The sequence below is a fragment of the Pinus tabuliformis genome, chromosome X (genome assembly GCF_031772625.1).
Source record: "Pinus tabuliformis cultivar Carrire ecotype Pingquan chromosome X, CPIR1, whole genome shotgun sequence".
NCBI classification, from domain to species: domain Eukaryota; kingdom Viridiplantae; phylum Streptophyta; class Pinopsida; order Pinales; family Pinaceae; genus Pinus; species Pinus tabuliformis.
In genome coordinates this window covers 95,388,596-95,532,774 of record NC_142308.1, presented here as the reverse complement: position 1 = coordinate 95,532,774, position 144,179 = coordinate 95,388,596, and the positions used below count along the sequence as shown (strand labels likewise).

At 38.7% G+C, this 144,179-nt stretch overlaps 1 protein-coding gene and 1 pseudogene across 1 annotated transcript; both read left to right on the top strand.

The window, feature by feature from the left end:
• The first annotated feature begins 38,774 nt into the window (after positions 1-38,774).
• Positions 38,775-102,267, top strand: LOC149138572 (cold-responsive protein kinase 1-like; annotated as a pseudogene).
• A 27-nt stretch (positions 102,268-102,294) lies between these two features.
• On the top strand, positions 102,295-103,368 carry LOC149138571 (proline-rich receptor-like protein kinase PERK3). The gene is made up of 2 exons (XM_089450398.1): positions 102,295-102,373; positions 102,824-103,368. The coding sequence occupies exons 1-2, from the start codon at positions 102,295-102,297 to the stop codon at positions 103,366-103,368; spliced, it is 624 nt and encodes a 207-aa protein (XP_089306524.1).
• Positions 103,369-144,179: the final 40,811 nt, after the last annotated feature.

Genomic DNA, 144,179 nt, shown 5'->3' with positions numbered 1-144,179 from the left:
AATGCATCATGCCATCTTAAAGGAAAGAAAAACAAAAAGATCTTTTGCATCATATTAGTTAGCGTTTATTGTTATTTGTTGCTATTAAAAAGAAAAAGAAAATTTTTTCATTTCTTGTTATTAGCTGCATCAGCATCTTTGTTGTTTGCTGAGTGTTCATTTCGTTTGTGTAAAGATCTCAACCTTCCTGTAGATAGAATTCATCGAATGAAATGGTATCGTTTTGGCATGTAGTTTGCATCTAAGAAGCTTTTGAGATATCACATGCGGTAGGACCAAAAAACTGAAACATAATTGAAGATAAACTTTAAAATAAATTCAATAAACATAACAACGCATTGGAACCTAACGCAAACATTTTAGAGGTCTAGGTTAGAGACGTGTTCCGGCGTCTTTAAACCTGGTAGCTTACCGTTGAGTGGTTGGGTGATTCCTCCACGGTGAAACGATAGGTGCCAATACAGACTGTGCCCCCACGTACCGTCGCGTATATATTGGGGGACCCCTATAGGATTAAAACCTTTTATCCATAGGAAGCCGAGTCTGCCGCCTTACAAGCCGTAATGCACTGAACACAACATTCGGGAAGATTGACTGCAGTACGGGAAGTCCTTGGTCTTCATCTGATTGCCAAGGTGTATAAGCAGTTTTACGGATTGTTTGGTAAACCTCTTGCCTAGTTTTCCAGAGCAGTCACTTTTGATCCTTTTCGGACTCCCTAAAAGAAAAGGTGCCTGTGAGCGTCTTGTCACTTTGTGCTCATTAAATATTCGAAGGAGACTAGAGTCATCTTTTGTCCTTTTCTCGACTCTTAAAACATGAAAAGGTCAAGTCGTGTTTTTGCGTCTTAAAATTTATCTGGCTACGATAACATCTACCCAATTAAATTTTTGTGTGCGTTAGTTTGAGTAGGGGTTGTCTTGGTAGATTCCTTAGGTTTGCGAAGTTTCATCCTGGCGGAATTACCAATTTCGTCTTCTGCCGAGATACCGGTTGTGAGTCTACCTGTGGTTCCAAGTATACAACCACTTAGTTCTCGTGCCCCGGGCGACGAGACTTACCAGTTTCATTGGAACCCTACGTGGGAACCTTCTGAGGACAGTGTACCTTTTTGGGACTATACTTCTCCTCGTGTGTCAGTCCCACCTTTTTCCTCTGACATGGATGATTTGTCCCCTACAACGACCGATGAGTCCGTTGTGACGAGCGGTGAAATTCCCACCTCAACGGACCCTATACATGTTAGTAGTACAAATACTACTACAGATTTCCCACCAGGCTATAAAGCTTTAAGAGATACTATGCCCTTTGGAACTCCTTTTACGGGTTCCATTTGGTCACCACACACTCTTCCTACTACGGAGCCTGTTACTCCGCAAAGTCGCAGTCCAGCTGTTACCTCATTCACAACCGCTCCAACGGTCTGTGCAGCCTCTTCGACTCCTATTTTTAGTCGTCCTTCGGTTTCCTTGTTTGGAGTTTTTGATCCCATGACAAATGTCCCCATACAGGGGCCATACGATCCATATTTGTCATCCCAACCGGTTGTTGAGGTATCAGTTCCATTGTCAATTGATTGGACCTCCACCTCTTTCCATGGTGGTCAAGTTTCATCTGCGCAGTCTCCAAGACAACCCCCTCAAGACCAACAAGGGCAATCCTTTCGTGGAAACCCTTTCGCTACTGGTGCTCCCTTTTCCTCTTCTTTTGTGCAACCTTCCGGCAACTCAGGTCAGTCGTCTGTTCAACCAGCCCAACCTGGTCTCCAGCAAGGTTATCCTACTGGACAAATTGGTCAACAAACTGTTAACCTAAACCAACCCAATGTCCAGTATGCTTCAATATCTGGACCAGCTATTCAACCACATGGTCAGCCTACCGTCCAGTATAATCAACTTTCTGGGCAAGCCGGTCAGCCTCAAATCCAGTTAGGCCAACCAACTGCCCAGCCCATTCAGCCATCTGGTTCCTTAGGACAACCTTCAGCTACGCAACAACAACTCCAATCCCAGCAGTTAGGACAAGGAGGTCAACCACAATATCAACAAGGTTATCCTTCCGGCCAGATAGCCCAACCTACAGGACATCCTTCTGGTCCTGCTCAACCTGGTTTTTCGCCCCACGCTGGACCCCAATAACCGTCGAGGTTTCAACCGCAAGCCGGGTTTCAAACCCAGCCAACGTATCAACCTCCGACTACTCCTCCGCCTCCATTTGGAGTCCAGCCGCCTTATCAACATCCGCCCACTCCTCCGCCGCATGTTGGAGCCCAGCTACCCTATGGTTACCAGCAACCTCAAGGGCAACCTATGTTTGCCCCGTATCAAAATTACCAACAACCGCAGACGAATCCTTATTATTCGCAACCATATGGTGCTTCTGCGGGACCATTTGGTAATCCGTGGAGTGCTGGGGGGCAAAACTTAAATCCTTACGGACAAAACCCTATGGGGCCAAATCCGTCTGGACCAAGCCCTTGGGGGCATCCGCCAGTTGGTTGGAACCCTGGTGCTCCATCCCAACAGCAGCCTCAGATGTCCTTTAATCCTCAATTACCTTTCTTAGCGACTTTAGAATTACCGGATGTCTCTAAATTGACCAATGATCCTATCATGCATAATCCATATTGGCCTTCGGTTCCAACAAAGATTCCCGGTGACTGTCCAAAATTCGATGGTAAGCCTAATGAGGACCCACAAGCTCATGTCATGACTTATCACCTATGGTGCTCATCCAATTCATGGCTTGATGATTCCATTCGGCTGCGTCTTTTTCAAAGGACTCTCACCGGCTCTGCCGCTAAGTGGTATATCGAACTCAATCGCGGATCCTTTCAGGATTTTAACTCCTTGGCTATGGCATTTCTCACTCATTTTCAGTTGCCCGTTCGATGTGAAACGGGTACACACCTCCTCACATCCTTGAGACAAACGACGGCTACGCATATCTCTGATCATATCCATGAATGGAGACGGCGTAGATGTATGATCAAATTTTGGATTCCCGACCAGCTGCTTACTGATTGGTTTACGACTTCGTTCGTGCCTCCAATAGCTCGGGATATCGCCATGGGAGCGTGTGTCACTGAAGAGCAAGCTATCGCGCGAGCTCAGTACCTTGACTTGGTTTACTCTCAGTCAGGTACATTGTATGATTATTTACCTGATGCCCCTAGACCAGGAACGTCCAAAGCCCCGCCAACACCAACTGTTGACGGTATTATTGGTACTGTTAGTTCATCCTCAAAGAAAAATTCCGCGAAACCTGGGAAACAAAAACCATCTGTTTCAAATGAACCCACCTCCCAGGTAATACCCACTTCAAATGTTACTTCCGAGGTCAATGCCGTCCAATCCACTACGGCAGACAAAGCCTCGAAAGCAAAGAAGAAAGGGAAACCGAAGAATAAGCCAGATCAACCCAAACAGGAAGCCCCTAACCCTCCGCCCGAGGAGGGTGCCAAACGCAAACCCAAGTATCCGTGTCTTATCTGTGATGAGGATCACTATACAAAAGACTGCCCTAGGCGGTCCGAAGTTAGTCGTTTGTTGAAAGGCGCTCCCGGGACTCCTGCGGTGCTTAAAGAACCCTTTCCCTCACAGCAAACTCAAAAAACTCAAATGGTGGCTGACCCCTCTCAGCCTCCCTCTTCCTTTGGTTCTCAAGTATTTATGGCTGGAACAATACCCATCAATATCAGTACTCGAACAAAAGATTATCCACCATCTACCGGGAAGGAGCCTGAGATACCCTCTAGTGCTCCTCCGTTCAGTTCGGGTCCCCTCCATATTGAGAGACCTACAACTGAGACGCCTCTTCGACCCCCTCCAAAAGGAGTACTCCGGAAATCTTCTTACAACCCTAATGCTCGTGCTGCCCAGCACTACAATATCGTTGAGGACTTAGCGCAGACTCCGTCTGCTATGTCCGCTTTAGAAGTTCTCCAGAGCTGCCCTTCTCAGAGGAAGTCCTTGCTATCTGCTATTGGTAGCATAGACCCGGCAGATTCGGATCTAATTACTTTTGACTTGGAACGCCATACGCAGAAACTGCCTCCTCAAATCGCTTTCCTTATACAGGTTATCATTGATTCCAAAACGATTCACCGTACGGTCATCGATGAAGGTGCTTCAACTTGCATCATGTCTGTCGCCTGTTGGAAAGCTATTGGGTCTCCTACCCTGAGTCAGTCTCCCACAACCTTGGAAGCCTTTGATGGAAGAGCCTCTCGTCCTTATGGTATACTCCAACGTTTGCCCATTACTTTAGAAGGGAAGACGGTCGAGATGGAGGTTGAAGTCGTTGACGCCACTCTTACCTACAACCTCCTTCTCGGGCGTCGCTGGATCTACGCGATGAAAGCTGTTGCTTCATCGCTGTTTCGTATCATCCGTTTCCCTCATCAAGGGAAGATTGTTACCGTGGACCAGCTATCTTTTTTCGCTTCTTCTTCTGAAGGTAACATCCCTTTTGTGGAGCATACTCCGAAATTATCCGAGAGTTTGGGGGCCGGACTTTTTAAAGATCCTGCCCTTATGGGTGTTTTTCCGCTCCCACCTCCTAACGTCGCCTCTGTTAATATGATCACTACTTGTTCTGATCCATGGATCATCCCTCCCATTGACCAAGTAGATTCTTGGGGTGAAAAAATGCCGTTGAGTCCTGCCGAACTCAACTACGTTGAGATTATTGCTGCAACGACTCCCTTTTCCGATTCCTTCGATCTATCCTCAGGGTTTGTAGATGAGACTCCTTCGGATTCTTTGCAAGAAACATTCTCGTCCGATGAAGCCATCATTGAGACCATGTATCTAGAGGAACCGCCTTGGCATGATTCTCACCATCGTTCCTCATTTCTACCTGCCCCTCAGGATATTCTCACTTGCCTTGTAAGATTTGCTCCTTGTCTCCCACTGCAAACACCTATTCAGATTGATCAGGTGTCTTCTGAAGGGAATATGGAAAATATTACGCAAACCCAACCCATCGACATCTCTGTCAAACCAGGGATTGTTGAGCATATTCATATAGGAGTCACTTGTACTTCTGAGGAGATTCAACTTTACTCCAACCTCTTTCGCGAATTTCGTGATGTTTTCGCATGGTCCTACGAAGAAATGCCCGGCATTGATCCTAGCATAGTGGTGCATGAGATAATCACGTACCCAGGTGCTAAGCCTGTACGTCAACGGTTACGCCCTGTACACCCCAGAAAAGCTGCCGCGATTAAAGCCGAGGTAGAGAAGCTTCTTAAAGCCGGTTTTATCTACCCTATTCCGCTCACAGATTGGGTTTCAAATATCGTACCTGTGACTAAAAAACAGGGCACAATCCGCGTTTGTGTTGATTATCGTGATATAAATCGCGCCTGTCCTAAAGATAATTTTCCCACACCATTCATTGATCAGATTATTGATGAGTGTGCTGGAAGTGAAATGTATTCTTTTATGGACGGCTTTTCTGGCTATAATCAGATCAATATTGCTCCCGCTGATCAACACAAAACTGCCTTTATCTGTCCTTGGGGCACTTTTGCCTATAAGAAGCTCCCTTTCGGTCTTAAAAATGCCGGTGCCACTTTCCAGCGTGCAATGTCCTATGCCTTTCATGACATTCGACACATTGTGCAGCCTTACCTGGATGACCTTCCTGCTCATTCAGCTAAACGTCAGGACCACCCTACACACCTTCGCGAAATCTTTCTTCGCTGTCGATACTACCGAATCAGGCTAAATCCTCACAAATGTGTCTTCTGCGTTGAATCTGGCAGACTTCTCGGGTTTATCGTTTCCCGAGAGGGCATCCGTTTGGATCCCCTTAAAGTCGAGGCTATCGTGAATCTTCCTCCCCCCGCTTCTTTGCATCAGTTGCAGAGTTTGCAGGGAAAAGCCAATTTTTTACGTCGTTTTGTTCCCAACTATGCCGAGGTGGCCAAAGGTTTTACACGGTTATTAAAGCGTGATGTCCCTTTTCATTGGGATGCCACAGCTCAGGAATCTTTTGAGCGTCTCAAAGGTCTCCTTATCTCTGCTCCATTACTCCGTCCTCCGAATTATTATCGCGATTACACGTTGTATTTGGCTGCCGCCGATACCACTATTGGCATGGTTCTTGTTCAAGCTGACGATGATGGCACTGAGCATGTTATTTACTATCTCAGCCGCAACCTTCTAGATACGGAAACTCGATATGCTTATGTCGAGAAGTTGGCTTTAGCCGTGGTTTGTGATGTCCAACGTTTCCGTCATTATATCCTGCTGCGAACAACTACTGTGATTTCTGATTGCAACCCCATGACTTATATATTGTCACGCCAGTTGCTGGGGGGAAAATACTCAAAGTGGATTGTTATCCTCCAAGAGTTTGACTTGGAATTTACCACTGCCAAGTCTAAGAAATCCCTTGTGTTTGCTGAGTTAATTTGCTCTTTGCCATCTTCCTCCTCGACCTCGCATGTCGAGGATCAAATTCCGGATGAGACCCTTTTTCTCATTAGCACCCTCGATCCATGGTACGGAGATATAATCACATATCTGCAAACATCCTCCTTTCGCCCGGGTGTGTCTAAAGACGCTCGGCGAAGGATTCGTCATCAATCTCAACCATACCGTATCATTGGAGATACATTATATCGTCTCGGCGCAGACTCTGTTCTCCGCCGCTGTCTTACTCTCGAGGAAGCTGAGCGGGTTTTGAATGACTGCCACTCTGGTGCCTGTGGCGGACATATGTCTGGATATGCTACTGCCCAAAAAATCCTTCGTGCTGGCTACTTTTGGCCCTCTATCTTCAAGGATTGCATCCTTGCCGTCCGCTCTTGTCATGAGTGCCAGATATACCAGTGCAAGATGCGCGCGCCTCCTGCTCCATTACACCCTGTTGTCACCGTCGGCCCTTTTGCAAAATGGGGCATTGATTATATGACCTGTAACCGTCGCTCGGCTGGGGGGCATGGGTTTATCATCGTTGCCGTCGATTACTTTACTAAATGGGCCGAGGCGATGCCTACATTAACTGAAGACGGTCACACAGCGGCGCAATTTTTATTCAATCATGTCATTTCGCATTTCGGCGTCCCTCAAGCCATTGTCACCGATCACGGAAAGCATTTCCGTAATCATATGATGTCAGAATTAACAACCCAGCTAGGCTTGCAACACGATAGTTCAACTCCATACTACCCTCAGTCCAATGGTCAAGTTGAAGCTGTCAATAAGATCTTGGTTACGATGCTTCAACGTATCGTTGGCGTGCATAATTCTAACTGGCATTTGATGTTGTTCCCTACCTTGTGGGCCTACCGAACCTCCGTGAAGGATGCCACTGGTTTCACTCCATTTCAACTAGTCTATGGACTAGAGGCTACCCTTCCAATTGAATGTGAGATCCCTTCATTGAAATTAGCTGTCGAGCTACTTCCCAACACCACTCCGTTAGAAGAACGCCTTCTTTATTTAGAACGGCTAGATGAGACTCGTCGTCTGGCCTCTTTGGCCATCGAAACGCAAAAGAAGCGAGTCAAGACTCACTTCGATCATACTGTCCGTTCACGTTCCTTTGTTGAGGGAGACTTAGTCCTGCTCTATGATAAGGCAAAAGATAAGCTAGGAGCAGGAAAGCTCGAGTCTATGTGGCTAGGCCCTTACATTGTCAAGAAAGTCCTGCAGAAAGGGGCCTACGAGCTAATTGATTATGAAGGAAACCCTCTTGGGAAGCCCCGAAATGGGCTTTATTTGAAAAAATACTATGCGTGATGCTGGTACATTTTATTGTGTACATACATGTACTTTAGTGTGTTGTGTGTGTGTTTCAGTTTTCAAGACATAGCTACCACTTATTGTGTTTTTTGCTTCTTGTGCAGATGTCGGATGCACCTTATGTTGGTTTCGCTAATGGTGCCTGCCGCAGTACTCGCAATTTGTCCTCTGCGACATGGGTGATCTACGATCCTCATGGCGAGCTAATAGATTGTCAGGGTGTGTGTTTAGGTCGTACTACTAACAATATCGCCGAATATTGTGCTGTAATCGAGCTACTTGCTAAAGCAATTAATTTCGGCATTCGTGCATTGGTAGTGAACCTGGACTCTCAACTTGTTGTCCACCAGCTCAACGGGCAATATTCCGTCAGAAACCATCATATTCTAAGGTTGTATCTACGTGTAAGGTGGTTGGAAATACATTTTGATTTTATCACATATCAACATATTCCAAGACAACTAAACACATTATCTGATGCATTAGCTAATCATGTGTTAGATAGACATTTGCATAATTTGTAATCAAAACAGTACATAAGCAAGCACATGAAAACACAATAATAAACCATATGTATATATATACGTGTGTGTCATAATGTTTGCGCCACGCGCATTACATAACTCAAAAATAATACATGTCCAAGTCCCATACGGCTGCTGACAACATGTCTCTCAAAAATATGCAAAAATGAAACCTAGGCGTCTAAGCACGGTGATGCTCATGATAGCATGTCACCGCCCGCACCAAGCGTCTCAACAGACGATGGACGCGAGTAGATACTCCCACCGTGTGCCTCTGGTACACTCTGGGCACGTCAGCCAATCTGCCATAATCTGGAATTCCTCGAGTAAGTGCCTCAAGGTTCTGAACTAGATCGTCATCACCCTCTACCTGAGGGTCTGCTGCAGGTTGTGCTCTCCGTACGTTATGAGGCAAGTCAGCTGGTCGCTCTGCACCAACATCTACATACATATGTATAGAGGTTGTCAGAGACGGACATGTATTGCAAAAAACTTGAATATGTAAAAACATTAAAAAACATAAAGAGTTCTTACCTAGCTCCTCATCCCAGTCCTCTCCCTCAGGCAATGGGAGGTCTGGATCTCCATTAAAATCAGTGCCCGCATAGGGCCAGTCCTCCACGACGATCATCTGGTGTTGGAGCCAAATGAAGAACTCGGGCCTCCAGGCCATCTGCTGGCCCCCACCCCCCCTGGGCATAAGTGGTGCCCATCGAGCCAACCTCGGCTCCCGTGGCACTGGATCTGCCACAATACCTCCCGGGATCCGGAATATCGGTAGCCGCTCCAGGAAAAACGATACTATGATGGATCCATATCCAAACTGCTTATTGCCATCACGCTTACATTTGGTAAGCTGCCTCTTGATGTTTGTTGTCACTGCCGTTGCCCAATCAAACAGTGTAGGGTGCAGACACTCAGTCGCCAGCAGCAAGTGATTCTTGCTGGCCTCGTGGGGTGCCTGTACCCCAGCAGTCCGGGTGATAGTAAATAATACCACTCGTAGCACCAGATCCGGAATAGTGACAATATCCACCTTGGCACTGTTGGATCCAGTATGGGCCCCAGGACAAACCCTTTCCATTACTTCACCCATCTTTTCCCCGGAAGGCCTGCTACCGGTCAAGATGGGCCATGCACCCCGCCGAGATAGTCCAGTAATAAAATAGACATCAGAGACATCCAACTCCAATGTCTGGTCCTTCAGGCGGAATACCTGATCCTCAATATCCCAAGCATCCACAATGAACCTTAGTAACTCAGGCTGTGCACGTAAGTATGAGGTAAGGAAGAATTTTTTCAAGCCGCAATCTCGCAAAGCATCCATGCATGCGTCATCTTCCATTGCCATGGCATCTATGGCCTCATGTTCCCTTTCTCTCCATTCTATCGCCATTCTGACCAATACCTGCAACCAAAAAGTCGAAAATGTCATCATTAGATCAATGGTGGAGCCAAAAATCAACAAAAATTGCAGGTTAAACGGTCAAAATCTTGTGAAAATTTGGTTTGCGCAATTGGCGCGACTGTTTTCAAAACAGTCGCGAAAATGGCGCGACTCCTTTTAGGAAAATAGCCCATTGGCGCGAAACCGCGTGGGGAACTCGCGCCAATGGGCGCAACCCTAATTTTTACAATCCCCCTTGCAGAGGATCATTCTGTGGGTGAAAAGCTAAAGAAATGGAATAAAAATGAAGCTTAAGATGTGGCCTCTTACCTGTTTCAGACGGCGGCTCGAATGGTCTCCTGGATTGATCGCAATCAGCTACCGAACTTTGCACCCAAAACCCTCCAATGGTAAACTCACAAGGTAAAAAGTGAAAAGTAATTTTGTTTTTTTTACCATTTCACTATTTATAGCTTCTTTTGGCCTGAAAATACATTAAAATGATGTTTTCGTGGGTATTTTTATGTCAAAGTGGGTTTTACGCTGGTTTTTGAATGATGACAGGGTTTGGTGCAACTCAAGCAACGTAATGAGCTCATTTTCCCACTTTTTCAGGCTCAGTAAAACATAAGAAAAGGTTACTCTAGAGTCTCCTTTAAGCTCTTTTCAGACTCGTAAAATAGGAAAAGATTGCCGAGTTACTCCTCTTGACTCGTTAAACGTTGATAAGGGGCGGTCGTTTTAAGTTCTTTTTGTCGACCGTTAAAACATAAAAAGATTACCGGGTTTTGTCGTTTCAAACTCATTAATGGTCATGAAACGACATGATTTCAACCGCTTTTTTACTTTTTTAGGTCGGAATCACTATTTATGAAAAGTACTCCTCGATCGTAATGGTCGGGCGGTTCTTTCGGGCATTATTTTATACTTTTTCGGGCCCGAGAGACACAACTTTATGAAAAAGGACACCCCTGGAGTTTCCTTTTCTGCTGTCTTTTCAAACTCTCTAAACATGAAAAGACGCCGAGTTCTTCCTTTGTCAGACTCGTTAAAACCTGATGACATCGAATTTTGTCGAAATGACGTACCACAAGCATATGCTATCCCCATCAAGCTTGTTAAAAATAATTGGGGTACTCGCCAGAAATGGCGAGGGAAAAAAGGAACCATAGTTACCGTCGTGTCGGCAGTATGTCACTCTTGAACATGGCACTTCTCTGCTTTCGTGTCCAGGGTGGGGATATCTCATCTCATATTTTTCACTTGCTTCCATGGACTTGGGTACCCTATTTGACCTTTCATCTACTCATTGCCTCGTCATCATGACCTTTGATCCATCGATGTCAAATACTGCCAATTCCACTATCGTGCCGCCGATATGTTCAAGAGAAGTTGACCTCTGAAAAGAAACAACCTCCATCTGATAGTTCACATGATCTTGATTCACAACATTATCTCTTTGTCTCGTGTCGATGATGTGGGAAACATTATGGCCCACCTTCGATCAAGGTCACATCCTGTCGACTTCAGCTCATTATCCAGGAAGCTGATCTAGAGACTCCCTTCCGGTGCCTTGGAGCCTGCATGCCTCAATGGCAGGTTCTTCGTGTTCGACGTGAGGTTTTCATCATTGGCCTCCGATCGAATGATTCTACGGGTGTTCGACGCCAGCTCATTAATTCGCACGCCGTAGATTGTACCTATAGTACCTTGAGGGCCATTGTCATTATTGGTGGTGCCTCTCGCGTCTGTTAACAGTTTCCACTATTGACTGGTAATCAGACGATGTTCATGCATGCTTGACTTCAGCTCATATATTCGCATGCTTGAACTTGTACTCTTGTTCGGGTCGAGATGGAGTGCAAGACCCTGGATTGTGTCTGTTGTAATCCAGGCGTGATTCTTGATACATGACTCATTCACTGGATGGCTGCGACCATACCTGAGTCAATTCATTGATCCTAACCAGATGGCTGCGTCCATACTATGGATCTAGATTATTTATGTACTCTCTTATGGATGGCTGCGACCATATCACGTACATCATGTAATTGAACTATCAGTCGTGTCTCTCAATGCAGATCCTCGGCGGCAGCTATATGTGTTCTTGTGTGTTCCTATAAAGCATTTCACCTCTCTCTCTCCCTCTCGGACTTCATGCTTTAGGGGGCATCTGTTACACAGTAACTTGTCACCATTGGTCACCGTCCCTATCGCCCTGTTTCCATACATTGGAGGACGCATTCCGGGACCTGTGAGCAGTGACATAACCCAAAAACACTTGCATTATGTTCCCCTGAGTATGTACTTCATGTTCCCTGAAGACACCTTCTGCAAATTCTCCCTGAAAAGTACTCTTTTTCCATTGGCGCAGGTCCACAAGTATCTTACCCGCGCCAATCACTGAGATCCTCAAAAGAGGGCGCGACCATTGGCGCTCTGTCACAGAACAACACCCGCGCCAGCCCAGTTTGGTAATGATTTTTGCTAAACGCATGCCCATCTGTTTTTTCCCTTCAGATCACGAAGTCTTTTGAGGGAAAAATCCATCTGATAGAGGTCGAGAGTCATCATCTATCCTTGATATCTATCCACAGTGGCTTTTCAGAGATAATGCCAATCCACAATGGGTGTCCTGGTTCATCGAATCTTTCTCCCTTCTCCATCTATAAATATCTGTCCTTATGCATTAGACAGGGAGTTCTGAGTTCTTGGAGGAATGCTAGTTGTGATTATACTTGTCATGAATGATAGTGAAGCATAGAGAGGTTATGCTGCCGGAGAGGAGGTACATTGCAAGACACATATAGTTGCTCGCCCAGCCAGAGGAGAGGTTCAACGTCAGAACCTTGGTTGTAACTTTTCCTGTCTATTATTTATTAATGAACGACTGCTATTATAGTTCCAATCTCATTGTCTATTCTAGTGATGTTTGATTTATTTCCTTTCTGACTGAAATATAGTTGTGCCTTGGTGGATTTTATGCTTGTATTTGTTTCTTCCTTTGCATGTGCAGGTGTCCGTTTGCAAGGATCGCAAGGATTGTGACCTGCCGGAGCGAGGGAGCGGGAATACCAACTCTGCCTCGACTACAGCGTTGGATTTCAGGTTGGTCTTCTTAATTCACCTTTAATGTACAACTAGGAACTTGCGTGGCAGCGTGAATTTATTGTGGCTAGTTCTGTTTTAGGCTAGTGGGATCGCCTCTGTCCGCAGAGGGGATTTACCTATCCAACAATGACGGTGTCTTCCCAATATTCTCTTAGTACAATAATTCAAGATGCATGATAAAAAAGAAGATGCACTAACAAAAACTTTAGTCACTATCAAAATCGGCTTCAAAATCTGAATCAGGTGGAGTCCTTTGTCGTTCCCATGAGGATGTTAGCTTTGACAGCATTTCTTCTGGCTTTTCCCATGAAGATGTAAGCCACGATAGATATTCCTTCTCCCAAGTGGGGTCATTCTGTACTTGAGAATCTTGATACACATCAACAAATACTGTTTCTTTTGCTTTACCCTTGGAGTCGGTTATTGCTATTGAAGATTCTTCCTTTTGTGGTGCACGTGAACTTTGTCCCGTATCAAAAGTTGCTCGTGAATTTTGTCCGTAAGAAAACTTTATCGAATCCGAAGTTTTCCTTAAACTCTTTTGAGGGAAGAGATAATCATCTTTATTCCACCTGTTCACATATGCAAAGGGATCAATTTCAATGTCAAGAAACGAATCTTTTTTGCTTTTTCTAAAGTCAGGCAAGGACTAAACTGCCAACTCAATACCATCCAATAATTCCCACTTGAATATCTGAAACATGCTGACACCTTGTTCTATAGCAGCTTGTACCCATAATTTACATTGATGACTAATACCTCCTTTTTCTTGCCATCCTACTTCGAACATCATTGATGAGCATACTCTGTTAGATAACAACAAATTGATAAGACATACCACATCTTCAGTCCAACATCCTGCAGATACACTAATTGTGATTAGTGCCTTTTGATTAATTATCAATCGCATTACTCCACATCTTCCTTGCATTGGCTCTAAAGTTTTAATTAGAGAAACTTTTTCAGGTAGCTTCAAGCCATGAAATTATTGCAGCCAACGAGAGACTTTCTTTATCTCTTCTGGATTTTCTGCCAATGTAGATTCCATTATACTATCTATCCCATAGACTTGAGAAAAAGGATTAGGAATGATTGGGTTTCTAAATTCCATGCTCTGATAATCCCATGGTTCTGAGAAAGTTCTGAGATATTGAAGTGTTCTTTCAATACACTGAGAAGCTCGAATTTGGTATCAGAGCCCTGTTCTAGTCCTGAGTTTGTAATCTATAGACAGAGCCTAGAGAAAGCCAGGCAGCCTTCGAAAAGCATCTTTGTTGTACATTGTGCTGAGTAGATAAACGCTTTCTTTAGTCCATCTCTGGTTTAGATTATAAAATATGGCCAATCTCTTACGCTCATTCTCTTCTATCGATCGAAAAGTTATCACTGAAGTTTCATCAAGGTCTAATGAGTCTGAAATTGCGGAAAATGAAAATCATGAGATAGTTGAGAACCCTGCAAATTGGACTCCTCCTGCTTTGCATGCTACTGATATTTATAAACTGCCTATGACCTTTGTGTTGAAAAGAAAGAATTTCTTGAAAGAGGTAGAGATTACAATAAAGATTTCAGGTCCATCTGTTCAAATCCTTGCTTTAAATCTGTTTTCTGATGATGAGATTAAAAAGTTCCGTCAGTATGCCAAAGAAGGAAAATATTTCTATCTTCATTTTGGTGGTATAAGGATAGGTCTAGCACCATTGTTCCGTCATGGTATAAATACCCCTTGCATTGCTGAACTGTTCGACACTCGTCATCAATCCTATGATAATGCTAGGATTGGAACCATAATGGGAAATCTGTCCACAGGATGTCAATATGGGACGATATATCCTGATTACTCTATTAGTCTAAATGATGCTCATTTAAAAGATTGTTGGAAACTGTTGACTGGGGTTCAAGGTCTAACCATGGCAGAAGAAAGCGAATATCTTTCTGTAATAGGACAAGCTTCATTTCAGCTGACAAACACTGCCCATCCAAAGCTGAAACAACCTGTGTTAAAAGACTGTGTCACGGTTGGTTTATCTAATGCCCAAGTTGAAGGTGTTTTATATGACCCTGCTGAATTACCCGGCAATTGGTATTTCCAATACAAATCCATCGCTGATGAAAAGAAGCCTGAGTCAAAATTAAAAAGAGTCGCTATAGATAATGGCCAAGTAAAGTTGATTTCTCCAAGACCAAAAGCGCCTCGACCAGTAACCAGGCCAAAAAGATATGTTTTTCCTATTGCTCCAAGTGAAGTTCCATCTAGTAGTAATGACTTGTCTACAATTCAAGAAGTTAGTCAGTCTGAACCTCAGTTGTCTTCTACTGAGTTGTACATACCAGAGTCAAAACCTTTTCTTCCTATTGTAAATAAAATGCATCGTATAGGTTATTTTCCTCCTGTTGAAGAATGGCAATATGCCAATCGTCGGTTTGTCAAAGGTGGCAAGTGGCCTCCTCGTACAAAGTTCTGTACAACCTCTTCATCATCTCGACAACCAGCCACTCGTGCTGACTGTGCTCCCCTGATAGAGCATAATGCACAAAATACAAATGATTTGGATCAGACTTACCAGATCGGTAATTATCTGACCACCTGGTGTGCACATGCCGAAGAAGTACTTGATGATCTAGGGTGCCAGAGTGAATTAATTCTTGCCAATCTTAAATTATTACATGATGAACAAACAACAGATAGACAGAAAAGGGAGGACAAAGAGAGAAGAAGGAGAGAAAAGAAGAAAAGAGACTCTCAGCCTCCAAAATTTTCAAAAACCATGGAAGTTCCTCAAAATTGGGCTACTAGTGAATCTCAAGAAGAAGATGTAGCTGAATCAAGTAGTCAAGTTGGACATAAAATAGAAAGGCCAAAACCAGTTATTGTCCATAAAAATAAAAGTGAATTGGCTACTTTAGAGAATGCTGCTACTTTGTTCCCATCCTTTATAATGCCATCACTCCAAAAAGCAAATGTGTTTACCGAAGCCAAATATCCAAGAATAGAAGAAGATTTGTTTCCCACTAATTCATCTGGGTATGTTCTAGATTTGGATAAATCAAAGAATCCAGCTGAATCCATCAGAATCTGGATTGGTGCTTTATACCAGATGCAAGTTGTCTCCAAATTGGACAACTATTCAATCTTCTTGTTAGCAGAAAAACGAATGGCTGGTATTGTATATGATTGGTGGATGGGTGGAACAGCTGAAGAAAGAGTAAATGTTGCAGCCTCGGGGTTAGCTACTCTAGAAGTCCTTTTACTTACACAATTTGTCCCTGAACCTGGAGATGAGAAGAAGCAGCTCATTACAGATTTAACAAGAATGGAATTAAAAGACTTAAAGGATTTAGATAAATTTGGTTATGATTATATGTCAATAATATACAAAGCTAATCTGACCAATGATGTTACTCAGAAAATTTCCTTTTTGTCTAAGCTGCCAGGAAATCTAGGAGATATGATAATGAAAGATCTAGAAGTCCAGGGCAAAAAGATAGATCAAATATATTGGATAGATCTTTTATTCAGGTGTCAGGAAAAAGTAAAGTATTTGTGTTGGCAAAAACAGGTTCAAAATGTTTCTCCAAGTCTGAATGTATGTCGTTCTGTATTACCATGGACTCCCTTCAAGAAAAGAAGATCCAAAAGATATGGAAAATACAGACCAAAGCGAGTTGCAAATCCAAAGCGACCATTCAGAAAATTCAAATATATCAAAAAGAGGAAACAACCCAAAAGAGACAATGCTTGCTTTATTTGTAAGCAAGAAGGTCATTTTGCTCGCAAATGTCCTAAGAGTTCCTCTAACAAGTTGAAAGCATGTTTTGAGTTTGATGATTTTGTAGATAATTGGTCAGTAGTAGATTCACAAGATGAAGTGTCTGATGTATATATTTTAACGGATGCTTCTGTGTCAGATAATGAGTCAGTTGTTGAAGTCAGTCAGAAAATGAACATATGTTATGGTGAATGGCAAAGTGAACCCAGTGAATATGAAGAACTTCATTATAGTGATGAATATGAATCAGATGAATCTACAGAAGAATACTCAGATGACTCTTCAGTAGACACTGTTCTATCTAGTGACTCTAAGAATCTCACCCCCATCTTAAATTCCTTGTCTCCACAACCCATGGTGAATTCTTTTTGTCCATATCCCAAAACAGTTGCGTCATCTTCTTCATCACTACCTGTCAATAATTCTACTCTTGCTGATGAGAATGCATTTCTGAAAAAGATTGTCAAGTCCAATAATCTTCTTTATATTCCTGTCGAAGTTCAAGTGAAGGGTGAGTGGGTTTCTGTTGATGCTTTTGTTGATACGGGTGGTTCCAATAATCTTGCTCGCCCATCTCTTTTTAAAGGTTTATGGAAACCTTTACAGCATATTTTAGTATCAGAAACCATTGGTGGTTCGGTTAACCTCACTCACTATGTTGATAATATCTCTTTAAAATTTGGGGGAAGTATTGTGAAAATCTCTGCAATACAACATTATGATGCTTCTGCAAGTTTGTTCTTAGGAATGCCATTTATCAATTCAGTATTGCCTGTCACAATCAGTGCAGATAAAATTATTTGCAATATAAAAAAGAAAGCAATTGCAGTCCCAAGGCTAACTTTAGCAAATTCTGAAGCCAGAAGAGAACAGAGTCAAAAGAAAGTAGGTATAAAGAAAACAAAGAATGAGTCTCATGATTGGAAAGAGGTGTTGCAAATTTATGAGACTAAATCTCAACCTACTCAGAAGGCTAACATAAATCCTGATTGGTCTCCGGAACAAGTAAGCATATATGAAGAATTGCTAAAATGTTGTTCCAATAATCCTCAAGCTTTCTGGACAGTTGACAGTCCCAAGCAAGAAATTATCACTATGCATGATAATGGAGTAACTGGTAAGTTGATTCCCTGCACCCCAGCTGAAGAAAAAGAAATGAGAAAGCAGATTGAAGAACTGTTAGATCTTCAACTTATTGAAAGAAGTGGATCTCATTACTCCTGTTCTGCATTCCTTGTTAGAAATCATTCTGAAATAGTCCGAGGAAAGGATAGGATGGTAATTAATTATAAACCATTGAACGCTATCACTAAAAGTTTTAATTATCCTTTGCCCCGCCAAGAGATAATAATGCAGAAAATCCAGGGTAGTAAGATTTTCAGCAAGTTTGATATGAAATCGGGATATTATCAGATTCAGATTGCTGAAGAAGATCGTCATAAAACTGCTTTCACATGTCCTGTTGGTTTCTTTCAATGGAGAGTTGTTCCATTCGGTTTGAAGAACGCTCCTGCTTTCTTCCAGAGAAGAATGGATCATATTTTCAGTAAACATGATTTTATTGTTGTGTATATAGATGACATTCTTGTACATAGTCCAGATTTAGAAACACATGTGAAGCATCTACAAGTGTTTCTTGAAGAAGCAAAAACTCATGGTCTCGTGTTGTCAGAAAATAAAATGCTTCTTTTTCAAGACAACATTGATTTTCTTGGAATTCATGTTGGTCATGGTCAAATTCAGATGCAACCACATGTTTTGACAAAACTTTCTGAATTTCCTGATCAGTTGACAGATGTAAAGATGATTCAAAGATTTTTAGGAATTTTAAATTATGTACATAAATATATTCCTAATCTTTCAGAGAAAACAACTCCTATCCGTCAGCATCTACATTCCGGATGGTCACCCGAAGCAACTAAAGCAGTTCAGCTCTTAAAGGCAGAATGTCAGCATCTCCCAGCACTGAAACCGCCAGGTAATGGTTTTTTAATTTTGCAGACAGATGCTTCAGACAATTTTTGGGCAGCCGCACTGTTTGAACGAAAGGGAGAAGGAGAAAAAACAGAAGAAGTTCTTTGTGCTTATGCTTCGGGAGAATTTTTAAAACATCAAAAGAATTATTTTCCTGCTGAAAAGGAAACTCTTGCCATCTTCAATGGAATCCAGAAGTTTGAAATTTATCTTGCTCCAGCAAAGTTTTTAATTAGAACAGATTCCATGAACTTTAAATATTTTCTGAATGCAAAAATCTCAAAGCAGTTAGCTCGTGGAAGATTGTTGGCATGGAAAATGTGGTTCCAAATGTATGAGTTTGATGTTGAATGGATCCCGGGAAATTCTAACTTCTTAGCAGATGCCCTGACTCGAGAAATGAATAAGGTTCATGTCCATAAAGATGATATATTTAGCCTTTCAGGGAAATCTCCTGCTGACGACAGTTTTGAAACTTTTGTTCAACGTTTCAAAATTTTAGAATTTCTATTATCAGATGTTGTTGATGAAATTAAGAAGGTAGTTGGTTTCAGATTGAGGAGAAACCAGTGGATTCAAAGGTGCCAGGCTTGGCAACACAAAAACGTTGGTGTTTTTCTAAATCTTGATGAGGAATTGGTAAAGGTTTATCCTCTGCCAAACTTGAAAGTGAAAGTTTATTTCAAACTGCTTGATGACACATGGAATAGTCACTACACAGAAGAAATGATCAAAGTTTTAAAGACTTTGAATTATTATCAAATAATTGGTGGAATTGATTTCTCTGTTGCTGTTTATGTCTCTGCAAAAATGCTAGATCTTGAGGAAATCAATATGAATGAATTAGTTGAACGCTTTTTGAAATCACTCAGAATTCCTGATCTGTTTGAAGAATTAGATGTAGCCTTCCTGCAACAAGTTGACGAAAATTTTGTAGCTACTGACTCTTTCCCACAATATGAACTGTTCCAACCTTTTGCTGATTGGGAAATAAAAAATGGCAGGTGTCAAAAGAAAGTTCAAGTTCGAGCTTCTCAGTGTATTGAAAGAACACTTCAATATCTCAGAACTTTCTCAGAACCATGGGATTATCAGAGCATGGAATTTAGAAACCCAATCATTCCTAATCCTTTTTCTCAAGTCTATGGGACAGATAGTATAATGGAATCTACATTGGCAGAAAATCCAGAAGAGATAAAGAAAGTCTCTCGTTGGCTGCAAGAATTTCATGGCTTGAAGCTACCTGAAAAAGTTTCTCTAATTAAAACTTTAGAGCCAATGCAAGGAAGATGTGGAGTAATGCGATTGATAATTAATCAAAAGGCACTAATCACAATTAGTGTATCTGCAGGATGTTGGACTGAAGATGTGGTATGTCTTATCAATTTGCTGTTATCTAACAGAGTATGCTCATCAATGATGTTCGAAGTAGGATGGCAAGAAAAAGGAGGTATCAGTCATCAATGTAAATTATGGGTACAAGCTGCTATAGAACAAGGTGTCAGCATGTTTCAGATATTCAAGTGGGAATTATTGGATGGTGTTGAGTTGGCAGTTCAGTCCTTGCCTGACTTTAGAAAAAGCAAAAAAGATTCGTTTCTTAACATTGAAATTGATCCCTTTGCATATGTGAACAGGTGGAATAAAGATGATTATCTCTTCCCTCAAAAGAGTTTAAGGAAAACTTCGGATTCGATAAAGTTTTCTTACGGACAAAATTCACGAGCAACTTTTGATACGGGACAAAGTTCACGTGCACCACAAAAGGAAGAATCTTCAATAGCAATAACCGACTCCAAGGGTAAAGCAAAAGAAACAGTATTTGTTGATGTGTATCAAGATGCTCAAGTACAGAATGACCCCACTTGGGAGAAGGAATATCTATCGTGGCTTACATCTTCATGGGAAAAGCCAGAAGAAATGCTGTCAAAGCTAACATCCTCATGGGAACGACAAAGGACTCCACCAGATTCGGATTTTGAAGCCGATTTTGATAGTGACTAAAGTTTTTGTTAGTGCGTATTATTTTTTATCATGCATCTTGAATTATTGTACTAAGAGAATATTGGGCAGACACCGTCATGACTAAGTAATGTTAGACAAGGACCCCCAATTATTCTTATAAGTTTTATAAATAGGTGTGTTGTAGATAGTTTGGGCATCGTGTGTGTTTGAGTGTGAGTGTGTGTTTGTATTCTGAGCTCTCAAAGACCAGAGACTAGGATCGGCCACAACGATGAAAATATTGGGCACAAGACTATGGTGGCATACTCTACACACTGATGCCAAGGAGTTTTGCAGGACCAGTGATGTATGCCAACGAGTGGGAAGACCTTCTCGACAAGATGACGTTACCTTGGATCCCCAAATCACACTGTAGCCATTTGAAAAATGGGAAATTGATTTTGTGGGCCCGATCTACCCACCAGCAAGGAGGACTAATGCACGATACATAATTACCGTCACTGACTACATGACCAGATTGGAGGAAGTTGCGCCAGTCAAAGACTGCAATGCAGATACAACCACTCTCTTTTTATTTGAGAACGTAGTGAGTAGATTTGGACTTATGATAATTTTGATGAGTGATCAGGGAACTCACGTTTTGAATAAGACTATTGTATCACTGATGAAGGAATTCAAAATATATCATTAGGAAATCACCTCCACCACCCACAGAATAATGGCACAGTGGAGGCGTTAAATAAAATATTGGAGACCACACTCACTAAGGTGTGTCATGTGCAACGTGATCTAATTATGATCCAAGGATACCAACAATCTTGTCGGCCTATAGGACCACATGTAAAATGTTGATTGAACAAAGACCCTTTTGGTTAGTATATTGGAAGGAAGCTGTAGTGCCAACAAAGATTTTGGTGCCTACTTTGCGCATTGTAGTAGCTACGCAACTCACATAATTTGGCGCGGTGGAACATAGATTGCAAGGACTACTGCAGTTGGAAGAAGATTGAGTAGTAGCTAGATTTCACTAAGAAAGTAGAAAGCTCAAGACAAAGCATGGCATGATAGGAGAATTAAGCAAAAGACATATATAGTTAGATATTTAATATTGCTACATGAAAACAAGTTTTTGAAGCATCCAAGAAAATTGCAGATGCAATGGATGGGGCCATATATCATTCAACAGGTAACAAATGTGGGCATGGTACAAATGAAGAATTTGGATGATACATCACACAAAGTATTTGTCAATAGAAGCAAGTTGAAACTATAAAAGGACAACCGAGCTCCTGCACACTTAGTGTGAGGAGTCAAAAAGTAGTCTACCCATTGTACATAAATAAGGTGGATTAGTTGAAGTCTGTAGTATATTTGTGTTGTTTTTGTTTGAAGTAAGTAGTTAGGGTTTTTTGGGATTTTCAAGGGTAAAAAGTTGTAACACATTATGTATGAGTGTATAAAACTACACACCAAGAAAAGTGTTGTGCAATATCATTGTTAGACTAGACAATGTACAGTGTTGGGGACCGTCATATTTCAGAAAATACTGTGCACAAGGGTGACATGACAGTGGAATAATGGAGGTTAACCCTATTTAAGGCGCAACACTCAGTGTGCATCAGAGGCGTGGTCACATCAACAACAAGTGGCAGACAACTAAATGACCAACTAAAGTTTTATAAACCGGTAGACTGGAACGTGTGTGGTACAAAACACGAAAAACATGTGTCAACGATAATAAGAATTACGAAGCCATAGTTGCTAAGACATGTACTTATTACTAAAAAAAGCGACGTCATGGCGTGATTATGGTGGGAAACCATGCTAGTACAACCCACCTACGACGTGAGGACACCAGTGTGGGTGGAAAATTACCTCAGATTGTGGTGTTGAGGTGAGGTGATAGGTTGAGGGGGGGATAATAATATAGGTAGGAATAAGAGTAGAAGGTGCATGAATGTGGTACAGTTGAAAAGCTGGGAGAATTGAAAGAAGTAAGTCGAGAGGAGGCATGAGGTAAAGTTAACGACTGAGCAAATTCACTTAAAATAGAGCCAAGGACAAGGAATTACGACACTAGGTGAAGGAGTAGCTAGTATAGAGCAATGGGAAAGGAAAGTAGGAGTTGAGGGGAATGAAAGCCATAGACCAAGCATCCAGTGTTCCCTTAAAAGATCAAGGCTAAGGAACCATTGTAGAAATAACTCAAAATTTTTAGCTGCTAATGAATTCAAATTGAAATCACTAGAAACATATTTCTTCTACTAAATTTTGTGGAAGGGAAAACATATAATAGAAACACATGAAATTATTCAATTACAATGAACACAATTTTTTTAATGGGGAAACCAACTGGGTAAAACCCCTCCTATGTTTGTATTATATCTGATGAGAACAATGATATATTACAATTACAACTTCAATGTTTGAAGCTCAACTTGCACTACAATACTGATCTACTCCTGAGTTTGCTCTGGCCAATACTTAGCCAAAATATGTCTCCTGCTTCCTCCTATTTCCTTGTGCAGTTCCTGCTCCGAAAGAATAGGGAAGCTCCTATTCCTTGCACAATCCCACGATAAATGGCTCACCTGCTACATAAACTCTATACACTCACTAGTATACAATAATGATTACAATTATGCCTTTTTCCTCCACTTCTCTAGGAAATTCTAATTGTATGCATGACTAGGGCTATTTTTTGTAAATTGACTAGTTAATTGAGAGATCCATGAGTCAACAACAGTTACAACTACTTAGCTAAACTCATGCTGGCACTATTCTAGCTAGGGCTCAGATAACTGACTTTCTCTAAAGATAACACGTAGATAGGTAGATCTTAGCCACCAAATTGCACACAACTATAATGCTAGCCCATAAACTCGAATTAAATGACTTAACTGAGTGATTTGTCCATGTCACTCCTGCTAATTTAATGCTAAATCATCCCGTTGAAGTGGAAATTTGAATTTCCTCATTTGACTAAGGCACAAGTCAAATGAAGCATTTTCTAGCTACAATTTAGCAATCACAAATAAATATTGCATCACCAAGAATGGAAGACTCAGGAACGAGTTGGGAGAATGTTAGTGCAGAACCGATTCCGAAAATGTCAAGCTGACCGAGACAACGGGCTACAGGGCGAAGACCCAGTATGTACCACCACTCAAGGAAACACATCCCCGTATTTTGATTCCCCGTGATGAAAAATATGTTGTACAAGTGCTGCCCCTTCCACTTGGTGTGCACAACGAAGGGAGTATGCAAGGTTACTTGGAAAAACTTATGTACTTAGATCACGACATATGTGATCTATCCAGACTTCTTGAGCTACAATATTATCTGCAATGTGTGCAGATAATAGATGATTAGATTGTAGTAGAACAACAAGACTAGGCCCGTGACCAAGAGGAGATTGGAATATTGAATCTGTTTGATGTTCCATACTTTTGATGACGGAATGAGGTAAACTCTGTTGTAAAAAATTAGCCATTGACTGGATAGGATGGTAAAATTAACCACTGATTTGATTCATGAAATTACAGGCCTACCCATACAATGGGATGACTCAAAACCATTAATTACTGATAAAACTCTTAAGCTCATGCAGGTGATTGAGATGTATGAGACAACTAGGGAAACCAAGGGTATCTAATTTCATAGATAAATGAACATGCTACTAGTTTTGCTACACAAATGATATGCTGCACAGATCATAGGATGAAAACTATTGTGTAAGTGAAGAAAAAATGAAGTACCAAAAAGTGTCATTTTGGGAGCCAATCGATGCACAAAGGGAGAGACGCTGGGGTGGGCACCATTCCTGTTGAAGTAATTCCAACAAGACTGCTTGGAAACCTAGGAGTGTAATGCATAATTTCGCTAGTGGTTACTAATTTTGATCACCTTAATTGCTTGGGAGAAACAAGAGAGTTTCCAACTAGTAGATAACCCCTCATTTCCCATCCTAGCTGCCCAGTTCCATAACCTATGGGATTTTGATGGCCTAGAGTGGAATCAAACCCACATGATTATGTTTTATCTAAATGGTGATATGCTACGCAGTGCCATTCGAAAGATTCCATGGTTGCATGAAGAGAGTGTGGAGGAGTTCAATTTTTATTTATTTATTTATTTATTGATTTATTATTATTATTTTATTTATTATTATTTTTTTTATTTTTATTTATTTATTTATTTTTTTTTTATTTTTTTTTCCTGTATTCAAGGTGAACCCACATTACATTTGGGTCCTTCCACGCATGGATCCGAATCGTTCATGGATGCATACACACTATAGGTTGACAACCCAAGAGGCCTGAGACATGGTAATATCTTGGGATGCTACGTAGAGAGTTCCAATGAACAATTCATTAGAGATTGAACAAATATCAAGTAGTGAAAAAACTGAAGGGTCCCACCGAGAACAAGAACAACAAGAGATACACTCTCCTAAGCAAGAACCATAGGTGGTAGGTGGAGAAACTAGCATATGGAGGGAAGATGACCTTAGGAAAGAGGAGAGTGTTGAAGAGTAGTGTAGGGAGTGCTTCTAGAACTTATGAGAGGAAGAAACAGAAAGCTACTTGTGTTTCTCTTGCTCAAACAATACTGATAGATGATGACTTTGAAAGGATTGGTGAATAGGAGGCCTTGATGCTACATAGACAAAGTTGGATAGGCTATCGCAGTCAAGCAGCGAGGTTTGTGGCAAGTTGTCCATGCAAGATATTTTGTCAAATCTTGGAGGACAACCAATTGCAAGAGTTCAACCACAGTTCTATCAGTTTGTGTCAAAATCATCTCTCTCAGAGCAACGCAAACATATATTTTGTTTTCCCAATAGAGTAGTGGAGGTGTAGGATGGTGCCCCTCCACAAGACATTACATACACTACCCAAATCAACTTGGTAATGTCACAACTAAATTTGGAGGAGTTAAGCCAATATATCACAACACAGTACGAGATTTGAATGATCGATTGGAAGCAACCCGAGAAGAGATAGATTAAACAAAGGGCGCCCAAGAACAATTACGACAAGAGAATGAAAAAGTAGCTAAAGGTGAGACATAATGGCACACAACCTTAGGGAAAGTTTATGGAGAACTTATAAAAGGTTTTTTCGATGACATTTCCCTTGAAAAATAGATGGCAGGAAAGATCAATGAGGTGATTTAGGGCCTCAAGGCAAAGGTGGCAGAGCTAGGGGCGCAATAGAAACCACCAACTCCACCAGACAAATTTGAGTACAGGACATTGGTTCAACGTGTTAGAGAGCAGTACGAACAACTGACCGAATTTGAAAAACACTGTCAGAATATGGTTGAGTAGGGGAATAGATTGTGGAGTAATTTACTGGAAGCCCCAACTACCATAAAAATGGATGATCAGATCTTAAAGGCTAATAAGTGAATACTTGAGATCAAACAAAGCTTGGGGACTATGAGCTTCGTCGAAAAATGGAACATTACACAGGAGAAGCTACAGATTGGTGAGAAGAATGAGCATCTCTGTGAAAATAAGAAATAATGGACCAACCTTCAAAATTGGGTGTTTACAGTGATCGATAGGTGTAATGAGTTGTAGATAACAGTTCAACGAGAACGTTGCGAAGACGCCGATGTTGTCACCTAGTGTTGACCACTGAAATTGCGCAAGGGGTTATAGACAAAGGAAGAGCTCAAAACTGGGATTGAAGCACAAGGGAATGCCTTATAGGAATTTCAGAAGGACGTGGATGGAAATTTATCTTTGTAGAAGAAAGGCTGAGTGGCTTGGGACGAGCCACAATTTTATGTTAGGAGCCTGTTGGAGGCCAATTTTTTTTTTTGGTTAAGTGTTATGTAGGTGACCGTGTAGAGGATAGAGTGTTGTGAGAGAGAAGAAGTTGGTGCAAAACAATAAAATGTAGAACATAAGGGAGAGATGTGGTGTAGGGAGGCATCACACATGAAGGAGACGACAACGTTCAATGAACATGGACACATGCGAATGAATTTGGTATTTAGTATTTTGAGGATGATGTCGAAGAGAAAGAGGGATGACGTGGAAAGATAAATTTAAGATATTTGTAGAAGGGAGGAAGTCGGCGGAGTGGTGACGAGTAGGTAGGAGATATTTCCATTATACAATTAGATGGTGTGGGACAACTAGAGAATGGATGTCAAAAAATATCCCATACAGTTAAACAACAGGGAGGACAACTAGAAGAGTGGAGAAGCAGGCTGAGGGAGATTGGGAAACTTCGAGGAATCAATATAAGGAATCGTTCGAGACAGATCGAGGGTTGGACGATTGGTCGGAGGGCTATAGAAGAAGAAAGGATAACTACAATTGTATCTTTTGTTACAATAGTCCTAGATGCTAAGTGTCACTGTCTGTAGCTGTTATGCAACATAAGTGTAAAGGAAATATCCTATAATGGCGTTTGTATGGTTTTGCACTGTATTGGTTGTCCCATTGTACTTTGAGCAAGTAATGAAGGTTGGTGAGCCGAGTTATGCACGATATATGTTGTAGTGTCTTGCGCCTCTTTTTATTATATGATGAAGTAATAGAAAGAACGATGGATCACCTCTTTTATATTTGTGTATGAATGTGTATGTTTATGTTAATATGGTTTGTTCACTTATCATTTTCTTAATAATCTCATACCAAGCTGAATGTCTTGAATGAATGAGCGAATTGATAGTCTGGTGATAGTTTAATATGTTAAAGAATTCTTGTGGTGAATAATATTTCGCTCTGCTGATGTCAAAAAGAGTGACGAGAGGAATAATATGCATCTTCCATAGTCCTATTATATACAATGACCTCCACACAAACTAGTGAGCGCAAGAGCAGGTGAAGTCCTGCACAGTGTGTAGTCCCATAATGACTACTAGGTCTTTGAGTCTTGTGTTGTAAGTTGAAGGTCTAGTGTCTTAGGGTTCTGACAATCCATTTGACTTCGAAAACCTAGTTCCAACAATCCCCCATTAGCATCTTGGGTAAGACTTCACCACTTTGTGGGTGATGCCGAAAGGGCCGATGCCAAGTGGGTTTGTTGGTTAACTGCGTAGAAAATCCTAGGTTTGATAGAATCCTGCGTGCCAATAGTTCCCATCCAATTTTAATCAACTAGGCCGACAACAAAAAACTAAATTTATTGTGCTTAACTAAGGTTGTCTTCATGGCCTATTGGGAATGTCAACCCATATTTTCGAGCCCCTCATCTAGTATATGTTAGGAGGACTCAGTTTCATCACAACATACAACTTCAATGATTATCTTTCAAGAAATTTCGGTTAGGTTGCAGAGGCTAGGGAAAAACAAAATTGGGTTTATTATTTGATATTTCGCTAAAGCAAGGGTTTCTGTGTCAAAATGTCTTAGGTATTTTCAGCCTTCCAAAGCAAAGTTTCTATGGAAAATTTTGGGCCTCTTTGAGGCACTTTTTCGGCCCGTTTAGAGGCGATAGAGAAATTTGAGGTCTAAAATGGGCCTCCTAAGGATTATTATAAAACACTAGTGGAAATAATAAAATAAGATTATATTACCTCATCAAGTTTTGGAGGAAGAAAGAAAGAAAAATTATTTTTTCAACTCGTATTTTCAACTTATCTCCCTACGATTTTACTCAAATTTCGAGTGGGAGCACTCGTTGGATGCATAATTTAATTTTGAATCCAAGGAGTGACCATGTTGCATACTCTTGATGAAACCTACTACACAGAAAATGTAAAATACATGAAATGTGAAATGTAAACTATGAAATACTACTATTTTAATACAATCACATTTTTCCATGTATTTCAGATTTTTCGTTACTAGTTTCCATGCAATCACGTTTTTCCATGTATTTCACATTTTTAGTGTAGTAGGGACCATCAAAATTATGCAACATGGGTACTCTTTCGATAAAAAATTAAATTCCACATCCAATGAGTGCTCACGCTCAAAAGTTGAGTAAAATCATATGGAGATAAGTTGAAAATACGAGTTGAAAAAGTAGTTTTTTTGTTTTTATTTATTTATTTTTACTTTTTTACTCCAAAAATGGTGAATCATCCCCCATGGTTGACATCATCATATTAAATCTTATTAGTTCTTATAAAGTTCATTTTTGTTGTACATTTCAGTTTTAAGACCCATTTTTGACCTCAAAATTTCTCTAATGCCAGTATGAGGCAGGTTCAGACCCTCTTCTGAGGTAGTTTTAGATCCATTTTTGTCGGCGTAATTTCGGCCTATCTTTAAGGCATGTCTATGGAAGTTTGTAGGGTTTTTGTGGAAGCGTTCTAAGTCATTTCGAGCCTCCTTTTTTGTGGCTGCTGAAGCTACTTAGACCTTTCTTATAGTTTGTTCGAAGGCATCCTAGTGGGTCTATTTCAAGGTACCTGTGACACATTAATGAGGCCTGAACCAAATTTTTTAAAGTTTGTTTTGTGGATCTTGTTACAATATACTGCAGGTATGTTTTTGCATTAATTTGAGGTTAGTTTAAGGGTTGTTATGAGTTCAAGTTTTTGCACCTGTTTTAGGGCTTGCCTTAACTCCCTCTTGTAACAATTATTTTGGCCCTCACTATGAAAAGTTTAAATCATTTTTTTGTGAAGTCTAATCTTGGTTTAATATCGCTTGAAGGCCAAGTCATTAAAGGAGGTTTTTCATTTGAAGTTTTGAAGGTGGATTTCTTGACATACCTATGAGAATTTGATGTAAATCAATTTTTAGAGATTTGAAGTTAACTGAAAACATCATTGTAGTTCTGAGGGTATGTTTAGATTGTCCTTCTTAAAGCATAAATTTATATACAATAGTCATTGAGCAGAGGATACCAATGACATCGATATATCCCTAAGGTAAATTTTTGTCTCTTGTTTGAAGTGATTTGAAAGGTTGCACTTCATAAATTCATGTTCAAAAATTATCAAAGAGGAAATTCTGAAGTTAAAGGTTGGCTCAGATTATCCGAAGTGTTCATTAACAGAAAAAGCATAAAGGAAGAATCTCTAGTGACATAGATAACTTATTCAATGGTAAGGCACTCAACAGATCAATAATACACTTCAAACCAAAGGTATGAAGTATGATTTGATTGAAAGACACTACCAGGTGAAACTTGTTCAATTTGTATTTGGTTGGTGTATTAAAAGTTGCACACACCAAATGGGTCTCCTGTAGCCTTGACAAAGGATCACAAATTTAGTGATTTGTTATATAAAGCTAACATTGAGGCCTGCTAATTTGTGCTTTGAAGAGAAAAATCTAGTTGTACTTGTGACCAATACATTAACTATGGTGTTTTAGAATGAGTGCATTGGACTAAAGCAAAGGTGTGTGCATTACTAAGTTTGCAAGAAATTTGTGTATTCCCGATGCTGCTATGAATTATGTTGTCTCAGGCTATGTAGCTTATCTGGCTGAAGCTTTCAAGTATGGGCGGAACCTTGCAGAGAGCCATTGATGTTCTGATCTTATATGACTTTGTATACTGATGTGTGTGACAAGTATTGAGTCAGAGCTGCTAGTGTTTGTGCAAAGAAAGATATTTTTTTTGTTGATAAGTTGAGACAAAGCTTATCCCTCGGACCCATGATAAAAAAATGTATTACTGCTACTATTGTGTTCATGATATATATTTTACAAGTATTGCATATGCAGAGGACTGTGAGACTATTTCTATACAAGTGATAGTGTTGAGGACAATAGTAGCAACTATATGCAGTATGATTGACAAAGTATAGAGGATAGAGTTTGCTGATGGTCAACATATTATTTCCATTGTAGATATGTTTATCATTGACTTGCATACACTGCTTCATCTCCTATTTGAAATTGTATCGACCATTTGTATGTGTTACTTTGGTTGAGTGTACATGATGATATTGATGAACTAGGGTTTATGCCTGAGTCTACTCCCATTAGCAGTTAATATATTGTTGAGAAGTGTTGGTTGCAAAGCCTATTTGACATTTTTTGTGGCTTGGATTTGGGATTGTTGATCAATGTTCAGGTTTCAGAGGTTGATGTAACTTGAGTAGAAATTAATTGAGTTTGTGAAGCAAGGGTTTGATATTTGAGTAGGGTAAGTTGTTATTACTATTGATCACTGTGTACTAGTATTGCAGATCAAAAAAGTAAATAAGTTGTTCTTATTTTTTATTATGATTTTGAGCATAGGTGGATCCAGTTTAAAAATGAGATGAAATCATGGTCCCTTGGGGAAATTGAAGGTTGGAGCCTTAAATGCAAGTGGTGGCTTGCTAGTTAGGGTGGCAGGGTGGTGCAAGCTAGGAGGGTGAAGTCTCCTTGGGGATGGAGCCTGAAAATACTTTAGGGTGGCAGGGTGGTGCTAGGGCATGTTGGAACCTATTAAGGGTGTTGGAGCATCCTTTCAGTCATACATGATAAAATAAGGGCATTGGAGTATCCTTATAGTCATAGCTAGTAAATCAGGTAGTTGGAGCTTCCTTCAGGTGTGAGCCTATAAATAAGGGCATTGGAGCATCCTTCCAGTTGGAGCCTGTAATCCAAGGCGTTGGAGTGTCCTTTCAGTTGGAGTTGATAAACCAAGAGGTTAGAACCTCTTTCAATTGTTGCTGAGAATCTTGGAAGTTGGAGCTTCCTATTGATGTAAACTTTAAAGACCTATTTTAAGAATCATTTGGTGGGTTTACTCCAAGAATGGTTTCCACCTAAAGAAATCTCATGTACTATCTTAATTGTTATGCAATTTTGAATGGTGTGGTTAATTTATGTTTTGATTTAATTCTAATGATAATTAATGCTATGTGAAGTTAAAATTAACTAATTGAAGAGAAATACTGGTTGACGCCCCTCACAGTATTTCCAACAACTGATTCACCTCCCCTCTCAGTGTTTCCAACTGAATATTGCCTCTCTAGATGATAAACTTTGTAAAGAGATTTTATAAAGTACCTTTTGTATTTAATGTTTAAAAGTGACTTTATTATAAATCCGAGTCCCTTAAGTGATTTAAGTGATCTCAATGAGAGATTAAGTCACAACAGTTGATGTTGAGATGAAAATATTTAATCTTGACCATTGATATCTAGGGTTATGGTTTTTAGTCATTAATGAGTTATAAAGGGATATTTGAGGGAGAGGTGAAGGCACCTTGTACATATTTTGAGTGGAGGGATTTCAATGAAGTTTGTAGGTTGGACAAGGGCTTGAGGAAAGGGAGAGAGGGGCAGTTAGGGAGTAGCAACAAGGCTACTCAAATTGTTTGTATATTTCCTTTGATGGGCCATTATCCTTGGTATAGGATCCAAAGTTCTTAACATAACATGTTTGCTGATTTTTCCCTAGAGTTGGTGTTTTCCAGGGTATATCATGTGTCCAATGTGTGATGATGATTTCTATGTGTTTCCGTTGTGAACCTAGTTGTGCACAAATTAATAAATTGTGTAAGTGTTCATTTGGAATTTACTGCTGGGTGTTAGGTTCAAGGAAACTTAACACTTGGCTGCTTTTCTATGATTTTTGGGTTCCAAACATTTGAGATTTTTTTGAGGCCCTAAACAATGTTTTTTGGAAATTTAGGGGGCCAACAATTGCCATGACATGTTGTGGACCCAATCAAAACTTTTATTCCTCAGATTGTTCTTTCCAATGAGCTATCATGCACCTCAAATGGATATTGCATACAAAAGTTGTTCCCCCGGGAAGTTGGTGTACCAACTAATCACATCGGGGCCTACAAATATTTTGGTATTTCATCTTCTAGGGTTAGGTTTTTAGGCCTCTAGTGTTCGTTCTTTATGTTAAAATTCCATTCTTTCGACCTCTTGAAATATCTTTTGTGAATGCGCATGGTCACCATCTCTCTTTGTTTAGAGATAGCTACTACCGTTCTACCATGTTTGTGTTCTACAATATTGTAATATTTCATTTATTAATTGAAGTTGGGCTAACACCATATTATTATAATCTCTGCTAGAATTATCTATATGTATTCCATTTAATTTATTTCATTTCATCTCATTCTTTGTACAACCCATGTCAGTGGTATCAAAGCAATCTGCTCCTTGTTGTTTCTTAATGCACGTCCCTGACAAGGTTAGGGTATAGAGTTGGGTCTTGAGCTAGTTTCACATGGTAATCATCGCTCTTGCAAACCTAAGAAGCCTCAAATGATGGAATAAAAGAGATATGACAGAGCAGGAGATCCTATCAAGTTGTTTCTCGATGAAGCAGTCACACGATAAAGGATAAAGGAATGAGATGATGGATAGTTTCACCCAGATCCTTTGATAAATGCCAATAGTGGCCGATGCACCTTCAACAAGTGGAAATTTTGGAGTTGTGACACCCTTCAAGGTACAAGTTAAATTTTATATTCCCTATTCAAATGAAAAATAGATGTAGATGTCTTGGAGAAATGGTTAAATCAATAGATGGATATTACTTTGTCCAACATTTTTTCGACAATGAGAAGATCACCTTTGGGCAATTGAAAGCCATTCCCCATTTCAAATATTGGTGGGAGGGTGAATGGGAGAGACATAACAAAGATAAGTCTACGATGTTCAATGTAGGACCAAATTGGGGTGATTTTGTTGATTCCCTTAAGGAGGAATTCTACCTTGTAGGAAACTATGATGATCAATACATGAGATGGAAAACTCTATGAAAGGAGAGAGATTGGACGATGCCAAAGTACACCAATAATTTCCATACTTTGTGCTCAAATTTTGGTATTAGAGACTTCAAGTGACACCTCATCTTGAAGTACCATTGTGGCATACACAAGCACATCCAAACTGAGACGAATTTCCTGGACATCTCCTCACTAGGAGATTCTTATCAATATGCTATCAAAATTGAGCAAAATTTGAAGCAGCAGAATAGGTAGTTCAAGTATGCAGATTTGTTGCAAGAGAAGCATACAAGAGGAATCCATAACTCACAGAAAAAGGGAAAAATCAAGGAGATCCAACCTCTATACAACCAACCTAAGTCGCACGCAAAGAAGGGTAATGAGAAGTAAAAAAACAATACAAAGTGGTGTGAGTCTCACAATATCCCCTAGCCCAACACTAATGAATGTGCTCAAAACAATCATTGTTGGCAGAGTTTAAAGAAAAGGAAATAAACTTTGTCTTTGATTTGATTTATAATAGGATAAAGGAAAGAAAATCATTGATGCAAAACCTAGTGGTACCATAGCAACCACAAAGATCCAACCAAAAGAGCCAGAGGAACTTGAAGAGTGGGATCCTATCTTCCATTCATAGATGTGGGTGAAGGGGACCCCACTCCATTTCATCATTGATAGAGGAAGCCAAAATAACCTGATATCAACTAAGGTTATCAAGAGATTGGAGCCGCTGATAGTGCCACACACCCAACCATACACCATTGGTTGGTTGAGCCATTGACGAGACATCCATGTAAGCTAGTAGTGTCGCTTGTCTTATGACATAAAAACCTTAAAAGATGAGGTACCGTGTGATGTTGCCCCACTTGAAGTTTCTGATGTTGTTTTAAGACAACCTTATGTATGGAAGCATCATCTTGTTCATAACTCTCATCTTTGTAGTGTTACCACATGTCATCAAGAGATTGAAGCTATCGAAAATGCCGTACCCCCAACCATAAACAATTAGTTAGTGGAGCCACGGACGAGACATCCATGTCAGCCGATAGTGCTTCTTGTCTTACGACATCAATCCCTTCAAATATGAGGTATTATGTGATGTTTCCCCACTTGAAGTTTATGATGTTCTATTAGGACAACCTTACATGTGGAAACATCATGCTCTTTATGAGTCTCGTCCCCATAATTCCATTGTTACTATCACAGGTCATATATAGAGGATACCAAAGGTAGTCCTGACTACTGTGATTTCATTGATCTCAACAAAATAGTGCCAAAAAAAAATCTCTCAGATTGTAAAGCTTGTTCTCTTCATGGTTTGGTCAAAAGGTGAAAGGAAGGCCACTGTAACCACCACAACCCCCACATGAGGCCTCTCTACACAACAATAACAAGCATATAAGATTGTAGAGACATATGGAGATATCTATGCTCCACCTATGGGGGTGCCTCTGCACTTCCTGGTCAAAGACTCAATTGACTTCATATCTAGCGCTCCTTTACCTAATGGCCTAATAATATAGATGCTCTCCCTTGATGAATGGGGAAATCAAATGTTATATTCATGGACTCATCCAAAAGGGTCAGATTCGACTGAGCTCATCACCTTGCGAGACTCAATTTATATTGGTGCAGAGGAAGGATGGGACATGGAGTCTCTATATTGATTATATAGCCCTGAAAAAAATCATTGTCTAGAACAGAAAAGTGATCCCCAGGCTTGAAAATCTTCTTGACTAGTGTAAATGTGTTGATTTTTTTATTAAGATTGATTTGAAGTTAGACTACCACCAGGTCCCAATTTGACAAATTGATGTATGGATGACAAGACTAATGTTAATCAAAGTTAGAGAGAAGAGGGTTTTGCTAAATTTAGAAGTGCACTAAATTTGGTAGAGGAACCCACGTGTGAAGCTATGGAACTATTTAGTTTCTTTTAGTTTTGACTTAGGAAAATTCTCTAATTTTCCTATAGTGAAAAATAGTACATCAAAGTCAGCCGTGCATGGATATTTATTCTCAGTTCAACTTGAGTTTAGTAAGAAAAATCGACTTGAGTTCAAGGAGATAGTTTGAATTTATATCAAGGAGCTAATTCAACTTGAGTTCAATTAGCCAGTTCAACTTGAGTTAAAGGAGCCAATTTCATTTAGTTAAGGTGCTAGTTCGATTCTACAAAGAATAAGGGATCAAACTTGGGAAATCACATGATTATGCACTAGAGATATTTGCGTGTGTGAGTTGAGCAAGGGGTTTTTAGATCAACATGTGATTGCACAGAGAGAGGCTGAATACCCTTAAGATATTTCTAGAGCTAGAGCATATCACTTCAGGTTTGAGTTGGCTTGTGCATGAGGAAATCTTAGCCTCTACGGCTCGTACAACTGTGCATGAGAGAGGTCGAGTAGATCAAGGGTGCACAGATTGGTGTGTTGAGGACAAATAATTGGAAGGGAATTTCTCCCGATATTTTGTAATCAATTCCTGCTATTTTTCGGAGAAGATTAATAACACACACAAGTTGGAAGTTTTTACCCAAGTTGGGGTTTCTTGGTACTTCAAGTGTATTTTTTATTGAGTGCTTGGGTATTTGTAATTTTATTTTTTTGGTGCCATTATTTGTTAGAATACTCAACATATTAAGAAAATTTTGCAGTTCAGTTTTCTGTTCTTGCATCTTAGAATAATTGTTAAATCAGTAGCTGTGTATTATAAAACTAGCATGGTATCAGAGATACATTCTGGTTGAAGACTAGAAAGCAATAATCTTGATCTTGTGACAAACACAGTAAAAAGATTGCAGTGTTTCCTGACATATCAGTGTGCTAGATTTTTCTCCTAGTAGGGTTTGCATAAGGGTTTTATGAGAAGTTCGAATTAGAAAAATGGCCTATTTGGGGCTGATATTTGAGGACCGCCTTGATGGGGCCTCAAATTTCTGTTCTTGGAAGGTGATGATTGGCATAGTATTGGGGGAGCAGGGTGTTTGGGAATTTGTGGGGATTCCACCAACTTCTCCAGTAGATCCTCAACATCTTGCCTAACATAATAAGAAGGATGAAAAGGTAAAAATAATAGTCCTTGAAGGAGTCAAGGATCACATCATACCTCGCATTTTTGGAAAGAAGACAACTCAAGCTATGTGGGCAGTGTTGTACCAAGGTACGAGTGAGGCCAAGAAGCTGGTACTCAAAGATAAACTCAGAAATATCAAGATGGCCAAGTTTGAGTCTGTGATCCCTTCCCTGAACAGATTCACCTAACTGAAGGACAAGTTAGCCAGGGCTAGGGATATAGTTTCAGATGGGGAACTAGTTAGTTTCACACTGTTGGGTTTTCCCAAGTCATGGAAAAACTTCATTGATGAAATGAGTGGTAGAGAGAAGCTTCCAGATTGGGAGCATATATGGAGTGATTACATACAAGAGGAGATCCAGAATTAAGCTAAATCTTGGTCTCATGTGATTACTGAGGAAGTGGAAATTTTTTCCCTAGCTAACAAAGGGGTCAAGGCCAAGGGAAAGAAAAATCCAGGAGGGGCCCAATCTAGTTTAGGAGGCAAGAAGAAGAAATATCTTAGCAAAGTGAAGTGCTTCTCTTGTCATCAGTTTGGGCACTATTACACCAAGTGTCCTAACATGAAGATGGAGTCCAAGAAGGATCACGTGGAAACATCAGCAGAGGTGGAAGAGTTCAATTCTCAGTTTGAGGAGTTTTTTTATCATAGCCTACATGGAAAGCTCAGTTGCCAGTAGAATGTGGTATATTGATAGTGTAACATCCTTTCATATGACTGGGAATAATGGTTATTTAAAATAGTTAATAGAGAAGGATATGCAATTTCATATAGATATGGGAGATGAAGGCAGGTACCTATCTTAGGGTGTGGGTACAATAAAGTTTGAGAGGGAGTCTAAAAAACCTATCTACCTTAGGGATGTCATATATCTCAAGGGTTGAAGAAAGACTTGGTTTCTATCTCAACCTTGGAGAGAAAATGGTACAAGGTTATCTTCAGCAGAGGGAAGGCCTTCATCAAGCCTCTCAACTCTAGAGAAGTTAAGAATATTGGAGTTAGGGTGAGGAACCTCTATGGGCTACAATTTGATACATAAGCGGCCTTGAGTAGAAGAGAGATCATTGCGCAGAGATGTGACCTTGGGGATATTTGGCACAAGTGTATAGGTCAATTACACCATGGCGCACTGAAGATTTTGAGGCAAATTGCTACAGGGTTACCACAATACAATGTAGATCAACATGATGTCTGCAAGGGATGCACACTTGGAAAGTATGCCAAAACATCAGTTTCTAGTGGAGACAACAGGGCCAAGAGCATCTTGGAGCTGGTAGACTCAGATGGATGGAGAACATTTTCCTCTCCATCCCTAATGGGATATAGATATTATGTCACCTTTATTGATGACCACTCGGGAAAGACATGCATCTTATTCATGAAGAAGAAAGATTAGGTCTTCTCAAAGTTTGTAGAGTTCAAGGCCTTGGTGGAGAATCACATTGGTAGGAGGATCAATGTGTTCAGGTTAGAAAATTGTGGGGAGTACATCTGAAATGCTTTCAGATACTTGTATGCCAAGGAAAGATTTAGGGGAGAGCTCAACGCACCTCATAACCCTCAGCAAAATTGGGTGGATAAGCGCAAGAACCAGAGAATTGTTGGAGTGACCAGGGCTATATTGCATGACTAGGAGTTGCCTATGTTTCTTTGGGTAGAGGCATGCAACACTATATTTTTTTTTCAAAACAAGAGTTCACACAAGGTGCTACGCAGAGTAACACTAAAGGAGGCTTTCACAAGAAAGAAGCCTGACGTGTCTCACTTCCAGATTTTTGGAAGTCTTGTTCATTTCCATGTGTCTTTAGATAGCCAGAAGAAGTTGGAGCCCATAACAAAGAAGGGAATTTTTGTGGGTTAAAACGAGACATCTAAGGCATATAGGGTGTATATTCCATTACTCAGGAAGATAGTGATTAGACGTGATGTGAAGTTCGAGGAAGGAAGGGCTGTCAAGAAGTCCTTGGAGCATGATTAGGGTGCAACATTGGAGGAGGAGAAACAAACTCCCAAGTAGGAGGCTTATCCAATTCCTTAAACTTCATCACAACCAATTGTTGGGAAAGTTGACTAACATACTGTTGAGGAGAAAACACATGTATAGGAGGAGAGAGAAGAGTGAGTGGACTCCACTCAACCAGTGAATTCTAGTGCATGGACAGGATGAGCTAGGTGGGGAGATCAGTTGATTAGGGGGGATCAGGAGAGAGTTGGAGCCCCTAGTACCACATTCAGATAGAGTAAACAACCACAAATATACATGAGGTACATGGAACTTATGGTTGAGGTGATAGAATCAGAACCTTCTTGTTACAAGGGGGAAGCTTCTTAATAGGTTTGACATGATGCTATGGTGGAAGAGTACTCTTCCATCATGCAAAATGATGTCTGGGAGATAGTACCAAGACTAGATCGAAAATCAATTGTTGGATCACATTGGGTGTACAAGATCAAGTATGCAGATGATGGGAGTGTGGAGAAGTGTAAGGATAGATTCATAGCCAAAGGGTTATCTCAGGATGAAGGAATAGAATACGATGAGATGTTCACACCAGTGGCTCGATATTCATCCATTAGGACTATTCTTGCGATTGCAGCATAAATGGGGTGGAGAATCCACCAAATGGATGTGAAGACTTACATCCTTAATGGAGTTTTTGAGGAAGAGATTTATGTTGAGCATCCTGAGGGATTTGAGACTTTCAATAGAGACACATATGTTTGTAGGGTGAGAAGAGATCTTTATGGGATCATCCAGGAACCTAGGGCATGGTATGCCCTGATAGACAACTACATTCTTGGATTGAGCTTCACCAAGAGTGAAGATGACCCGAACTTGTATTACATTGTGGTTGAGGCGAAACCTATTGTTCTTGTTTTCTACGTTTATGATTTGATATTGACATGGGATGATGAGCTCATCTATGACTGCAAGAGATTTATTGTAGAGGATTTTGAGATGAAGGATATAGGGTCGATGCACTATTTCCTTGGGTTGGAGGTATGCCATGGTGTTGGACATATATCCTTGGGACATGGAAGATACACGTAGGATATTCTCAAGAGGTTCCACATGCAGGATCATAGGGCTATGACCATGCCTTTACTCACAAATTGGAGGAAGTTAGATGCTACCAGAGGTGAGCTAGTGGATTCCACTCTATGTTGACAATTATTTTTGAAACCTATGGTTTTGTAATAAGCTACAAAATACCTCACCTCTATCATGCCTAGCCATGCCCCAATTGGATGTCAGTAACTTGTTTCATCTGCCCTATGATCTTGTTTTTACTGCTATGGCCGAGAGGGGAGGACCACTAAGAATTTTTGATTTATGCATATTGCACTACATCCATGATCTGAAGGAAAAAAATGCACATTCTTATGATTGTGTATGTTTTTCATAGGACATTAGTTCGATGGTTCAATGATGTTTGCATTGGCCACACCTTTGTCATATTTATTTCGCCACCTTTACAATTACAACACACATGTTAGTCAACATAATTATATGATGCACATGATTAATGAGAAATCATATTAAGAATTATGAATATTATGTTTTCCAAGATATCACTTTTTGAAAAATGATCGTGTTGCAAGTTGATAATACACATGCTACAAAATATTTTATTGCAAATAATTAAATTGTCAAGGGTTGTGTAAATTTTTTTTGTCATATCACTAGGTCTGTGGAATCAAAAAATTATGGATTAATATTTTAGTGCAATTCTATGGTTGTAAGCGCTCCATGTCTTAACTATTGCATTGTATGAAAGTTATATGCACTGAAGGTTAACCACCAAATATCATGATACATTATAACACTTGTTATGGAAACTCATATGTATTTATGTGATGTGAACTCTGGTTAATTTTTTTGGTTTTTATGAAATCTACATCAATGTGGGAGCTCTGCTGAGTTGGATGGAAAGAGGTTTACATTCCACACGGTATTGATATGACTCATTGGGTGACAATTTTTAGTGTATAATATTTGATATCATGGAAAACAATTGTGTTTACATTCAGAATCAACCCTTCAGCTTTAAATTAATTGGCTGTATGATATGGTTCTTGCATGTGGTATGAATAAAGTTCTTAGTTTTATTGTTTGATAGGTCTGCATTTACTTATTTAATTTGCATGGCCTTGAAGCCTGTGAGCTTGTACTATGAATTTAATGAAAATATTAATGGAAAATATGGGGACTAATTTCTATCCAAGGCTCATATTTGTAAAGGGGTTTGAGTTATCATCTGCATATTTGGTATTTGTAACAACCTTGGTAAAAAATCCATGTAATATAAGACCATGGTCTTGGGACACTTATTCCAAACTAATTGTTGGTAAAAATATCCTAATGGGTGTTATTGTGGCTAAAGGAAATTGGCAAAGGCAATGGCAAAGGCTTTGGAAAGAAAAAATGACAATTTTGGCACATTTATTTATGAAAATAAAGGAAATTAGGAGAAAATGAAGGTGAAAGGTGTTAGGTTGCATGTGAGGAGGGATTTGAAGGAAAATAGTGGAAAATGAAGAAAATAGAGGCCTCATTGATAAAAAGGCTTCTAAGGATCAATTGACAAGCTGTTGCTCAGGTTTTGCATTGGATCAAGAAAGGAAAAGAAGGCAAGAGGAAGGAAAGAGAAACCAAGGAACAACAGGATCAAGCAACTAAGATATGATTCTTTGCAAGTATCAATTTGCATGTGTGTTTTCCTTGTTAGATTCGGCATGCATGTATTTCATGTGGTTCTTTCATGTCATGGCATGGGTTTTTCCAGGTGTGACAGTGTTTTCAGCTTAGTCTTGCCATTTCTGGATAGCCATGGTGTGATGGGGTTCTCATGTTTTGGTTGAACTGGATTTCCGGATGGATTCGAAGTGAGTGAGGTGGATCTCCAAATGGTAGAACACATGGCCTAGTAACCCCTAAACCAGACTGTGGGTTGCGGTAAAGCCAAATTTTGTGTTGCCTCAGTGAACCTAGAAATCCTTGCTGATGAAAGACAATATATATGGTAAAGCCAAGAGGTGTTTGCCCTTGATTCGGCCTAGGAATCTTTGCTAGTGAATGATAAGATATACAGTAAAGCCTAGAGGGTGGTGTCTTGTTTTAGGGCCTAGTGATCCCTGGATCAAACTGTGGATTGTGGTAAAGCTTGAGAGACTAGGAGACAAGAAAATTCCCCACGGTGTAGGTGGAGAAATCTGGTGGCATCCATGATTAATTTGCCCTAGTGATCTAGTGGAGATCATGGTAAAGCCTATTATCACATGTTTATTATGTTGGCCTAATAATCCTGGATGGATTACGATAAAGCCTAGTTTCTGTTGATGAGGGTGAGGTGGTTTAGCCTCGGGATGCCCTAGTTGGTCCTTTTGGTTTGGGTCCCACATTCATGCTTGGAATATGGAACAGGGGTGAAGGGCTGAAGAGAGAATTGGATCAACCATTCTATGGTTGGGTGGAACGTGGTAGTCCCATATCAGGTTGGCTTTTGCATTCATTAATAAGAGGTTATTTCCTTATTATTTTATGTGTAAATGTACTGGTTTATATGTAGATTCTATGGTTGATGTATCCTTGATATTTCTGTTGTTATTATGCTGGTTATAAGTATGTATTGTGGAAATGATGATGTATGGATCTCCTCATGTTTTGTTTTGTAAATGAATGAACAATGTATCTATGACCTAATATATGATAATCCAGCTAAGGATATAAGAGAACAATGCTTCTTAGCGATTCTCAGATAAGTATGATACCCCGTATTCTTAAATTTGTTGTTTACACATGTAGATTACATATTTGTGATATGTTTGACGGAATGCATGTTATGGATAGTAGGGGTCCAGTGAAGGGCTTATTCAAGTAATTGCATTTGTATCATCATTCTATTGTTATCTTTCTATTCTAAAGATGTCATTTAGTTCTGGGCAGTGACCTCGAATCTGGGCCTGAAAAAGTGGCTCAAATCCTGGGGACGCTGGTACAACAATGACAAAAAGTGTCCCTGTACGTTGGCATTGTTAATCTAGGTTGTCATTGATGTCAATATGGCAGTGTTTGTGATGGAAAATTCTTTGATACATGATTGCTCATTGATGCCCATTGATCATAATGCTCATAGTGATGAAAGTTTGATATATGATGATATGATGAGATGAAGGAGCTAAGTGGATTGAATATATATATATATATATATAGAAGCAGTAGACCCAAGAAGGAAAGCCATTGAAATTCAAGAATAGGAGCAGTCAAAGAAGAGCTATCGAAAGAGTTATTCAAAAGATTTATCAGAGGTCACAGGAAGATAAGCCACAGGAGAAACATCTATCAGAAGATCGGAAGAGTGAAGAGAAGTCATAGGAGTAAGAACCCAAGAAGAAAACCATGTAATAACACTACATTGGAGAATTTATATCGGAGGAACTGTATCAACGGTTCCATTATATTAAGTTATGTAACACCGCCCAAAACCTCCGATGTGCGGTATAAGGTGTAGACTTGATGTGATTATATAACACCGCATCCGCCACATCGCAAGTCCTTTTAAAATATGTTGTCATGTTGGAGTTCCGATTGCAATATAATATATGGACCCGATAGGACTATCGAAACAGGTTTATTGTATTATCGCGTCTGCAACGTCAGAAGTTATGTACCGCAAGTCTTAAAGGATGTCATGTTAAAACAATGATTGTGATATTACTGCGGTCTCGATTGCACCACTATAATATGACTCAATGTAATATCGCATCCGCGTATCAGAACTTTCATATCACAAGTATTAACGGGATGTCACGGTAAAACGCCGATTGCGATAGTATTACGGGCCGCCGATTGCGATAGAGTGGTGGACCCCGAACCACCGATTGCGATAGAAGCTGTGGACCTGACAGATTTATTAATAAATGCTTGATACTATATCACATCCGCTCCATCGGCAATAGGGGTATCAGGATGTTATATCGTGAAGCCATAAGGTTGCGATTGTGGGATTTTCACGAGTTGTGATTGCAGGAGTTCGGAAAAATTGCGATTGCGATTAAAGCTATGACGTGGCGTGTGGGGACCTCTATTGATGCGATTTCCGTAAATAACAAGGCTATGTTATAATTTGTTGAATATTAACAAAAGACTCTCCGATATATATTTTTAATATACAAGTCAACCTCCCTCCAATAGACGTGACCTTTGGTCATTGGTGAAACTCGTATAAAAACGAGTTAAAACACTTCACTTCAAGGCGTGGATCTCGGGCATCGATAACAGAGAAGAAAAACAATTCACAACTCGTGAACTCGAAGGAAGCTGAAGGATGAGCGAAAATAAAAACAATGAATGTAAGCCGAAGGTTGAGCGAGACAGAGAAAAGAATGAAGCCAAAGGCCGAGCGAGTGAAGAAAGAAACCAGAGGTCCAACAGAGGAAGAAGAAAGCCGAAGGTCGAGCTTTTGTTGACTGGGTTATTCATTAAAATATCATACCTATGATGAATCTGTCAAATCACAACCCACGATCTGTTACAAGGACTGCATAGATATGATTGTTTCTAATTGAACTCATAACGTGAAGTCGTGACGCTCACACCTCTGAAGTACTCCTAAACCGTACTCCTGAAGCAATTACCGCGATCGTTAGAATAGAGGGTTGAAACAGAGAATTGTTTGTGTACATAACTTAGTACAATTCATTGTAGACACATTGAAGTTGTGTGAAGACTATTGTACATCATGATGGCTATTTGAAATCATCATGAGGTAACTCTGCAGACTCTGTTTGGGCAAAATGAATAATTGTGAAGACTCCTTCATATGAAGATAGGTTATCATTGGTGTAGCAGTGAAGCTGTAGATTGACAGAACACAGTGAAGAAGATTTTGAGAGCAGTGTAATACAATCAAAACATTTCTTGACAAATCAAAACTATAGGGTCAGATCCCTTAGGGTTGGTGCCTCAGAAATTGAAGGATTGGTGTCCTTAGAGTTGGTGCTCCTAACTCTAAGGTTGGAGTCTTGACGAGATAGGGTCAGAACCCTTGGGGTTGGTGCCTCATAATTGGAAGGATTGGTGTCCTTGGAGTTGGAGCTCCTAAATCCAAGGTTGGTGCCTTGAAAAAGATGGGGTTAGAGCCCTAGAGGTTGGAGCCTCACAAAAGACCAAGTTGGTGCTTGGCAACAGGTTGGAGCCTGGGAATTGAAGATCGATTTCTTCATCAAGGGTTGGAGCCTGGGAATTGAAAGTCAATGTCTTCATCAAGGGTTGGAGCCTGGGAATTGAAGGTCAATGTCTTCATCAAGGGTTGGAGCCTGGGAATTGAAGATCAATGTCTTCATCAAGGGTTGGAGCCCTATATATATTGTACCTGATTTATTTTAAAGACTATATTAATAAAAGCATTTAATCCTATTGTTCATTTTGTGTTCTAAATATAACTGATTTAACTGGTAAATGTTACAATTGAGAAGGAATACTGATTCACCCTCTCAGTATTTCCAACAGGAATTCCATGCTGTGGGAGTGTCCAGAGCCCTTTGAATGTAGGCATGCCCATATCATGGGAGAGTCTGGGGGTTAATTGGTCTAAAAACTCAGTAGGACCCATGGGCTGGTTGCCGGAAACGTTGGGATGGTTCATGGGAGTCCTTATGCTGGTGTGGAAGGTTTGTCTGTTGTGTTTCCGTCGATTCCACTTCCTTAAGGTCACATAGGAGGTTGAATCCCATCATCGTAGCTTCTCGTCACATGTTTACCCCAGTTGGCCGGTTACTTGGGTAGATGTGGGAGGAGGGTGTTACAGAGCGGTATCAAAGCATGGCTCACCCCTCAAACTGGATGGGCGGTGTGTTGGTCATGCATTCATGTCGGTTGCATGTGTTCCTTATGCCTATAGTCCATGTTCTTGTTGGATTTGCATGGTGTTGATCATGGTTGTAGTGATGTCGCCATGTGAAGGTTGATGTTTTTGTTGTGGGATATGTCGTCATGAGTGTTGTATATGCATTTGTTATGCATGTCGGTGTCTATATGTTAATACGCATGCATTTTCATGGTGAAGATTGTTGTGCATAAGGTCATTGTATGCAATTAGGTCATCATGATGTTATTTGTATGTTATGAGGCTAATGTGTTGGCTGAGATAGAGCAGGAGATGCAGACCTTTAAAGTGAAGTTGCAACAATGGACTTCAGGGTAAGAGCAAATCATATACATGGATTGTATGTTTGGCATGCATGTATGTTGGTTAATGGATTGTTATATGCATTAGGGTTATATACATTAGGTTTATGTACATGTCTATTGATGTTATGGTTACATATATGATAGATGCTAGTTGATTAGTGTAGTCATATGCACGTGTGAGATAGTCATGAGTGATAGTAACTTGTGGTTGTATGCATTTTTGTTGTTGTTTTATGTTAGATAACATGATGATTATGTTATATGTTGTTGATGAGTACGTTATAGGTTAACTTGTTGTTGTTATATGATAGTTTGCTTGAGGATTAGGTTATATGTTGTTGATGAGCATGTTATATGATAACTTATTGTTGTTATATGCTAGCTAACTTGATGATTAGGGTTATAGAATTAATATTTTGATGTTATATGTATCATGCTAAATTGGATTGGCCTATACAGATGGTTAGGGTTATGACATTCAGGTATGAGTCAACTTATTTGTGACATCGTGTTGTACTAATCTAGAATAAACGCACATGTGATTGTTATGCATGAACGACAAATGTTTATGAGCTTATGATGTAAACATGTTAGTTATTTACTGTTATGGATATCATGATCTTATTTGTGTTTGAGCTCATGTGTTGCAAAGTTATATCGTGCTAACTAGATTGATTGTGTATACAAGATAGCCTCCCCTGAGATACATTAAGGTATGAGCTTACTTATGTCGTCTACTTTGTGCCTGAATGTTTGATTATTCCGTCTATTTGGTGTTTGAGTGTTTGGTGTATATTATTTCGTTTAGCTGGCTTATCTAACATGGTACATTTATAGTTGTTTGAATGTTTGATTAACTGAATGATATGAGCATGTGTCTATAAGATTTCTTGCCGAAATGATCTTGTTTTAAGATGATTTTACTAACACATGTGTTGAGACAATTGATATGTACTTGAGTGTAAGTAGGTGATAGTTGTAGCATTATGTATTATGACTGATGAATGTGAGTTGATTGTGTGGTATGATATGGTTGATAGACTTGGTAAATGTTGATTTGAAATTAATATACATGATGCCTTGATCTTTGGAACGTGAGATTGACATGTGTGAGAAGTTGCAGTGCAACATGCTTGGTATTAGCTTGACAAGATAATAGTTGATGTGTTTATATACTAACAGTTGGGTGATGTGAAAGTGTATAGTAAGACTTGATTGCAACAAGGTAAAAGGGTAAAGAAGAGAATTGGGTGAGGATTCATTTGGCTATGTTTTGGAAACCGCAAATCCAAACAAATGAGTGATTTGCATACATGAAGTCTTATTAACCCTAATTTGTTTGAAATTATGTGGGTACGTGCTATATTCATGGATATGTATTTGACAGGTATAACAGATAGTGTCCAGTTATAGCTAGATCTGTCAAGGGGATTAGAGTCCTTTAAGACATGAAACATATGTTTTCAGCTACAAGGAAACGTGCTTGGCATAACAATATAAGGTAACTGGTGTATTGTTATGTTTATTTATGCATTGATAGTTATGTGTTTGTGGCAATATGATGCAGGGGATTACATGGCAAGAGATTGCTATGAAATATTAAAGAAGGCTCGGGTTGAGCTTTCCTTGGGAACCATGGGGATTGAGTCATGGTGTCTATTGTTAGTCTTGTGCTTTTGGTATTTTGTTATTTGTAGAGCTTGATTTGTGGGTTTTTTTTTTTTAATCTTATTTTAATGTCTGGTGCAAAAACTTGCCACTTTGTTTGTGGCATCGTATTGCTATTAGTTTTCATGATTTTATTCTTGGTTGTTTTTTATTCTTGCCTTTTGTGTTTGAGTCTTGGGAATTGGTTGGGAAAGAAGAAATTTTGTGGGACTCTAGGAGGGCTGTGTGGACCCAACAAGAAATGTAAGACCTGAATGAAGCTCAATGCATGAGTGAGGGAAGTTGAAGGTAAAAATATGACAATCGGTTGGTTTGGTTCGGTCCATTGGTGTAAATGGATAGTGGCAGTACAATCATGAGAAAGGTAACATGAAAGGTGAAGTAAATGGATCTAAGACGTCAGATGCCTTGGCTATGTTGGGAACGATTTTTCTCAATCTTGTGCATGATGTGCACAGATAAAGGGAGTTCTCTTAACCTTGACCTTATGCTATCTGGTAATTATGTTATGATCATGATTATGCCAATGTTTATATGTATATATGTGTGTATGCATGTCATTGTATGACAAGATCATGATTGTTTTATGCTAATGTTTATGTATATGTATCTATGTATCTACGTATCTATGTCACTGTACGGCAAGGTTGTCAGGGATCATTCTTGTGGAGGAATGATTGCTTATGTAGGTGAATGACATGATGAGGTTCCTGGTTTTACAAAGAATCAAGTGGGAAGAGTATTCACAACAATCAATTGATATTGTATGCTTGTATTATGACTATGTTTATGTTATGACATGTAACGCTAAAGGATACATCAGTGGAATGAAAACAATGTGCCTTGTGGCATGCTAGGATAAGCATGGTGGCAGAGACAGTGTGGCATGCTAGGATAAGCAAGGTTGTTTAGTAGAGACAGTCTGGTTTTGGATGTGTGGTACTACTGTTGTGCATATGTTGTATATGTTGTATGTGTTGCATCTGTGATGTTGTGCGCATGCGGTGTTGTGTACATATTGCACTGTGCACATGATGGATATGCGGTGTGGTGTGCATATGGTGTTATGCACATGTTGGATATGTTGTGCTGTGTACAAATGATTCTATGTGCATGTTGCATATGCAGTGCTATGTACATGTGGTGTTGCATTCATGTTGTACATATGGTGTTGTGTGCATGATTTTACAAGTGGTGTTGCGTGCATGTGGTGTTGTGTACATGATGTACAAGTGACACTGTGTGCAGGTGGTGGTGTGTACATGTAGTGTCGTGTACATGTCGTGCATGTGGTACTGTGTGTATGTGGTATTGTGTACATGTTGTACAGGTGGTGCAGTGCATATGTGGCGTTGTGTACACATTGTGTAGGTGGTGCTGTGTACATGTGATGTTCTTCACACGTCGTGCAGATGGTGCTGTGTACAAGTGGTACTGTGTACATGTTGTACCTATGGTACTGGTGTACATGTAGTATTGTGTTCATGCCGTACATGTTGTGTTGTGGGCATGCGGTACTATGTATGTGCATTGTGTAGTCATGGCATAATGACATGTGTATCATTGTGTACGTATATGTATTGTGTTGTGGTGTACACCAGATGTAGGAGTATGTATTGTGGTGTGTTGTACACTGGGGGTAGACGTATGTGTGGTATGTCAGGTGTAAGTGCATGTATTGCATGGTGTTGTATGGCATGTGTGGTTGTATGTGTGTGGTGCACATGGTTGAGGAGAAGACACTAGGTGTTTGTCTGGTGTGGTAACCAATCTAGTGTGCGTACGAAATAAGAACAAGGGTAGAAGCTGAAAGCTGACTAAATGATATGTATCAATATTTTATTTCAGTTTTTTTTATGCATGTGATTTATGTTTCTAGTTTATGATGATTACATGTGATCTATGATTATGGTTTATGATGGTTACATGTGATTTATGATTTTTATATATGATGGTTTTATTTTGAGCTAACTTAATGTGATATGTTTATACATGATGATTTGGTCAAAGATGTTAGTTTGACTTGTTGTGAAAGGAAGTGAACAAAATTACAAGTGTACCTTGTTGACGAGCCACCAATGTGGTAAGAATTGAAGTTATTTCCATTTATTTCGAATCTAATGAAAATTATGTGATTGGTACAAGAAGCATGAAAATACCTGTTTGAGATGATTGAAACTTGCTACAAGAATTAGCAACAAAAAAAGGAATTGGAACAGACATCAGTTTTTTGGTAAAGCTTTCAGGAGTAAGGCCATTGTGGGACACTTGTACCCAATAGTGTCCATTGATTTCCATGAGCATGCTATGACTGGTACGATGGTTTTGAGGTAGGTATATGCCTTGGTTATTTGAACTTCTAATGTGAGGAATCCTTTCCTATGGATGGGTCACTTGGGATAGGGGATGCCGAGGAACTTGGAAGGTGAGTGACTGAACAAAAGGGGTGACCAAATTTCTCGAGGGACTGTGTAGAAGAGAAGGGAAGGTTGGGGACGAATTTGTTTTGGTCATTAGCATTGCCAGATGTAATCAGATGCTCATGAAGAGTGTACCCTAGAAAAATGAGTTGGTAACTGTTCACTAAGAGGAAAAGTGGCACAAGATTATAACACTGGACATTGGATGCATATTTGACCTTGTAGTGGATTCTGAACTTCCTGGGAAAGAGGTGAATCCTCATATTACTTTGAGGGTGGAGGTGCGAGCCTATGGATTCCCTTGTTGCAGATGTAGACATCGTATCCTTTATTTGCCGGTTGAGCAATTGTGTATCTATGTATATGTGGTTATTATTGTAAATATCATTATGAGTTGTGTTATAAAGCTCCAGTAAATGGTATGTTTGACATGTTTTACTAGATCGTCATTGTAAATGCTGCAACGAGTTATGTTATAAAGCTCCACGGGAAATATGTTTTGTTTTCAACGGTCTTGCTACTTACAAGTCTCATTGAACACCGAGGATAGTGTTCCCCCAAGGGGGGGGTTTGTAACAATGTTAGTTAAAAATCCATGTAAATGTAAAAAATACAAGACCACGATCATGTGACACTTATTCCAAAATGAATATTTGGAAAAACATCCTAGTGGGTGTTCATTTCATTTATTATGGCTAAAGGAAATTGACAAAGGATTTGGAAAGGAAAAAAGACATTTTTGACACATTTATTTATGAAAATAAAGGAAATTAGGAGAAAAAAATGTGAAAGGTCACAGGTTGCATGTCAGGAGGAAATTGAAGGAAAATAAAGAAAATAAAGGTCTCATTGATGAAAAGGCTTATGAGGATCAGTTAGCAAGATTTTTCTCAGGTTTTGCATTGGATCAAGAAAGACAAAGAAGATAAGAGGAAGGAAGGAGAAAGTAAGGAAGAGCAGGATCAAGTAGCTACAATGTGATTCTTTGCAGGTATCGATTTGCATGCGTGTTTTCCTTTCTAGATTTGGAATGCATGGTATTGCATGTGGTTCTTTCCTATCATGGAACAAGTTTTGCTAAGTGTGACAGTGTTTCCAGCCTAGCCTTTCCATTTTTATATAGCTGGTGTGACGGGGTTCTCATGTTTTGGTTGAGCTGGATTTCCGGATGGATTCAAAGCTCAGTGAGGTGGATCTTCGAATGATAGAACACATGGAATAGTAACCCCTAAACCATACTATGGGTTGTAGTAACGCTAGATTTTGTGTTGCCTCGGTGGGCCTAGGAATCCTTGCTGGTGAAAGGCGAGATATATGATAAAGCCAAGAGGTGTTTTCCCTTGATTAGGCCTAGGAATCCTTGTTGGTGAATGGTGGGATATACAGTAAAGCCTAGAGGCTGGTGTCTTGGTTTAGTGCCTAGTGATCCCTGGATCATATTGTGGATTGTGGTAAATCTTGAGAGACTATGAGACATGAAAATTCCTCACGGTGTAGGTTGATAAATCGAGTGGCATCCATGCTTGTTTTGGCCTAGTGATCTGGTGGAGATCATGTTAAAGCTTGTTATCACATTTTTAGTGTTGGAATAGATAAATCATGTTATCACATGTTTATCTTGGATGGATTACGGTAAAGCCTAGTTTCTATTGATGAGGGTGAAGTGGTTTAGCCTCGGTATGCCCTGGTTGGTCCTTTTGGTTTAAGTCCCACATTCATGCTTGGAATATGGCACGAGGGTGAATGGATAAAGATAGAATTTGCTCAGCCATTCTATGGTCAGATGGCACGTGGTAGTCCCATACTGGGTTAGCTTTTGCATTAATTAATAAGAGGTTCTTTCCTTGGTATCTTATGTGTAAATATACTAGTTTATATGTGGATTCTATGGATGATGTTCCTTGATATTTATATTGTTATTATGCTGGTTATAAGCATGTATTATGACAGTGATGATGTATGGCTCTCCTAATGTTTTGATTTGTAAATGAATGAATAATGTATCTATGACGTAATATATGATAATGCAACTAATTATATAAAGGAACAATGTTTCTTAGCGATTCTCAGATAAGTATGAGACCCCTATGCTTAAATATGTTGTTTACACCTGTAGATTACATATTTGTGATATGTTTGATGAAATTCCTATTATAGCTAGTAGGGGTCCAGTCAAGGGATTGTTCAGGTAATTGTATTTTTATTATCATTCCGTTGTTATCCTTCTGTTATGAAGGTGTCATTTAGTTCTGGGTAGTGACCTGGGCTTTGGGCATGAAAAAGTGGCTCATATCTAAGGGACACTAGCACAACACTGAGCAAGATAGTCCCCAGATGCTGGCATTCCATGACATGGGAGCGTCTAGAGCCCTCTAGACGTAGGCATGCTCATATCATGGAGATTCCGGGGGTTCATTGGTTTAAAAACTCAATAGGACCCAGGGGCTGGTTGCTAGGAAGGTTGGGGGGGTTCTTGGGAGTCCTCATGCTGGTGTGGAAGGTATGTAGTGTTTTCATCGATTCCACTTCCTTAAGGTCACACAGGAGGTTGAATCCCATCATATTAGCCTCTTGTCACATGTTTACCCCGTTTGGCCAGTTACTTGGGTAGAAGTGGGAGGAGGGTGCTATAGTATTAAGGTTCATTTTGAGTTTTTTCCAGTTGTGAAACCTCCATAGATACTAAAGGCAGAAAACTCAACTGGAAATTTTGATTCTACATCGATAAGGGTTGTTGTTTCATAGGTCTTAAGTGCATTATAGGTAAGAATTTTGATTAGTTACACATTTCACTGTGTCTTTTTCACTGGTTGGTTGTATTCTCTGTGTATTTATTTCCCTTCTCCTCTTGTCATACCTCCTTTCATTTGCTAGTAACTCCCTCCTAGTTGTCTGCTGCCCTAGCTTTTAAATGCTTGGGCATTTAGCCTTTGGTTTTCTCGAAAATTAAAAGAGATAAAGGGATCTTCTCGCCCTTTCTATTATGACTATCCCTCACAGGTCATTAAAGTCAAAATTTCATACAAACCACTCAGGGTTTTTGATAAGGAAAAAAGGGGAAAACCCCATGTATTCATAGTCAAGATAAATTCTCCTTACTGTGTCAGACCTGCTCACTACTTGAGTTCAAATTCTTGTGAAATATATATACAAATAAAAGAATACTCCCATGCCAATTGTATGCTACTTCAAAATCATTCTCTATTGAGAATTTTTTAGTACTCCTATTTATCTAGTTGCATGCATATTTTCAGTTTCGTGTTACAAATTTCACTACATTTATCTTATAAAATTCCATTCTGAACAAAAAAAAATATATGTTTCATAGGTCCACTTCTAAAAGTCCCAAATATATTTGTGTGCTATTTTGAGATTTTTACTCTTTTATACCCTATGGTAAATATCATTATAGTTACCCTTTTTCCATTATACTTTGAGTAAAAATTACATATATCGGGGCCAATCATGGAAAACCCCTACTCTCTATTGCACATTATCTCTGAACTGTTCCTTATGCCCTATTCACAATTTTATATTGTCTTTCCCTAATTTCTCCCTTTCTGCAAAACAAAATTACAGCTACCTGTCCAAACCCTTGCATGCAAATCATCTTATTTTGCTATATATTTATAGAATTCTTGCAGGCAATTTCCCTTATTGACAATTATGTTGTTACTTCTCTATGAATTAAATGGACTCTATGCAGTAAAAAAACCATTGTTCAAACCCTAATTTGGTTTAATCGCTTTTCAAAAAAAAAATGGAAAAGGAAGGGCACCCTCTTTGAATGAATTTTCCACTGCAGTTATGAAAGTTGATATAAATGAAAACAAAAATGAATATGTTATAACCCACTGTTAAGACAATTTTTTGTGTAGTGGCATGGCCCTTATCTAGTAAAGGAAAAAAGTAATTGTTATAAAAGGGTATGTTACCCTATGGTGAAAACAATATGATTTAGGTTTGAATCTCCCTCTTGCATTTTACTCCATCTCCTTATAAGCTTATTTCTGATTCTTTTTCCTCAAAACATATGAGAAGTGTCTGCCATTTGATTAGGTATAATTGATTTGTAGTAATTATATAGTGAAATGAGTTATTGATGGCTTTACCTGTATTGAAATTATGAATAATGATTTTGATTATTTACAAATATGAGCTTAGTTTCTCGAGGATAGGGCAAAGGCTAAGGAAGAAGGAATAGACCCCCATGATGGTGGTATTTTTGCAGAAACAAAAGGATTCAATTTTATATCCATTTTAACACTGATTCCGATGATTTCCATCAGTTGGCCACCACAATTAATCTTAACTTATGGTCTCCAAATATTTCTTGTATCCCTCCTGTCTAGCAAAAGAGTCTAGCTCCACCTCTCAGGCCTCATCATAACATACATAAAATACCATAGCCCTAGCCTACCAATGAACCAGTAAGTGTTCATGATGGCTGGAACCCCATTCAAAATTTTCTTGAATTCGAAAATATTGTTTAGGGTATTGCTCTCAAAGTTCCATATCTTGTTTCCAGTTCTCACTCAGCTACACATGCCTCCTCTTCACCTTCTAGAGGACCCAATCTTAATTTTCGTTCAAAAGGCATCCTCTCTTCTACCACTACCAGTCATGTTCATGATAAGTCTATTACTCCATCAACTGTTGTATTTGTTGGATCTCATCCCCTGTCCACTTCTTCTGCCAAGAATTGCTTTGCAAAGAATCTTAATCATAATGCTACCCCTGAATTAGTGCTAGATCCCACAAACTTTGCTCCGAAGGCATTAGAGATCAATAACAGTTGGGTGCAAAATAACCTTACTTCTTAATGGAAGGATTCCTAGTAGTGTCCAAGAAGAATTCATCTCCTTTTGCATACAATTTTTGACACAAATGGTGGATGTTTGATAGGGATCTTGATACTACATATTTTGATGGTTCATATTTTGATGGTAAACATTGAGATGGTGGATGTTTTGACTGGAATATTTTGGTGATGTTTTATTTAGACATGTTAGCTTCATGGTTCCACAATTTTGACTTTATGATTGGATGTATGGATATAATTTAGGACAAGGTTACACATGCAAACCTCATTATATATCTTAATATTATGTTTATTTCTTTATGGGAACGTTTATGTGATGCATGCATATTTTTATATGGTGGCTATCATGCATTTAATATATTATGCTGATTTTGAGGTCGAAAAATTCATGGAATCCTTAAAAATGCATTAGGTTGCTTCCAAACACGTGTTAAGGTATATTAGGAGTAGAACATATTATGGGTTGTTATTTAGGGAGATTGATGGAGTGAGTCTTCAGGGACTCAAAGATGCAGATTGGTCAGGGGGTTCAATAGATAAGAAGAGCACTTGAGGTTATGCTTTTAGTGTTGGGTTAATAGTTGTTTCTTGGTTTAGTAGGAAGCAGAGATCAATGACACTGAGCTTAGCTGAGGCTGAGTACATGAATTCCAGCTTGGCAACTTACGAGGCTATTTGGTTGAGGAAGCTACTTGTTGGGTTGTTTAGTAAGGGGTTGGAGCCAACAATCATAAACTGTGATAATCAGAGTTGCATCAAGCACTCCGAAAATTTAGTGTTTCATGACTACCCCAAGCACATCAAGATCATGTACCACCATATTAGATATTGTGTTCAGAGGGGTAAAGTCATATTTCTATACATACCTATAGAGGAGTAGACAATAGATAACTTGACCAAGGCATTGGAAAGAGGCACTTTTTCTACTTCAGAGACAAACTGGGTGTAGTACATAACACCTTCCTCCTCTACTAGGGAATGTTAATTGAAAGAGATTGAAGGGTTATAATAAATTTAGAAGTGCAATAAATTTGGAAGAAGGAACCCACAAGTGAAGCTAAGGTGCAATTTACTCTCTTTGTTTTGGATTAGGAAAATTCTCTAATTTTCTTATGAGTCAAAAATAGTAAATCAAACTCAAATGTGCATAGAGATTTATTTCCAGTTTGAATTGAGTTCAATAAGGAAGTTTGAATTGAGTTCAAGGAGCTAGTTTTTACTTGAGATCAATGAGCCAGTTCAACTTGAGTTGAGGCAGCCAGTTCGACTTGAGTTCAAGCGACCATTTCACTTGAGTTAGTTTGATTATATAAATAAGAAGGGAACAAACTTGGTAAATCATGTGACGATGCACTAGAACGATTTGTGTGTGCGAGTTCAACAAGGAGTTTCTAGATTAGCACGTAAAGGCAGAGAGAGATCAAGTAGCCTCAAGAAATTTCTAGAGCCAGAGCATATCACTTCATTCATGAGTTGGATTGTGTAGGAGGCAATCTTAGCTTGTACATTCCATACAAATGTGCATGAGAGAGGCTGAGTAGATCAAGGATGCATAGATTGGTGTGTTGAGGAACAAATAATTGGAAGAGAATTTCTCCCAATATTTTGTAATCAGTTCCTGAATTTTTTTTGAGGATATTGGTAACACACGCAAATTGGAATGTTTTCCCCAGTTGGGGCTTCCTGGGTATTTCTAGCGCATTGTTTACGGAGTATTCATGTCTTCATAATTTTATTTTTATGTTGCTATTATTTGTTAGAATACTCAACATATTTAGTAAGTGAATTTTGTTTCAGTGCTTGCATCTCAGAATACTTTTTAAATTAATAGTTGTGTATTAGAAAACTAACAATTCAAATTTAAATAAGGCCTTTTCAAGTGGTTGGTCATGATATTTGACTTGACTGATGTTCCAATAATGTTCATGAGGTTGACAGATGATATCCTGTGGCTGTTCACCAACTCTTTTGTGGTTGTATATTTGGATGATATTTTCATATTTAGTAGAACCTGGTAGAAAAATTTGCAGCACATTCAATAGGTCTTGAGCATCCTACAAAAAAACAAGTTATACACAAATATGGAGAAATGCTCAATTGGAATGCAAATAATTCAATACTTTGGATACATGTGGACGAACATGGGGTGCACGTGGACCCAACCAAGATCCAAGTCATTTGGGATTAGCCAGCCCTGACAACTCTAATAGAGCTCTATAGCTTCTTAGGCCTTGCTAACTTCTACCAAAGGGTCATGATGGGGTTGTTTTATATCACTTGGCCCTTAAGTCAAGTGACCAAGGGATGTATTTTTTTTTTCTTGATCTATGTCACAATATAAAACATTCGAGGAACTAAAATACTGCCTTTTTTCAGCACCGTTTCTCACATTTCCATACCTAAACAACCATTTGAGATTGAGATAGATGCCTCTAACTAGGATATTGGTTCAATCCTCACTTACCAAGGACATTCATTGGCCTATCATAGAGAAACACTATTTGATATTGTTTAGAGATACCCCACCTATGACAAGAAGATTTACTCCATCATATAGGTCTTTCAACAATGGAAGAATTATATTTTTGGGAAGGAGATAACCGTCTAAACTGATCATACGTATTTGTAATTTATTTATACATAAGGTAATTTACAGAATGAATTCCATAAAAAATAGTCCACATACCTTCAACAATTCCATTTGAACATCAAATACAAGAAGGGTAGCACAAATTATGTTGTAGACTACCTCAGTCGCCCTCGAGTTGTGGCACTAACCATAATCCTTAACTATTGTGGGCAAGAGACCTCTAGGTGGCCACAACTATACAATAGCGACTCTAAATTCTCTGAAACATACTAGATATTGATTACAAGAAACAAAGTTACAGACTTCCATCTCTAGGATGTGCTCTTGTGCTACTTGGGCCACCTTTGTGTTCCTTCAAGCAAGCATGCAAAGCTCATATGGGAGGAACATTATAGTTGGGTGGTTGGGCACTTTGGTGTGGAGAATACGATAGTAGTAATTCAAAAATATTTGTATTGTTCAAAGCTATTAAATCTCCTAATATCAACCCATATTTATTTTCTCATGAAAATGATTTATTCCCAACAATTTATTTAATTAGGCAAATAAATTCTGAATTACTGGAAAATAAAATCACTGGTATTTTGACCCCTAGACATTTATGTAGTGGAAATAAAAATTTAGAGAGATGATTCACACATTGCAATAGATAAATATTTCACCCACAACAATTATCTGTCATTTATTTATTTGGAAAATCAGGGTTTTTGACCCACATAGAATTACAAGGAAAAATAGAATTGTTGGAACAAGTATATCGACCCCCACTGGATGAGTTCGACCCAGGGAATTCGACCATCTAAAAATCGACCTCTAAGTAATTTGGCCTGGAGAAATTTGGCCAAATCAATATGCTGGAAAATAAACCTTGCACCTTCCTTACAATATTCCATTGCGCCTCAAGAAATTTGGCCTCCAACAAATCAACTTCTTGTTGTGTGTGGAGCCTGATTATCTTCTTTATTTAGAGGTATCGTCACATTGGACCCTAGTTCGTAATGTGGCGTCAATGCGGCCCGTAAAATGTACGCCGCCAGGGGGGTCCAAGGGGGGCGACGATGATTATTTGGAGCCCCCCCGGCGGGGGATTAGGGGCAGCGCCCTCGAAGCTAAAAATAGATGTAAAATTGCCTTGTAAAATGTTGTAATTTCATAGTCAATATGGGCCATTCATTAGGAGGAGATATGACGGTAGAAGTTATGTTTAATTTAGGGTTTTTTTCCCTAGAAGGCAACCCCTCGCTATATATGAGGGAATTGTATTGCGTCTATGTAGATCTGTATTCTAAGTGAGGAAAGAGAGAGGAGATTGAGAGCGAAGAGGGAATTACATCGGATCTGCTGTAGGTTGTATCTCTCCATTTTGCTGGATAATATAAAAAGAAGGACTGATTATTTCTCCGTGGACATAGCCCAAATTGGGTGAACCATATATATCTGTGTCTCTCTTGTTTTATGCGTTTTCTGTGTATATATTTCTACAATATATTTTATGTGTTCCATTTCTATGTAACATATAATTTTATAACAACTAATATCAGAGCCGAAGGTCTTTGGCTGATAAACTCGCATGAGAGAAGGGTTCCTAGTTCGAGTGGGAGCAATGGCAGAAGATGGTAGGTTTAGGGTCAAAAAATTTAACGACCAAAACTACCAGCTACGGAAGATGCACATGGAAGATTATCTATATTAGAAAGATTTGTACCTACCATTGAGCAAAAAGACAAAGAAGCCAATGAGTATGACGGACACAGAATGGGATATTCTCTACAGAAAGGCACTTGGAACAATACGGTTGTGCCTAGCGGTGTCGGTAGCCTTTAATATTTCAAAGGAAACGAAAACAGAGGGTTTAATGTCGGCATTGGAAAAATTATATGAAAAACCCTCGGCCTCAAATAAGGTATTTCTTATGAAGCATTTATTTAATATGAAGATGTCAGAAGGTGGATTTGTTGCTAATCATTTAAATGAATTTAATATAGTTACCAGTCAATTAAATTTTGTATGGGTAACTTTTGATGATGAAGTTAGGGCTCTGTTATTTCTGTGCTCATTGCCAGAAAGTTGGAATGGTTTGGTTATGGCCATTAGTAACTCTGTCTCTGGATCTAGTACTTTAAATTTTGATGATGTTGTCGATGCAATCCTTAGTGAGGAAATACAACGGAAAAGCTCCGGTGAGACATCAGGTAATGCTTTGACTGCAGAGACTAGGGGAAGAAAAATGGAAAGAGGAAAGAGCCCAGGATATCATAGTAAGTCAAGGAAAGGCAGATCCAAGTCCAGATCGGGGATAGTGTGCTGGAAATGCGGGAAGAAAGGACACCTGAAGAAAGACTGCAAGTCTTAGAAGGGAAAAGAAGGAGACGCGCAACAAGAAAACAATCATGAAGTGAATGTGACAGGTGATATGTTGCAATATGCTTTGATTCTTTTATTAGAAAATATTATTGATGCCTGGGTGGTAGATTTAGGGGCCTCATTCCATGCCACACCTGATAGGAAACATTTTCATGATTATTTTCAAGGAGATTTTGGACAGGTTCAATTGGGTGATGATAAACCCTGTAAAATCATTGGAATGGGTACAGTTTTCGTAAAACAGCAGAATGAAAATCAATGGCTATTGAAGGAGGTAAGGCATGTTCCAGATCTGAAGAAAAATCTAATTTCAACAGGGCAGTTGGGAGGTGAAGGCCGTGTGACTATTTTTACAGATAAAACCTGGAAGGTCACTAAAGGAGCCCTGGTAATAGAAAAAGGAGAAAAGGTTGGTACATTGTATTTATGCAATTGTATTTCTAATTATGTTAATGCTTTAACCTTTACAGGAGAAGATACAACATTGTGGCATCATAGGCTTGGGAACATGAGTGAGAAGGGGATGCAGATTCTTCACTCAAGAAATTTGTTGCCAGGTTTGAAGCATGTTGATCTAAATTTATGTGAGTATTGTGTTTATGGAAAACATAAGAGATTCAGATTCCTCAGAGTTGGGAAAGAAAAGAAGAGTGAAAAATTAGAGCTTGTGCATACATATGTATGGGGACCTTCTTAGGTATCATCTCTCGGTGGCTCTCGTTATTATGTTACTTTTATTGATGATGTAACCAGAAAAACCTGGATTTATTGTATTCGAAATAAATCTGATGTATTTGATACTTTCAAGAAATGGAAAGCTTTGGTTGAAAATAAGACAAGAAAAAGGTTGAAGTGTCTCAGATCAGAAAATGGAGGTGAATATTGCAGCAAAGAGTTTGATAGGTACTGTTCAGAGAATGGAATTTGCAGAGAGAATACAGTTCCAGGAACACCACAAGAAAATGGTGTGTCAGAAAGGATGAACAGGACAATCATGGAGTGTGCAAGGTGCATGAGTTTGCATGAAGGATTGCCTTTAAAATTTTGGGCCTAAACAGAGGGCCTTCAAGTTCCTTGGATGGTGGTATTCCAGAGGAGGAATGGACAGGTAAAAAGGTAAACTACTCATTTTTAAAGACTTTTGGTTGTGAAGTATTTGTCCACATTAATAAAGAAAATAGAACAAATCTTGAGGCAAAATCAAAGAAATGTACCTTTGTTGGATATGGTGTTAATTATTTTGGTTATCGCCTTTATGATTATGAAAAACACAAAATCATTAGGAGTAGAGATGTCATATTCAATGAAAAGGTTTTGTATAAGGATCAGATGCAGGAAAAGAAACAAGAAAAAGGAAACAGAGAATATAGAGTGCTTGATGAGATCATAGAAAAAGTGAAGGTGCCTGAAAATCATAATGAACAACAGCCAGAACAACAACAACAACCACAACAACAACAAGCACCTCAAATGCCTAAAAGTGGTGTTATAATATCTACTAGGATAAGTAGACCCCCTAAATGATTCTCTCCTTCATTATATTATGTATTGTTGACTGATTCTGGTGAACCAGAATGCTATGAAGAAGCAGTGTAGGTAGAAACTAGGAAGAAGTGGGAGCAAGCCATGAAAGAAGAGATGGACTCCTTATCACATAACTAGAATTGGGACTTAGTTAGGTTACCTGCAGGTAAAACAACATTGCAGAATAAATGGGTTTATAGGTTGAAGGAAGAAGATGGAGGTAGAAAAAGGTATAAAGATAAACTTGTGGTGAAGGGGTTTGCACATAAAAAGGGTATAGTTTTTGATGAAATATTTTCTCTTGTTGTTAAAATGACTTCAATCAGAATTATTTTAAGTCTAGTAGCAGTTGAGGATTTGTAACTTGAGCAGTTAGATGTAAAGACAAACTTTCTCCATGGGGATTTGGAGGAAGAGATATATATGCAACAACCACAAGCGAATGAGGTAAAAGGGAAGGAGAAACTAGTGTGCAGGTTGAAGAAGAGCTTGTATGGCTTAAAACAGGCTCCAAGGCAGTGGTATCTAAAATTTGACAGGTTTATGTCTGAACAAGGTTATACTAGATGCCACTTCGATCATTGTGTTTATCTCAAAAGGAAAAATGATGACAACTATATTATATTGTTATTGTATGTAGATGACATGCTTGTTACAGGTTCTAACATGCAGGAAATAAATGTGCTCAAAAGAAAATTGGCAAACTCATTTGCAATGAAGAATTTGGGTGCTGCAAAACAAATCCTTGGTATGAGAATAACTAGAGACAGGAAGAATAGAAAATTAACATTATCTCAGAGTGAGTAAATAGAAAAGGTGTTGAAAATATTTAATATGTAGAATGCAAAACTAGTTAGTATACCTTTGGCTAGCCATTTCAAACTAAGTAAGGAGGTGTGTCCCAAGACTTAGGAAGAAATGGCTTATATGTCTAGAGTTCATATGCATTAGCAGTTGGAAGCTTAGTGTATGCAATGGTCTGCACAAGGCCTGATATTGCACCTCCGGTGGGAGTTGTAAGCAGGTACATGAACAATCCAAGAAAAGAACACTGGATGGCAGTGAAGTGGATTCTTAGGTATTTGAGAGGTACCACAAATAAAGTATTATGCTTTGGTGGTTCAAACATTGCTCTACAGGGATATGTTGATGTAGATATGGCAGGTGATAGAGATAATAGGAGGAGCACAACAGGGTATGTGTTTACTGTAGGTGGAACAACTGTCAGTTGGGTTTCAAAACTGAAAAGTGTTGTTGCACTCTCAACAACGGAAGCAGAGTATGTTGCTGCTACAGAGGCTAGTAAAGAAATGATTTGGTTACAAAGGTTTCTAGATGAATTAGGTAAGAAGCAGGAGTTGGGCAGGTTATACAGTGACAACCAGAGTGCCATTCAACTTGCAAAGAACTCTACATTTCATTCCAATACTAAACATATACAACTTAAGTACCATTTTATATGATCAGTGTTGGAAGATGGACAATTGAAGATGGAAAAGATACACACTAGCCAAAATCCTGCAGATATGTTAACAAAAGTTGTAATCAGGGAGAAACTGAGATTCTGCTCAGTTTCAATTGGTCTTCAAGTATGATGAAGAAGATGAGAAACAAACAGGTCCAAAGTGGAGTCATTTTCCAGCAAATGAAGCAGCGGTGGAGTTGCTATAATTAGTCTCCAAGTGGGAGATTGTTGGATGTGGAGCTTGATTATCTTATTTATTTAGAGGTATCATCACATTGGACCCCAGTTTGTAATGTGGCGGCAACGCCGCCAGGGGGTCCAGGGGGGTGACGACAATTATTTGGAGCCCCCCTCGGTGGGGGATCAGGGGCAGCACCCTCGAAGCTAAAAATAGATGTAAAATTGCCTTGTAAAATGTTGTAATTTCGTAGTCAATATGGGCCGTTCATTAGGCGAAGATCTGTAGGTAGAAGTTATGTTTAATTTAGGGTTTTTTTCCCTAGAAGGAAACCCCTTGCTATATATGAGGGAATTGTATTACGTCTATGTAGATCTATATTCTAAGTGAGGAAAGAGAGAGGAGATTGAGAGTGAAGAGGGAATTACAACGGATCTGCTGTAGGTTGTATCTCTTCATTTTGATGGATAATATAAAAGGAAGGACTGGTTGTTTCTCTGTGGACGTAGCCCAAATTGGGTGAACCACATTGTTGTGGCCACAACCACCACCCCATCAAAACTTGCCTTGACAACAATTTTGAATGGGTCCCCTTTAGTCCCATAGACTTTAAGTCATTGCTGAGCCAAATTTTTAGTTCTTAATGGTCAAGACCCCCCTTTTACCTAACCCTTGTTGCATGGTCCTCTCATCACCCTTCTTAACCCTCCATTCATTTCCTTTATTGGGACCTTTCCAACCCAAATAAAAACATCCTATCACACCTTACTCCTTATAACCATTTACATAGGAAATCCTCATAAATATGCATGAATCACCCCTTTTCGCTTACTACAATAAAAAAAAGCATCAAATACATGGCTTCCAGACATGACAGTTTTATTAACCGAAATGCACATATTTCGGGTCTGGAGCCCCATCGCTTATCGCTATCGGGAGGCCCAGGGCTTATGTGTATATAACGCGCTACCATCTTCCAGATCCAATGGCTCTATTAACCACGATATATATATATATATATATATATATATATATATATATATATATATATATATATATATATATATATATATATATATATATATATATATATATATAGATATATATATATATATATCAGGTTTGGAGTCGTATCGCAATATCGCAATCGGCCCGGTCCAAAGCTTTTGTATAAGGCGCACCACTGTTTACCGGACCCGCCGATTATTATGAACTGGAGCGTATAGCATTTCAAGTCCGGCCTTATGGCTAGACATGGTTTTCCCATACATTCTTTTGTTTTTCGAAAAAACATTGAAGTCCCGATTTTCAAAGGCAAGCCTATTATTACGGACCCGCTGGCGGTATTAAAAATATATACATATATATATATATATATATATATATATATATATATATATATATATATATATATATATATATATATATATATATACACGTCAGGTCCGGGACCATATCGCATATCACAATCGGTGGGGTCTCGGGGCTCATATATATATGGCGCTCCCCTATACTCCGGACCCGATGGTTTATTAACCATGATATATATATGTTTCGGGTCCGGGACCCATCGCTTATCACTATCAACGGGGTTCAGGATCTATATATATGGTGCACCATAACCACCTAGACCTGCTGATAATTATAAAGCCGAGCATATAAATTTTCAAGTTCGCCCCAACGGCCAGACTCGGGGTTTCCCCGTATATTCTTATGTTTTCGAAAAACATTGAAATTGGGGCTTTTCAAAGGGAATCATATATTGCAGACCCACTAGGGCTATTAAGTGCCATTTACATATATTTCGGGTCTGCCTACTCCGATCCTCCACCATTGATCTACCCCTCGTGGATCCAACAGTCCATGCAGATTTCGGGTGAACTAGTTGCTCGAGGAATACCCGCCCGAAAAGCGGTATCCTCTTTCCTCCTAGCTGCCATGTGTCGTTTGAAGAATGGAATCGGGGCCATCCTCGCAATACCAGTTACCACTTATGACCCCTTTCGAAATACCATCTGGTTCTGTGTTTTACGGTGATTTTCAATATAAACCGAGTTTTGCTTGCGGGACTTAATCTATGCATAAATTTAAAAATCAGGGGCCGATTCTTTCACGTGATGTAATAAACGTTCAATAGAGGCAAGACTTATGTTTTAAAGCATTTCTGTTGTATTTTTTATAAGCATGACTGGTGTCTATTATTTCTGCAGGCAAGGAGTAACAGATGCATAAGCGGATTCGGAACCCTTATATGCGGATGTGTTCTATTGAAAGAGCCGACCTTTGGCATTCTCAGTCAGTTTCCAGGTGTTGCTTGTGTATTTCGAAAACGAAACTGCCCCAGATCTCATCATGAAGAGATGACACACAGTCATCCTCTTCTAATCAACACCTACTCATTTCCCCAGGAAATGAAGCGTTCCAGTGACCAAAGACTCCTTCTATGTGTCAGCAGTGACATTGATGGCTCTACCTCTGTGTACTCTGATCGGTATATTGAAAAGAACAGGGGAAGACGAAAGGTCAGGGGGCTTGAGGCATAAATACTACCTCTAGATAGGAGAGAAGGGATTTTTGTTTGGAGAAAACAATTTTGATTTATTGTGAATAAAGAGCGGCTGTTTGGTTCGAGAAGGAGCCTGTTGTTTCCAATTTGTTTCCCCTTTATCTGATATGTTTAGAATCAATGTGTTGTTGCTAGTATGAAGACAAATGTGATTTGCTTTGTGCACATTGATAACTAACTGCTCATGGTTATTCCTGGTTATTTGAATGTGATTCAATAGCATTAATAATTCATGGAAGGTTGTTGATTCCAGACTTGTTAAACATCAGTTGCAAGTGTTATTTGTATGGAAAGGAATGTATATTCCTGTATAAGTAATGGCATTGTGATTAGGATTTAATACAACCTTGTTCTTAAGTGGACCAGTAATTGATTCATTTGGACTTGGGATTTATGTATGGTGTTTAAAATCCTTTGGTTTTGCTCCAGCAGGATAGATTAGGATAATTAGGACTAGATTAGAGTAGTTAGAAGTAGTGTAGATAGGATTTAATACATAGTGGTTAGCTGTTTTATTTTGTTGATTTAATTGAAGTCTTCTTCCTAGAAGCAATCTCTCAACACCTATTACAGTTCACGGGGTCCCTTAAAACTCGTTGGAACTAGCCATCCCAAACGAAAGCAGGCCTAATTGGGGTCTGTGATCGGGTTAGTTCCCCATTGTTGGTATAGTGAAAATTTGCCATGTCAACACACGTATATCTATGTCTCTCTTGTTTTATGCGTTTTCTATGTTTATATTTCTACAATATATTTTATGTGTTCCATTTCTCTGTAATATATAATTTTCTAACACTTCTCCAATTAAATCAAACTCTCTTTCTCTTCAATAACTCGACCCTGCAATCTCCACAACTTGGCCTCTTGGATACACCCTGGAATCCTCCTCTACTTCTGCTCCTCAATGCTTCAGTCTGTTGAGCCACTGAAACTAGAGAAATTCACTTTCTCTTGTTGTGTCTCCTCTCTTTTGTCTTCAACTCTTCCTTAGGATTCTTTTTATAATCATCATTAAGCCCATATCCTAACCCTAATATCCATTCTATAAGATCTTGGAGATCAATGGTTGAAACCATTTATAATTCACTTAAATAATTAAATTATTTATCCTTATAAAATGAACTAATTGTCCACAATAATTATTTGAATTTTATTATTATACTTTTCCTAAGTTAGACTTATTAAAGAAGACATAAATCATTTACACCACCAAGAAAGCACCTAAAGAGGAAATAAATCATATTCTACATGCTAAGACACCAATCCTATGTAGAATACCTTCCAAAGCTACCACAAGCTTCAACACTTTTTCCTATCAAGGAAGAGATTCTCCACCTCCCCTAGCTTATCTCAGTACTTTACAAACTTCGCTTTCACTAGAGGCTTAGTGAGAATATATGCCCCCTGATCCTCTATGGAAATGTTCTAAAATATCACACCTTTTTAGACCCTATCTCTAATGAAGTGATATCTGATCCTGATGTGCATGGAATGATTGTGAAACATAGGATTCTCAGAGAGTTTAATGCAATTATGATTATCACAGTGAATCATTGTTGGCCTCATCTCAAGATCAAATAGTCTTGCAAGCATCTTGCAAAGACATAGTACCTCACAACTTTACATACTCGCTACCATGTACTCTTCCTATACTGAACTAAGTTCCATTGATTGCTGGTTTCCTGTTGTACCATGATATCATGGCTGATCCCAAACTGGAAAACATCAATACGTGGATTTTTTTTTCCAAAACACACCCTTCCCAATCAGAATCTGTGTACCCTTGCAGCTCCACTCCACCAACTCTAACATATTTCAATCCAAAGTCCACCATACCTCACAGGTAACTCCACACATGCTTCACTAGCACCCAATGAGCATGTCTTAGCTCCACAATGAATTGGCCAAGTGTATTCACAAAAAAAAAAATCTTTCCTAGTGTGGATCAGATACATTAAGAAACCTATTAGCTTCCTATAGAGTGTGGGATCCATCAAATCGCCCTAATAAGCATTGAACCTCTTTAGGTTAGTGATCATTGGTGTAGACATGGACCTACATTATTCCAACTTGAATCTCCTCAAGTTCTCTACTGCATACTTCCCCACCCAAGGAAAATATCTCTTGGTTGCTGGAACACCTCCAATCCCAAATAGTAGTGCATCAAGCTGATGTCCTTCATCTCGAACTCCAAATTAGTTTCCTCCTTGAAACTCCCTATGAGATTCTTTGATCCTATTAAGAAGAGATCATCCACATAAATTACTAAGATGAGCGTCTCACCGCCAACAAATACATAGTACGAGTTAGAGTCTTCCTAACTCTTGGTGAATCCCATACCAAGAAGATATTCATTGATCCTGACATACCATGCATGTGGAGCATGCTTCAGCCCATAAAGGGCCTTCTTCAACCTACATACACGAGACTCTCTTCCATGCAATTCAAATCCCTGAGGTATTTCAATAACACCTCCTCCTTAATCACCTCATTGAGGAATGCAATATTCACATTCGTCTGATGTATACTCCACCCCGTCTCTGAAGTAATTGACATAACTAATCTAATGGATGCATATTTGGTGATATGTGTGAATTATTACTCGTATTCCAATCCATCCTACTGGGAGAAACCTTTCACCATGAACCTCACTTTTTACTTCTTGACACTGCCATCAATTGCATGTTTGACTTTATAGATCCACTAAGAAGTGATCACATATTTTCCCTCCGGTCTCGACACTATGTCCCATACATCATTCCTCATGATGGAGCTATACTTCACCATGAACAAAGTTACCAATTTAATGAGAACTGTAACCTTAAAATGAGAACTTTAGCCAAAAAGCATGAAAAAACACCCCAAAAATGAAAAGTGTTAATGTTGCAACAACGTTTTTTTAGTTTTTTTTAGTGTATTATATTATATATATATATATATATATATATATATATATGGATAAGAAAGGTTTGATGCGGTTTGCAATACTTTTTGAGATTATTTTGTATATACACTTACAAAGAGAGATGGGCCGGTAGTTATGAAGGGATAGAGGGTTATCGGCCTTGGGGATGACGGCAAGAAATGTCGAGTTGAAATCTTCATACATCCAGCCGGAAAGTATGCATTCCTCAATAGCCAATAGAAGGTCTAGCCCAATATGATCAAGAAAAGTGAGGTAGAATTCCATAGGCCACCCATCACATCCTAAACTCTTATCTCTTTTGAACCATTTCAGGACAACTTCTATTTCCTAGTGTCACTGGTTCATTTACAGTCTCTGCACCTTCATCCTCCATAATTCTAGGAACAACTTCAGCAGTGCAAAATATCTCAGCTATGGAAGCTTCCCTATGCACTTTGTGAGAAATGTTTGATGCCCATATCAGCAAGCTGGTTGAAAGTGCTGGCCTCCCTACCAGTCTGATCCCTCAGTGACCAGATAGTGTTAATAATTTTTCTCCCCCTGGCATATTGTTGAAACACTTCAAGTTTTCATCCCTAGCCTTTAACCATATCGCTCTGCTCTTTAATCTCCAAGTCTCCTCTTTCTATCTCAGGAGGAAAATATTTTCAGTTTCCAATCTGATCAGATGATCCTTTGATTTAGTGTTTATGTAACTTGTAATCCTTGAATTTTCCAGTTACTTAATGTCAAATTTATTCCTCTGCAAAGTGGCCTCATCCTTATGCTTCTTTTCTTTGGCCCAAAAAATGGCTTTGAATTTGATGCAATTCAAGTTGCAAGAAATCACTTCTGTCGGTGAATTGTTGTTGTCTAAGAATTAAATTTGAAAGGGGAGTTTGGTTTATGGTTGGAGTCCATAATATCCATAAAAATCGAGGGGTGGTCAGATATATCCCCCAACCCCACCCATTGACGAATTCGGTCCAAACTAGACAACATAGGAGTTTTAATCAAGAAATGGTCTAGTCTTCTGGCCAGAGCATCCTTGCCTATTCTTTTATTCCTCCAAGTCGGCAGAATCTTGGCCAAGTCTATGTTTATGAGATTATAGGAGTCCATCATATATTCAAAATAATCTGTCAGGGGTTAGTCTGTGCCCTATTGCCCCATGATTCTTCATGCCCCAAAGAGAAGTTTAGGTCACCCCCAATGATCAAAGTGTCCACCTGCATGAAATATGTACTCAACAGCCTATCCCAGTAAGCCTCCCTATTGTGGAATGGTCCAAATATATTAATAAATCTTAAGGGTAAATCGATATCATTGGCTTTGAGATCAACCTCGAGAAATCCTTCGCCCCCCTAAATATTGTCTACCTTAATAGTATTGTTATTGAAACCTAAAGCATAGCCCCAAATCTCCCTCTTACATCCAGTGAGTGAAAATCCCAATCCGGGAGCATCTTCAGAAAGACATTGTTAATGGAGATCCCTTCTCCCAAAATCTCCTGCAATAATATAACATCTATCTTATCTGTTCCAATCAGCCTCCTGAGAGCCAGTTTCTTATCCGGGTTAGCTAAACTCCTACAATTGAAGGAGAGGCATTTCATGGAGTAAGCTTGTCCAGGTTTCCCTTTTCTCTAAGAACCTGGTCAATAGGAGTTTGTATGCCCATCGCCACCTCAATACCCGCCCTCCAGATGGCTTTGGATAAATGAGATTGTCTTCCCTTAGGCAGTTTGAGAGTTTTGCAGGTATAGGGTCCTCGCTAAAACTGAAAGAGAGGGTTTGGCGATGGGGTATCGATCTCAGGTTATATCTATGAGAGCCACTAGAGCTCGAGCCTTCCCTAGAGGCATTTGGGAGAGGGTTTAGATGAATGGTCGGAGAAGTGATTAGAGGAGAGGGGGGACTAGACAGCACAAAAAAATTTATACAGCTCAAATTTCTTGCCCTAATACTCCAACATGAAATAACAAAAGATGATAATGCATTTTCAGATATCATAAAATTTTGAGTAGAGCGGGGAGAGGATGGAAGATTAACCAGAACTAAATCAGGGCCCCTTGATCGAGATCAGGTGAATGGAGCATCAGGAGTCCAGGAGTCTATCTAGTGTTCCACCTCCACTTCCCCTCTCTGATTCAGCTGTGGTTCCTCTATGTGCGCAATCGGAGTTGTATCTGACTCCGCATTTGTCTGCATACTCACTGATACAAAGCTTCGCAGGGGTTCCAACTATTTTCCATTTATAAGTGGGAAACCTATGTAAAGGTGACTGACCTCATGGGACCTCCTACAGTGAAAGGGTATCTCCTCATAGTCCAGTATCTTCCACCGCACAATTTCCCCCATTTGAAGCCAATAGCTCTCCACCAAATCCTCACAGGTGTCCAATTGCACCAGTATTCTAGCTATGGGCACGCACCCTGTTTCATTATAAGATCTGTCGTGATCTAGATAAATGCCCTGATCATCCCCAATGCACTTAAAGATCTTCTCTGACCAGAATTGTAGTGGCAGCCCTGGGAGCTGCACACAAATCAGCCCTGCGCCCATTTTTTCCTTCTCCGGGTTGAAGAGAGGCAACCATTTCTTAAGGAGCACTAGCGTCATCTCGATGATCCAATATCTTGTTAAACCCTAGTTAACAGGTTCTGCTTTTGGGAAAATAAGAGCGAACCATCCCCTGGACATGGCGATTACTGCAGGAAATTGTTCCATTAGATGTCCCTATATCTTCGCTGTCCACCACTTTATACATGTCAGTGTATAGTTCCAGCCCTAAACCCTTCCCGCTAAAGCAGTGCTCTCAGTGAGCATCACTTGAGCCATACTGATACCCTCACCAAATACTAGTAGATGCCCCCTTTCATGCACCTTTAAGCACTTGGTTTTTTTATGCCCTCCCGGCCTATGTTCCTGTGTTATTGGTTGCTTCTCATCTCCTGCTTGATGATTGTCATTCAAGTCTGAGGCCTTGTTTTCCTCTTGACCCAAGTCTTATCAGGTAATACCATCGAAGCACCCAAATGTTTAGGCCACTGGAGCAAGACCCGGAGATGGAAGATCAGCAACAACAGCCTGAGGAGCCCAGTAATATTTATTAAAACCCCCATTCTTGTCCACAACCATCTCGATCTAGCATCCTACATCCACACATGAGATCTCCTATACATTCTGCGGAATACCTTGATGTTCGTGTGCCCAGTACAACAGCTCTAAAGGTTAAGGAATATTCATAAAGGGTTGTTCATGTTCCAATCCCTTAATTGAGTAATCCTCGGTCACCGCTGAGAGCGGTTGTGAAAACCCTAACCCTTGTAGGGTTACTTCCATGTCCTCCATTACTGAGGAGTAAATAGCAACTTGGGCATCCGGTGGTAGGTTCGGTTCTGGTGAAATCCCTCCCCTCAATGGATGTTTATCTTCGACCCATATTTGGGATGAGTCCATGTTATTAGATTAATAATATATTAACTTTTCATCCATGCATAAACGTCATTTTTATCCACCGGTTGTTGTTCCGAGCAAAGGTTCACGAGCCCCCCGACAAGCTTTGACTTTGGCTCAGTATCTGCCAAGAGACTTGATGCAGGAGCATTCAACCCAAGAGAAAATCATTGTATTTTAGTAGACATAGGGGGGTCATGTGTTTTGAGGAAGTTGGATTCCTAAGTATTGAATTAATGTAATATTTAGGCTTTTGAGTGAGTAGGATAGGAATTAATTAGATAATGTGAGATATTTTGTAAATGGTCTTGGATGAAGGATAACATGAGTGGTTTAGAATGACGAGAGAGTTAGAAGTCAATTATAACTCTTAAGGTAGTTTCATGATTTGAGGAACTAGAGAGGATTCTTAGGGATAAACTGGAGTTAGAAGTGGACTTAGAGAACATTTAGGAGTCAGTTCAGTAGATTAAAGATTTGAACCAGAATTAGTTCAACAGAACCTTTTCGGTATAAATGTAAGCCTACGGGCAACGTGTAAAGGGGAAGGAGGCCACTAATATTGAAGATCAGGCCTGAGAGACAGAGAGTCTCATTTTGTAATCGTTGTTATATTTATAAATACAAAGGTTAATTTCAAACCTGTATAAGTGTGTTTCGAGTGTTGAATTATAGTGAATCGGAATTTTGTAATAGTTGTGTGCAGGAAGAATTCAGCTAAACACAGAGAGGAGAATAATTCAGAGGAATCAAAGTGGGTCTTTGAATCCAGTTGAATGATCAGAGTGAAGCTCTGGAGAGACTGCGATGTGAGAATTCACAAAGGTCAAGCTTAGGAGTGAGTTGAGCAGCAGAAGCGGAAGAATAAAACCTTGAAGAAACCCAAAACCATAGAGTAAACACTGAAGAAACGAAGTAAAGTCAAAGTAAAGGGATGAACGAAGAAGCAAGTCGTCGATGCACAAGAACTGTTGGATCTTGGAGATCAACGGACAAGGTCGAAGGAAATGAGCGACCAAGATTAAATCGAATAGGATTGATTTAAGGAATGAATGGTGGAGATTAACTAGAAGCGCTGGTGGAAGAGTAATCTGGAGGAGCCGTTGCAACTGTCGATGGTTGAAGATCTACGGTCATCGGGCACGAACAAGTCCGACGTTAACCAAGAAGAAAGGCGAGTTTATAAGCGGAAGTGGTATTTTGGGTGAGGTAGAAACCATAAGTGGTATTGAAGGGTGAGCACCCAATTCCACTAACCGAGTGACACGTAGAAGTGAGGTGGAGAGAGGAAACGCTTTATCGGGCAGTTAATCCCCGTGCTTGTTGTCTACCTGAAATCGTTGTGAACTGTCAGATCCATTGAGTGCGGATCGACGGTGGAGGATTGTCGCGCAAGTTCGATTGATCAAGCTAAGCGACAACCGTCAGATCGAGCGCCAGATCAAAGGTCCTGATTGAATCATAGATCAAAGAAAGGAAGGATCCGCGCTGTGGAGGTGTCTTTAATGTGCGGACCCGACGATTTATGAACACGGTACATTATTATTATTGAAGTCCAGCTTATATGTTCGGAGCGGGGTTTTCCCATCAACTGTCAGATATGATGGAGGGAAATCTACGGTGGAGAATGATCCTTATAAAGGTAAGCATCGATAAACGTGCCAAGGCTATGGAAAAGCGGAAAATGTAAGTTTCCATGTGTTTTTGTATATTCCCATTATACGAGGGTTATAATAGAATTAAAGGGGATAAAGATTTATGGGTTAAGTTTACACATAGACAAAGTTAAGAGAGGGTTTTGTGGTTAAGTCCGATATAACAAAGCAAAGTGTGGAGTTTGATTATATGCGGCTTAAGTTTTAAACTAAGGTTTTTGAGGGTGAATGAGTCCCGATATAAAATAAAGGATGGATTAAGGGTTAGATTTGGTTAGTCTCTAAATTATTCCACAGAGATTAAGAAAGGGGCCTTAACCATATTTTAAATGAAGATTTGACTCGTTTGTGAGTTAAACTATTGGGACAAATGTGCTTATGCATTTGACATGCATACTTTGGGTGTAAGCGGGGGTAACCCTGCGTCATTTGGTATCAGAGCAGAATTGTAATTGGAACAATTGGTGTTAAAACATAACAAAGAAATTCTATGTGAAAGAATTGAGAAGAAAGTTATGTTTTAAGATGTTTATGCAGGCAAGGAAGGATCAGATTCTAATCTGATAGAAAGTAGGCACACAGAGCTGATGTGTAACAGAACTTGCAGATGCAAGAAACAGAGGATAATCCATTCAAAGTACTAGTGGAATGGTGGAACAAGATCATGCAGAGATCTTGAAGGTGAGGTGATATGTTCTGTTTTAATTTGATTGGAGAATGTGTGTTTGTACATTGATGTACAGATAAAAACAAAGGAAGGTGAGAAGGTTGCAACATCTCGAGCAAGGAGTGCTTGAATTGGTTCCAGAGGAAAGAACCAGAGAAATGCTAAGAGACTGGGCTCAGAAAAGGAGAGAAGCTTAGTAAAGCATATGTAGCAAGAAGGAGACTTGTTACTGCAGAGGTAGTGTTGCAACTCACAAAGGCAGTTCCACAAAGGATGTGGGTAGAATTGCTAAGTAATGAAGGAAGCTGGTAAGACTTTCTAAGTGAAAGAAGAGGTGGTCAGAACCAAGTATTTAATTGTGATTGAAATACAAGAGGGCAGTTATGTTCTTGAGAAGTGTAGATGATTTGAAGCCTAGAGGGAGCAGAGAGAAGTGCTCAAAGGAGGTTCCAGAGATAGAGAACCAAGTTCTTGCCAAAATACCAAGTACAGAGGAAAGCTTGGTGAGGTAAGTTGCAACAAGGAGGACTTGTTGTTGCAGAGGCTTTAATGCAACTCATAGTGAGTGAGTGAGGAGCTCATGAAGAGAGAGGAGAAGAAGATGGCTATTGATAGTCATAGTAGAGGTTCTGAGGAAGACCACAGTAGAAGAAAGATGAAGAAAGAGGATGCCAAGGAAAATGGCAAGAGAATGAGTCAAGAGGAGCTCGACAAAGAGATTGCAGAGTTAAAAGAACAACTCGATGCATTAAGGAGAATACTTGAGGAAATCCAGAGACTAGGTTGGATATTGAGGAAGAAGCCAGTGAAGTGGCATAAGTTGCAAAGAAGGCTACAACAAAGGCAAGTAAGGTGGCTGATGGAAAAACTTAGAGAAGCTAAGTTGGAAATGAAAATGGAAGTGTCCATTTGTGAAGCAGAATAGGGTGAAGTTCTGAGTGAAGATGAAAACTTGAAGACTGAAAATTCAAGTGAGGCTAAAGGGTCACATGGTTTTAAATCTGATAATTTGTGTATATTTGCAGGTGAAACATGTAAAGAAGGACAATTTGTTGATATTGCCATAAAGGAGGAAGAATACAAGCAGAATCTAAATTCTGTTATGGAAGAAGATGAGATAGATATGTCTCATATACAGTTGGGGAAAGATATCAGGCAACCAAGTGAAGGGCTTGAGGAGATTGAAGAGGAGACTGTCGAAGAATTTCTGAGTCATAAAGAAAACTTGGAACAGCAAGGAGATATGATGGTTGAGACATCAAGTGGGACCACAGGGTCTTATGTTTTTAAGACTGATAGTTTGTTTGTGGACGTAGAACAAATGCAGGAGAATATTAATGTAGATGGTGAGACAAGGATAGCTCTTGAGGAAGGTAAATAGCAAGAGATTAAAGGCAAACTTGAAGAAGTGACTATGTTAGCTGAAAACATAGTAAAGGATCATCAGTTCACCATGATGATAGGAACAGTGGAAATAACCATGGAAGTTATTGAAACAGTCAGTAAAAAAGAAGGACATCTACTAAAAGATGTTAAGAAGGAAGAAACCTATGCAAAGGATTTAACCTTGGGAGAAAGGACATCTGATGATTGGTCACTAACAAAGGAGGGTTTTGCAGAGGATGAGCAATCTTTTGAAGTTGTCAAAAGTATGGAAAAGTATCTTTCAAAAGATGAATACTCTAGAGTAAAGGATAAGGGAGAATATATCTTGAATGAGGAAGGCAATGACTTATTGCAGCAGAAAGAACTTAGTAATGAAACTGTTACAACACAGGGACAATTTCTTGTGGGAAAAAGAGATGAAGTTCAATTTGAAGAACTGATATGTGAAACAACAGTTGAAACTATTGAGCCTTGTAATTTTCAAATTGACAATTTGTTTATAAATGCAAGGATTATAAGTGATGATGAAGTACTTGCGAAGTGTCACAGAGAAATTGCATTGTTGGATTATTTGCTAGGAAATTCAGAGTATGACAGTGTGATTGCAGAGGAAGAAGTTCACTACATTGAACAAGTACAGAAAGACATCATTAGAGTAGATGGTGTGGAGGAGAGACTAGTTGACAGTCTCACGAATTCTTTTAAAAATTCAAAACAGCATACTGATGTGCTGACAGAGGAGAAAGAAACAGAGCAGCAAATTGAATTGTTGCCAAAGGAAGATAAGGCACAAAAGCCTTATGTTTTTTATTTTAACAAGTGTTTTGTGAGTGCAGGTTTAGTTACAAATGCCGGAGGAAATTTGGCACATATGCACAACCAAATAAAGATGAAAGAAGAAGATTCTATGGAAGAATTTAATCCATGGAACATAGATGTTCAATTGTTGGAGAGAATGCTGGAAATTCATGATTCAGTGCTGACAAAAATAATCATGAAAGAGGGTAAGGATGAAAGGGAGGCAGTAAGTGTAGGAGTCGGAGAAAAAGTTGGATCAAGAGCAAGAGAAAGAGTAGAAGAAAAAGTAAACCAGCAACTACAAAGTGAAAGTAACCAATAGCAGTTTGAAGAGTTAGTGGACAACAACAACAACCTGAAGCAAAGAGAAAGAGGAAGAAGTAAGAGGCAGAATATGGACCAGTCCAAGGATGAACTGGAGACAAAGATTGAAGAATTATGGCAGTTGATGATGAAACAGTCCATGTGGAGGAAATTTATAGAAACAGGAAGGATGATCAATCATAACTTGAACCTAATTGACAAGGAGAGGAAGATGAAACAGAATAAAGCAGACATACAGTAGCAACAAAGGTGCAAGGAATTTGGGCAGCGACAAACTAAAGTTTGGGACCTTGGAGGTTTTCTATCGACTTATGAAGACACATGATCAGGGGATCATGAATATTTTCTACTTTGGGAGTCTGACGCAGGAGCATTCAACCCAAGAGAAAATCATCGTATTTTAGTAGACATAGGGGGGGTCATGTGTTTTAGGGAAGTTGGATTCCTAAGTGTTGAATTAATGTAATATTTAGGCTTTTGAGTGAGTAGGATAGGAATTAATTAGATAATGTGAGATATTTTGTAAATGCTCTCGAATGAAGGAGAACATGAGTGGTTAATAATGACAAGAGAGTTAGAAGTCAATTATAACTCTTAAGGTAGTTTCATGATTCGAGGAACTAGAGAGGATTCTTAGGGATTAACTGGAGTTAGAAGTGGACTTAGAGGACATTTAGGAGTCAGTTCAGTAGATTAAGGATTTGAACCAGAATTAGTTCAATATAACCTTTCTGGTATAAATGTAAGCCTATGGGCAGAGTGTAAAGGGGAAGGATGCCATTGATATTGAAGATCAGGCTTGAGAGACAAAGAGTCTCACTCTTTAATCGTTGTTATATTTATAGATACAGAGGTTGATTTCAAACTTGTATAAGTGTGTTTCGAGTGTTGAATTACAGTGAATCGGAATTTTGTAATAGTTGTGTGCAGGTAGAATTCGGCGAAACACAGAGAGGAGAATGATTCAAAGGAATCATAGTGGGTCTTTGAATCCAGTTGAAGGATAAGAGTGAAGCTCTGGAGGGACCGCGATGTGAGAATTCACAGAGGTCAAGCTCAGGAGTGAGTTGAGCAGCGGAAGTAGAAAAATTAAAAACTGAAGAAACCCAAAACCACAGAGTAAACACTGAAGAAACGAAGTAAAGTCAAAGTAAAGGGACAAATGAAGAAGCAAGTCATCAATGCACAGGAACCATTGGATCTTGGAGATCAACGGAGGAGGTCGAAGGAAATGAGAGGCCAAGATTAAATCGAATAGGATTGAGTTAAGGAATGAACGGTGGAGATTAACCAGAAGCGTTAGTGGAAGAGTAATCTGGAGGAGCCATCACAGCCATCAATGATTGAAGATCTATGGTCATCGGGCGTGAACAAGTCTGGCGGTTAACCAAGAAGAAAGGTGGGTTTATAAGTGGAAGTGGTATTTCGAGCGAGGTAGAAACCATAAGTGCTATTGAAGGGTGAGCACCCAATTCCAATAATTGAGTGACACGTAGCAGTGAGGAGGAGAGAGGAAACCACTTTATCGGGCGGTTAATCCCCGTGCTTGTTGTCTACTCGAAATCGTTGTGAACCGTCAGATCCATTGAGTGCAAATCAACAGTGGAGGATTGTCACGCAAGTTTGATTTATCAGGCTAAGCAACAACCGTTGGATCGAGCGCCAGATCAACAGTCCTGATTTAATCGAAGATCGGAGAAAGGAATGAGTCGTGTTGTAGAGGTGTCTTTGATGTGCGGACCCAACGATTTATGAACGCGGTTCATTATTATTTGAAGTCCGGCTTATGTGTTCGGAGCGGGGTTTTCCCATCAACTGTCAGATTTGATGGAGGGAAATCTACGGTGGAGAATGAGATTGATAAAGCTAAGCATCGATAAACGCACCAAGGCTATGGAAAAGTGGAAAATGCAAGTTTCCATGTGTTTGTGTATATTCCCATTATATGAGGGTTATAATAGAATTAAAGGGGATAAATATTTATGGGTTAAGTTTACGCATAAACAACGTTAAGAGAGGGTTTTGTGGTTAAGTCCGATATAACAAATTAAAGTGTGGAGTTTGATTATATGTGGCCTAAGCTTTAAAGTAAGGTTTTTGAGGGTGAATGAGTCCCGATAGAAAGGAAAGGATGGATTAAGGGTTAGACTCAGTTAGTCTATAAATTATTCTGCAAAGATTAAGAAAGGGGCCTTAACCATATTCTAAATGAAGATTTGACTCGTTTGTAAGTTAAATTCCTGGGACAAATGTGCTTATGCATTTGACATGCATACTGTGGGTGTAAGTGGGGGTAACCCTGCGTCAAGGCCACCGATATTTCTTGTTGTTGACCTTAACCCCCTCAGGTATAAACAACACTGACAAACCTCCACGATAGGGAATCCTGAAGGGTCTGACCCTCCAACTGTTGCCTACCAAAACACTACACGTTAATAGTTATCACATTATATGATAAAGGTGTATACCCTCTGTAGTGTCCTATCTAGGGTGCTAGACTAGGCTATATTTATTATCGACCAGGATGCGTAGACTTAGAGGCATGCGTCTAAAGTATATAGACATAAAGGATTATTAGCTAAGTGGTTATGATGGTAGGTCACAGGACTTCTTTATGGAAGATTGAGATATGTTACATATCACCCAAACACTTAGGTCACTCAGTTAATCTACCTAATTACCACACTGTCACTCAATTCATTTATCAAATTAAAACACTGTGTATCACTTCAAACCAAGATTTCAATCTCCTTACAGAGACACCATGCATAAAACCCCTGTTCAGCAAATACTCAGCATTCACTAATATTCATGCAAGATAAAGACATATGGAAATCATAAACATACTTTGAAATGAAAGCAGAGTTCATGACATTGCTTTAAAAGACAACAAAGGATCGAATCCCTTACAGGATACGATTCACGATCCCAGTGATGAACTGTTCAAGCGCTATCATAAACATAAACCATACGCATTCTATTGAAATCAACAACCAATTCTAATTACTGTGCATGTCATGTAATACCCTAAGTCGTGAATGGAAAGGAAATAACAGTATACCAGTTTAACGCAGGGCCCGTCCGCGTTCCAGAGGTATACTGGACTGTGATCAACCGATTATAAAATCAACGCAACAAGACAAAGATCGTGATTGCAACTGTGTTCTTGATATTAAGTTCAAACTCTGTTTTCAACGATACAATGATAAAAACCAAACATTGACTACACAGAACTGTATTTACATATGTTTTTACAACCCTTACATTTCGAAAACGAATGTACATTCATGATATGGCTGTTGTCGCTTTTATCATGTCGAGATTTTTAAAATGTTTCTATCCTAAACTGATTTCAAAAAGGAACAAAACTAAATCAATTTAGAATGCTTTGCTGTTGCTGCCTTTGTCGCCAACATGCTATACTTTGACCATTGTTGACCGCGCATGTAGGAGGGTCAATTCTGCTGTAGGATAGGTATTCGTCCATGCTTGGACATTCTACTTTTCATCCCTACCCTTCGCTCTAGCCTAGCTGTCATGCCACATGTCAAACAATGAACCAATTACAGGATGTTGGAACTTCCTGTAGCCATTTTACCAAAAATTCCTAATTCTTTAACATAAAACTCCTAAATCAATTTTAATGCATTTTAATAACTATAGGACTATTAACTAATCAATTTTCAAGGGATCTAAGAGATATATGATGGAAAGAAGTAGGCAAATGATATGTTTTAGGAGGAAAAAGGAGGTTATAGGATGGTACCAACATCTCTCCCCGACTTAATGAATTAGCATGTCCTCATGCTAACCCCGAAGTGCTTCCCTTGAACTCTGTCCCTGCCTGTATCTCTGCTGCCTTTAGTAATGTATCCACATTCTTTTTCACCTGGGCATCTTTCTGACCATGGAGCTCCTGCTTTAATCTTTTGTATTTTTCTTTGAGGGTCTTCTTCTGGTTGTACCACTTAGTGGCCCATTTACAAATATCTGTTTGCTCAGCCTCAAGTTCACTGATTCGCTCCCTTAACTTTTCATTCTTCTGTTGAGTCTCTTTACTCTGCGCTCGGAGCATCTCATTTTCTTTCTTGATAACCTTTTCTAACATATTAGCCTCCATGAGTTCTTCCTTTAATTTCTCAATTTTTTTCTCCAGTTTTTTCTGTTTCTTAATGGGAGGTGGTGAACCTTTTTCCTGCCTGTTATGGCTTTCAACCTCTATATCAGCCCCTGGTCCTGGTGGTGAGTGGTCACTACTCTCAATATCCATCGGTATGGGTGCATTGGATTCAAGCTGGTCTTCTTGTAACTGGGCTTTTGGTGCTCTCCTTGTTCTTCTTGAATAAGTGGTGAAAATTTTATCTTGCTCTGCCTTCTGAGCATCTTCTTTTCTCATTTTCCTAGTCCTTATGCTGCTCATAGGTGGAGGTACCTTGCTTGCTTTGGATACTGGGATCTCTTCATCGATATCCTTCATGAAACCTGAGTTCTCCTACAGTTCTTCTTTGTCTTCCTCATCTTTAATTTGATTAGCAGTTAAGAACTCCTTCCACGGTTTCCCTCTTCTCTGCAATTCATGCTCAATAAGAATTTTAATTAAGCCAAAGTGATATAGGCTCTTGTCTTCATTTCCCTTCTGCTTTTGGATGGTCTTCGACATCTTGGTTAGGCTTTGTAATAGAAAATATGGTAGACTGATAACACACTGCCTTTTCAAGTGTAGCAGTAATTTAATATGGTATAGATAGACAATACTATAACGGCCTTCGCAGGTTACGAATTTTTGGAGAATATAGACCATCTCATCCCAGGGATGCATCAACCAACTCCTTGGGACACCTTTCTTCCAGTTAACTGATGAGACTCTGGATCTAGACATAAATTGAGTCCACGACTTCTCTTTAAATTGCTTTTGTTGGACACCTAATCCTAAATGGTTAGTGTGGAAGTTGAATGGACAAAAGCAGTCCAAGAGACCTTGGGATCTGAAACCCAAGAGTCACATAATGTACTATAAATGTATATCTTCTGTTAATAAAGAAAGGATTGCATGATTTATCTTTCACATTGTCTTTGCTGTCCATGTGTGTTTAACATGGTATCAGAGCAGGCGTATTTCTGCCCTGCATAATTAATGTGAGCCATTTGTCTTATGGCCTTTCTGTGCAGTCATTTCTGCCATAAATTCTGCATCTCAGGAATATTTTCTCACGAATATTTCTTCAACTAAATGTTAGCTGCTCCTGACGCTATCCAGCGATGTCCAAGTGGTTCTGAGATGTTTGTCTGTCATTTTTATTGACTGCGCCCTTTGTCATATGCGTTTTTAAGTAAACGCTAAACGCTGTGGTTTTTCAGTTTGTCATATGTCAGTTTGTCATGGATTTTCAGTTTGTCATATGTCAGTTTGTCATGGATTTTCTGGCAATTTTATAACCGCCCTCACTCCTCTGACATAGTCCTCCATACGCTGCTCGAATTGTGCTGAGACTCTGAATTTGGACTGTTGGGCTTCCATATACAGCGCTGGCCTCCATACGCTGCCCTCTCCACGCTGTTGGCCTCATAAACGCTGTACGTTAAATTTCTTCATGAATAGCGCTGGTTCATGACTGACAATGCTGAATGGTGTATGATGAATCTGCGTTGCACTGGCCTGACATGCTGATGAGGGTTGTTTGAACGCTGCTGTATATTAAATCATAGCAGTGTCGTTTCCAGTTTTAGCGCTGAGGCTGACATGCCACCATCGATGAAGGTCCAGCTCCTGTGGAATCATCGTTTGGTTCATTGAATGGTTTATTGAATGTTGAATGGGCTCAGCGGTTTTTTGGTATACACCGGTTTTGTATATGTTTCTCAATCGATAGGAGAGCCTTCAGTGAAATATCCTGACATGAAAAACCATATTATCATTCAATTCATCTGGCATGACCAATGACCAAAAAAAATGAGTTAGAATTGTCCTTCGCAGTAGTGTCTCTCCTGAAATAGTTAGCAAATTTTTTCATGTCTGACTGCCACAGATGCTAATGCTTTTTCTCTACAGAAGCTTTCCGTGAGAGACACCTCGCCGTATAAAAGCCTGCTGAAAACCAAGCATGGAGCATTTCTGTGACATCTGTATCTGAACTTCCTTCCCCAGATTTATCAATTTCCATTTCACCGTATCGCTTTGTCATGCCCATTGAGCTTTCTGTGGGGGGAGCGTAACGAACGCACATCGCACCAAAGCTTGCTTGCAGAAAGGGCCACCCATTGTCCGAGCATCCCACAGTTTAGATAAACCCATTCTCTCGACCGAAAATCAATGTAATCTACAATCCATCGATACCAATCTACTGGTTTTCTCTCGAGCTTCGAACAGGTGTCAAGATCGAGTCCTGTGGCGCCTCCTGCATATAGATGCCTTTTGCAAAAGATTGAAGGATACTGTAACTATTCACAAACTATTTATTGCCTCCAAATCCGAATATTCAGCCATTTTCTGGCGGAAATTTCATGGCTAATTTAGTTTATCGTATCATGCCTGTTCAAATGCTGCTTGTAATTTTGTTGTACGTTTAAGCAACAATTACTCATTTGTTATTGATTTCCTTAGAAAGAATGAAGAAGTTCCTCATTGCACCTATCGCTACAAATTGTATCCCAAAGAACGCTAGATTCTTGAACGCTGGTCAAAACTCTAGTGACTCTGCGATTGAATGAAATTGTGTGTTGGCTCCTTTCAATGTTGTGCTAATTCTGCTTGAGCGTGAGTCTGCATCATGTGCGTTGTCTTAGCCTCCTGCGTTGAGGTTTAAAGCAGCGTGAATATATTATTGATGGAACTAGTGACCTGTGAAGGCTGTATGATATGCATTGAGCTGGTTTCCGTGAAAATTTCCATGTAATTGAGCGTTGAAGGTTGTGCGTGTTTAACAGATTTTGGTAATTGTTGTTTTTCCAAGAGAAGGTTCAATTCTCCGAGATTGGAAGCCCATTAGTATTTAATTCGGAAAAGGGCTAAAAAGTGGCATCCGCATGTTGAGGAGGAGGAGCGAGAAGGGGAGTTTGAAGTTTCGAGTTGCGTGCACTTTAATTCAATAACTCCAGTCAGTCGGTCAATTTGTTTATTGTTTTGTGATCGAAGGCGGCGGTCTATACATGTCTTCATAATATAGGACTATGCGATTTGTGTTCTTAAAAAGACTCTACAACATCATGAGTCACCTCTTCTATTCGATTCAAATTGGCTATCAAATATGTTGCATTGTTTACTGGCTTATATGCTGCTAGAAACTCTGCCTCTTGCTTTGAGTGTACATGTGACTTATGTGTGCCATGTGTGACTTGAATTCCAGTCGGATCTCCAGATTGTGAGCTTCAAAACCGATAGTCTATAGTCCTACTCTGACCATGGCTATTTGAGGACATAAAATGCTTGTGAAGAAGAGAACCCACAAGTATAATGTGCCTTGAAAGGTGGTCTTAGTTGTCCAGAAAATCGTTGAACTGCGAGTTACACTGAGTATTGGTTGAATCTGATCTATTAGTTCTTGGTGCTAGTGGTAGAGACCTGGCAGCTCTGATATTGACAGCTGATGGCAAAGATCTTGAAAATTCGTCTTGTTCCCTTATTAGAAAACTAACTAATCTGGGTGGCACTATTTCTTCAACTTTGTGAATTAGTGATTGTGCAACTGTTGCAGATATTGATCCCAACAATGGGACTCTTTCAGCTTGAATATTTTGATGAAGAGAAGTAGGATGTTCTGACATTTTAGTGTGTTCCCTGGCTGTAGCGGCAGAAGATTCCAATCCTTCAACATCAAGCATTAATGGTGAAGTTGTCCACCTCCATCTACGTCCGGCGATGAAATTATAAACATTCTTGCTACTGGAAGCATTGAAACAATAGCCTACAACGTACCCTCTCTGTGTTTAGCGTTGACTATGTATGAAACATTGAATTGAAGACCTATGTATACAACAATGGATCCTGAAGTTCTTGATCTCACAGAGGATGATCTAATAGAGAAATTTACTGCTGGTATTCCTACTGTGACAGCTCTTTCTAGTATTTGAAGGATCCAAGCAAGTTTGCAATTGCTGCTGCCCCAATTGTGGCATTGTATTTAAAACTCATTATAGTGCATTGATTCCTTGATTCCACTGCTGCATAAAGATTTTGGTGATTTGATTGTAATCTTTTATATTGCACACTGATCATTTGCTGCAAACTTATAAGGATACTGCTGTGTACTGTGGGTGGGTATTACTTTTCTGCATTAAGTAGTAGTTTTGATCAGTTTTTAACGCATAAATGGCCAGAATCAGTGAAGTATTAGAGTTCATGAAAACTCTTATACAATCTACTGTTGATGACACATTACAAATCAGCAAAGGATCTCTCTCAAAAATTCAGACATGTCTACAAAATGCACAGGAAAAGATCGATTTTTTGCAACTTGAATCACAGCTACAGCAAGAAGAGCTACATCAAAATAGACACCATTCTGAACCTGTTTTTGTTCAGAACATTGAGAAAACCACCCATCAGCAGCATGTTAATAATGTTACAGTTCATTCAAATAAAGCAGCAGTTGTATATGCAGATGCAGAAACTCAGTCTGCACTTCCCAAGCCCATCATCAGACCTTGGGAACAACTTGTCCACAACAAACACAGAACAGGTCTTGGATATGACAAGGACTTGTCCTTTCATATTCCAGACTATGCCAAGCCCATTCAATTTCAGAGTGCTGGATTCATTCATGACAGTTCACCTGCTCCTCATGACAGTTCTCCTTCAGCTGTTCCAGATTCTGCCCCTCTTCCACAGCAACAAAAACAACAACAAAAACAACAGATCGTGAAATGCCAACGCTGTGATCGAGTTGGCCATTTGAAAGATCACTGTTTTGATCTTCATCCATGTAAGCATTGTCATAAAACCAATCATTCTTCACACAGATGCTTCAGAAATAAACGTCCTGCAAGAACAAAGATTCATCTTGGATGGATCGCTTCTTGGCAATGGGCATCAACAGCCAAGAAGATATTCAAAACACATGTCAGAACTTGTTCCAGAGTATTGAACAGTCTTGTAGTTGAGTTTTCTCCATATTCTCACCTTGTATCTGACAGGGGGGAAAATGATGGTCATCTACAAGCTTCAAAGTCACATCAAGCGAGCCTGAGCCACAACCTGCCACACCAGTTTCAGAGTTGTAGCCAGAGACAAAGATGCCCCTGAACATGCCTTCAGTTGGCAATCTGGGACACTTTCTCTAGCAGAAGACTTCAGCGTCTTGCCAGTTTTGAAAGAGTTCCGGGAACAAAATTGAGAACACTTCCTCTAGCAGAAGACACCAGCTTCTTGCCAGCTTTGGAAGAGTTCCAGGAATTTCATTAAGCATTCCAGAGTTGTTGGTTATCCTTAAACCATCACAGGTTGAGACTTCCCTTTTCAGGTTGAAGTTTTACCTTTTATGTGGGGTGAGACCTCCCTTTTATGGTTGAAGGTTTCCCTCTTTAAAACAATAGGATCACTTCCTCTAGCAGAAAACTTCAGTTTCTTGCCAGTTTTGGAAGAGTTCCGGGAACTGCACTAAGCGTTCCAGTGTTGGTGGTCATCCTTAAACCACCGCCCTTTTTACCAACATTTCATAGAGCACATTCAGCCTAGTGCTGCCATGCATTTTTTGCACATTTTGTATTACAGCTCTCTTCTTGGACTCATACATAACCCTTCGGATTAAGGGGGGGAATGTTGGACACCTAATCCTAAATGGTTAGTGTGGAAGTTGAATGGACAAAAGCAGTCCAAGAGACCTTGGGATCTGAAACCCAAGAGTCACATAATGTACTATAAATGTATATCTTCTGTTAATAAAGAAAGGATTGCATGATTTATCTTTCACATTGTCTTTGCTGTCCATGCGTGTTTAACAGCTTTGTCTTAAAGTACTTCTCCCCTTCTGGGCTAATCCCTATTGACTGGGCTATGGTGTCCTCCGAAACCTTGAATGAGAAGTTACCTATCAGGGCTTTCTCTCCATTGAATGTGAAAGCGAATTGTTTGGTAAGCTCTTCATTACTTCCATGAAATTTCTCTAAAAAGGGCAACCACTGTATCTCTTTGAGAATTGAAATGCAATCTTCATGATATTGAGAACTGTCGAACATGCTCGGCTCGACCCTATTGGTCATTTTGGCAGAGGGTCGTGCTCTATTAATTTCAACAAAGAAATTTCAATTTATTACCTGGTGGTGTCGCTCCCTTAATATCCAGTATGATGCTCGGTCGACTGTCTTGTGACTTTGGTGGGAGTCGAACCCGAATGGTTATATTTCCCTCTTGTGGCGCTCACTGCTTTCAATCCTTACTGTGGAAGTCACGGGAGTCAAATGCCAGCGTAAAATAACTGAGAATGATGGTGAAATAACCACTACACTTACTTCATAGCGTATTCATCTTTTGGAACAGAGGAATGGCTGTACTGCTTGTATAGATGTCATCATAGGAGTGCTGGAAGCGTATATGCAATACTGGGGTATGATTTCAGGGAGTCCTCTGAATCATTTGGCTACGTCGGGTGGTGGAATCATAATTCGGCCGTGTGGAATACAATGAATAGGCCCGCTTTAACATTTGTTTCTTTCCTTTTTTTTTAAAAACACAATCCACCACGTGTCCTGTTTCTATTGGTACTCGGCCAAATGGAAGATGTTGGTATGACTGTAGGGTGCGATTGGCATAACAAGGTTGATATGAAAAGGGTTAATGGATTTAGAAGTATGAAATAGGTTGGGGTATGAAAAATGATAAGAATTAACAGTGAGATAAGGGATGACGGAAAATGTAGTGCCCTTGCAATCGATCATAATAGTCACAGTCATTAAATTTAACATTAAAAATTAATCTAAGAAATTAAATGCTAAGAATAAGGAACATATTACACTTTTGTTGGTTGTTGTTGCATTGGCATGCTGAGTAGGACTAGTCTCTTTTGACTATTCTTTGCTGTTCATCACAGGTCCCCTGAGATAGATTCGAATGCAACAGGTCCCTCTGAAATCTTGAAGATGTTCATGCATCTCCTTATATGTATACAGGTTCCTTGAGCTTGGGTATTTGATGGAGTCTTGGTGCCCAGCAACCTGTGAATCCTTGTAGAAACTTGATGAAACTTTGTTGAAGTAGCCCTGAAGTAAGTCTCTTAACAGGTCCCTTTTATGTGTCTTAAACAGGTCCCATTACTGCTGGTGTTGGTAGCATGGTCTTCTGGACAGAACAGGTCCCCCTGCATAATGTTTATAACCAGGTCCCTCTGAGATAAAACAATGACAAAACAACTTCTTTATTGAAATCTGGAATGCTGGAACAAACTGCTTTGGAAATTTACAGTGAGGATATGAGATAAGAAATCTTTAAGAATTTACAATGGAGAGATAAGAGAACAAAATGCTGATGCTTCTCTCCCCGACTAAAGTTTTGACTTGTCCTCAAGTCATTACTCAGTTGATAAATCAAACAGTGAACATAAGAAAGAGAATTCTTACCTGCCAACAAATTGGTTTTCAAGTAAGAATTCGGGGTTAGAGTGTGCCAGAGACTGGTTTTCACATCTAACCCATTGTTATTATATATATATATTTTTTATTATTTTTATATATATTTTTTTATTTTTTGTTTTGTTTAGTTTTTTTTTTTTTATTTTCTTTTTTGAATTTCTAAATTGAAAGGAAATGAACTAAGGCAGGGATACTGCAGCTGAGGGCTGCAGTATCTCAACCTCTCTTTGTTGAGATACTGTTTGGAGAAAATCTTGCTCGCTGATGGGCTTGGTGTATAGTTTCAGGCGATGACCATTGACAGTAAAGGAATGACCTTCTCCATCAATAGTTTTGAGCTTGACTGAACCATTGTCATAAGCCTGAATAATTTGGTATGGGCCCATCGAATGGGTGATAAACTTGGCTTTATGATCTCTGAATTTAGAGTCAAAAAGTAAAGCCCAGTCACCTTCCTTGAACTGCTTCTTCTTGATATGTGCATCATGCCACTGCTTCCTTTGTTTTTGCATGATGATTGTGGTTTCCTCTGCTTGCTGCCTCATTTCATCCAGTTGGTTCAACTGCTGAATTCTTTCTTGTTGTGCTTGGTCCAAGTCAATTTGCAAGTCTGCAGCCAGTTTAAAAGTATGTATTTGAAACTCAATAGGAAGCATTACCTCTTTGCCGTACATCAACTGATATGGTGTAAGTCCTGTAGTATCTTTCCACGTAATTCTGTAAGCCCAAAGTGCATCTTTGAGCTTCTCTTCCCAATTCTTCCTGTTCATTACCACAGTTTTAGTAATGATCCCTTCCAAAGTTTTGTTTGTGGATTCCACCTGCCCATTGGCCTGTGGATGGTAAGGGGTACTTTTCCTATGCTTGATTTGGTATTTGTCTGTGATGTCCTTCACTAGCTGTGATGTGAATTGAGTACCTTGATCAGTCACTATTTCCCTTGGTACTCCATACCTTACAAAAATCTCTTCAAAAAGGAAATTTACCACTGTGTGTTCGGTGGCTCTAACCAGTGCTTTTGCTTCAACCCACTTTGTGACGTAATCAGTACATACTAAGATGTACTTCTTACCATTGGAGGTTGGGTTAATGGGTCATATAAAGGCTAGAGCCCATTTGTCAAATGGCTCTAGGTGAACTTGGGGCTGAAGGGGCATCTCGTCTGTAGCTGTTGGCCTGCCCATTCTTTGGCAGCTGTCACAACTCTTCACATACTTTTTGGCATCCTTGAAAATGGATGGCCAATAGTATCCAAGAGTAAGAACTTTGAATGATGTCCGCTTAGCTGCAAAATGCCCACCACACGGTTCATCATGGCAAGATTTTAAAATATCAATTATCTCATCATTTCTTACACATCTTCTAATGATCATATCGTAACCAGTGTAAAATAAATCGCCATTGAGCCATGAATATCTAGCACTTTGTTTGACTAGTCTCTTCTTTTCCTTTGCAGTAAAGTGTGGAGGTGTCCTTCCTGTAGACAAGTAATTGGCCAAATCAGCATACCAAGGATTTACTATGGAAATTGCAAATAAATTTTCATCTGGAAAAGAATCTTCAACCGGAACAACCTCACCTAGATTTTGCAGTCTAGAAAGAAAATCTGCCACCTGATTCTCTTTACCTGGTCTATCTAACACTGTGATGTTAAATTCCTGTAACAATAATAACCATCTGGTAACTCTGGCACTAGTTATTGGTTTATTCATTAAATGTCTAATGGCAGAATGATCAGTATGTACAAAGACCTCATAACCAGTTATATAATGTCGGAATTTATTCATAGCATATATGATGGCAAGTGTTTCCTTTTCTGTGACAGTGTAGTTTAACTCTGCAGGTGTTAGATTTTTGCTAATGAAATAAATGGCATAATTACAAGATTCCTCTTTTTGGCCTAATGAGGCACCCACTGCAGTGTCAGATGCATCTGTAAAGATATGAAATGGTAGGCTCCAATTAGGCCCTCTCAAGACTGGTGCGGTTGATAACTTCTTTTTGAGTAGTTCGAATGCTTGTTGGCAGTTCTCATTCCAGTTGAAAAGTACATCTTTTGTTAGAAGTTTAAACAAATGTAAAGCTATTTTACTAAAATGTTCAATAAACCTTCTGTAATATCTTGCGTACCCAAGGAAACTTCTTACCTCTCTTTGATTATGTGGAATTGGCAAATCAACAATGGTCTGGATCTTTGCTGGGTCAACTTTGATGCCTTGAAAAGAAATATAGTGGCCTAATACTATCCCTTCGTTTAACATCATAAAGCACTTTTCATTGCTGAGGGACAGATTAGCTTCAATACATATTTTTAAAACTCTCTCAAGGTTCTCTAATGCATGTTCAAATGAATTGCCGTACATTGAAAAATCATCCATGTAAACTTCAACACAATCATGAATTAAATCAGCGAAAATAGCTAACACAGCTCTCTGAAATGTAGCTGGAGCGTTGCAAAGTCCAAATGGAAAAACATTGTAAGCATAAGTGCCCCAAGGACAGGTGAATGTGGTTTTGTCCTGGTCTTCTGAGGCTATCCTGATCTAGTTGTAGCCACTGAAACCATCAAGAAAAGAAAATGATGATTTCCCAGCTAGGGTGTCTAACACTTGGTCAATAAATGGTAGTGGGAAATAATCTTTGAGCGTTGCTTTGTTCAGTTGTCTATAATCAACACAAATGCGCCACTTACCATTTTTCTTGGGCACTATAACCAATGGGGATACCCACTGACTGTCAGAAATAGGATATATAAAACTAACTCTCAACAGTTTTTGCAATTCTTCTCTGACAATATCTTGGAGCATGGGGTTCATTCTTCTCTGTGGTTGCCTCACTGGTTTGATGGTGCTATCTGTATAAATATGGTGAGTGCATGTGTCGGGGTGAATCCCATGCATATCGGTGTAGTCCCAAGCAAAGGCTTTCTGGTATTTTCTCAATAGTCGAATCAATTTCTCTTGCTGAGATGAGTCTAGGTGATTGCCTATTTTCAGAGTTTTCCCTGGACTAATCTCTATGATCTGACTTTGTGTGTTGGTGATGGATTGAACTGGAAAAATGTCGTGAAATGTGGTTTGCAAAGATTGAATGGTGCATGTTTCCTGAAAGCTTTGGGCTAAAAGTACATCTGCAGCATGATATTGGTCATTTCTCAAATTTTCGGAAATATCAGGTTGAGAAAGGAATAATTCTACCAAATCATTATTGTCTTGTTCTTGGAAATCATAGATTTGGTCAATGCTAAAAACAGATTGTACTTCTTCTTTATCATTGAATTTATCATCAAGCCACAAATTGTGTGTTACTGCTGGTGATTGTGCCGATGGATAAAGAGTGAGCTGTTTTCTTTCGGTCCCTCTTGAAATGATCATGTTGCCCGATCGACATCCTATGAATGCATCAGCAGTCGCTAACCATGGTCTACCAAGGATGATAGGGTGCCCTCCTAAATTGGATTTGGGTTGAAGAACTAAGAAATCCACTGGATACTCCCAAGAGTCCAGTGAGACAATTATGTCCTCCAAAATCCCTTCAGGAATCACTTTAGACCTATCAGCTAGTTCTAGAACAATCGTTGTATGTTGCAAATTTATGAGCTGGAGTGTTCTCATGGTTTCAAGAGTCATGACATTGATTGCGGCCCCAAGATCTATCAAAGTGTTTGGAATTTGTATGTTGTTAATGATGGTGGTCACTTTGGGAATGCCAGGATCAACATACTTTTCCATGGAGATGGTATTGGTCATAAGGCCTGCTAAATGTCCTATAACATGAATGGTTTGAGGATCAATCCTTTTTCTAGCAGGCTTCTTGAGGCATATATCTTTGATGGCTTTAGTATATATGGGAATGTCTTTTATAGCTTGCAGCAGTGGAATTTTTATGTAGACATTCTTGAGTTCATCTAAGACATCAAACTGTGGTATAGACAGTGGAGGTTTTATTTGGACCAATCGGTCTAGAAAAGGTGGATGTAGTGGTTGCATCTGCTTATCTTTGGTATCATCGTTTGGTTTTCTTTGATTTGTTATTTCATTTTCATTTTCTATGTTTTCTTCTTGCTTATCTGTTATGGGAGAATCTTTGTGGAGTACCCTACCAGACCTCAAGTTGATATTTTGCAAGGGTAGTGTGGAATATGAGGTTCCCTCTTCTACATTGTAGGCTGGCCTCTCTGCTCTATTATTTGGATTTGGGACAGTTTGAGCAGGAATTTGAGTGGGTCTGGGAGGTTGTGAGTTAGCTGGAAATTGCAGTTGTGGTGGATTTATTGGTGGAGGAGCAGGCAGTGCTTGTTGAGTAGCTTGAGGCTAATAAACAACTTGCTGAGGATACTGCTGATATGGTTGAGGATGTGATGAATACAGCTGATGGTATTGTTGATATGGTTGTGAATATGGTGGGTATGATTGAGGATATGTATGATAGGATTGAGAGTACTGTTGAGATGGTCTCCATTGTTGCTATGGGTGGTTTTGGTGCTGCCATGGCATGGGTACATTCCATGAATTCTGTGCATACATTTGATCATTTACAGGAAATTGCAAATTTTGATTTGGAAACATACCTTGAGGTGCTGGCCTTGGCTGCCATGGTCTCTTTGTGCCCATGTAATACACGTTTTCCATCTCTGCATTGGCTTCCATATTACAGTTCTGCAAAACCTTAACTTTAGGACAATTAAACATATCATGATGTTCAGTACAGAAAGCACAAACTTGGATGTTTTCTAGTGGGCAGTCTTTTAATGCATGTTTCTTCCGGCATTTTGGGCAGAAGATAGCCATTATCTGACCTTCATCTTCTTGTTTCTTCTTAGCTTTTAAAGTGTCAATTTGGTTCCCTAGGGTGCTTAACAGATCTGTTTTAAACTCTTCTAATAGATTCCCTATTTCAGCCCTTGTGACACTTGCGGAGGCAGATTTTGTGACTTTGGATGACAGGGTTCTTTTTCCCATTTTAGCTTTGCTCCTTGAATACTTTTCGCACAACTCAACGATTTCTTCAAAGGGTAAGGCAAAAATGTCACCTTTGCCCATCAAGTTAAGATCATCCATGTATTCTTCTCGGATACCTTTCAAGAATATTGTGCGGATCAGATCAAGAGGCATAGTTTGGATTTTTGTAAGTTGTAGACAAACCGTTCTAAGTATTCCTCTAAGGTTTCATCCTCTTGCTGGCTCATTCTAAAGATATCATCTTTAGAATCTTTGGATCTACAATAAGGTTGATATTTCCTTAGAAATATTCTTCTCATGCCATCCCAATCAACTATAGCATGCTCACCAAGCCTCATGAACCATCTTAAGGCTGATGCCTTTAATGTCGCTGGGAAGAGTCTAAGCCTATGGGCATCATCTGTATAGCCATATGTTCGACATACAATGTCAAACTCAAACAAGAATGAGTCTGGATCTTCCGAAGCCATACCATAAAACTTTGGTAGCACGGATGGGGGTATGTTTTTCATTTTGATCTCATCATCTTCTTGTGGTTCATGTATAGGAAACTTAAAAGTTGACTCCTCTTCATCTCTCTGTCCTTGATGTGGTACTGATCCAGCTCCTTCCTCAGCCATTCTAATAGGTCTCTCTGTGTCAGTGTCACTTTTTTGAAAGAGGAGATTAAAGAAAGATTGTTCGGTCACTGTGCTACTTTCTCCTTGTGTGGAAGATCTAGGAAAGTGCTTCTTCTGCGATTTATGTGTGAATAAAGTTTGCCTTTCGATGAGAGTAAGTCTTTGTCCTGACTTTTGTTTTTCTTCTAATGCTTGGATGAATTCCTCAGCTGGTGTTGTATTCCCTAAAGAGTCTGCTCCTGATGATGATGGGTTAGTTTTTAGATGGTGGGGGGTTTTTACGAATCTACCCTGACTGTCTCTAAATCTAGGCATAAATGAACATGATTTCTAACTGTGTTTTTGCTTGTTTTTGTTTATTGAATTTTTTTTCTTTTAAATCCTTTAAGTACGCGTCCCCGGCAATGGCGCCAAAATGTAGTGTCCTATCTAGGGTGCTAGACTAGGCTATATTTATTATCGACCAGGATGCGTAGACTTAGAGGCATGCATCTAAAGTATATAGACATAAAGGATTATTAGCTAAGTGGTTATGATGGTAGGTCACAGGACTTCTTTACGGAAGATTGAGATATGTTACCTATCACCCAAACACTTAGGTCACTCAGTTAATCTACCTAATTACCACACTGTGACTCAATTCATTTATCAAATTAAAACACTGTGTATCACTTCAAACCAAGATTTCAATCTCCTTACAGAGACACCATGCATAAAACCCCTGTTCAGCAAATACTCAGCATTCACTAATATTCATGCAAGATAAAGACATATGGAAATCATAAACATACTTTGAAATGAAAGCAGAGTTCATGACATTGCTTTAAAAGACAACAAAGGATCGAATCCCTTACAGGATACGATTCACGATCCCAGTGATGAACTGTTCAAGCGCTATCATAAACATAAACCATACGCATTCTATTGAAATCAACAACCAATTCTAATTACTGTGCATGTCATGTAATACCCTAAGTTGCGAATGGAAAGGAAATAACAGTATACCAGTTTAATGCAGGGCCCGTCCACGTTCCAGAGGTATACTGGACTGTGATCAACCGATTATAAAATCAACGCAACAAGACAAAGATCGTGACTGCAACTGTGTTCTTGATATTAAGTTCAAACTCTGTTTTCAACGATACAATGATAACCAAACATTGACTACACAGAACTGTATTTACATATGTTTTTACAACCCTTACATTTCGAAAACGAATGTACATTCATGATATGGCTGTTGCCGCTTTTATCATGTCGAGATTTTTAAAATGTTTCTATCCTAAACTGATTTCAAAAAGGAACAAAACTAAATCAATTTAGAATGCTTTGCTGTTGCTGCCTTTGTCGCCAACATGCTATACTTTGACCATTGTTGACCGTGCATGTAGGAGGGTCGATTCTGCTGTAGGATAGGTATTCGTCCATGCTTGGACATTCTACTTTTCATCCCTACCCTTCGCTCTAGCCTAACTGTCATGCCACATGTCAAACAATGAACCAATTACAGGATGTTGGAACTTCCTGTAGCCATTTTACCAAAAATTCCTAATTCTTTAACATAAAACTCCTAAATCAATTTTAATGCATTTTAATAACTATAGGACTATTAACTAATCAATTTTCAAGGGATCTAAGAGATATATGATGGAAAGAAGTAGGCAAATGATATGTTTTAGGAGGAAAAAGGAGGTCATAGGATGGTACCAACACCCTCCCCATAGTGCCCAGGTATAAACTGGTCACGGCTAAAATGCACTGCCATAACTGCCGATGATGATTTCCTCCCTGAGCTAAACCCTTATTTCACCATTTTTGCCGCAGATCCCTCGTCTTCCAACCAAATTAATTTTATTATATTCTATTGTTTATATTAGTTTATAAGTAGAATTGAATTACTTACTAATATTATTAAATAATTGGAATCTAAAAACTAATAAATTGTCTACACCTTTTCTATTCTAATATTAATTTTCAACCACAACCAAATCTTAAATATATCAATCTAACTCTAATTTATTATAATTTAAACATAATATAATCTTAATATATTTATATTTTTCTTCCCCTAAATAATATTAATCTATTTATAATTATTTATAATTTCTGAATTCATCCTTAATATTTTATATATTTTCTCCCCCATTCTAGACCCAAACCATAATTTACTCTAAAATAATATTAGTGTAAATATATTATTTAATACTAAATTATAAATCTTATTCCTAATTATGAAGAAATTATACTTTTTATAATAATGATGATAATTAACGTCCACTAAGACCAATGTGGTCTATCAGACCTTAAGAAGAATAATAATCTAATTGTAATTCTTTAGAATCTTATTTCTATGCTCAAAAAGAAGGGAAAGAAAGATGCCAAGGTGACTATAGTTGGTGTGACTTAATAAGTCAAGGAAGTGTGATAGATGTTAAGGAAATGAGAGCGGATGCGAGTAAGGGTCAGGCAATCTAAAAGAAAGTTCTTTTCATCCTCCATGCTCTTAGTGTTGCAAAGATGGCAAATTCTATCATTCGAGGTAGTCTTAGGACTAGACCACTGCTCAGTTTCATTTCAAAGCTCATAAGAATTAGTTCTAATCTTAGTGATGTTCATCTTTATCTTCGAGATGGTCAAAACAGAAAGATAATTCTGGTTCTCAAGGGTGGGGTTGATCACCTCTTTATAATATCTTAGCTTCCTTTTACGCTCTAGCTCCTTATCATCCCAGAGCTTATCTTTAAATTTGGAGGTGACAATATCTTTGACACTATCATTGCTTCCTAGGATGATCTCCTAATTTATCCCCCAATTGTTGAGCCAAGAATGGACATACTTATGTCACCCAAGCTGGAGGTAGAGGTGGGGGTTTTGACTAATGCTAGAAGCAATTTTAGGAAACCTCTTGGATTCCATGTTGTAAAGATTCTTCTTAGACATGAGATACTTAAATATAGTCCTTCTTTCAATAGGGGAGAGGCCAACTTAAATCAAGAGGATATGGTAGGGAGTAGTTTCCTTAATCTTGATATTGTAGGTTATGAATTTATTTTGAATCATCTCAATGTTTCTACACTTCTCTTTTGATACACTGCAACCCGAAACTTCGCAACTGTATAGGACAGGGGTGACAAGGGTCTCAAAGAGGAACCATTTTTTACTCCAAATACAGAGATCGACAACCTTACAATTGTTTTCAAGCTCATATTAAGATTTCAAACCTTCAATAATCATTTTCTCAATGTTGTAATTCCAGTTGAGCTAATAAGAAATATCAATACCCATTTTTTTATAAGAACAGACCTCTTCCAAGAAATTTTTATCATAGACAAAATTTCCATGGGTGATCTTTTTGGATTTAATTAACATGATTTCAATCTTGTTGGTATTAACTGTCATACCCATCTTGGATCAATAGTCATGAAGAGTCTTAATTAGCTTGCCCAAGTCCTCATGGTTTTTAGAAAGAAGAATGATAACATCAGCATAGAGGAGAAGAGTAATGATAATACCAGTAAGCTTGGTCCTCTTACACCCTGTGATTTCCAAACACTCCTCTAGCTTGTCGATGTAAATACAAAAAAGGGAAGGGGAAATGGGACACCCTTGCTTAATGTTGATATTGAATTTAATATCTTTAGACCACCCTTCGTTGGTCTTAATCTTAGCAAAAACCCTCTCGTAGAGGTGAATCACAACAAGCTTCAACTCAGGAGGAATCATTATCTCATCAAGCCTTTTCCAAAGATTATCCTGAGGAACAATGTCAAAGGTTTTTCTAAAGTCCATAAAGAAACAAAAGAGATTAGCTTTACTATTGAGACATTCCTCGACAATGATCCTCAGAGTGACAAGATGGTCAATAGCCGAGTGATATCTCCTAAAACCAATGTTCCATTTAGCTCTTTTACCATGGCTTTCAAACCAATGACTAATCTTCTTTTACAAAATGAGCCATAAATATTGGCTAAGATGTGACTAATCATAATGGTCTTGTAGTTAGAGGGAACAATTTAGTCCCCATTTTTAAAGATAGACACAATAAAACTTTGCGTCGAAAGCTTATAAAAATAAATACATTATTTATTATTAATTTAATTATCTTGTACTTCTTCTATTCCTAGAATCTTTAATAATTTATAACAAAATAAAATAAATTAATTATTATAATAACTTTCAAATCCATTCCACTATCTCTAATTGTTATATTCTATTTCTAACGATCATTTTCTATTATCTCATTATTATCTCATATCTTGTTCTAGTCTTATTTATTTATATTTATATTTATATTTATATTCTACATGTCTTATTAGTCCCTGCCGTCCAGGCATGGACTATAGTAATCGGAAGCGAAGAATATAACATTATTTGAGCTGTTTTTATTCCCCGCTCATTAGCTATAAACAAAGTTTTGAGAGAGATGTTGATTTTTCATGTTATTTGGCCTCTTCCCAAAAAACCGAAGCTAGAGGCCAAAAACTGAAGCTAATCCGAAGCGAAAACAATAGGTTATATTTTTGTTTGTTTGATATTTTCAAATTGTTATTCCCTGCAACCTAAACTAATGTTAGCATTATTGGAGGGAATTAAATGTTATCTCAGCATTCAGGAACACCCTGGTATATACCAACATATAAGCACAGTAGGTCCCTAACCTACTGCAACACATGAAGATTGCACCCCACATCTATATTGCATGTGAGTGCATGTTTGCTTGATGGCAAAGGCAGGTTTCGGTGTGACGGTGAATCACAGGAAGGGCACCCAGCCTGCAACAACCCTGAGGCACATTAAGGTCAGTTCACCAAATTGACATGGCGAATCGACACAGTCACGGCATTGTTGTTAGCGAGCTGTGAGTTTCCCTGCGAGTTTCCCTATTTGTAGCCTCCGTCGTAACTTCCGTCTGTCCAGGCAGAAGCATAACTTCAATCTGTCTAGGTAGAAGAGGCAGAAGCATAACTTCCATCTGTCCAGGCAGAAGAGGAGGTTTCTATCACCTTTCGTACTGAAGATGTGTCTGGGAGCATGCTGAATTACATTTCAGAACGCCACGGCTCTCCTTCCATCCATATAGGCCTGGGTTTATTCAGTTAAGGATCGCTTGATTTATGGAGCTACTTGATTTATGGAGCTGCCAGCCTTGCCATGCCCGCAACAATATTTCATAGGCGAATAAAGGAAGGAAATACTTACTAGCGCAGATGGCCAGGAGGTTGAACCACCAAGAAAATCTTTAAGGTTGCTCAATCCTTCTGACTCAATCAATACTTCTGGGCTAGACGTCAAGGCGCAACTTCTTCCTCATTCATTGGGACTAGGCAGTATGCTCCTTTCGCTTCCTTGCTCTACTTATCCTCACTTTGCCTTTGTTCATGTGAGTAGAGCATGTATAGAGATCTTCTTTGTAGAGAGCATAATGGATTCAGGGTGGTATTTGTTGCTGTCTCCGATCCCTTCTGTGCTTTTTTCACTTCTGTTTCCCTATCCCTCTAGCTTCGAACCTTAATGCACGTCTCTCTCTTTTCCCAAGAGCAACATTTTTCATTGAGGATCGATCCAAGCGGAAGCCCACCTCCGTCGCCTGGCTAGCGTTCATAAGAGAACCTGGTGCATATATAATATGGTGTCTTCGTTCCACATCTTTCTATATTAGGAAAATTACATAAGCAAGGTTTGGTAGCATTCAGTAGCAAGGTCTGGTTCTCTCTATCATGTCTACTAGAGACGAGACGAATGACTAGTTCCTGGGATTCTAAAAACGAGACAAATGAATAGTTCTGGTCCCTAGGATTCTTAACCTTGCCCTCCACCCTCTGCACAATCTAGTTCGTTCGGCTCAGCCCATCTTGCCTGTATCTATCTACTCATCTGGGAGTGTTGGTAGTTGGATGAGACAAAGCGCAGAAGACCATGATACAATGTTAAGTGGCATGGTTTAGGCCCTGCATGCTATGCCATGGAGAAGGAGGTGAGGCATGCGGTGCTCATGGGAGGGCCCACATGGAGGTGTTCTTATTTTTAGTTTTTTAAGAGCTTTGTTTCCTTTTAATGCTAAATTACATCACTAATATACCCTCTTTGGTCATTGCAGGTTATACTTCTCTTACTGGTGTACAACGACCTGGTCAAGGTTAGTTATCACTGCTTTTTGGTGCAACTGAATATATCTATGTCATGTTTTGGTCTCTGTCTCATTTGTTTATGTCCGTGTATGGAAGCGCTTCCCTTGTGATCTGGGTGAATTATTTGTGGTTGCTTTCTTGTTTGTGCCTGTTTCATGTCATACGTCTTGTGTGTTGTATATGTGAAATTGTAAAGTTCTAAAGGTTGGAGGCTGAATTGAATTTGAATCTCCAGGAGCTTGAATTATAATTGTAAATTAAATTCTCTTTGTGCAGTAAAGAGTAAAATATCCATTCCAGAATTCAAGAGTCAGCTGAGCTCGTCAGCTCTTGTGTGCCAAGGATGAGCTGAGAGCACAATGGCTAACTGTAAGATTTTTTTTTTCCTTTGCTTTTTAATTTGCATGCCATCTCTTTGACTTTGAAATTTTCTCTATAACATGTAGGACCAAAACTTTCCCTAGTTTGTGATGGTATCGCCTGTCCGATACAATGTTTTGGAGGAAACAGTCTTTATTACGAGTTGTAAAATTATACATATTATAATTCATTCCTATGTTTGGTCTTTCTTTTTTGCTTCCTGCAGTGAAGTTTTTATATTGCATAGGGGTAGATTCCTACACAGTGGCAATGGTGATATTAGGTAGAGTGGTGAGGTTAAGAGGCTTTTGTTGTTCTAGAGGTAGAGGCGAGTGCTTTCTTGTGTATGATTTTGCATCCAATGGCAATCTATTGCAGTTTCTGGATGCAAAAGATGGGAGGGTACTCGATTGGCCTGCCAGGGTAAGGATTGCACATGGTGTTGCGAAAGGTAAGTCTCAAACCGTTCTTTGCAGGGGATTTCCTTGTTGGTTAGCTTTTGGTTTGTTTTCAAATGTCAGTGCACTTATGAATCATACGTATTTTGTCTTAACTAACACATCCAAAAATATCTTCAAGAAACTTTACTAGGGAAGACCTGTATTAAGTTATTAACCTAGATCTGATATGCATCTTCAGATATCCAAGCCCAACGTCGTGTATGTCCATTCCAATATTTCATATATATAGGCCATTTTGCACAAACACAATGCACCCATGCACCATCTAGAATTTATAGATTTAATGCATCTATCTTCTACACACATGTACACACACAAAAAGGAATGGCACAGGTCTTTTCTCTTTTAGAGGTTAGGTAGGGAAGGCAGACTCGCTCACAAAATTGATGGATCACTCTCACTCTCATTAGAACTGAACTTTCCTTGCTACTTTTCCATCTAGATTTAAAGCAATGACACTAAACGCAATCACACAAATATATAAAGAATTGATGGATCACCGAATTGATGGATCACCCCACCCTCATTTCGTTTGAGATCACTTCTTGAATCTCTAGCCATGACTAGAAACTAGTATAGATCCATCTGGTTCAATTCTAACATTTTGTCCCAAGTTGTGAAGTCAGGAGATGCATCCTCAATCTTCACAACCTTGAGTTTCACATCCGACCTAGGTTTATATGGGTCTACGTTATTGTCCACATCCAATGCACCCAATATGTTGTCTAAATTCAATACTCTGCTGCACAGAGGTACAAAAAAAAAAGAGTTAATGAATTATCTCACCCTCCCCTGAGCTGTAGAATGCACTGCATTTCTTTGGGTGCACCAACTAATGAAAATAAGCTTTGGGCATATGCATAAGCCGCAACCAACTTTATTTGATCATAAGAATACTAACTAGTGGAATGTTATACAAAATTCCCCTCGCAAAGAGAAGTTGCCACATATGCAGTGCAGGCAAGCAGATGATGGTGCATCATCATATAAAGATGTTCAACCAATGTTCCACATTTTCAAACACACTTCTGAGCCCTTTGGGACTTCTAGAAATCATTGAACTGGTGGTATTTAAGGTTATGTAAACTGGTAGAGATTTGTCCGATCTGTTACATGCTCGGAGATATCAAATTTCTCGAGGTGCTAATCTACAACTGCTTAAAGTGTATCCTATGGAGGAAAAAAAATTGAGATTGACATTACCTCCTTGTATATAATAACTGGACAGAGAACATATTTATAATACCACATTCACACCAGGGCTACATACAAAAAACAAGAAGTGTTGATAGATGTCTAGGGCACAAAAATATTGAGCAGCAACCAACTCCATAGGTTCATGGAAAACATACCCACATTTAAGTATTTGGAGTATTGCCTGCATTTCTAATCAAAATTCTCCACGAAACGAACATGTTTTGATAAAATAACTTGTAAATGAGATAGATAGATCATTGGTATGGTATATTTTAAGCCTATCGTTTATTTATGTTGATAGTCACTCGTTGTTTGGTTTTGTTATCTGGTATCAATCTGCGTAGGCATTGAGTATCTACATGAAGGCATAAGCAAAGCTGTTTTGCATCAAAACATCTCAGCTGAGAAGATTCTTCTTGATCAACACTTAAATCCTCTTCTTTTAGATTGCGGTCTGCATAAACTTTTAGCGGATGACATAGTGTATTCAATCCTAAAATCTTCTACAGGCATGGGATATTTGGCCCTAGAATACACCACAGTTGGTCGTCTTACAGAGGAAAGTGATGTGTATGATTTTGGAATCATACTGCTATAGCTTCTCATTGGAGAAACAAGGATAAACTCTTCTTCAATAAGGCCTCTTGTACAATCTGGGAGGCCGGGTGAATTCAATGATATAACTCTTGGAAAGGAGTACTCAAAAGAAGAGGCTTCTAATTTAGCACGCATTGCATTGGATTGCACCAGTGAGGTTGCTGCTCAAAGGCCTCCTATCAGTGTTGTACTGCAGAAGCTCGCTTGGATTGATGACAAGGAGCAATGATGACTACTTCAATTCACTTGATCAGGCATGGCAATTTTAGAATGCGGATTCATCCAAACATCTCTGCTTGGTCTTTTGGTTAAAGATCCATATCCATGTGTAAAAGGTTTTGCATTACTTGAAACATTCATTAACACTTAGGGATCCTTCAAATCCTTTGATCTAAAATTCAAATACAACGTATCCTATGGAGGCAAAAAAATTGAGATTGACATTACCTCCCTGTATATAATAACTGGACAGACAACAAATTTATAATACCACATTCACACCAGGGCTACATACAAAAAATAAGAAGTTTTGATAGATATCTAGGGCACAAAAATATTGAGCAGTAACCAACTCCATAGGTTCATGGAAAACATACCCACATTTAAGTATTTGGAGTGTTGCCTGCATTTCTAATTAAAATTCTCCACGAAACGAACATGTTTTGATAAAATAACTTGTGAATGAGATAGATAGATCATTGGTATGGTATATTTTAAGCCTGTCATTTATTTATGTTGATAGTCACTCGCTGTTTGGTTTTGTTATCTGGTATCAATCTGCGCAGGCATTGAGTATCTGCATGAAGGCATAAGAAAAGCTGTTGTGCATCAAAACATCTCAGCTGAGAAGATTCTTCTTGATCAACACTTAAATCCTCTTCTTTCAGATTGTGGTCTGCATAAACTTTTAGCAGATGACATAGTGTATTCAATCCTAAAATCTTCTGCAGGCATGGGATATTTGGCCCTAGAATACACCACAGTTGGTCGTCTTACAGAGGAAAGTGATGTGTATGCTTTTGGAATCATACTGCTACAGCTTCTCACTGGAGAAACAAGGATAAACTCTTCTTCAATAAGGCCTCTTGTACAATCTGGGAGGCTGGATGAATTCATTGATATAACTCTCGGAAAGGAGTACTCAAAAGAAGAGGCTTCTAATTTAGCACGCATTGCATTGGATTGCACCAATGAGGTTGCTGCTCAAAGGTCATGCATTGAAAATGTTTTGTATGTTATGCATGGTCATGCCAGCTTGCCACTTTATTTGGTTGTATTTTTCTTATATTCAGGCAATTCATGCCCTGCATATTGTCAAGATATATGGTAATTAAGCCATACTTCTTGGCTCACAGTTTTTCAGGAAGTCAGAATGGTATTTTTTTTGCTTGCATAATTTAGTTACTCTGTCTAAATGTATACACTTGGCATCACTGTTCTTTTGTTTTACTTTTCAATAGAGTTACCCCTTCTGAGGGTTTGTATTCATCTGTTACTGCTATATATTTTAGCTTAAATGATATAAGTGAGTGGTTTCTCTCAGTTATATTATAGTTCTCTGTTTGTGTACTATACCATATAAGATTAGAAATTTATAATATATTAATCTCTTATTTTCCTTTAATTAGTTCACTCTTGTATCGTGATTTGATTACCAAGAATTACCTGTTTCATAACTATTAGCAGAGTTTTATGATTTTGGGGCCTAAATGTTCTTTAAATCTAGGAACCGTTTTGTATATGGGATTGATGTTGTTCCTTTTTGGCTATAGGGTCGAACATTGAGCCATGTATCTCTCGTCTAGGTAAAAGACCCCTTCCCTTCTTTTTTCTTACAAGTCCTTAAAGTTTGATCCTGGATTTGTAATGACTTCAGAACTCGATCAATTATAGTTTCAACAATATTATTTAAGGCCCTTGAATCTACAAGTAGCATTAATACAGTCCAAGCTGATGGGGAAGATGACTAGGGAGCAAAAGAATAAGTCTAAATAAAAGCTTGCTATAACCAATCTCCTTAGTATAAAGACATAGCCCATTTGCTCATCATAGGCCTTTGCCCACAAGTGCTTTACAAATCCCAGAGAATCTCTTTGAAGCTCCAGGCTGCTAGGTATTGCGCTGTACGGACTGAGCTTCACTGGTATTGCCATGATGACTTTCCCTACTTGGAGTCCATAGTGAATTTATAAACTCAGTTACTGTTTTCTTATCGTACTTCAAATAAATCTAAGCTTAGAACCATTTCTCCATGCTGTATGCCATTAGACATCCAATTTTCCAGGCACCATATATTCTTGGAGTGTATCCCATTAGACATCCAATTTTCCAGGCACCATATATTCCTAGAGAGCATCCGCAGGTGTGCAAGCTATTATAATTTCATCCAGTACAAGTGCGATCTAGTGTCATGGGCTCTACCCAATACATTGAAGGTTTTATTTATGCATGTTTTTCTTTGAGTCGCATTTAACTCCTTTGCATATATTTTGATTTGTTTTTACATAACTCCGGGTGAAAAGAAAGCTCTCTGTGCACTCCTCCCACTGGCTCTGTAACGCCCTGCGGTTGCGTGCACGGGCGCTTGCCCCTCCCACCGCGAAAAATGACTAAGTCATGGAGTGCGAGCGCTCAAACAGCAAAGGCACAGTCATAACGTGCGCGCGGATATGGGAAATCGTTCAAACGTTTATAGGGCGAGTTGGCAGCTCGCCCCACACATGAAGCCGACTAAAGGATGGATTAAGCATTGGGCGAGCTGACGGTTGAAGACATGATGGTTGGGCGGTGGTGTTGGAGATTGGAGGGTCGGCTGTGGAGATGGTCGCCACACAAACGAGCGTATAAACACATGGATGGAGTGTTCATTTGGAGGACACTTCGCATAGCTCTTCGCACAAGAAATAAGTGTACACAAGAGGTGCGAGGATTACACTTAGCCGCAGTTTGGAGTGTGTTGGGGATGCGCCCGCCGAGTCAGGCAAGGCGACACGAACTTGTGCTGCGCGGGTCGTAGTGTGGGTGGAGGGTGCATTAGGGCGCCCGCCCGCCGGTTGTTGGCATGAAACTTGATTGTAACGAGCGCGGGTGTGCACGGGTGCGCCCACCCGTCGGCAAAGAGTTGTGTGTGTAGGGTGGGTCGTGCACGGGCGCGCCCACCCTGTTATAACTTGTATTGTGTATTCGGTTAAGGTTGAGGCAAGACCGCCGTGCACTCTTGCACGGGCGGGTGCCCGCCTTGTTTATAAAAGCCGGTGGAGCGTTCGCTCCCGGTCATTGTAATCTTCTGCATATATAATAAAAAATATTACTTCTCTTATATTATTGGGTTATTATTATTGTTCTTGTATTATTGATGGATTCCGCACATTAATAATGTTAATTCATGATTATTATGAATTGTTGAAGGCGTAGTTCGTAAAGTTAATTAACGATGGACAAAGTTATTAACTTAGGCAGTGCTGCACCCGGCCAATTTAAGGAAAAAAGAATTGGGGGCGTGGCAGGTGGTATCAAAGCAGGTTCACGACAAGTGAAGCCGGTGTATGATGAAGATGATACACAACTGCACTTCGTGACAGTTGGTATCAGAGCAGGGTCATGACAAGTGAATCCGGTGTATGATGAAGATGATACACAATTGCACTTTGTGACAGTTGGTATCAGAGCAGGTTCATAGGTGGTGAAGCCATTGCTCATGATAGGTGAAGCTGATTTAGGGTTGAAGAAGCTTGATGAACAGGGAAAAGTTATGGCGAAATCGTGGATGAACAGTCTGGGTTTCGTGGACTTGATGGTTCATGGCAAGACCATTCAAGCTCTGGTGGACACAGGGGCCACTCATAACTTCATGACGACACGGCTGGCAAAAGAGGTTGGACTGATGATCTTCCCATCGAATGTGGAAGTCAAGGCAGTGAACTCTAGAGCTAAAGTGGCGGGGTTGGTACATGAAGTACCTGTGCAGATAAAAGACTGGAAAGGTCAGTTGGACTTCACAGTGATGGAGATGAACGACTTTGATATGATACTCGGACAGGATTTCTTGAAGGGCAACAAGGCTATTGTTGTCCCCTTCTGTGATGAGGTGGTGCTGGTTGGACAGTCACAAACTTGGACTTTGCCCACTCATAGGTAAAGGAGGGAAGTCAAGGTGCAGCATGTTTCAGCACTGAGTTTGGAGAAGGCTATGAAGGAGTCAGATATGGAGACATATGCGGTGATGTTCAAGGATGTCGAAGGTGGAGTGGGGACACCTGTTCCAGCTGAGATTTCCGAAGTGCTGACCAAATATGCGGATTTGATGCCTGATGAGCTATCAAAGAAACTTCCACCAAGGCGTGCAGTGGACCATAGCATTGAGCTTGAGCCAGGAAAGCAACCCCCGGCTAAAGCACTTTATCGATTGTCAGGACCTGAGTTGGAGGGGTTGAAACGACAGTTAAAGGAGTTAGCTGATGCAGGTTTCATTAGACCTTCAAGGTCGCCTTATGGAGCTCCGATATTGTTCCAGCGGAAGAAGGATTCGAATGAGCTACAGATGTGCTGTGATTACCGTGCATTGAACAAGCAGACGGTAAGGAACAGGTATCCTTTGCCATTGGCTGCTGATTGCTTTGATAAGCTTGCGAAAGCCCGAGTGTTTTCCAAGCTGGATTTGAGGCATGGGTATTATCAGGTGCGGATAGCTGAAGGAGACGAGAAGAAGACCGCGATAGTAACAAGGTATGGTAGCTTTGAGTTCCTTGTTATGCCGTTCGGGTTGTGTAACGCTCCTGCTACGTTTTGCACTTTGATGAATGATGTCCTACGACCATACTTGGATTCGTTCGTAGTAGTGTACTTGGACGATATAGTGGTGTTCAGTGACAACATGGAGGATCATAAGAAGCACTTGGAGATGGTGTTTGAGGCACTGAGGGCAAATCAGTTGTTCTTGAAGAAGTCTAAGTGTGTTTGCTTAGACTGAGATTTCATTCCTTGGGCATATTGTTGGTCAAGGATACATACAGATGGAGCCAAGCAAAGTGAAGGCGATTGAGGACTAGGTTGAACCGAAGAATGTCCATGAGATGAGGGTGTTCTTGGGCATGACCAACTACCAACGGAAGTTTGTAGAGGGGTACTCCAAGGTGACGTCGGCACTGACGGACCTATTGAAGAAAGACAAGAGATGGAGTTGGACGAGCAAATGTCAAGAGGCATTTGATGACTTGAAGAAGAGGATGGTTACAACACCGATACTGAGGTTGCCTGACTTCGAGAGACCGTTTGAGGTGCACACTGATGCTTCAGATTTCGCCATAGGAGGGGTTCTTATGCAGGATGGGCATCCGGTGGCGTATGAGAGTTGGACGTTGCAGGATAGAGAACGGAGGTATCCGGTCCATGAGAAAGAGATGACTGTGATCATCCACTGTCTTCATGTGTGGAGGCACTACCTGATTGGGAAGCCGTTTTTTGTCAAGACTGACAACGTTGCAGCAAGTTATTTTGCATCACAACCGAAGCTTTCTGCGAAGCAAGCTCGTTGGCAGGAATTCTTGGCAGAATTCGACATGACTATCGAGTATAGACCGGGAAGGCACAATGCGGTAGTAGATGCCCTTAGCAGGAAGGGACAACTTGCGGAATTGGAAGGAGAAGACCGGGTAGCTAGGAGTAGGAGTCGAGTTCAGATGTCAGAAGAGATGCAGAATAACATCAAGGAAGTGTTGAAATCGATACTGTGGCGCAGAATATAGTGAAGTAGATAAAGGAGGGGAGGACATGAAAGTTCTTTCTACGAGACGGGTTCTTGTTCTTTGGAAACTGACTCTATGTTCCAAAGTCATCTGGACTCAGGAGGCACCTTTTGAAGGAGTGCCACGACTTGCCATGGGCTGACCACCCAGGGATGCGTCGTTCTTTGGCACTGTTGGAGAGAGGATTCTTTTGGGAGAAGATGCGAGAGGATGTAGAGGAGTATGTACATACGTGCATCATTTGTCAGCAGGACAAATCAGATACTTAGAGAAAAGGAGGACTGTTGCAGCCTTTACGGATTCCTGAGAGGCCATGGATGAGTGTCTCGATGGACTTCATCACTCAGTTACCACAGGTTCAGGGGTATAATGGGATTATGGTCGTGGTTGATCGTTTTTCCAAGTATGCTGTCTTTGTTCCTACAAAGATACCTTGTGGAGCCGAGTGGACTGCGGAGTTGTTCTTTAAGAACATAGTGAAGTATTGGGGGATGCCATTGAGCATTGTGTTGGATAGAGATCCGCGTTTTACAGGCAGATTTTGGACCACATTGTTCAAGCTAGTTGGGACAGAGTTGTTGATGAGTTCGAGTGACCATCCGCAGACAGATGGGCAGACCGAGAGGATCAACGCACTGCTGGAGGACTACTTGAGACATTATGTGACAGCTGATTAGAAGAATTGGCCTGAACTCTTGGATATTGCTCAGTTTAGCTACAATATTCAAAAGAGTTTTGCGACGGGGTATAGTCCATTTGAGTTGGTGAATGGGCAAATGTCGGTTGCACCGCATACCGTAGTGACGGGAGGCTTCTTGAGGAGTCCTCATGTGAAGAAGTTCATGAAGGCTTGGGAGGAGACCTTGGAATTAGCACAGTTACGCTTGCACGATGCAGCAAGGAGGATGAAAAAGTATGCTGATCATGGAAGACGGGAGGCACACTTCAGTATGGGAGATATGGTGTTTCTCAGGATTACCGGGGAGCAGTTTCAGCCAGCCAAGGGGACTGCGAGCAAACTGACACGGAAGTATGAGGGACCATTCCGAGTGAAGAAGAGAGTGGGGGAAGTTGCTTACGAGTTGGAGCTTTTGCACCATATGCACATGAAGCATCTAATTTTTCATGTGAGTCAGTTGAAGAGATGTAGACTTGATTCAGACCATCCAGAGAGAGCTGAACCGTCGAGAGGACTAGCCGGGATTGTGGACAAGCCAGGACTGGAGTTGGAAAAGATTTTGAGACTCAGAACTACAGGGGTTGGTTGCCACATGAGAAGGGAATTTCTTGTCAGATGGAAGAATGCACCGGAGGAAGAAAATTGGGAATCGGAGGACTCACTTTGGAGATGGAAGGACAAGATCGAGAAGTACAACAAGAATTTGATGAGACGAGTAGGATTGTCGAGGGCAACAATGATTTCCAGTGGGGGAGGATGTAACGCCCGACGGTTGCGTGCACGGGCGCACGCCCCTCCCATCGCGAAAAATGACTAAGTCATGGAGTGCGAGCGCTCAAACAGCGAAGGCGCAGTCATAACGTGCGCGCGGATATGGGAGAGTGTTCACACGTTTATAGGGCGAGTTGGCAGCTCGCCCCACACATGAAGCCGACCAAAGGATGGATTAAGCGTTGGGCGAGCCGACGGTTGAAGACATGATGGTTGGGTGGTGGTGTTGGAGATTGGAGGGTCGGCCGTGGAGATGGTCGCCACACAAACGAGCGTATAAACACATGGATGGAGCGTTCATTTGGAGGACACTTCGCATAGCTCTTCGCACAAGAAATAAGTGCGCACAAGAGGTGCGAGGATTAAACTTAGCCGCAGTTTGGAGTGTGTTGGGGATGCGCTCACTGAGTCGGGCAAGGTGACACGAACTTGTGCTGCGCGGGTCATAGTGCGGGTGGAGGGTGCGTTAGGGCACCCGCCCGCCAGTTGTTGGGACGAAACTTGATTGTAACGGGCGCGAGTGTGCACGGGTGCGCCCGCCCGTCGGCAAAGAGTTGTGTGTGTAGTGTGGGTCATGCACAGGCGTGCCCACCCGGTTATAACTTGTATTGTGTTTTCGGTTAAGGTTGAGGCAAGACCGCCGTGCGCTCTTGCACGGGCGGGCGCCCGCCTTGTTTATAAACGCTGGTGGAGCGTTCGCTCCCGGTCATTGTAATCTTCCGCATATAAAATAAAAAGATTACTTCTCTTATATTATTGGGTTATTATTATTGTTCTTGTATTATTGATGGATTCCGCACATTAATAATGTTAATTCATGATTATTATGAATTGTTGAAGGCGTAATTCGTAAAGTTAATTAACGATGGACAAAGTTATTAACTTAGGTGGTGCCGCACCCTGCCAATTTAAGGAAAAAGAATTGGGGGCGTGACAGGGTCTGTCGCGCCAGGGCAGAAAAGAATCCTACCCCACTCAATGCAGGGATTTGCTGCCTCCAGCTTCCCTTGTTTATTTATAGTGCGCCACTCTTTGTATCATAAGCTTTTTGTCCCCAAAAATGTGTCCACCCAAAAGTCATTTCTCTTACTTTGCTTTTCAATTTGGTGCAGTAAGTTCTTCCTGGTTTCTACTTGAATGATTTGCTGTATGGCAGGTGTACAAAAATCACAGATGCTTCCTCCTGCCTGCAATTTTCAAACTTCAAGGCCTGTGCCGACATTGCGAAATAAAGGTGTGACGAGGAATGGGTCGTCTTACTTATCTTCACCCACACCAACTTCTCCGAACTTTCCACGAGCATTCCTTGTTAGACGAAAGGCAAAGTTAGGAATCAGGAGATTCATTGCATTAAGACATACAACCTGTTCACATAGTATTGCTGCTTTTTAGAATGTTTTGAACTTTGTAGATTTGGAGAATATTTTTTAATCTTACCTATAGCAATTAGGGAAGTCAATCATTTTTTTTTTTTTTCCCTTCTCTTTAGGATTTCAAGGTATTTTTAAAATCTAAATCTAAATCATAAATTTTTAAAATCTACGATTTAAATAAAAATATTTTTTAAATATAATTTTTTATTTTATTTTTAAAGTGATAAAACAAAATTGTTTTGGTGGGAGCATGTTTTAAAATTGTTTATGTTTAGTCAAGAGCTAGCTTTTTTAGACTTAAGGAATCAAGTTAACTGTCTAGATCTTAAAATTGTTTATGCTTAGTTAAGAGCTCGTTTTCTTTAGATTTAATGAAACAAGTTAACAGTCGAGAGGCATCTAGAATGAGTGAAAGTCTACATCCTTACGGACCCCAGTGGGTTATTATTCCAGGTGACCTGGTTTTCCTTGAATAAGAGTGATGAGTCAGCCTATTCACGGATAACAACTAGAGATACCTATCATTGCTAGTTTGCCAACTAAATTATGATAGATATTCCCACCTGTAAAAAAAAACTTAACTTCTAACCCAGATATAATATTATCTTATAAGTTGAAATCCAAATGCTCTGTGCCCAAGGATTCGTTATCGTTAATTTTGTCAATCATTCTCATCTCTGCTTTAGGCAAGTTGATAGGTGAAAATTCTCTATAATCTTCTCATGCCCAAGCATTCGTTATCGTTAATTTTGCCAGTCATTTTCATTTCTGATTTAGTCAGGTCTATAGGTGAACAATCTTCTATAATGTTATCTGTCAAAATCTAAATGTTGGTGTGCTTAACGATTCGTTTTGTTTATCATTTTCACCTGTGATTTCGTTGGGTTTATAGGTGAAAATTTACGTTAAATGCGCAGCGAATGACCGCAGATTAAACATAAATTGTTGACCGCTAACCACGGCTGCATGGATGCGTACATAGGGCATTTATCTCCGGAATTTTTGCTTAATTTTTACTTTCTGATTTGCGTTATCGGTGTCATTTTCAACTATTTCCCTTTATTCCATCTTCTACCTTAGTTGTTTTCGTTTATTCCATCTTCCACTGAGTTGATATCCAAGATTAACAAATTTGGGGCTTAAGTTTTTTCATTTAATAACCATTTAGTATTAAATTGGATAGAATAACAATTTATTTAATTAAAAAATATTATTATTAAAATTAAATTAAATATAATATTGTTTAAGTTTATATAATTGTTTTAATAAAGTTTATTATGTTTATAGGTATGTTTATTTTGAAAGAGGTTTTTAGAATTTTAATTTAATAATTAATTATTATGTTAAAATATCTATTTTGGAATAGGGTTTTCAGAATTTTAATTTAATTTTCAATAATTATTAAGTGTGTTGTAGGGATTTAATCTCTTTTGAATATTTTAGGATATTCTTAACATAACCCCAAACCAAAAGTTAAGATTTATCTAAAAAATGATTATGCCATTTATGTTTTTTTACTTAAATTGATTAATTAAAAAGAAAAAGTCATATCGACATGTGGCATATGAAGATGAATATGGGTTTTCATACATGTAGTATCATTAAGTCATTGTATTGGCCCATGGTATTGTAACAAAGCCTATTTATAGATTAAAAAAATTCATGGTAAAGTGGGGATGAATATCATAATTAAAAAACTTATTATCCGTTTTTTTTTAATATATTTCAGTTTAGCTCATATATTAATTCTCTTTATAAACAAGTGTTGCATGATAGGGTAGTCCCCATTGATTGAAATTGAGGATTATGTTGTTACAAATTTTGTATATAAAAAATGTTAGCATGAAAATTATATATATATATATATATATATATATATATATATATATATATATATATATATATCTATGAAAACATATTTGCAAGCTAATAGAAAACAATTATTTTATGAAAATGTTTTAGAAAGCAGTTTTTTATTCATATTTATATGACAATGTTTGACAAAATCTTGTAATTCAATTACAGATGTACATTGATATATATTTTAGTTACAAATGGTATAATACAATGTGCAATTAGATAGTTTTGTCCAATTTATCATGTAGCTTGACATGTAAAAATACAAAATGAAAAGAGGGAAACATCACCAATACCTATGATTAGTTAACTACCATCCCAATCAATTTCTATTTATGTGCATATAAAACTAAATCTTTGTCACATTGAGGTAGATTTGAATTACAAATTATTTATTACAATGCATATATACATAGTGTAAAAACTGAAGAATTAAACTTTATTAATCAAGCTGCTTGGCAGCGCTCAGGTGAGAAAGTGCACCTAGAGACTGCCACTGGTAGAACACTCTACGTCATTTCATTACACACATGAATATATATAACTTACACTCAAATAGGGAAGTTAGAACAACCTCCAAATGAATAGGAACTAAATCCTAATCAAAGGCATACGCTCAACTAATGAACTAACTCCCTCCTAAAATATATTTCTCCATTAATTCTAACACTCCCCCTTAATGGAGAAAGGGTGCTTGAAAAATAGCATACGCCTGCTGGTCTAGTCTCAACTTAAAAGCTAAAGAATTAAACTTTATTAATCAAGCTGGGCAGCTCTCAAGTGAGAAACTGCACCTAGAGACTGCCACTGGCAGAACACTCTACATCATTTCATTACACACATGAATATATATAACTTACACTCAAATAGGGAAGTTAGAACAACTTCCAAATGAATAGGAACTAAATCCTAATCAAAGGAATACACTCAACTAATGAACTAACTCCCTTTTAAAATATATTTCTCCATTAATTCTAACACTCCCCCTTAATGGAGGAAGGGTGCTTGAAAAATAGCATATGATTGTTGGTCTAGTCTCAGCTAGGCTTACAAGAGTACATAGAAAAACTTGGTAACTGAGCTTGAGAGTCCGTGCTTGTTCATTCGTCGGTGAAGTTTCGTCTTCACTTTTCTTGCAATAAGGTAGTGATGGAGCTTCTCCTCCTTTTTACGTTTTCTTCCCCAAAGGCAGAACACTTGAACTCTTATCCTCCTCTTTCTTGATCTCGATTGTAGGCTAAGATTCAATGTTGCAGGTTCTTGGGACTTTCAGTTGTTTGTTCTTGAATTCCAATATCTACACACTTAAAAACAATGTTAGATTCATAAATAGGACCATATTGGCTCTCGTCTTCCTGCTCCTTCAAGAGAGCTTTCATTTCTCCATCTCTCTTTGCCAACATAGCTTGTTGATTCATGCCTTCAACCTCTTTACTCATTTTGTTGCTGCAAACATGTTGTCTTGCATTTGATTTGTATATGGAGATAGAATTTTCTTCTCACTGAGCAACAACTCATCAATAAGATGCTTTTCATGCATCAGATTGATCCACTTGTCATGAGATACACAGATCTCATCAAATTTGACTCCATAGGTCTCTGCATCAGGGAAGCTTTCTTCATAAAAAATTCTAGATTCTACAATAATGGTTGTATCTTCATCATCACATGTTTTGAGGTCAATTACACGCACACATTCATCACTCATAATTACATCTTCAATGTTGACATGTTTAGCTTCACAATCAGTTATGTGATTGAAAACACAATCATCATTTTCAATAGAAAAACCTTCATCATCTTTGCCCTCACTATAATTCATTTCTAAAATATCCCACAAAACTTTTTCATTTTGAATCTTACCATATTCGTGTAGTATGCCGAACACGATATTTTCATCTAATGCAGATGTTATAAGACATAATGTTGATGCATCTCCACTATCATAGTTTAAATTGATAACATCTTCAACATAATTCAATAAATTTACCTTGCATAATATTGTTTTCATTTCAGTTGCCCAACATTCATAATTCATACCTGAAAAAGATGGTAGATCAGGCATTAACCTCTTAACAATTTCAACAAATTATAGATCTACATTAGTTATAAGTCCATCAGCATCAAATGGAAACTCTTCACTAAATTCAACAAAACAATATATTGCATCTGTCCCTTGATGCTTTCTCCTATGTTTCCTTCGACAACAGGTGGCTCGATGACCCTTCGTTAAAATTGTGGAAACACTTGTCCACACTTCACCAAATAAAGATAGATCACACCACCACATTAAACGCCAATTGCCACGATCTGGTCCACACATCCACCGCTTCTGATATGATTTTACCTCCTTCACGGCTAGGTTGATGAAAACTCCAAGCTGCCGATGCAGAAGATGCCAAACAAATTATTTAAATCTTCCATGTTGAACCAGTCTCGACTGTTTACCTCCAGTGCGTCGAGGTCTCACTTCAAAAGAAAATGCCGATCTACAAAGGAACTGTTGTTGCTCTCCTTGAAGGACTGCCACAATCTCTTCACATCAGAAGCAGCCACACAACACACAAGCCTCTGACCTAAAGCTCTGATACCATGATAAAAACTGAAGAATTAAACTTTATTAATCAAGTTGGGCAGCTCTGAGGTGAGAAACTGCACCTGGAGACTGCCACTGGCAAAACACTCTACATCATTTCATTACACACATGAATATATATATAACTTACACTCAAATAAGGAAGTTAGAATGACTTCCAAATGAATAGGAACTAAATCCTAATCAAAGGCATACACTCAACTAATGAACTAACTCCCTCCTAAAATATATTTCTCCATTAATTCTAACATTTTCTATTATGTATGACCAACCATAGTCATTTATGGTCACAATCAATTAAGATCGGGTATAGTTAACCATGGCTATGTTTTGTGAGAGTCAAATCTAGTTTTAATTATGTTCTTGGTAGTTCCCAATCATTGTGAATAATTTTAGGAAGTTATGAAAGACAGGAAAAAAATTTGACAATTTACATTTTCAAAAGGAACAAAAACCTGTAATTCATTGTCGTATTATGTTCAATATACAAATTGTTTAAGCCTTATGTGAACATTTGTTCTATTTTTTCAGAGGAAAAAAACACAAACTTTATATTATAAAATATAAGTGAGTTACATCATTCTATTTTACCAAACTATTAGGTTCTAAACATAGAAATTACTATCTCGTTTTTTATCCCTGTGAGTTTCTCCTTTTTACATAAGTATGTATGTCTAACAAAATACCTCTTAGTATAGTGACTTACATTTCTAAATGTAACAAAAAAAACAATACAATTTTTATCATTTTGAATAACATGTTTTGTCTTCTAGTAATAATCTATGCTGCGAGCATTGGTGAGGATGTCCTGCTCATAAAAAGGGAAGAAAATCTTACCTAGAACCTTAGTGATGCACCTTTTTGATAGGTTGTGTGCGATTGTATTTTGTTCTCTATAAATGTGCTGGAAAGAGATGTATTGGAAGGTTCTTACTAGTGTCTTGATGCGTAACATCCAGTTTGACAAAATTGGAGGGTTAAAATCTGTATAATTATTTACCCATTCTATAATGGCCTTTGTGTCACCATAAATTTGTAGATGATCCAAATCCAACCATTTTTCCATTAAAAGGATGCCCCATAGTGCAATGATTTCTTCCCTACTATTTGTTCTTCTACCCCCCTCCCACCAGTAGTGGTAGAAATGGCCAGTTTCAATTATGATGTATGCACCACAGCCACATTTCTTTTGCTGGCAGGCCCCATCAAAAAAACACATGGGGAATTTTTGGTTAATATTTGTGTTTTTGGGCATTCTTTCTGGGTTTTTTTGTCCTGGATCCACATCCTTCTTAGTAAGCCACTAATTGAAGAGTGGCTTCAGTGACCACTAACTCTTTTGAATAAAATTTTTTAGTGTTTCTGAAACTCCAGATAGTCCATATAATGAAGAATGGAAGGTAGCGATGTGTTGATTGTTTTTTAATCCAATGTCTCATACATTTTTCCAGTGTAATGTGTACCTTCAGTGTGCCAATGTTTAGTGTGTCCAACACTCCATCCCATATTGCCCTTGCAAAATGACATCTAATTAGTAGATGATTTGCGTCCTCCGCTTCCATTCTGCACATGTGACAAATATTGGGCCTGTTGAATCCCCTATGTTGTAGTTGATCCCATGTGAGGATACGGCCATGGATGGCCAACCACCCGAAACATATGATTTTCAGAGGTATTCCTGCTTCCAAGCAATATTGAGCCATTTATAACTTGTGTGAATTTCGTTTGATTTTATAATATTCTGATATATCTCTTTTACCATTGGTTGTTTTTTCTTATACCTGCCATCCCATATCATCCTATCCTCCCTTTCTGTAATGCATATTCCTGCTGCTTGTAATTTGTTGGTATATGTTTCCCATTCGATTGCTTGATTGCCCATGAAGCCCAAATATGTCGCCCTGTACTAGTTTTCTATGTAAGATAATTGATTTTGGTCCTTCTTGATATGAGATATGTATTTGATATCCCTATTATGGAGAGAAAGTATAATGTATGTCGATAAAGTGTGGTTCCTCGTGATGCCCTTGATGGCATCCAAGTCAATCTCAATCATCTGATCGTTTCCTACTTTCCACTTCAAAAAACTCACCATCCAATTACAGTTCTTTAACATGTTGTTCCAGATATATGAAGTTCCCTTCTGTCCTTTGGCTCCTTCCCTGATCCATATGGTAAAATCTTGTCCATTCATATATTTGTCATTTATAATCTTGGACCATATGTTATCTTTTGTTATTGCCCTCCACACATTTTTGATGATCAGGGCCCTATTAAAATGCTGAGCGTCCAGAATGTCCTATCTGCGCTGATCCATAGGCCTAGAAATCTTTTCCTATATTACTAAATGAAACTTTTTCTCTTGATAGAGGCCCGACCATAGAAATCTAGCCATGATAGAATCCACCTTCTGCACAATGGTTTTAGGTAACATGAACATGTGCATCCAATAAATGGATATGCTTTATAGAACCGACTGGATGAGATTCAGACACCCTCCCATAGATAGCCATTTTAGAGTCCATCCCGAAAATTTATGTTCAAATCTTTATATAAGCTAGTCCCATTCCTTTATTCCATATTTATTTGGTTTAAGTCTAAAGGCCATGTAAGTGAGGCCTTCATCAAGATGTGTGGCAATGAACAATTTTTTTATTTACAAAGTAAAGTTACATGGTACTAGACAATTTTTTCAAGCCTTTCGAGAAAGAGAAATTGAAACTATTTTGTTGATAATTTGTAAGAATGAGTAAGCACAACACAATTAAAAGACATGTATAGGTACGTTCATTCTTCAAAAGTCCAACATAATCTGATGCAATCAAGGCCTTTTTGTTCATATCCAATGCATAGTGGAAGGACTTGTAAAACAAAAAGCAATTTAAAAGCATTGGAAAAGAGAGACTATGTTAAAATCATTGTAAAAGTAATAGCAATTTGGAGGTATCTTATGATATTATTTAGTGGACATATTTGAAATTGTTTATTGTAACTTTTTATTCTAGTCAACATGTAGTATTACGTTGTCTTCATTTAGAGTAAACCTATTGTGCATGTGAAGGCCACGAAGCATATATTCTTTTCTAGATATGTTTCATATGGCATATCTTTTATGTTAGGAAGTATATCATGGAGTACAGGCTCTCTAACAGTGTAGTACATAGTTTTGATAGAGGTCATTTGAATGACAACGTTTAGAAAATTTTGATATACAAACGGACATAGACAGTTAATTGTTCCATTTTCTATAAATGTAGATGCACTAGTAGGAGATTTGCAAAAAACACAAGCAGGCTCAAATGGGGTTGAACAAACATTTGTTGTTATCATGGCTTCAACCTATTCATATGGCACAAAAAAATAATATTGGGTAGTACCGTATAAAATATTTTTGAATAATTATTTATATAAGATTTATGTATTGATTTATATGTTTATGCTTACCACTTTTGTTGAGCTAGTGATTCTTTTCGGATATTCTACTATATACTATATATGTTATGAATGTAGTTTGTGTTGTGTTATATATATTTTCCTTCACGGCCCTTCCTTTTGTTACATTTTTTAATAATATCAAAAGGAATTTCCTTTCCGCAATTCTTGTTTCATCGAAGTGAAGAAATGTTCATATGTTTCATATAGTTGAAGTAGTTGGATAAGAAATTATAATAATTATGTAATGTAATTGATTAGATAACACGATTTAAAAATTTGCGCAATTGAGTATGTAAATACGCACCGTTACTTTGTCTTTTTTGGAATCATCATCGTTTATACGTAAAGTATATTGCAATCCTATTTTTCTAGCAAGTGTAACCGCAGCACCAATCATTCTGACTGGATACATATCCTTATTCTCCATGAATTGTTTAATTGTAGTGTCTGGTATAAAATTGTATTCATTGCAGATTGATGGCATTATTTCAACAATGCTTGATTCATCAAGTTCTATGATTCGATCAAAATCACCACGGTCGTAACTTGTCTTTGTTACTACTTTGAAGTTTCTAAAACATATATCCCACGGTGAGTTAAAATCTTTTGCTCATGCTTTTGAATGAGATCTGCAGGAACAACCAAAGTAACTGTCATCATTCCTTTTTCATTTGTCATGTCAGCACCCAAGATTTGACGTGTTATATTTGATTTGTCTAAATAGGTCCTATATATGACCATCACATCTTCGATAAGGACTTTTCCAGTCCCAAGTCTATTCAATGTTTCTATTGTTTTTTTCCAAGGAAAAAAACGGTAACTTTTTATTAAAGAATTAATGAAAAGTTACACTAGCAGATGCAATGAAGCATTCAGAAAATTGCCACTTGGGCACGAGTGCTGACGCACCCCACGCAACATTAGAAGACTAATGTGCACAAAGAATAAGTGAAGAGAAGGGAAGAAAGAAAAGAGGGAAAAATGTCTCCAGCAATGAGCAAAAACTCATGCTTCATGTTTTTCGCCCCTTTTTCTTTTCGACCTTGCGCCACTCACCCAGAGTGGGCTCGATCGAAGCAATGACTAACTGAGTTGTTTCGTTCGGCTGCCCTGATTCTTTATCTGAGTCTGAAGTATCTGAGTGGTGATGTCGTTTGTTGCCTCCAGTGCTTTGATCCACGCTTGTCATCTCTGCATTGTTTTGCTGGATCTCTGCCTGATTTGTATGTGGCTGTGGATCCTTGTTGACTGCTATATTTTCCTTCTGATTCTCTTTTTCAACTTCCTCTATGGTGGTATCATCCTCTTCTGCTTCTGTTTCTTCCTCTTCTGTTATTTCTTTCGTGCGGTTCTCCTCTTTAAGACTTCATCTAAGTTCTGCCATCCTTTGTGCTTCCTTTGTTGTGGCTTGCTCTTGCTGGGACATGCATTGAGCAAATGACCTGTTTGTTGACATCCCCTGCACCTGAATGCTGTGTTCTCATAGTCCAAAGGTTGTTTCCACTGAATATTGTTAAAATTCAGGATGATGCTTTCAGGTAGTCCTTGGCTGAGATCTACCTCGACACATATCCTAGCAAAAGTAAAAATTCCTTTTAAGTGTCTATCTGTATCAATCTTTAACATTCTTCCAAGGGTATTTCCTATAGCTGATAAGGTCTTGAAATGCCAAAAGTGTATTGGGAGATTATGCAATCTTACCCATACTGGCATCCTTGATACCACCATAGTATTGGCATCAAACTCTGGAAACCATGGAGTGACAAATAATCCCGCACTGCCCCAGAACCATGGTCCTTCATTGAGAATTTTTTCCTTTTCTTCGTCTACGAGGAATATTACTATGAAGAAACCCTTCGAGCATAGGTGGATCTGGCAGTTTTTTGTCCAGACCGTGTGAATCCATTGATACAAAGCCTCAGTTCTAGGCCAGAAACCGTTAAATCTACAAATAACAGTTTTTTTTTTCAGATCTGAAAAAATGCACTTTACCTCTGGAATATCCAGCGAGATGGAGGGGCTCTCTGGCATTTGATCCACGATATACTGCCCCGGCGATATATTGACTGCTGCCGGTTCTTTCCCCTTTTGAGGTTCTTTCCCTTTGGCTGCATCACGATAGGTGCCTGTAGGTTTTGATGTAGATCCCTTTGACCCACCTCGCAAACGGTGATTGAGGATAATTGTTGAGTCCTTTGCTACCCTATAGTGCTGGAGTGTGTGATGTTCCTGCATGCATATCCCAGAAAATATTAAGATTTGAAATGCAACTGGGATTCCCAGTTTGTCCTGGATTTTTTTTTTAAGCTCCAGAACCCTCATGCTTCCCCAGATCTGCAGACAAAAATGTCTGCCTTCTGTTGATCTGATGAAAATTTGTTGCGCTGCAGAGAGGTAGTCTGCAAACCCTCTGTCAAAACAAAGCGCGTGACCTCTGTTCCTGTCATACGGATCCCGGCTGGATCTGCGAAGGTAGGGCCTTACCAGCGATTGTAGGCTCGGATCTGCCTTAGGCCATCCCCTGAGTATGCTTGCATGTGGCTTTTGCCTGTCGCTCAAAAGGTTGACCAATCTCTTGCCATATTCGCAGGCAGATCTGCCAGGTCTGTGCTCAATATTCACGGTGACGGGTGTTACAAAGTGAGCCGGGGTAAGAACCGACCGATTTAGAGTAATAACCTCCAGGCGAAGAGAAAGGGTTTCTATTGCCGCCCTGTGGTTATTGATCTGCGCCCAAAAGAAAGATATCCGCACCAGTCTCTGTTTGAGGATCGAAAAATCCTTCCCATCATAAGTTCCGGCCCAGAACCAGAAAGAAGCCTCGATCTCTGAGCATCCCGCGTCCAGGCCTCTAATCGTTCCATAGCAGAGCAGAGATTTTTGGATCGCGACGGCGCAGATGTCTTCTGAAACCCTAGACCCATAGACGGCCTCCATCGCTCCTCCCCAAGCCTTAGGATGCTACTTTCACTAGATCAATGTTTCTATTGTTATTATGTCTGAAGTTGTTCAACCTATATATTTTTTCTTATGCAAGAAAAGTGAATACAAAAGAAACTTTTTTTTTTTTTTTTTTTTTTCCCTTAAGGAAAAAGTCGTAATTTCTATTAATATTAGGAAATTACATTTTGTAGATGCTGTCGCATATTCATATGAGGCCAATGACCTGTCTGTATAAACAAAATAAACTGAAAGAGCTGGATCTCCACGCAGGGAGTCATATAGTTAGCTGTCTATGATATCCACAGTTTTTTACAAAAATACTGCTCTGCTCTAAGAGCACTGATATAGGCCGTTACAGAAACTAGAAATGTACATATAAGTCCATGTATCAAAATTTGTCAAAAATAGCTGTGATTGTTTTTGGCGGGTCAATGACCCGTTCTATTGAGGTCCACAAAAGGCCTGTGATAGTATTGATGGAAGGTTCCATCAATCTTCTCCTGGATCAGCCATTGATCTAATTGACTGTGCGCCGCTTCTTTGGAAAGTTGGTCCGCTTCTGTGTTCTGTTCCCTGTATATATGACGACAGACAAAGGATTCAAAAGATGTTGTCAGTCTTTTGGCTTCATCCAGTATGTGTCTCAAAGAATATGCATGACAATGAGATGCAGAATTTAGCCAATTGCAAACAATCTGTGAGTCTCCAAACAATTGCAGGTGTCTGCAGTGTTTTTGGTGAGCAAAATGTATGATGTGTTTTGCTGTGCATAATTCGGCGAAATTGTTTGTGCCATTTTCAAGTTTGATCTGGATCTTGTAGCAGTGTGATTCATTGATGTGTAAAACAGCTCCTCCACCACAGCCCGCATCCTGTGCGGATCCATCGAAGAAGGCCCAGGGCTTTGACTTATCTATAGCAATGGGATTAATGGAGCGGGGAGGGGGGTTGGAGACTGTTTCAGGTATAAGATTATAGTCTGCTATAGTATGATTCAGGATGGTAGGCCAGTGGGGATCTTTATTTTTGAAGATGATATGATTTCGAGCTATCCAAATAGCTCTGCAAACCAAGAGCGGCATGTTAATGGTCTTCCCTGTGTGTTCACGATTCCAATGGTCCCAAGCCTCCTGTATGTTCTCACCATGCCACTCAGTAAGGGAGGAAAAATGTGATGTTATCCTGTGCCAGAAATCTCTTGTGACTGAACAGTGTAAGAAGAGGTGATCCGTGCTCTCCTCGTCGTTGCAGCACAGGTGACATCTGTATGGCCCGTGGAAGGATCTTTTTAAGAGATTTTTCCCGGTGGGAACCTTATCAAATATGATGTTCCACATTAATAATCGGCAGCGGGGAGCAGCTTTAAGCTTCCAAAGATTTTTCCAGAGAGGGAGGATATTCGGGGGCATATGTGGCTCCATTAATTTCAGGTACCCCATTTTGGGAGAGTATAATCCATGTTTTGCCATGGCCCAAATGAGCTCATCCGGTCCATCTGTCAATCTGATGTGAGCCTGGGTGAGAGCGTCGGTGAAGTTACCCCATTCGTCCTGCCATTGTTCAGGTATACCCAGAGTCTCAGATGTAAGCCAAGCCTGTTGTAGGAAGTTTGAGTTTTCACCGTCACCAATATGATTGATGTGTGTGATGCCTCTGCTGTGTAAATGATTGATGAGGCCCTCCGAAAGTCTGTGTAAGTTGCCACACCCGACCCATGGGTCCTTCCCAATTCTAACGCTATGCCCACTCTTGATGCGCCAGGTTATACCCTCCCTCAGAAGTGGAAGGGAGCGCAGCACTGCCTTCCAAATGTTGGATATGTTATGCCCAGGCTCTTGTGGCTGTCGGAACCAATCCATAATATGTGCAGGTCTGATGTATTTTGCTTGGGCGACCCGGGACCATAAGCTGTCGGAGGTCAGTAGCTGCCAACCGAGTTTTGCTGCTAGAGCATTTGCAAAGAGATCAAGCCTTTTGATGCCCCAGCCTCCCCAACGTTTTGGCCTGGCAATGGTGTCCCATTTCACCCATGCGAAAATTTTCCCAGAGTGCTGTCCTTTCCATAGGAATCTAGAGCATATACTCTGAATTCTGTTGAGTACTCCACGCGGTATCCAAGCGAGGGTCATCCAGTAGACTGGCGTAGCTTCAATGACTGCTTTAATGAGAATAAGCCGACCCGCTCGAGAGAGGAATTTGTGATACCATATCTGTAGTCGTTTTTCCACCTTGGCTATCAGCCAAGTCCAGTCAGCAATCTTGTAGCCAAGAGGTTTTAGTCTGTACCCCAAATATTTGATACCGTCAGCAAGGGTAGATGAGGAAAAGGGGAAGCGATGTGTGGAAATACAAAAGAAAACTTTATATGCTCTTTATATTTATTTATAAAGTAAATGAATTATATTATTTAAATTTTTAAATGCATACTTTACAGATTGTTCATGATATGTTGTGGTGGGTCTTTGATTAGTTTGGCAGCATGGGCGGAGAAAATTTACGCTTTATTTTGGCAGCATGCGCGGCGAATGACCAAAGACTAAACATAAATAGTTGACCGTTAATCACGAATGCATGAATGTATATCTCCTGAGTTTCTTCTTTCTTGTTTGGTTTTTATCAGTGTCATAATTTTCAACTATTTTCCCTTATTCCATCATCCACCTGAGTCGTTTTCTTTTATTCCATCTTACACTCAGTTGATATCGAAGATCAACAAATTTGCGGTTTATTTTTTTTCATTTAATCAAGATATGTTATCTCCCATTTTCGTTTGTAACAGTGGGCTTTATTTTCCTTTATTCCATCTTCCACTGAGTTGATATCGAATATGAGCAAAATTGGGGTTTATTTGTTTTCATTTAATCAAGGTATGATATCCAGCGGGTTACCATTAAATTGGATGGAATAACAATGTATTTAAGAGTAGGGTTAGTATTAAATTGAATGGAATACCGATTTATTTAATTAAGAGATATTATTATGAAATATTATTACGAAGATTATGTAAAGCTAAATCTAATTTAATATGATTTAATTTTATGTAATTATTTTTATAAAAAAATTAAATTCTAAGTTTATATAATTATTTCTATAAATTTTCTATGATTTGAAGTTATCAGGTTTATAGGTATATTTATTTTGAAAAGAGGTTTTTAGAATTTAGATTTAATTATTAATAATTATGTTAAAATATTTATTTTGAAATAGGGTTTTTATACTTTTAATTTAATTTTTAATAATTATTAAAAGTGGAGTAGGGATTTAATCTCCATTTATAAATTGAAATAGAGATGAACATTATAATTAAGAACTTTTTTACTATATATATTTAATTTATATATTAATTATTTTAATATTTAGATTTAATTATTAATAATTATGTTAAAATATTTATTTTGAAATAGGGTTTTTATACTTTTAATTTAATTTTTAATAATTATTAAAGGTGGAGTAGGGATTTAATCTCCATTTATAAATTGAAATAGAGATGAACATTATAATTAAGAACTTTCTTACTATATATATTTAATTTATATATTAATTATTTTAATAATAGTAATAATAAAGTTATAGTTTAATTAATTTTTATGATTTTATCATAAAAGTTAACTAAATTATAATTTTATTTTAAATTATTATTAGCATTAATCATTAAAATAATTGACAGTAACTCGTAACGAATGTACTCGTTTAAGGGGGCGTACATACCGGGAGGGAGCGAAAGGTGAAAAGATAAAAAACTAGTGTTACTGAGCTGTTGCAGGGGCAGCTATTCATGGAGGGGCGCATAGGAGGGAGCTCCACTCCCTCCTTCAAACATGCCGTGACCAGCAGGGGAAAAAAACCTATGGAATATGATAGAGGACCTTCAAAGGGAAGGAATAGGAACAGTGAAGAGGAACAAGATGGACAGAAGTCCAAGGAGAATATTATTACTAAAGAAAATGAGGAAGAAGACAAGGAACAGGGAACAAAAAACAAAGCACACATGGGCCCATGTAAGCCCAAAGCTGCTGTAACTCCCAGAGTTACTTTAAATGAGCCTGCTCTGTAGGCGCACAGGGACCATATGCAAACCTATGCAATCATTTGCAAATTCATGGGTTTATGGCCCACTGAAAAAGCCTTACAAATGTGGATAAGATACCACTGGAAACCAAAAGGAAGCATTGACCTACACCTAGGATCAAAGGGTTTCTTTACTGTGGTTTTTGCGAACATCGAAGATAAGGATAGAGTTTTTGAAGGCGGGCCTTACTTCTTTGCTGCTGCAGGTCTCTATATGAGACCTTGGATCATGAATTTTGTCCCAGAACGTGAGACCTTTACTTCAGTCCCAGTTTGGGTAAGGCTCTATTCTCTTCCGCTTGATTATTGGCAAACAGAGTCCTTAACAGCCATAGGAAATAAGTTAGGACGATTTGTTAAAGCTTCTAAAGCCACTAGGAGGGGAAAGTATACTTCCTTTGCTAGAATATGTGTGGAGATGGATCTCTCTGGAGCTCTTCCAGATGAGGTAATCTTGGAAGTTTATGATGAAGAATGGGTTCAAACTGTAGATTACGAACATATTCCATTCAGATGTCGCAAATGTCATGAACATGGGCACCTATTCAGGGATTGCCCTCTCACTAAAATAGAGAATAAGAGTAAAGCTAACACAATGAAAGACTCTGAAAGCTTTCACAAAGTGGCAAACAAAGGAAAAGGAAGCAAGAAGGGGTCAAAGACACAGAAATCTGAAGGACAACAAACCAGCCAAAACAGGTTCCAAGTCCTGGAAGAGGAAGAAGAAGTTATTACAGCAGACCAGACGAAGGGAGAAGAGTTAATGGAAGAAGGGAAAGAAGAGGACAAGGAACAAACACCAGATAAGAATATGCAAACAGAAACGATGGTGAGTGATGCAGAAACAGAAATGGATCATGAGATGACCCAAAGTGAGATGGAAACAGAGGACCAAGAACTTCAGGTGATTCTTGAGAAAGAGAATCTTGATCTGGAGGATTTCTTGATTCAAGGAACTAAAGAAGGGATAGACTCTTTACCTCCAGAGGAGTTCAATAGAGTCCAACAACTATATATATGGAAAACCCAAAACAAAGGACCGGAGAGGCAAAGAAGCAAGGAAAAGTAGAGTAGTGAAGGGGTAAAAACGACAAAACCTATACCTGGATTAGCACCTAGAAACCCAGGAAAAAGCAGAATGAGCTATTGATGGACTCTGGAAAGCTAATGATAGACTCAGGTAAGATGAAAGACCTAACTAGCTACTCCTTTACCAATCTTTAATAATGAAGTTCACTTCTTGGAATATTAGAGGTCTGGGTAGTAAAAGAAAACAAAGACTGATTAGTAACAAAATGAAACAAATAGCTCCGGATGTGATCTTCATCCAGGAAACCAAATGTTCCATTCAAAAATTAAAAGAGATTCATAGCAAGTGGCTCAATTGTTATGAGTTTCTAGAAGTCAAAGCAGAGAATACAGCAGGTGGTATACTCACCCTTTGGAATCCAAAGAAAATAGATATTTTAGATGCTGAGGCATCTCGAGAATATCTTTCTGTGGTCATCCAGCCTGTCGGAGATAAGGAAACCTACCTGATCACAAATGTGTATGGACCCCAAAGACTGGAAGGAAAACTAAAATTTCTTGATTCTCTGGAGGAACTCAGAGACAGACATTCAGGCATGCCATGGATACTGGGAGGGGATTTCAACATGATTAAATCGCTTTCAAAGAAAAAAGGTGGAACCAGAGTTCAAAGTAAAGACTCTCTGAAGTTTCAGTCTTTTACAGATATTATGAAGTTAGTGGACATTGTAACTAGTAATGGCATATTTACTTGGAACAACAAAAGAGGAGGAGAATCTCAGGTGGCTTCAAAATTAGACAGATTCATGATATCTGAAGACCTTATGCTCAATGATAAGGAAATATCAGCAAGAATTCTACCCTTTGGAGGATCTGACCACTGGCCGATTCATCTGGAGGTGCAGAGTATTGGTACTCCAAGGAATAGACCTTTTCACTTTGAAAACATATGGCTTTCCCATCCAGATTTCACCAGTAACATTGCCAAATGGTGGTCAGAATATTTGAACATTCAGGGCACCAGAATGTTCCTTCTTCAAAAAAGACTAAAACACATCAAGCTTAGGCTCAAGGAATGGAACAAGAATGAACATGGCAATATTTTTGTAGCTAAAAAAGCAGTAGAGGGTAAAATGCAGGAACTCAACCAAGCCCTTATCACAGACAGCTTTGATGAAACCAGGAATGATCAGGTAACCAAATGCAATCAAGAATGGGAGGATTTATGTAAACAAGAGGAAATATTTTGGAGGCAAAAATCGAGGGTTCAATGGCTCAAAGAGGGAGAAAGAAATACTAGATTCTTCCATAGATCCACTATGGCGAACAGAGTTCACAACAGAATTTCAGTGATCAAGGATGAGAGAGGCATTCTTCACAACTCTCATGCAGAGATAGAAAAAGCTCTTGTCAAGCACTTTCAAGGCATTGCCAAAGAAACTTGTTATGACAGAGAGAATTCCATCAGAAACTTCACAAGACACATTCCTAGGCTGGTGTCCAGTGAGGACAATTTCAACCTCAACAAGCCAGTAACCGAAGATGAGGTCAGCGAAGTGCTCAAAGAAATGCAAAATGGTAAAGCACCTGGCCCAGATGGTTTCAACGTTGATTTCTTCAAGGCCTGCTGGAGTATTGTTAAACAGGATATTCTGAATGTGGTAGAAGATTCCAGGAGGAATAAAACTATTCTGAAAGCTCTGAACACTTCCTTCATTGCCCTAATCCCCAAGCAAGAGGCCGCTCAGACTCCTACAAGTTTAGACCAATAGATTTATGTAATGTGGTCTACAAGATAATTTCAAAAGTGGTGACCAATAGACTCAAACCTCTCCTTCCTTCCCTGGTTTCTGTGGAACAATATGGATATGTTGAAGGAAGGAAAATTCTTAACAATATCATTCAAGCACATGAGGTGCTTCATTCTCTAACTATCAACCGAAAGGCTAGTATGATCATGCAATTGGACATTGCTAAGGCCTATGATAAACTGAACTGGAACTATATCAGGAAAATACTCATAGCTTTTGGGTTTGATCACAATTGGGTGAGATGGGTCTTGGCCCTGGTCACCTCCTCCAGCTTCTCTATTCTGGTCAATGGCTCTCCTTCTGAAACTTTTCTTCCCTCTAGAGGCCTCAGACAGGGGGACCCACTCTCTCCCTTTCTCTTCATCCTCATGATGGAAGGACTGGGTCGGTCTATCAAACATGCTAAAGAAGTCGGTAAGATCAAAGGTCTCCAACTTTCTGATAGGGGACAGGCTTGGACGCATCAACAGTTTGTGGATGACACCATGCTGCAAGGAATCCCCACAGTCAAAGAAGCTCATGCATTCAAACAGATCCTAAATGAATTTGCCAAGGCTTCAGGTATGGAAGTTAATCTCTCCAAATCTAAGATTTTTTTCTTCAATACTAATATTGCCATTCAAAGGAACATTGCTAAAATTCTAGGCTTTCAAAGTGATTCTCTCCCCTCAAAATATTTGTGGATTCCGTACGGAAGTTAATCTCTCCAAATCTAAGATTTTTTTCTTCAACACTAATATTGCCATTCAAAGGAACATTGCTAAAATTCTAGGTTTTCAAAGTGATTCTCTCCCCTCAAAATATTTGTGGATTCCACTAACTGCTAAGCCTTTACACAAAATCATCTGGGAGCCGATGATTAATAAACTGCAAGACAAAATAAGAAAATGGACGATGAGGTCCTTAAACCTGGTTGGCAAATTAGTGCTCACAAAGGTTGTTCTACAATCAATCCCAGTTTTTATGCTTTTTGCTCTCCCAGCTCCTAAAGGAGTCTTGCAGCTTTTCAAAAACATACAAAGAAACTTTCTTTGGGGAAAGGGGGAAGAAAAGAAAAAATGGGCCTTGGTAGCCTGGGAAAAAATCTGCAAACCCAGAAATCATGGAGGCCTAGGATTGGATGATCCTGAAATTTTAAGCAAAGCTCTAGGGGCTAAATTATGGTGGCGATGGCTAAAAGAACCAAAGGCTCAGTGGGCTACAATTTGGAAAGAAAAATATGCCAGTTCATGGCCAAGTGAGGATCATATAAGAATGGATGGTAATATCAAGGGATCACACATATGGAACAAGGCCTGGGACAATAGAGGTCTAGTCCAAGATAATGGTTTCTGGGAAATTAGAGAGGGAAACTTAGCTCTGTTTTGGGAGGAAAGATGGCAATAGGAACCCATTCTTTTGAAAGAGGAATTGAAGGAACTTAAGGCAGAGGTAGATGCTAAAGGATTAACCAAAGTTAAGGATTTCTAGGATCAAACCAATAGTGTAGGAAAGTGGAGAAAATGGAGGAAATTTGATCTCAAGGATGACAACCCTTTAAAAGACAAAGCTGAAATGCTAATGCAAGAGTTAGATCGAAGGAAAATTCTAGTTTCAGAAGGGAATGACCAGCTAAGATGGGGCAATAACAATGAGGGCACCTTTAATCTTAAGGATGCTAAAATCATTCTCCTTGGTTTGGCTTCCCAGGCTCCGGACAAAGCATGGCAAAGACTTTGGAGGCAACAAGGTTGGATGAAAATTAAACTCTTCATGTGGCTAGTGCAACACAGGAAGATTTTGACTTGGGACAATATTAGGAAAAGAGGTGTTTTGGGGCCTTCTAGGTGCCAGCTATGTGAAGTGCAAGAGGAAACAATGGAGCATCTTCTCAACAACTGCTCCTTTTCCTCCAAGTTGTGGGATTCTTTCACCTCCATCTTCCAGCAGTCGGATAGGGACCAAGGAAGCATCATCAACACCCTAAGCAAGTGGAGAAGCAATTTTACGAATAATGAAGTTCTTAGCATTGCTTGGGCTCTAACACCGGGCTTCATCATCTGGAACACTTGGAAAGAAAGGAATAACAGGATTTTCAAGGAGGAAAAAAACAGCCCCTTTACCTTTTTTATCAGATCCTAAAACAACTTCAAGAGACTGTGGGTTCTATTGTCCGAAATCTCCCTGAGAATCCTCCCTCGGCTCCTGAGTGGAGGATTCTCTGCTAGCTAGGATTATAGGGTTTTATTCCTCAGAGCCTGGGTGGGAAGAATCTCTTTAGAGACTCTGAGCTCGATTTTTGGCAACCTCCCCCAAGGGTTTTTTGAAGTTCAATATTGACGGAGCCTCAAAGGGCAACCTCAACATAGCGGGTCATGGCAGAGTTTTAAGGGATGAAAAAGGGAACATCCTGTTTATTTTCCATGGTCACCTTGGAAAAGCCACCAACAATTTGGCAGAAATTCTGGCTATGGAACATTGTTTAGAATTCCTGCTTCAAGATAATTGACACAATGTGATTGTTGAAGCTGATTCTGAGTTAATCATTAACTCAGCCAAGAAAATTAGCTAGGGTACGGTGGCCGAAAAGGTCTCAAAGAATTGGAGGCTCATCCAGATCTTTCAACGGATCCACAACCACCTTCTAGGCCTCCACACAATAACTTTTAAACATGTTCAAAGATCGACCAATAAGCTGGCAGATCTCCTGGCTAATCAAGGAGTGAATTGCACAGAGGAAAAGTTTGCAACAAAATGGCAAGAGCTACCTCAACTCAGTCTCAAGGCGAAATGCCATGATCAGGCCGAGGAAGATTGGTTGATGTTTAGAAGCAGGACCATGGAGGGTAGCACAGATAACTCAGAAGCGATATGAGCAGAGGAGTGTACATTTTTGGTTTTACAGCGAATAGTGAGCTTTGGCGGTTTAATGTTTGGAGAAGTGAGCTCAATCAGGGCTTTAGTGGTGGCAAAGCGGGTGGTTTTTCTCTGAGGGTTTCAGACAGGCTGGCAGAGGCCTCTTCTCACAATGTCACTGACAACGCTAGTTTGATGTGCGGTCGGGAGTGGGGAGCCCTTAGCGCCCCTGTCAACCTTAACCTTTCACCTCCGAGTGGATTTCCTTTTCCAAATCAATTTTGGGGTGATCGCAAGCCCCGTGAGCAGGAAGCAGTTTCACCTTTTTTGCAGCGATCCCATTCAGTGAATAACACGTGGCAGTGGGACCGTTTGGAAAACCGCCGTGATCGCATGTTAAAAAGTAGCATGTGGGGTTCTGCGATTTTCATTTCCATCGTTGGATTTGTTGATTGAGATCAACGATCAGGTTTTTTTGGGCATTTTTGTGGGGCCGGGGTGTCAAGTTCGGTTAGCCGTTCCTAGTTAGATGTGTTAGAAATAATACTAAGAGGGGGGGTGAATCAGTATTATCAAATTCTTTTCAATATACCTTCCAGATTTATACTTTAATTTATTCTTCAGATATTGATCATTAACTTGTATGTCAGTACCATATAATAATGAACAAGAACAAGGAAAAACAGATAGTCACACCAAAGAACACCAGATATAAGGTGGAAACCCAATGTGGGTGAAAACCACCTGCTGCAATATGTCTCTATCTTCTTTCAATTAGAAACTTCTTTTACAATGATTTTGTACTGGTGCAGTCCTTTACCAGTACGCAGGCTGCAACCTGCAGAGAGCTACAACTCTCTCTCGTTTTCCAGTCTCTCCTGGAAGGGAGCTACAACCCCCTTTGCTCTTCTACTTCTTTAAGGACCACGTTTCATTAATTTTCAGACTGGATCCAAGAACATCAAATAATCATCAAGTACATGTGAATCAACCAATCTCCTTATACAATCAAACCAGTGAACCACCCAACTTTTCAGAATGCTGTAAACAGAAAACCAATACCAGTAATCTAAACCCAGAACTCTGCAACAATAGATAAAAGGCAGCCAACAAATATTTCAAGAAAAGTCTGCAACTTCACCAATATAAACCTGCGGATGTCTGCAGCTCTTTTGTGCCTAAACTGCGCAGATCCGCACCTGATCCTTCTTCTGCTCTGCGTACCTCCACACCTACTCCTTCCGCTGCACTGCGTACCTCAGCTCAGATCCGCACTTGTACTGTCTGTCTGACAGCGTACCCCCACACTGGTCCTTCTATTTCTCTGTGTACCTTCGCACTGTGCTTTCTGCTGCTCTGCGTACCTCGCACTAGATCCTTCTACTTCCCTGCGTACCCCCGCAAGTACACCTTCTGTTGCGTTGCGTACCTCCGCACCTTTGCCGTGTATCGCTTGCAGACTTCTGAATAGAGCCAAATTAACAGTACTCCAATGTACGACCGACTGTCAGATCCACAGATCTGATCACACACCCAAGAGATCACGACCTATCAACAGATCCACCTTACACTCAACAGATTTCACCTTGATTTAGATCTAGCTTTTTAAAATGATTACCCAAAATTTCAGATCTTAAGATATTCAAATTTCACAAGTGTCTAGCCAAGTGATCTCATTTCCTTTTTATAGGCAAGCCCTTATTCAAACCATGGGACAAAACCATCGAAAACCAATACAAGGGATCCAAACCGGGGTTCAATAATTTAGATCCTATACCACGGGCCAAAACCATAGGATCATGAACGACGGGCTCAATACCAAGGGCCAAACATAAGAAACCCCACGTGAGCGTGCTTCTCTGCATTGGAGTGAGTGAACTGGGGTTCGTAGCTTCTGAACGGAGAACCTGCAGGTATGTCCGCACCTCTTGGTCGGCGAACCTGCGGGTCCACACCTTTTGAACGGTGCACTTGCGAACCTCTTATTTTCCATCATTTTGAGAGCCTGAACAGAGTTTTGCCACTTGAGTGAGTTGCCATCAAGTACAACACCTGTACCATAGCGCCAAACCTGAATCATAATGCCAACAATCTCCCCCTTTGGACTTGATGGCAACCTCAAGATCCTCAACGTCATTCTCCCCCTTTGACATCAAGGGAAAAGGGTTATGCTCCCCCTGAGAACATGCTTTTGCTCTGCTGATGATGCTCCCCCTGACTATAAACCAGATCTGCAAAAGGAAAAATTTCTTCAAGAAGAACCATAATCCACCATACACCATAAATGACCGTGAAAGAGATAGAGACATATTGCAGCAATATTCAGATCAGCATCCATGTTCTCCTTTTGTGGTACCATAATGCCAACAATGCATTATATATGCTCCCCCTGAACCTGTGCCATTCGATCTTCGATCAATCCATAAATCAGAAAATGTACGCATATACCCCATATGAACCTTGCGTACAACCAACAATCTCTGAAACAGATGAGATTCAACAACAAGATGATGCATCAACTACCCCCAGCTTTTGCCTGAGGTATTCAAAGGTCTCCCTGGGCAATGGTTTGGTGAGTATATCAACAACTTGTTCCTTAGAAGGAACATACTCCAACTTGACCTTTTGTTCAAGCACTTGTTCCCTGAGAAAGTGATACTTGATCGGTATGTGCTTGGTCTTTGAATGCATGACACTTGTTTACCTCAAATGAATTTTTCGATTTATGTGAAGAACATGGAATAAGAAGGGAATTCTCTACAGCTAGGACTCCTCAGCAAAATGGAGTGGTGGAAAGGATGAACAGAATGGTCCAACAAATGGCTCGTGCTATGCTTGATGAGTCTGGAACTCCCGCAACCATCTGGGGTGAAGCTGCATTTGCTGTTGTTGTTATTCTCAACAAAATAAATGTCCGAGTGAACAACACTCAAACTCCTCATGAGATCTGGTATGGTGAGACTCCTTCGGTAAAGCATTTCAAAATTTTTGGAAGCAAATGCTATATTAAGAATAATGATGAACAACTTGGCAAAATTGAACCTAGAGCAAATGAAGGCATTCTCCTTGGTTATTCTCCCCACAACAAAGCATATAAGTGTTACAATAAAAGACTTGGAAGAATTGTTGACAGCATTGATGTAGTGGTTGATGAAAAAGGATACATTCCTAGGCAAGTAAATCATGAAAATATCGAAGAAGATGAAGACTACTCTCCAAATCCGACTGATGATGAAGAAGAACCTCAAGAGGCACCAGAGGAACAGATAAGGATATAAGAGAAGACTCCATCCAGGTACGTTTAGAAGAATCATCAAGAATCTCAGATTTTGGGGCAGAAAGAGACAGGTGTACAAACAAGAAGAACAATTGCAGAAGCCTCAAGCTATTTGGCATTTCTCTCCTCCACTGAACGAAAAAATGTAAGAGATGCATGTAAAGATGAATGTTGGGTCAAGGCAATGGATGAAGAACTTGAGCAGATCGAAAATAACAACACTTGGGAGTTGGTTCCTAGACCAAAAGATAAGAATGTCATAGGGACAAAATGGATCTTCAAAAATAAGTTGAATGAAAATGGGGAAGTAATTAGAAAGAAGGCCATACTTGTTTGTAAAATGTATGCCCAACAAGAAGGAATAGATTTTGAAGAAACTTTTGCTCCTGTTGCAAGACTTGAGGCCATCTGAATGTTCCTTGCTCTCTCAAGCTTTCAGAAGTTCAAATTATTTCAAATGGACGTGAAATTAGCCTTTCTGAATGGAGACTTAGAAGAAGAAGTGTACATTGAGCAACCAGATGGTTTCATCCTTGGGAATTTATTTATATTTATTCATATTAATTATTATAAATAATTAATATTTATAATAAATTAATTATTATAAATAATTAATAATAGTATTTTATTGTTATACATATTAATTATTATAAATAACTAATATTTATAATAAATTAATTATTATAAATAATTAATAATAATAACATTTTATTGTTATTCATATTAATTATTATACATAATAAATATTTATTTATAATAAATTAATATAATAATTAATATATTAATTAATAAAATTAATATAATACTAATACAATAATAATCAATTATTATATAATATAGCAAAGATTAGAACGAATTCTCATGAGCTCCATAGTGAAACTGGCCGCTGGGTAGTTCCTAAAACGCCATGGATGGAAAGGATCTACCATATTTGTGAGAATAGGAGCATTGAGGATGAAAACCACTTCCTCTTAGAGTGCCCTGCATACAACCACATTAGATCTCAATTTCACAACCTTTGTTACAATACTGACCTTCCTAGCCTTTTACAATGCCAAAATTAGTGAGCTCGGGAGGCTTCTCTCCAAGCTTTTTGAGCATAGGAATAAAATCTTAAATCAAAATAAATAATTTGTCTTTTTAGGTCCGATAGATCATTATTTGGTCTCAGCGGACGTTAACGATCATCATCATCATCATCAATAAATAATTAATTATTATTGTATAATAATTAATTAATTATTATTGTATAATAAATAATTAATTATTATTGTATATTAATAATTAAATATTATAATAATAATTAATTAATTAATATAATAATTAATATAATTATTATATAAAGTAAATTAATATATTTAAATCATATTAGTAATTATAAATGATTAGAATTTATAGTTGATTAATAAAATGATTAATTAAATAATATGTTTAAATCATATTAACTAATTAATATATTAAATCATATTAATAATTAATATTTATAACTAACTAATATAATAATTCAAATATTAATTAATATAATGGCTAATAAATAAATTAATATAATATTAATATAATAATGATCCATTATTTAATAATTATAATATTAATTAATATATTAATTATTATATTGATCAATTATTTAATAATTATAATATTAATTAATATATTAATTATTATATTAATTAATTAATTATTATAATATTTATTTTATTATCATTATATAATAATAATTAATTAATTATTATATAATAATGGATCATTATTATATTAATTTATTTATTAGCCATTATATTAATTAATATTTGAATTATTATAATAGTTAGTTATAAATATTAATTATTAATATGATTTAATATATTAATTAGTTAATATGATTTAAACATATTATTTAGTTAATCATTTTATTAATCAACTATAAATTCTAATCATTTATAATTACTAATATGATTTAAATATATTAATTTACTTTATATAATAATTATATTAATTAATATATTAATTATTATATTAATTAATTAATTATTATTATAATATTTAATTATTAATATACAATAATAATTAATTATTTATTATACAATAATAATTAATTATTTATTATATAATAATTGATTATTATGGTATTAGTATTATATTAATTTTATTAATTAATATATTAATTATTATATTAATTTATTATAAATAAATATTAATTATGTATAATAATTAATATGAATAACAATAAAATATTATTATTATTAATTATTTATAATAATTAATTTATTATAAATATTAGTTATTTATAATAATTAATATGTATAACAATAAAATACTATTATTAATTATTTATAATAATTAATTTATTATAAATATTAATTATTTATAATAATTAATATGAATAAATATATATAAAATAAAATTATATAAAATAAATTAAAAATTCTAGCCGACTCTGTGTTCTTCCTTAAACTTCTTCCTCATTAATATTTATTCTGCCTTATTGCTCTTCTTTTATCATCATTCTTCAACCCTGATGATGGATCCCACTTGGGATTTGAAACGTTGGTATAAAGATGTTCAAACTGTGGATTCTCCGATCACTAATTCAAAAGATCCAAATCTTGTAAGCAGACTAAAAAAGGCTCTCTATGGTCTTAAACAGGCTCCAAGGGCTTGGTACTACCGTTTGGACAAATATCTTCATCAACAAGGTTTTTCAAAGGGATCAGCAGATAGCAATCTTTATATAGAAATTGAAAATTTGCTAATACTTGTTGTGTATGTAGATGATATTGTCTTTGGCAGCAATGAAGAAGCTATGAGTCAAAGCTTTGCCTTGGTGATGCAGAAAGAATTCGAAATGTCTTTACTTGGAGAACTGACATATTTTCTTGGATTGCAAATCCAACAAAATGAAGGCGGGATCTTATTGTCTCAAACCAAGTACCTCAAGCAGATTTTGAAGAAATATGGCATGGAAGATGCAAAACCAGTATGTACCCCCATGGTCACAGGATGCAGCCTCAGTGCAAATGATGAATCAGCAACAGTGCATCAACCAACCTACAAATCTATGATTGGAAGTCTACTTTATTTGACAGGTACCCAACCAGACATCATGCATGCAGTGGGAATAGTTGGAAGATTTCAGGAAAATCCAAAGGAAACTCATCTTCAGGCAGTGAAGAGAATCTTCAAGTATCTTCAAGGAACTCAAAACAATGGCTTATGGTATTCTAGAGATACAGATCTCACACTTCATGCTTATATAGATGCAGATTGGGCCGGAAGCATGGATGACAGGAAGAGCACAAGTGGTGGTGCATTCTTTATGGGTTCCAAATTAGTATCTTGGTTCAGCAAGAAACAGAGTTCGATTGCTTTATCTACAGCTGAAGCGGAATATATGGCTACTGCATCTTGCTGCACTCAACTCCTTTGGATGATGCAGACCTTGCGGGATTTTCAAATCACTTGTACACCACCTATCTCTATCTTATGTGATAATACAAGTGCAATCAGCATTTCAAAGAACCCAGTCATGCATTCAGACTCTTCATGACCAAAATTATTACAAATAGAACATTCAATTTCACTTTCAAGGGTGGAAAAGTTGTTATAGGTCCTCTTCATGATTCTAGACATACTTCTTTGTTTTTGAGTTTCTCTAGTCATGATTGTCTTATAGGCAACACATTGAACTGCTTTGTGACCAAAGTTATGGCAAGAGAAACATTGGCCATTGAAGAAACTCCTGCGATTATCAAATCTATCATCCAACCAATTGTAGTTTCTACTGACATCCATTCTTGAGGCAAATTGAGAAGGTTTTACCTGTGGCTAGTTGTAGCTTCTGTTTGTCCTTAAAGTAGAGTGTCCCCGATTTTCTTGATAGTCTTTGTTCATTCTTGAGGAAAAATGTCTCTGATTTACCTGATGATATCTATTAGGCCTTTTCTCGCTCCTCCTTGCTGCATGAAGATAACTTTTGGAAGTGGATGCTTGTGATGCTTCTCCATTATATCCCAGACCTGTCTTGATTAGTGGAGAACGCTGCACATTGATAATCTCATCCAGAGTTTCAGATCCTTTAACAAATTTAAGATTAAGAGCTTTTGTTTTCTCAATCTATTTTTTAAGACCAACAATTTCACATTCCAATTTTTCATGATGTTTTTCCCTTTCGGCCAGTTGACATTGCAGAGAGTCAATAATCATATTTTTCTCTTCTAAACAGACTTTGAGTTTACAAATTTCTTCATAAAAACCTTCTTCATCTATAACATCCATGTAATCATCATCTTCAAAAGCCATTAAAAGTTCATAATTATTACCTCGTTCATCTTCATCACTATTTGAAAGTCCATCACTATCTTCATGAGTGCAATAGCTTTTCTTATTTGCATTCTGTTTCTTGTTCCATCTAACAGGTTCTTCCCCTTGTCAATCTTATCCTTATGAGGACATTTGGCAGCATAGTGACCGACTCTTCCACAAGCAAAGCATTTGAAATGTAACTTACCTTGGAATCGTCTAGCACCCCGTTGAATATTTCTGACAAAATTTGATTCTTCTTCTTCTTCTGACACGTGTCCTCACTCATAGTACTCTCCTTTGCCTGAAGCCTTGAAGGCAGCTTCTCTCCTGTCTGATGGACCTCCTTTCCTCATTTCATAAGCAGTTAGAATTCCATGCAGCTGTGACATTTTAAGATTTTGTAGATTCTCCTTTTCTTCTATAGCAGAAACCTTAGATTCAAACCTAGGGGACAGAGATCTTAGAACTTTTTCAACCACAACAGCCTCTTTTACTTCTTCAACCAAGTTTTTCATACAATTAACAATCTCATCTACTCGAAGAAAATAGTTAGCCACACTTTCATCATTGTACATTCTGAGATTTTCATACTGAATTCTGAGGGTTTGAAGTTTTTCTTGTTTTACCTGATCATCTCCTTCATAGCTCAGAACAATCTTGTCCCATATTTCTTTTGCGAATTTATACTGCATAACCTTGACAAATTCTGATTGAGATAGACATCCTAATAGAGTATTGACCGCCTTTGCATTTGTTTCATATTTCTTCTTCTTAGCCAGATCTGTAGGAGTTGCTAATGGAAAAGTATACCATGTATCTATGATATCCCAGACTTTTGTACCAAGAGATTGAAGATAGGCAGTAACTCTTACCTTCCAATATACGAAGTTTGTCCCATCAAAAACCGATGGCCTGATTGATGCTTCCCTCTCGTAGTTGCTCATGATGAAAGATCTTCCTTCAAGCGATCAATCTTCTTCTGAAGGACCTGCTCTGATACCAATTGTTGGAAATAATACTGAGAGGGGGGTGAATCAGTATTATCAAATTCTTTTCAATATACCTTCCATATTTATACTTTAATTTATTCTTCAGATATTGATCATTAACTTGGATGTCAGTACCATATAATAATGAACAAGAACAAGGAAAAACAGATAGTCACACCAAAGAACACCAGATATATGGTGGAAACCCAATGTGGATGAAAACCACCTGCTGCAATATGTCTCTATCTTCTTTCAATTAGAAACTTCTTTTACAATGATTTTGTACTGGTGGAGTCCTTTACCAGTACGCAGGCTGCAACCTGCAGAGAGCTACAACTCTCTCTTGTTTTCCAGTCTCTCCTGGAAGGGAGCTACAACCCCCTTTGCTCTTCTACTTCTTTAAGGACCACGTTCATTAATTTTCAGACTGGATCCAAGAACATCAAATAATCATCAAGTACATGTGAATCAACCAATCTCCTTATATAATCAAACCAATGAACCACCCAACTTTTCAGAATGCTGTAAATAGAAAACCAATACCAGTAATCTAAACCCAGAACTCTGCAGCAATAGATAAAATGCAGCCAACAAATATTTCAAGAAAAGTCCGCAACTTCACCAATATAAACCTATGGATGTCCGCAGCTCTTCTGTGCCTGAACTGCGCAGATCCGCACCTAATCCTTCTTCTGCTCTGCATACCTCCGCACCTACTCCTTCCGCTGCACTGCGTACCTCAGCTCAGATCTGCACCTGCACTGTCTGTCTGACAGCGTACCCCTGCACTGGTCCTTCTATTTCTATTTGTACCTCTGCACTGTGCTTTCTGCTGCTCTTTGTACCTCGCACTAGATCCTTCTGCTTCCCTGCGTACCCCGCAACTGCACCTTCTGCTGCGCTGCGTAACTCCGCACCTTCGCCATGGATCGCCTGCGGACTTCTGAATAGAGCCAAATTAACAGTGCTCCAATGTACCATTGACTGTCAGATCCACAGATCTGATCACGCACCCAAGAGATCATGGCAAATAAAAAAATCCACCTTACACTTTACAGATTTCACCTTGATTTAGATCTAGCTTTTAAAACTGATTACCCAAAATTTCAGATCTTAAGATATTCAAATTTCAAAAGTGTCTAGCCATGTGATCTCCTTTCCTTTTTATAGGCAAGCCCTTATTCAAACCATGGGACAAAACCATCGAAAACCAATACAAGGGATCCAAACCGGGGTTCAATAATTTAGATCCTATACCACGGGCCAAAACCATAGGATCATGAACGACGGGCTCAATACCAAGGGCCAAACATAAGAAACCCCACGTGAGTGCGCTTCTCTGCATTGGAGTGAGTGAACTGGGGTCCGCACCTTCTGAATGAAGAACCTGCGGGTATGTCTGCACCTCTTGGTCGGCGAACCTGCGGGTCCGCACCTTTTGAATGGTGCACCTGCGAACCTCTTATTTTCCATCATTTTGAGAGCTTGAACAGAGTTTTGCCACTTGAGTGAGTTGCCATCAAGTACAACACCTGTACCATAGCGCCAAACCTGAATCATAATGCCAACAAGATGTTCGTCTCCGTCGTTGGTTTAAGGTGTGGATTAGACCACGTCTTTTTTGGCATATTTAGAGAGTGTTGTTGTAGACAACTGTTCGTTAAGCTTTTGTCTGCACAATTTGGGTTGGTTTCCTTTCAGGTCTATCATTCATTTGTTTTGGGATATAAGTTCGTACCATTGGTAGATAGCACCTTGGTTTTGTGTCCACTCTGTGCGTGAGTGGTTGTAAATTATGTAAGCTATTTTTTGAATTAATGCTATAGAAGGTTCGTCTCTTGCACCAGCAATTTTTTTTTATTAAAATAATTAATATGAGTTAAATATATATAAGAAAATGTGTTTGTATAATAAGAAAAAAAGACATAACCTTTTTTGAGATAAATCTTAATCCTCTATTTTGACTATTCTAAAAATAATACATAATGACTACCATCCTTTTGATAATTATTGATAATTAAATTAGGATTCTAAACCTTATTCCAAAATAGGCATTCCTACCAATAATTGTATATTTAAATTTACATAATTATGTTAACAAGTTTACCATAAATTAACGTTATAATTATTGGAATATGATTGTAATAAATATGTATTAATACTAAATGTGAAAAGGTAAAAAGATGTTAAAAAATGAAAAAAAATTACAATAAGAGATAGAAAATATTTTGTTGATGCTGCTTAAGATTTATGGATAATTGTGTTATCATTGAGATGTCTCACATTTAGGTACTTGGAAATAATGGAGAAAGTAACCTGACTTTTAGATATTTGGAAATAATAGACAAATAATTTTAATTTGATTCTCATTAATTATTAAATGTGTGGTAGGGATTTAATCTTCAACGAATATTCTAGGATATTCTTAATAGTAGAAAAAAATTAAAGATTGAGATTTATCTCAAAAATATATTTGCCATTTTTGTTTTTCTAAATCATTAATTAATTTAAAGAAAAAAAATAATCATATGAACATGTGCCATATGAAAATGAATTATGGTTTTTCATATATGTGGTATCAATGAGCCATAGAATTGACTCATGCTATTGCAACAAAGTCTATTTATAGATTAAAAATATCTATGGTAAAGTAAGAATGAGTATTATAATTAAAAATTTTATTATATATGTATATGAGTTTAACTCATATATTAATTCTTTTAATAAAAATTATAATAAAATTTATAATTTAATTACTTTTTATAATAAGATTATACGAATTAAGTAAACTATGTGTATGTAAAGATTCTTATGAAATTAATCAAAGTTTACCAAAATCAGAAGTACTTGGATATTTCAAATCATAGATTCTTGTTATTTTCCAGTGTATCTCTCAAATGATATGTCTCTTACTCTCAATATTTGAATAGATTGACATGAAATATAAAACATTTATTGATGTTTTAATTCATTAAATTCAAATATGCCTTTTTTTTCTTCTTCTCAATAATTATTACATAAATCACTTGTAATATTAATGCTATATTGTAATTGAGTTGTTATGCTTGTTTCCGACCATACTACAACATTTTATGTCTAAGGAAATACTGCTTATCATGCCCATGTAGTATTATTTGGTGACAAACGAGCATCTTGGAAATGCCTTATTAATACTCAGTTATGATTCCATGTCCAATGGTTTTATTTCCCTGAGTTATCACAATTTTAAACCTTTACCCTATCGACCACTAATCTAATCAAGCAACTAGTTGTTAAAGGGACATTGGACAACTCATTTGAAGAGAGCCCTCTCTGGGTTGGAAGGGAAGGGAGACTTCCGATATTCAACACTATATATATGAATAAGTTAAACTCATATATTAATTTTAACAATAATAAAAATAATAATAATAAGAATAACTAAATTATAATTTTATTATAAATTATTACTGGTATTAATTATTAAAATGATTAAGGTATGAGTTATATATATGTGAAAAAAAAAATCAATGTAATAAGGAAAAAAAAGCAACTATTTTGAGACAAATCACAATTTTAAACCTTCACCCTACCAACGATTTGGTCACTGATCTAACCAAGCAACTAGTTGTTAAATGGACATTGGACAACTCATTTGAGGAGATCCCTCTCGGTTGTAAAGAATGACTTCGGATCTTCATGTGTGTATGTGTATATATATATATATATAAGTTAAACTCATATATTAATTTTTTTAATAATAATAATAATAATAATAACAATAATAATTAAATTATAATTTTATTATAAATTATTACTCATATTAATTATTAAAATGATAAGTATAAGTTATATATATGTGAAAGAAAAAAAATCATGTAATAAGAAAAAAAAGGCATAATTATTTTGAGACAAATCTTTTATCTTGAATAATTCTAAAAGTAATATAGGCAAGTTAAATGGCTACTATGCTCCTAATAATTATTGATAATTAAATTAAAATTTTAAACCTTATTCTAAAATAAACATTCCTACCAACCTATATATATATTTCTATAATTATATTAATAAATTTATTATAACTTAGGGTTATAATTATTATATAAATATTTATATGATTATAAGAAATATGTATTAATACTAAATGTGAAATGTAAAAAATAATATGTTAAAAAATGAAAAAAAAAAATAAAAATAGTAAGAAATAGAAAATATTTTTATAATGTAGATTTACATAATTTATAATTGGACGATGATGCTTAAGATTTATGGATAATTCGTGCTCTCATTGAGATGTTTGAAGTGAATAAATAATACTAGTTATATAATAATTATTTTATTTTATTTTATTATTAATTATGGAAGATTTAGAGAATAAAAATATAATATAATACAATTAAGTTAATAAATAATAAAACAAAAGATGCATGTAGCATAGTCCCTCTCAAATAATTTTAAATATAAAAATACTTAAATG

Coding starts and splice junctions, on each gene's coding strand:
- LOC149138571 (XM_089450398.1), top strand. CDS start 102,295: ATGGCAATTTTAGAATGCGGATTCATCCAAACATCTCTGCTTGGTCTT. Junction 102,374..102,823: donor TCCATATCCATGTGTAAAAG/GTTTTGCATTAC, acceptor CAATCTGCGCAG/GCATTGAGTATCTGCATGAA.